The sequence below is a fragment of the Drosophila busckii genome, chromosome 2R (genome assembly GCF_011750605.1).
Source record: "Drosophila busckii strain San Diego stock center, stock number 13000-0081.31 chromosome 2R, ASM1175060v1, whole genome shotgun sequence".
NCBI lineage: Eukaryota > Metazoa > Arthropoda > Insecta > Diptera > Drosophilidae > Drosophila > Drosophila busckii.
The window spans coordinates 14289822-14421112 of record NC_046605.1 but is presented as its reverse complement, the minus strand read 5'-3'; the positions used below and the strand labels follow the sequence as shown (position 1 = coordinate 14421112).

At 39.8% G+C, this 131291-nt stretch overlaps 33 protein-coding genes across 43 annotated transcripts; 14 read left to right on the top strand and 19 right to left on the bottom strand.

Moving 5' to 3' along the window:
- Positions 1-1009: 1009 nt before the first annotated feature.
- On the top strand, positions 1010-3962 carry LOC108595238 (F-box only protein 39). Its single transcript, XM_017980436.2, has 6 exons — positions 1010-1349; positions 1422-1564; positions 1626-1874; positions 2692-3036; positions 3100-3534; positions 3605-3962. The coding sequence occupies exons 1-6, from the start codon at positions 1262-1264 to the stop codon at positions 3881-3883; spliced, it is 1539 nt and encodes a 512-aa protein (XP_017835925.1). The 5' UTR covers positions 1010-1261; the 3' UTR covers positions 3884-3962.
- A 1169-nt stretch (positions 3963-5131) lies between these two features.
- On the top strand, positions 5132-7923 carry LOC108595173 (protein lap4). The gene is made up of 6 exons (XM_017980350.1): positions 5132-5164; positions 5397-5918; positions 5978-6160; positions 6221-6368; positions 6934-7248; positions 7625-7923. The coding sequence occupies exons 2-6, from the start codon at positions 5582-5584 to the stop codon at positions 7770-7772; spliced, it is 1131 nt and encodes a 376-aa protein (XP_017835839.1). The 5' UTR covers positions 5132-5164; positions 5397-5581; the 3' UTR covers positions 7773-7923.
- On the bottom strand, positions 7715-8997 carry LOC108595174. The gene is made up of 4 exons (XM_017980351.1): positions 8789-8997; positions 8596-8719; positions 8176-8546; positions 7715-8116 (listed from the first exon to the last, which is right to left on the bottom strand). The coding sequence occupies exons 1-4, from the start codon at positions 8797-8799 to the stop codon at positions 7963-7965; spliced, it is 660 nt and encodes a 219-aa protein (XP_017835840.1). The 5' UTR covers positions 8800-8997; the 3' UTR covers positions 7715-7962.
- Positions 8998-11135: 2138 nt separating this feature from the next.
- Positions 11136-14282, top strand: LOC108594749 (EF-hand domain-containing family member C2). Its single transcript, XM_017979888.1, has 5 exons — positions 11136-11186; positions 11241-11794; positions 12401-12920; positions 12979-13494; positions 13545-14282. The coding sequence occupies exons 1-5, from the start codon at positions 11136-11138 to the stop codon at positions 14193-14195; spliced, it is 2292 nt and encodes a 763-aa protein (XP_017835377.1). The 3' UTR covers positions 14196-14282.
- A 93-nt stretch (positions 14283-14375) lies between these two features.
- On the bottom strand, positions 14376-16951 carry LOC108597522 (2-hydroxyacyl-CoA lyase 1). Its single transcript, XM_017984117.1, has 4 exons — positions 16807-16951; positions 16165-16360; positions 14864-16103; positions 14376-14796 (listed from the first exon to the last, which is right to left on the bottom strand). Exons 1-4 carry the CDS (start codon positions 16855-16857, stop codon positions 14577-14579), a joined length of 1707 nt encoding a protein of 568 aa, XP_017839606.1. The 5' UTR covers positions 16858-16951; the 3' UTR covers positions 14376-14576.
- Positions 16952-17856: 905 nt separating this feature from the next.
- LOC108595466 (sialin) lies at positions 17857-24592 on the bottom strand. The gene is made up of 7 exons (XM_017980711.1): positions 24488-24592; positions 19911-19975; positions 19455-19600; positions 18838-19380; positions 18481-18760; positions 18180-18421; positions 17857-18116 (listed from the first exon to the last, which is right to left on the bottom strand). Exons 2-7 carry the CDS (start codon positions 19927-19929, stop codon positions 17958-17960), a joined length of 1389 nt encoding a protein of 462 aa, XP_017836200.1. The 5' UTR covers positions 19930-19975; positions 24488-24592; the 3' UTR covers positions 17857-17957.
- A 1418-nt stretch (positions 24593-26010) lies between these two features.
- On the bottom strand, positions 26011-28802 carry LOC108595172 (arginyl-tRNA--protein transferase 1). 3 transcript variants are annotated; one of them, XM_017980348.1, is made up of 8 exons: positions 28655-28802; positions 28104-28550; positions 27866-28041; positions 27360-27512; positions 26865-27046; positions 26639-26802; positions 26423-26574; positions 26011-26356 (listed from the first exon to the last, which is right to left on the bottom strand). In XM_017980348.1, the coding sequence occupies exons 1-8, from the start codon at positions 28737-28739 to the stop codon at positions 26258-26260; spliced, it is 1458 nt and encodes a 485-aa protein (XP_017835837.1). In that variant the 5' UTR covers positions 28740-28802; the 3' UTR covers positions 26011-26257. The 3 variants fall into 3 exon arrangements, with proteins under 3 accessions (XP_017835837.1, XP_017835836.1, XP_017835838.1); XM_017980347.1 differs by lacking the exon at positions 27360-27512 and adding an exon at positions 27154-27303 and having other exon boundaries at positions 26865-27085; XM_017980349.1 differs by lacking the exon at positions 27360-27512 and adding an exon at positions 27154-27303 and having other exon boundaries at positions 26013-26356; positions 28655-28801.
- Positions 28803-28917: 115 nt separating this feature from the next.
- Positions 28918-32614, top strand: LOC108596577 (hormone-sensitive lipase). The gene is made up of 4 exons (XM_017982501.1): positions 28918-29006; positions 29296-31637; positions 31698-31823; positions 31884-32614. Exons 2-4 carry the CDS (start codon positions 29304-29306, stop codon positions 32034-32036), a joined length of 2613 nt encoding a protein of 870 aa, XP_017837990.1. The 5' UTR covers positions 28918-29006; positions 29296-29303; the 3' UTR covers positions 32037-32614.
- A 40-nt stretch (positions 32615-32654) lies between these two features.
- LOC108596578 (proliferating cell nuclear antigen) lies at positions 32655-33725 on the bottom strand. The gene is made up of 2 exons (XM_017982502.2): positions 33515-33725; positions 32655-33448 (listed from the first exon to the last, which is right to left on the bottom strand). The coding sequence occupies exons 1-2, from the start codon at positions 33620-33622 to the stop codon at positions 32774-32776; spliced, it is 783 nt and encodes a 260-aa protein (XP_017837991.1). The 5' UTR covers positions 33623-33725; the 3' UTR covers positions 32655-32773.
- A 129-nt stretch (positions 33726-33854) lies between these two features.
- Positions 33855-35441, bottom strand: LOC108596579 (DNA replication inhibitor plutonium). Its single transcript, XM_017982503.1, has 4 exons — positions 35353-35441; positions 34497-34597; positions 34044-34445; positions 33855-33979 (listed from the first exon to the last, which is right to left on the bottom strand). Exons 2-4 carry the CDS (start codon positions 34519-34521, stop codon positions 33885-33887), a joined length of 522 nt encoding a protein of 173 aa, XP_017837992.1. The 5' UTR covers positions 34522-34597; positions 35353-35441; the 3' UTR covers positions 33855-33884.
- LOC108596582 (40S ribosomal protein S18) lies at positions 34798-35751 on the top strand. The gene is made up of 3 exons (XM_017982504.1): positions 34798-34884; positions 35131-35316; positions 35377-35751. The coding sequence occupies exons 1-3, from the start codon at positions 34882-34884 to the stop codon at positions 35644-35646; spliced, it is 459 nt and encodes a 152-aa protein (XP_017837993.1). The 5' UTR covers positions 34798-34881; the 3' UTR covers positions 35647-35751.
- Positions 35752-35836: 85 nt separating this feature from the next.
- Positions 35837-41836, top strand: LOC108596576 (ATP-binding cassette sub-family A member 17). 5 transcript variants are annotated; one of them, XM_017982497.1, is made up of 13 exons: positions 35837-36206; positions 36261-36798; positions 36852-38030; positions 38097-38309; positions 38471-38750; positions 38814-39767; positions 39864-40010; positions 40064-40178; positions 40230-40412; positions 40472-41128; positions 41190-41251; positions 41317-41557; positions 41613-41836. In XM_017982497.1, exons 1-13 carry the CDS (start codon positions 35965-35967, stop codon positions 41794-41796), a joined length of 4995 nt encoding a protein of 1664 aa, XP_017837986.1. In that variant the 5' UTR covers positions 35837-35964; the 3' UTR covers positions 41797-41836. The 5 variants fall into 5 exon arrangements, with proteins under 5 accessions (XP_017837986.1, XP_017837987.1, XP_017837985.1 ...); XM_017982498.1 differs by having other exon boundaries at positions 38082-38309; positions 39027-39767; XM_017982496.1 differs by having other exon boundaries at positions 38082-38309.
- A 742-nt stretch (positions 41837-42578) lies between these two features.
- Positions 42579-45304, bottom strand: LOC108597472 (putative sodium-dependent multivitamin transporter). The gene is made up of 2 exons (XM_017984046.2): positions 44021-45304; positions 42579-43960 (listed from the first exon to the last, which is right to left on the bottom strand). Exons 1-2 carry the CDS (start codon positions 45000-45002, stop codon positions 43179-43181), a joined length of 1764 nt encoding a protein of 587 aa, XP_017839535.2. The 5' UTR covers positions 45003-45304; the 3' UTR covers positions 42579-43178.
- Positions 45305-48245: 2941 nt separating this feature from the next.
- LOC108597473 (drosomycin-like) lies at positions 48246-48556 on the top strand. The gene has a single exon (XM_017984047.2). The coding sequence runs from the start codon at positions 48261-48263 to the stop codon at positions 48462-48464; it is 204 nt and encodes a 67-aa protein (XP_017839536.1). The 5' UTR covers positions 48246-48260; the 3' UTR covers positions 48465-48556.
- A 1104-nt stretch (positions 48557-49660) lies between these two features.
- On the bottom strand, positions 49661-50124 carry LOC108596002 (kunitz-type serine protease inhibitor A-like). Its single transcript, XM_017981286.1, has 2 exons — positions 49930-50124; positions 49661-49863 (listed from the first exon to the last, which is right to left on the bottom strand). The coding sequence occupies exons 1-2, from the start codon at positions 50024-50026 to the stop codon at positions 49664-49666; spliced, it is 297 nt and encodes a 98-aa protein (XP_017836775.1). The 5' UTR covers positions 50027-50124; the 3' UTR covers positions 49661-49663.
- A 585-nt stretch (positions 50125-50709) lies between these two features.
- Positions 50710-51006, top strand: LOC108595693 (drosomycin-like). Its single transcript, XM_017980975.1, has one exon. The coding sequence runs from the start codon at positions 50725-50727 to the stop codon at positions 50926-50928; it is 204 nt and encodes a 67-aa protein (XP_017836464.1). The 5' UTR covers positions 50710-50724; the 3' UTR covers positions 50929-51006.
- Positions 51007-51058: 52 nt separating this feature from the next.
- LOC108594746 lies at positions 51059-53114 on the bottom strand. Its single transcript, XM_017979885.1, has 3 exons — positions 52966-53114; positions 51827-52908; positions 51059-51769 (listed from the first exon to the last, which is right to left on the bottom strand). Exons 1-3 carry the CDS (start codon positions 53078-53080, stop codon positions 51059-51061), a joined length of 1908 nt encoding a protein of 635 aa, XP_017835374.1. The 5' UTR covers positions 53081-53114.
- A 412-nt stretch (positions 53115-53526) lies between these two features.
- Positions 53527-55252, top strand: LOC108595304 (phosphatidylinositol 4,5-bisphosphate 5-phosphatase A). 2 transcript variants are annotated; one of them, XM_017980519.1, is made up of 3 exons: positions 53528-53661; positions 53789-54809; positions 54893-55251. In XM_017980519.1, the coding sequence occupies exons 2-3, from the start codon at positions 53805-53807 to the stop codon at positions 54923-54925; spliced, it is 1038 nt and encodes a 345-aa protein (XP_017836008.1). In that variant the 5' UTR covers positions 53528-53661; positions 53789-53804; the 3' UTR covers positions 54926-55251. The 2 variants fall into 2 exon arrangements, with proteins under 2 accessions (XP_017836007.1, XP_017836008.1); XM_017980518.1 differs by having other exon boundaries at positions 53527-53661; positions 53789-55252.
- A 2182-nt stretch (positions 55253-57434) lies between these two features.
- On the top strand, positions 57435-58736 carry LOC108595583. The gene has a single exon (XM_017980844.1). It carries the CDS (start codon positions 57824-57826, stop codon positions 58412-58414), a length of 591 nt encoding a protein of 196 aa, XP_017836333.1. The 5' UTR covers positions 57435-57823; the 3' UTR covers positions 58415-58736.
- An 849-nt stretch (positions 58737-59585) lies between these two features.
- LOC108595331 (mRNA export factor) lies at positions 59586-60768 on the top strand. The gene is made up of 2 exons (XM_017980551.1): positions 59586-60066; positions 60125-60768. Exons 1-2 carry the CDS (start codon positions 59656-59658, stop codon positions 60755-60757), a joined length of 1044 nt encoding a protein of 347 aa, XP_017836040.1. The 5' UTR covers positions 59586-59655; the 3' UTR covers positions 60758-60768.
- A 78-nt stretch (positions 60769-60846) lies between these two features.
- On the bottom strand, positions 60847-61606 carry LOC108595332 (NADH dehydrogenase [ubiquinone] 1 beta subcomplex subunit 3). Its single transcript, XM_017980552.1, has 3 exons — positions 61542-61606; positions 61169-61312; positions 60847-61112 (listed from the first exon to the last, which is right to left on the bottom strand). The coding sequence occupies exons 2-3, from the start codon at positions 61294-61296 to the stop codon at positions 60905-60907; spliced, it is 336 nt and encodes a 111-aa protein (XP_017836041.1). The 5' UTR covers positions 61297-61312; positions 61542-61606; the 3' UTR covers positions 60847-60904.
- A 788-nt stretch (positions 61607-62394) lies between these two features.
- LOC108596161 lies at positions 62395-69681 on the bottom strand. Of its 2 annotated transcripts, XM_017981665.1 has the most exons (7): positions 69075-69681; positions 67538-67664; positions 65477-65609; positions 64814-64890; positions 64297-64678; positions 63486-64234; positions 62395-63428 (listed from the first exon to the last, which is right to left on the bottom strand). In XM_017981665.1, the coding sequence occupies exons 1-7, from the start codon at positions 69654-69656 to the stop codon at positions 62692-62694; spliced, it is 2787 nt and encodes a 928-aa protein (XP_017837154.1). In that variant the 5' UTR covers positions 69657-69681; the 3' UTR covers positions 62395-62691. The 2 variants fall into 2 exon arrangements, with proteins under 2 accessions (XP_017837154.1, XP_017837155.1); XM_017981666.1 differs by lacking the exons at positions 65477-65609; positions 67538-67664; positions 69075-69681 and adding an exon at positions 65279-65282.
- On the top strand, positions 67718-69136 carry LOC108596164 (protein Aster-C). 2 transcript variants are annotated; one of them, XM_017981670.2, is made up of 2 exons: positions 67718-68924; positions 68995-69136. In XM_017981670.2, exons 1-2 carry the CDS (start codon positions 68070-68072, stop codon positions 69034-69036), a joined length of 897 nt encoding a protein of 298 aa, XP_017837159.1. In that variant the 5' UTR covers positions 67718-68069; the 3' UTR covers positions 69037-69136. The 2 variants fall into 2 exon arrangements, with proteins under 2 accessions (XP_017837159.1, XP_017837160.1); XM_017981671.2 differs by having other exon boundaries at positions 67718-68931; positions 68995-69095.
- Positions 69682-81466: 11785 nt separating the features above from the next.
- On the bottom strand, positions 81467-85367 carry LOC108596162 (transcription factor SPT20 homolog). Its single transcript, XM_017981668.1, has 3 exons — positions 85095-85367; positions 84226-84719; positions 81467-84159 (listed from the first exon to the last, which is right to left on the bottom strand). Exons 2-3 carry the CDS (start codon positions 84703-84705, stop codon positions 82012-82014), a joined length of 2628 nt encoding a protein of 875 aa, XP_017837157.1. The 5' UTR covers positions 84706-84719; positions 85095-85367; the 3' UTR covers positions 81467-82011.
- Positions 85368-86019: 652 nt separating this feature from the next.
- On the bottom strand, positions 86020-88214 carry LOC108596163. The gene is made up of 3 exons (XM_017981669.2): positions 87924-88214; positions 86902-87246; positions 86020-86840 (listed from the first exon to the last, which is right to left on the bottom strand). The coding sequence occupies exons 1-3, from the start codon at positions 88134-88136 to the stop codon at positions 86037-86039; spliced, it is 1362 nt and encodes a 453-aa protein (XP_017837158.1). The 5' UTR covers positions 88137-88214; the 3' UTR covers positions 86020-86036.
- Positions 88215-88857: 643 nt separating this feature from the next.
- Positions 88858-94784, bottom strand: LOC108596160 (protein mahjong). Of its 2 annotated transcripts, XM_017981664.2 has the most exons (11): positions 94248-94784; positions 94038-94188; positions 93160-93981; positions 92827-93099; positions 90650-92755; positions 90472-90592; positions 90311-90408; positions 89885-90247; positions 89391-89460; positions 89107-89325; positions 88858-89045 (listed from the first exon to the last, which is right to left on the bottom strand). In XM_017981664.2, exons 1-11 carry the CDS (start codon positions 94652-94654, stop codon positions 89041-89043), a joined length of 4635 nt encoding a protein of 1544 aa, XP_017837153.1. In that variant the 5' UTR covers positions 94655-94784; the 3' UTR covers positions 88858-89040. The 2 variants fall into 2 exon arrangements, 1 of the variants encoding a protein (XP_017837153.1); XR_001915036.2 differs by lacking the exon at positions 88858-89045 and having other exon boundaries at positions 89297-89325; positions 89391-90247.
- Positions 94785-95191: 407 nt separating this feature from the next.
- On the top strand, positions 95192-96057 carry LOC108595293 (protein TEX261). Its single transcript, XM_017980506.1, has 3 exons — positions 95192-95299; positions 95355-95656; positions 95720-96057. The coding sequence occupies exons 1-3, from the start codon at positions 95230-95232 to the stop codon at positions 95954-95956; spliced, it is 609 nt and encodes a 202-aa protein (XP_017835995.1). The 5' UTR covers positions 95192-95229; the 3' UTR covers positions 95957-96057.
- On the bottom strand, positions 95988-97008 carry LOC108595292 (ribose-5-phosphate isomerase). The gene has a single exon (XM_017980505.2). It carries the CDS (start codon positions 96938-96940, stop codon positions 96071-96073), a length of 870 nt encoding a protein of 289 aa, XP_017835994.1. The 5' UTR covers positions 96941-97008; the 3' UTR covers positions 95988-96070.
- Positions 97009-97338: 330 nt separating this feature from the next.
- LOC108595224 lies at positions 97339-99640 on the bottom strand. Its single transcript, XM_033293046.1, has 2 exons — positions 99541-99640; positions 97339-99344 (listed from the first exon to the last, which is right to left on the bottom strand). The coding sequence occupies exon 2, from the start codon at positions 99342-99344 to the stop codon at positions 97344-97346; it is 2001 nt and encodes a 666-aa protein (XP_033148937.1). The 5' UTR covers positions 99541-99640; the 3' UTR covers positions 97339-97343.
- Positions 99641-101180: 1540 nt separating this feature from the next.
- Positions 101181-103477, bottom strand: LOC117134660. The gene is made up of 2 exons (XM_033293043.1): positions 103378-103477; positions 101181-103186 (listed from the first exon to the last, which is right to left on the bottom strand). The coding sequence occupies exon 2, from the start codon at positions 103184-103186 to the stop codon at positions 101186-101188; it is 2001 nt and encodes a 666-aa protein (XP_033148934.1). The 5' UTR covers positions 103378-103477; the 3' UTR covers positions 101181-101185.
- A 1925-nt stretch (positions 103478-105402) lies between these two features.
- LOC108595817 lies at positions 105403-106269 on the bottom strand. Its single transcript, XM_017981108.1, has 2 exons — positions 106151-106269; positions 105403-106095 (listed from the first exon to the last, which is right to left on the bottom strand). The coding sequence occupies exons 1-2, from the start codon at positions 106177-106179 to the stop codon at positions 105834-105836; spliced, it is 291 nt and encodes a 96-aa protein (XP_017836597.1). The 5' UTR covers positions 106180-106269; the 3' UTR covers positions 105403-105833.
- A 5782-nt stretch (positions 106270-112051) lies between these two features.
- Positions 112052-116949, top strand: LOC108594745 (aminopeptidase Ey). The gene is made up of 6 exons (XM_017979882.1): positions 112052-112375; positions 113244-113699; positions 114495-114650; positions 114716-116105; positions 116160-116653; positions 116733-116949. Exons 2-6 carry the CDS (start codon positions 113251-113253, stop codon positions 116947-116949), a joined length of 2706 nt encoding a protein of 901 aa, XP_017835371.1. The 5' UTR covers positions 112052-112375; positions 113244-113250.
- LOC108597462 lies at positions 112214-113231 on the bottom strand. Its single transcript, XM_017984033.2, has one exon. It carries the CDS (start codon positions 113188-113190, stop codon positions 112456-112458), a length of 735 nt encoding a protein of 244 aa, XP_017839522.2. The 5' UTR covers positions 113191-113231; the 3' UTR covers positions 112214-112455.
- Positions 116950-131291: the final 14342 nt, after the last annotated feature.

Below are 131291 nucleotides of genomic sequence, written 5' to 3'. Positions count from 1 at the left end.
AAAATTCTAGCGATTGCAAGTGCATTGTCTTTATGTTGATGGCATAGAATGCCAGCAATTGTTAAGAAAATGTTTTTTAAATGCTATAATGATTAAATTTATCTAAAGAATTATTCGAAATATTTGTCTACCTCTATAACTTAGGACATCAAAGCAGCAACTCCCCTTTTTTTGTAGAATAAGTAGAATCATATTTTACATATACAAACATTAACTATTCGGTGTCTCAATAGAGATTATTCATTCACATTAGTCCCAGGTTGAGGATATTCTTCCTCCTTATTGGTGGCGATTGACCAGCTGCTTGTTTCTACGTAAGACTTCAGTATCAAATATGTATATTATAGCTTTCTATGTATTATATTATGCTTTCCATGTTTCGCCTTTACTATTGCAACATTCTTAAGCCAAATTTGAACCGGATCAGCTTGATGAGCCATTTCTTGGATCAGTATATTCAATTTGAATTGTAGTTTATAAAAGAGCGCAACGTCTACATCATATAAATTCGGATGAATGCAAGTGTGTTTTCTTTATGGGAATGCATACACCTTTTGTTTATGCTATCAGTTGATATTGCATATACAAATCATTAAAACGTTGATCGACTTTGATCAGTAAGCATTAAATTCGAGTATGCAATGTGAGGCATCGAAAGTGTCGAGCTGCGAGGCGTTTATTTATAATTAACACAGCAACATCCAGTGGCAGCAGAGCAACAAGTTGCCCCAGTTTCTTGCCACAGCGCCGCCGCCCTCAGGCAAGGTCTTCAGCCCAATGTGCCGACTTCTAATTTTAAACGCAACAAAAAACAATAACAAATACGGTAAAAAATAAACACAACGACTGCATGTATCAACAAATAATATATTCGCTTGCTTTCTTAACAATTGTTGCAAGCAGATTTCGAAACAGATTTCGAAACTCGACGAAACTATACAAACGTTCCTTTCGTTGGGCTTTTCATTTTCGAAAATAGCATAAGATATTATAGTTTGAGCAGTCTCAGTCGTCGAGCAAACGCAATGCGGCGCACTAAAGTCTGCCCGATGCTGCCGTCGAGCAAATTCAACTATATATAAAAATAAAATACGCAACAACAACAAGAACAACGAGAGCGACAACGACAACAAATTAAATAGCAAGCGGTGCCAAAAATTTCAAAATTAGAGTGAAAATCTATATAATGTGTATTTGTGTTGATAAAACGCAGCGTGAGTTAAGTTCAATATAAATAATTATAAACATTTAAACCCAAAATATGTCGCTGGCCAATGCGGGCCGTAAGGGCAGCGCACAGCTCGAGGTTATGCAAAAGGCAGGCTGGAAAATAGACGAAAATGAAAAAGGTTAAAGCAAAACTCAAAGCGAACTGCGAGCAAATTAAACATAAACAAATGTGTATTTATTTATGTCATCAGCCTGCTACATAGACATAGAAGAAGACAACGATGCGGACAGTGAACACCTGGGGGAGGAGACGCGCTGGTCTTGGCTGCCCAATGTGGTGCTGGAGCAAATCTTCACCTATCTGACGCCCAAGGAGCGTTACTATGCGAGTTTGGTAAGCCAAGTGCAGCTAAACCAAGTGAAGCTCTCAAGCCTTAAACTTGCTGCCGCTCTAGGTTTGCCGGCAATGGTACAGCGCCTTCTATTTGCCCACCGTTTGGCACAGCTTTCTGGTGGACGATCGCACCTTGACGCGCGCCAAGTACAACTACTACTCGGGCTGGCAATACTGTCTGGACCATATGCGCACTCAGATGTGCTTGGCCCGCATCGGACGACATCTGCGTGGCGTGGAGTTTCGTCCCTGGCACAGCTTCAACAACATTTATCAGTTCATGACCATGCTCAGCTGGAGCATAGACAAGGTAAGCGGGATAACTTGAATTACGAGGGCTGGCTGACAAGTCATTGGCCTAACCAAGAGAGCACATAAGGATATGGAATGAAGAAATTCAGAGATTATGGGATATCAGCTGATTCGCAATTGAAGCGCAAGCATTTTTAACAAAGCGGAACGTCCCAGAGAGATGAATAGACAACAAGATGTTATTGAATGAGATTTTGTTTATGACCCAATCATAAGTATTTCGGGAATATCTAAATATGATTAAGCTTTCATTGAGCTTATTGCCGCTCTTAACCGATAATAAACAGAACCAAATCGCGTAGACAAAAATTTTGTGAATGAAATGCTAGTCACGGACTTAATCTGTACATCCAATGTTTACTTTGAGAAAGATATTAAGCATTTGCAGACACATTTAACTAAGTGCAAGACTCGAGCAAAGACTATGTTAAAAAATAAAAAATAAATACACTTTAAAGAAATCGTGCATTCGTATTTATTAGCCCACCCTCGTAGAGTGAAACGTATGCCAAAAAATTGTTCTTAGAGCCAACCTCAACATTTTGCGAGAAATCTTTTTCACATTTAAATTTTGTAATTTGTCATTGGTGCCGTAACTTTATATTCCACACATTAAAATGTTCCAAAGTCCTGCGCCATTTACTATTTGCTTTGTAAGATTACAAACTAAAATCTCTAAAGATTAAACTTATGAATAAACTTATTGCTATTTGCAATAAAAATGTTTTTCAGCCGGCATATATTGCAGTTATGTTATTAAGTAATAAGCCAAAGATTGATTTATTTATACTCTTAAACAATTTGTAACTTTGCAGGGCAGAGAAGCGCATCCGCAGCCTGACTTGGCTGGCATGGGTCGTCACATACGCTCCTTGGTCTATCATTTTCCCTGCAACATGGCGCAGAGTAACGATCCGGAGGGCATGAAGCTGTTCGGAACGGGCGGCCAGCTGCTCAAGGGCCTGAAGGAGCTGCTGCTGCGTCTAACCGATTTGCATACCCTGAAACTGGTCGATTTCGTGCTGGAGCGCTTCGAGGCGAATCACTTGCTCGATGAAGTTGTGTGCAGCTGCTGCACCAAGATGAGAGTACTAAATCTGGTTAATGTGACTACCACACACTGCCCCATAATGCATGTGGGCTTGTTTCTCAACCTGCAGGTGAGTTGCAGCAGCAAATAGCAAGTCGCGGCCATTAAAATCCAACACTGTACGCATTGCTAGGTGCTCACCATATCGCCACAGAACATAGACGACGATGTGCTCTCACTGCTGGCGGACACAAAACTGCGGCATTTGCATTTGCTGCAGAACTGCTACACGCCCAACCACTTGACCATCAGCGCCTGCGGCGTCAAGGCCTGGCGCAGTCTGAAGCGCACAAATCCTCGCATGCGTGTGCATTTGCGCGTTGAAAATCTCGCCGATGGCGAGGTGGTGCTGCAGCCCGAGGCGCCCGTTCACAGCATTACCTATTGGTCACCGCTGGCGCGCATTCGTCCCGATTTGCTGCTACGCATGGTGGATCACTACAAGCACACGCTGGCCGTCTATGGGCACGAGCTGCTGCCGCGCTTTAGCAGCCCCAAGTCGTTCAACAGTCGCATCGACAGTCTGCTGCTGCTGCTCTGCAGACAGTGCGCCTACATGGACACCTTGGTGGGTTAAAGAGCTGCTCCTCATTGTAACCCCTGACTCTTGACTGTTTTTGTTGTTGTTATTGTTGCAGATTGTGCGTGAGAAGGTCTCAACCTGCACGCTGCTGTTGATTGCACGCACGGCCAAGAATCTGCGGCATTTGCATGTGCGTCGCTTTGGCGTCATCTTGCGCTGCGACTGGCCACGTCATCCCGAGTGGAGTGATGACTTCTTTCGCTGGCTGAAGCGCAATTCACGCTCCTATGCTGCAGTGGAGCGCGAAATTTCAACGCTCTTGGGCTACCCCTGGCGCTTGCTGAGTGATCAAGAATTTAAACAGTTAACAGTGAACGTCAAGACAAGCGTCTAAGCTTAGTCTTTAGATTATAAACTGTGATTTGTGATAAACGGTCTAGAGCTTTATTAGTTTGCTGTCAATAAAGCAAATATTTATTGATTCTACGCTTACTTTGATTGTCGCACACTCGAGTGGGGGAATTACCTTTCGCCATAGCAGTGCTAATTAAATTTGGGAGAAATTTTGTTATTTCATTTTTTTGCTTATAAATTGTGCCTACCAAGCGCGCAGCTTAGCAGTTAACACTTTTTGCTCCGACATGAAAGTCTTGCTGGCGATTTTTGCACTGCTTTGGAGTTCTACGTTGGCGCTGCCGGCGCCTTCTATAATTGGTGTGGGCTTGCCGCTGCCCATTGGTGTTTCATCGCCTTACCTTGGCTACGGCTCGTACTACGGTTCATCGCCCTATTATCATCATCATCATCATGATCACTACTACTCGTCGCCCTATAGCAACTACTACTCGGACTCGCCATATGGCGGCGGCTACCACTCGCATTACCCGGGACACTATTGGTAAACAAAGAGCAGTGGGAATGTCAAAATGCAAACTAGTCACATCTAAATAAAAATATATTTATAAAGACAAATTGCGTTTTATCTGTTTGGTTGTCATAAATAGTTTGAACTTAAGATATAGACATCGGTGCAGGGTCTAAAAAAACAAAGTTGCAGTAAATTAATTTATATTCTCTTAAATTTACTTTTATATATTTATTTCTTTATTTCACACCAGCTATAAATTAAATTAAACGCTTACTTTTTTACTTAGTTGCTTAGCTGTAGCCCCCTTTTCATTTAAAATGTCGACGCCCTTATCTAGCATCACCCAAATACTTTGAAGCAAAAGTGATCCATAACTTAGTTTCGTAAATTATTTTTAGCTTGACAGATATAAGCACAAGATCTCTTGCATTTATGCATATTCTACAAATGTGCACAATAATATTAAAAACAATGCAAACAGAATTTACATTTTAATTTTAAAAATTAACTGCCTATACGTTTTTACTTAGCATATATTAAAACCCAATTAAGCTTTAACGTTCAACATGAGCTTTCAACTGTCTTTGGGCAAGGCACAAGTAACAAACCTTTCTGGAAAGTTCATCTAGGCGAAAGCTTGCAGCTAAAACTCACCACGATGACCTTGAATGCAGCAGCAACAACAAGGGGTGGGAGGCAAATCAATGCAGCGGCTTTGGCAATGCAACAGAAATTCAATGTCAGTGTCAAATAAGCTTTTGCACTGCTCTGTTGCCTACTTTTAGGCGGCATATTACGTATACGCAGGTATAAGTGCAAAAATTGTGTTTTTTATATGTACATACATATTGCTTAAAAATAAATTCTTTAAATTTTATATACGTATTTCGGTGAACTGCTCTTGCTCTTGAGCATTGCCCAACAAAATATTGAGACAAATTTAGTTTTGCAACTGTGGGCGACAATAGAGAAAATTTCGCAGCAGAAAAAAAAGTCAAAGCAAACTGTTGCTGTATCTGTATCTGTTATTTTCTCTGAGGTGCCACAGTTTGTGGGTTGACAGTGCAGGCGCCGCAGCCAAATTTTGATCATGACCGCGTAACAAATAAAACCCAAAATATATAAAGACAACAAACAAACGCAAACAAAACAAAGCACACAGCGAGAAGTTTATAAAACAGTTGAAATTGTAATTGTCAACAAGAAATATTGTGTAATATCTGAATGAACATGAATAAGACCATATTGCACTGGAGCTACTTGAACTTCAAGGATGTGCCGATGGACTTGTTTCTGTACGAAGATCTCGAGGAGGTTTACCTCAAAGAAAACTTCATCTCCGTCATACCCCAATGGCTGCTTAATATAACATCGCTCAGATTCATACATCTGGCTGGCAATAATCTTACCGATCTGCCTCCGGACATATATATGCTGGAGAATCTAGAGTTCCTCGATGTATCCGACAATGAACTCACCGAGCTGCCCACTACATTGGGTCTGCTGCTGCAGCTGCAGCAGCTCAATATAAGCGGCAACAAAATATCCGAACTGCCCAAGGGTAAGTCTCAAGTAAATCTCGCGATATTCAACTGTTGTATTTAATTTTGGCTTAAACAGAACTCAACACCTTGCGCAATTTGGAGCATCTAAACATTGCCAAAAATAAATTTCGTCGTTTGCCGCTGCAGCTCAGCGAATGCGTCCGTCTCAATGAACTCGACATCAGCGAGAACGAGGGACTCATCTATCTACCCGAGCGTATAGCCAACCTACCCATGCTGCAATCGCTCTCCGCTGATCGTAAGTAGTAGAGCTCTTAGTGATAGTGTAGTCTCTTCTCATTGTTTGCTTCTTGCCTAGTTTGCAATCTCATGTATTTGCCGGCTGCACTCTCCAAGTTTATGAACCATGTGCGCATCTTTCACAACACCAGTGTCAACTACATACCCATGATCTATGAGCGATTCTATCAAAACTTTCATGACAACCGAAGGCAGTTCACACCCATGTAAGTACATAAGTCATTACATACAAGCAATCTCTGTATAAGCTGCCTGTATAAAGTCTTTTTATAAGAAGTGTATCATGATCAGTCAGTCCATTCATAAGAGCAAGAATAACTCAGAAACTATATTATAATAAAGCTAAAAACATTCTTCTTCTTAACAAATATATAATGAAATTGATTTCAATTCCGCCCTTGCTGACGCTGAAGTCAAGCAGTTAAGCCAAGCAGTATAATCAAGCAGTTCAGTCAAGCATTGAATTCACGCAGTACAGTCAAGCAGTTTGTTCAAGCAGTGCTACAGCTGCAGTAAATTGTTGTGCTTGCGGATAATTTTCATTCAATGCAAAATGAAATTGATCTTATTGAATTGCGAGAAATCATAGAAAGAGTAGATCGGAAATAAACTTAATAAATATTTACTAATAATAAATATATCAAATGTCTCATAGATCATTTACACTACATACATAAGACTATCATTACACTCAATTTAAGTTTTCTTTAAACAGTTACTGTCAAGCATTTGCTTTTAAAATATATACAAATATTTTTCTTACGCTTGCAGTTCGATACCCAAAAAGGGTCTCTTCTGGGTGCGTGAGCTGGAGACGCAGAAACGCTTGCTCCTACCCGTAGGCACACGCAAAGTTTTCCAGGTGCCCTCGGCAGAGAATCAAGTAACATTATATGATGATTGCCTGCATGCCCTGCAATCGTTGAATCGTGCCGTAGTGCCACTCTACGAGAATGAGACACTGCATCGTCTGCTGCCCGAGCCGTACATGAGTGCACATGTCAACAATGGACCCATAGCCACATGCACTACAAAGAGCTGCTCGCGATCTCTGTATACAACTTACTACTTGATGGTGGTCAAGCGGTGAGTCAATCATTTAGTATTTAATTAGCGTAGATCCGGCTCAGAAGAACTAAATTAGAGTAGAGAATGGATCTACGCAGTGGCTAACTTGGCGCACTTTTACTTTAACAAAAACTAATGCCAAAACTGCTTCTTCTTCTCGTGTTGGTTCTATTTAAAAATAATTCTAAACTTTAAGGCATTTAAAGTTAAATGTGCATAAAATCATAAATTATACAAACAGTTCCTTTTTAAGCAAATTAACATCGATTTTAGCACTTTCACATTTTTTCAATTTTTGCGTGTTGTATTGGATTCACTTAGTCTTTTTAATGTTTCAGAGCTGCAAATTGGAGTCACACTTTGTTTTAATATTCTCACTTCTTTCTATTTGCAGTCGTGGCAGCTCTTCGAAGCAGCTCTTCACCTGTAACTTTTGCACAGTTAACTGTGCATTCCATTGGCTCTCTGGCAATGCTAGAAAGTATTATCAGGTGGAGTGGAAAGTGTCCGATGACGATGACGACGACGATGATAAAAAATAAACATATGCGGCCCCAAAACAAAATATTTATACATATATGTGTGTAGTTGTGATTAGCAAATGGTTTAGTTAAGTGTTAATTCATTGTGTAAATGTTGTGTCTTAGGCTTGTTGAAGTCTGCTTATTAAAGTGTCCCACTAATTATTGGCAACCGGCGCTCATTTAAATTGGGAACAACTTAAAGTAAATCTTAGGTATAACTCTGCGTAGCTCCTTGCACATGGACGTGTATATACTTGTCCAGGAAACAAGGCTGCGCCGCTGGATAGGCATGACGACAATCTATGCCATGTGTGCCCATATCGTAGGCGTCTAAATAGTGCGTGCTCAGCGACTTGTGCGGACTGCAAAGGAAAATAATTAGCTTGTGCTATTAACTTTACTTGTAGCCTGATCTACCCACCTAAGCAGCCTGTGCAGCAGCTGCGCATAGAGTCCACTGTGCTCATGCACCTGCGCATTCTCGCAGATCAGGCGCTGCAAGCAGTCGCTGCCTCGCTGTCCCAGTTGATTCATATACTGCACTGCAAACTCATAGAGCATTAGCTGCGGCACATCGACCTCGGACTCCAATACAAAGCTTTCTGGCGCTGGCTGCACTTGCTTCTTGTTTAGCTTGAGCGGTCCCTTGAGCTCACGGCCGCTCCATAGCTTCCACCAATAAATGGGCGTGGTGGGCTCCGCAAATTGATAATGAAAATTCATAAGCCAGACCAGCTGACGCCAAGCATTGATCTCCATAAAGTCCACGGGCAAGGACACGCCTGTTACAGCCTGTAACTACAAGTTAAGCATGCATTTAATTAATTATTCATTTACTTACCTTTACAATGCCGCCATTTTCGAATATTAAAAATCTCTTTTGCCTGCGCTGCTGACGCCAAGCGGTCAAGTTTGCTGCTGAGCCAAGCACCGCTTGAAGCTGCAGCAAGCCAATTAAAACTACACTGCAAGCAAAGTAAGTGCATTTGGCTCTAAAGTACACTGTAAGCTCAGCTGTGGTCAAATCAACTCACCATAAATTCATGTAGCCGCTCAAGAGTTGCGCGAGCTGAAGCGTTGAAAGGTTTGTGTGATACTTGCACTGCGCTTTATATAGACACGGGTTCTGAGAGACAACTACCCCGGGTGAGATCACGTGCTCGATATACGTTAGTAATTAACATGTCTAGACCGGTTCACTTCTTTAAACAAACCATAGTTTTTCTTCAGCTGCGGTGTGAAACAAAGAATCGCTCTAATTCATAATGAAAGACAACGCAATGAAATGCATCGCTTTCCAATTATCAGAAGCTGATCAAACTGATTGCATCACAAGTTGTGTGTAAAAAGTTATATTAATAAATAGAAAAGCCATATAGAATAAATGAAGTGAAGTGTTGCAATTTTATCAAAATAACAAGCACAAGGAAGTCGAAAATAAATAGAGTTCGCTTCTAATTTGTAAAGTTTACTTCTTCCGCCCACTTATGTAGTCACGTCTACGCATTAATGGGTCTCGACGCTCAAACCAAAACCTTAAGCTGAAGAGCAAATTTTCTTTTTATAAAGCAAAAATTTATTAAAAGCCAGCTTATTTATCAAACTCAGTTTACAACTTATAAATGTTTATTTATTGTTTAAATATTTCAGATGCATGTAAAATTCTTGCCGATGATGATAAGACCCAAAAAGAAGAAGTTTTTAAATTAATTTAGAAACATTTTTATTTACTTCTTTTTAGGGTCTTATCATCATGCGCACTAATTTCAATGTGATAATGTCAATAATTCCATTTGATTGACTGAAAATAACTCTCATCAGTTTTAGTGTGCCTATAAAGTCAATTGAATAATATAAATAAATATAATTTAGCAGCTTGTATAATTACTAGTATAGTATAGAGAGACTAGTATAGTATAGTATAGTTTCTCTAATCTGAACCAGAATTCACATCCCAATTTACCAAAACCATACTTGTAGTCAATCCATCCTCAATGAAAGCTTACAGAGCCATCGATCCAACATTGAATTACAGTCCATCCCTTGCCATCAAATCTTGGTACACGTATCGTTTGAATTTCATTGCCAAAAGATCAGTTCAGTGCCATATATAATCAGCTTCTCTTCGAGTTGTAAATTCTTATTCAAGTTGCTTTTTTGCTCTTTCAAATCGTCATTGATAAGAATAAGATAGTTGACGACTTGAAAGAGCAAATAAGCAACATTAAGTAATAAAGTGTCCTTGGCCAATTGTTGCTCATTAAACTGAGCTTTTAGTTTGGTGATGTAAGAGTTCTGTTGGTTTAAATATCTTTTCAAGATGTGTTGTTGCCATCAACGAAGTCGTTCAGAATCGGATCAGTTAAATATTTTGCAGCAAAAACACAAAATATAACAAAAACCTTAATATATTCATGTTAAATTAATAAAACGAACGTTTCAAGACCAAGCTTTAAAATAAACTGAATTTAAATTTTGATACCCACCAAGCTTATCAGCTTGTTGTTGGCAAAGTACACGTCAGAGTTTTCATAGCTATTAATAATATTTATGCGACTCGAAATTCAAGCGAAACATTTGGGGCGTTCACAAAATGTTTGTATCATTGTATCGACCTTGACTACAAAAATCTTTTTTACATACATTTGGACAACTTCATAATACTCTTTTCTATTTAATATAAAAAATGTCAAAGTATATAATAATTCTCATATGCTTTACTGTATAATAAAAAGACAATTGGTAGATCATTAAGGAAAATCAAGGAAATGAAACGAACTTGCTGAGGATTTTGTATGACTCATTTTCATGCTTTTTATAAATTATCAAAATAAAAACAATCTAAGAATACATATAATTAAATAAAAACATCCATTCAAGCAGATAGTGCTCCTCAGGAGGTCTCTAATTGTAAGACATAGAGCCGACTGTAGTAGCTGGCCAAATTAATTCCGATTTTACTGCTTTGTATTATTTTACATTTTGAAGTGGCAAGCAAAATGCATTGAATAAACAATAAATAATAAACAAATTGTTTACTTTGAAATGCTCTAATCAGAATTGTTGCTCTTTCAGATTCATGAGTCCATATACTTAACTATTTTATTTGTTTTCGATTTTTAGCAACCACGTTATGCGCGTAAATAAAGAGCTGCTAGTTGATGAGCTTAGCTCCTTGGATACCGACTCGGCTACCAGTTGCTGCTATTCATGTTCATGTTGCTGTTGCTTTGGCAGCCGAGTCATTGCCATAGCGCTGTTTGTTCCATTTATTGAACAGCGGAAATGTCGTGGCATTGCAACAGACCCACATAGAATCAAAGTCAAGCTCTAGCAAAATAAACAATTTAGTTACGTTTAAAACAAATTGTACTTTTTAAAATGCTGCGCTTGCCGGGTATGCCGATGCTACCAGGAGCACAATTCTATGATGTAAGTATTGGAATTGTTTATAATGGAAAATATAATCTCCGAATGTTTCCGCAGTACAGCAAGCGACATCATCCACGCCGACAGACCCTATTGCATTATCAGGGCATACACATGCTAGCAGACCGGCGAGAGCTGGAGCTAGTGGAGCCCAATGGCATTATTGTGGATCCAAAGTGCCCGCCAGTGCCGGCGCAGATAACCTCGCTCTGGGCGCCTAAGCTGACGACCAAACTGCCCCCTTGGCTGGCCTACGACAAGCAAGTGCTCTGCTTCAGTGCTTACTTCAAGGAGCCGTTGACCGAGATTTACCATGCGCCCTATCAGGTGCGCAAGGTTAAGATCTATTTCTATCTGGAAGACGGTACCATGCAGATCACAGAGCCCAAGGTGGAAAACTCGGGCATACCCCAAGGCTGTCTAGTGCATCGACAGCGCATACCCAAGGCGCCGCCCAGTGAGCGTGAATTCCTAAGCATCTTCGATTTGAATGTGGACAACGAAGTGCAGATCTTTGATCGCGTCTATCACATAAGTGATTGTGATATATTCACGCGACAATTTCTCACACGTGCGGGCATTGCAGTGCCCGTGGGTTTAATGGAGCCCAAGTAAGTTAAATATTTTATTATAATATTTTATATAATTTATTTATTATTTAAATACATTTTTTATTAAGTTATTTTTTAATCGCACAGCAGTTTTTTATTATTTTCACTAATGTTTATTATTTAAATTTTAAATTTTAAATTAACCGGTTCCCAAATCCAAAAGCGATAGCAACTAGAGTAGGCAGAATATTTCACTAACTTATTTAGCACATAAATTTATTTAAATAGCAAAGCAATGATTCTTTGTATGTTTTTAAATAACTTGAAATAAAATAGACGGGCATACACATTAAAAGCGCCTTGAGCTGACAGTCGTAGTTATCAATTGGATGATATTTGTGGCTTTAAATTCCAGGTTATTGCTTAAAATAGCAAGCAAAACAGAGATCTGTTAGTAACTTCACTGGTGATTGGTTACTGGGATAAATGTAAAGCTAGAAAAAGTAGGAGCTGAATATTATTAGAATATTTAAAGCTGCTTTCCTGTTTAGCTGCTTCTAATAATTCAGCAGTACCTTAACTATATACTACGCTTTAAGTTTAATGTATCTAATTATATTTAATTAAATTCAGAATGTTTTAAATTAAATTTTGAATTAATTTCAGTGATCCCACCACTGAGATACGCAAGCGTTCCGCGCTTAAGCAAACAGCTCGTCCGGACACCAGCGCCCTGCCCAAGCGCCATGCATTTGCTCAATTTCTCGAATTTGATCGTCGCGTGCTCAAGTTCCAGGGCTACTGGAACGATACGTCCGAGTACGGTGATGTGCGTCGTCTCGATATTTGCTACTATTTGGCAGATGATACTATTGACATTAAGGAGAAATATCCACGCAATTCAGGACGCGAGGGTCCCAATACGTTTCTCAAGCGCGGCAAGTTGCCCAAAGAGTTTACGGGCCTGGCGTTGCCGGGACAACAGACAGCCGTCACCCTGTTGAATGTGCTGGGCACGAGCATGCGCGATGTGCGCTATGTAGCGGATCCTTTGAATACAGGACAACGGCCCGTGCAGTACTATACGGTGGAGGATCTTAAGATAGGCGCAGCATTGAATGTGTTTGGACGCGAGGTGGTGCTGATCAGCTGCGATCAGTTTACGCAGCATTTCTACAGGGAACAGGTGGGTGCAGCGCCATGTGCCTTAAGTTCACTTCATTTTCATACTGTTCCTATTGCAGTTTGGCATTCAAGACTTCACGCCGCTGCCGCTGCCCTGCACCAGTGATGAACGCATTTATACGCAGAATCCGGCACGGCGTTTGCCGCCCTACAACGGCTGGGGCAGCTATGAGGACTCCGAAGGCAATTGCATAACAGTCGAGCCCAAGCCGCCACAGGCGGACTTTAAAAAGCTCGTCAAGTACGATGGCTGCATTCTGCGCTTTGGCGCCAAGCTCATGTCGGTCATAAAGGACAACTGCGAGCGCAGTTTTGTCATCAGTTATTATCTAGCGGACGATACGCTGCAGATCTATGAGGTGGCCAGACGAAACTCGGGCTTCCTGGGCGGCGAGTTTCTCAAGCGCGCTCGTGTGCCGCTGCCAGGACAACAAATGTTTGGCTCTGCCAGACCGCAATACTACAACGCCAATGATTTCTATATAGGCGCAACAATGAATCTCAAGGATCACATATTTCATGTCATATCAGCAGACGAGTTTACGCTGCTCTACATGGAGCAGCATGCCAATGAGGCAAGTTAATTCAGTATTTTATTTTAATTTTTACTAAATACTTTCTGCAGTTTCCTGTGGCCAACATACGCATTATTATGCAAAAAATACGCGATGCAGTGCGTCCGGCTTACAAGCAATTTGTGCTGCGCTGCAAGCCAGACGCCAAACTGGGTCCCGGCACCGTCATAAGCTATGATACCATGCGCGCTGCTCTGCTTGGCTATCTGTCCAAGGAGTCGCTGCTCAATCACGAAATCGTTACCGTGTGTCGTCACTTCTCCGCCGAGCAGAGCCTGGCGCCCAGCTGTGATCGCCAGCAAGTGCGCGCCGCTGCGCAGCTGGAGCTGAAACGCGCACTCTGGAACAATCTGCCTGAGCTCACCGAGCACTTGAGTCACATCAATCCCAGCTGCAGGCCGTACATAGCCGAAGCCAAAGTGCGCGCCACACTGCGAGGCTGTCGTCTGCCCTTTAGCTTGGAGCTGGTGGAGGATATATTGCAGGTGCTGCAGCGCAATGCGCAGGGCGAGATTGAAGTGCGTGATGTGCTGGGCTTCTTCAATATGAGTGCGGATCAGGTGCCAGATATAGCGCCGCTTAATATTGCCTTTGAGTTGTGTCCGAAGCTGCCGTTCCTGCATAAAGGTCGTCTGGTGGACTTTAATTGGTTTCTGGACTACTTGGGGCTGGAGGAGGAGCTTGTGCGTGCCAACATCTAAGGCCAGCGTTGAGTTCAATCAACTTCGATATACACCTTGACATATACATTATTATTAACATTTGCTTAAAGTTCAAACAAGTTCACTTACAATGATTAATTAACAGCGCAGTTGGTTAACAAAGTTTCAGTTTCAGTTTTGAACATTCAACGCGACAAGCTGCTAATAAAACAATTTACGCAATTTTTAAACTATTTATCTATAAAGTGGCGTACATTGGGTTATATAAAACGTGTGCGTGTGTTTGTGTGTGTGTGTGCTTGTGTATATACAAAGTAAATATCGTTGCAAATGCAGTTACATTTTTTTTTTTAGAAAATAATTCTTTTAGGAATGCTCAAAAACTGTGCGCTTACAAACTACGAACGACAATAGATTGTCTTAAAGTTTCGATTCGGTGAGCCAGTTGAACGACTGTGGCTTGCGATCCGACGAGGGACTGATGGCCACATTGATAATGGTGGGCCTGTCCTTGAGCTGATTGGCTGCCTTAATCGCCGACTGCAGCTGTTCGATTTCGGTGCAGAAGTAGCCTTGCATGCCAAACATTTTCATCATCTCCTCATAGCGCACCTGCACGCCCAATGCCGATGGTGGCGTGCTGCAAATTAAATCCGATAAGATTTGGTTTATATTAGCCCACGATAAGATTAGCCGTGTGTACTTACATTTGTGTGAGATCGCCGTCGCTGCGTATGGCCTCAAAGGTGTCCTTATCGAAGCCACCATAAATGCCGTTGTTATTCACAATTACAATGGTCACTGGTAGCTTATAGCGCACCATTGTCTCGATCTCCATGCCCGAGAAGCCAAAGGCGCTGTCGCCTTCAACGCAAAGCACGCGCTTGCCGGGCGCAAAGTCGCGGCAATATAGCGCAGCAGCAACGGCAAAACCTGGACCCACGCCCATGGTGCCAAAGGTGCCAGCGTCGAGGCGATGACGCGGCTGCTCATTGAACAGCATGGAGCGTCCAATGTCCATAGTATTGGCGCCTTCGCTCACAATTATGGTGTCCTTGGGCAAGAGCTCACGCAGATGGTGGAAGACTGCATAGTAGTTCAGTGGCGTCGAGGTGTTCATGGACATTTGCGCCACAGTATCGCGATTCTGTCGGCACTTGGCCGCCAGTTTCTTCCACCATTCCTGCTCGTAGCCAAAGCGGAAGTTCACTGCATTCATTTGCTCAAACAGCTGCTCGGCAAAGGGACGTATATCCGACTGAATGGCCACCGAGGAGACCACCGAGTTGTGCAACTCTTCGGGACAAAGGTCCACCTGTATAAACTTGACATCTTTGTCGTAACGTGGAGCGCGTCCAAAGTGCAAAATCCAGTTCAGCCTAGCGCCCAGCAGCAACACCACATCGGCCTGCTGCAGCGCCAATGTGCGTGCCGAGCTTACGCATTGAGGCGCCGTATCGGAGACGACGCCCTTGCCCATGGGCGTTGGCAAAAACGGCAGATTTGTATTCTCAATAAAATGACGCAATATGTGCTCGGCATGGGCATAGCCAGCGCCCTTGCCGATGATGACCAGCGGACGCTTGGCCTGGCGCAGCAGACGTGCAGCGCGAATGACTTCATCATGTGGCGGATAGGCCAAAGGCGGAGCTGGATGCGCCAAAGCTTTGTAAATCTTGTCCTCTTGCGCCTTTGACTGCAGAATGTTGCCAGGGAAATCCAAGTAGGCAACACCAGGACGGCCATAGGTGGCATAGCGCACTGCCTTCTCGACATGCAGCGGTATCAGAGCTGCCGTCGGTGGGCGTGCAGCATACTTGCAGTAGGGACGCGAGAGCTCCACTTGTGGGCACTCTTGAAAGCCGCCAATGCCCTCATGATCCTGATTCGTTGCTCCACCAATCACAATTAAAGGCCAGCAGTTAACCTGCGCATTGGCCATGCCACCTACAAGCAATACATATACTTTGAGAAGACAAATTCAACAAGCTTGCTTTCAAGTGCAGACCCGTCACATGCAGCAGACCCGGTCCAGAGACCACCAAGCAGACGCCAGGCTTGCCCGTCAGATAGCCAATTGCTTGAGCCGCATAGCAGGCCGCCTGCTCATTACGCATGCCAATGTACTTGAGTCCAGCTGCCTGAAAGGCCATGGACAGCTCGATAACGGGTATGCCAATAATGCCGAATACATATTCCACGCCCTGCAAACAAAATCAAAGCGTTAGTTTTAATTTATGCAGTTTAAGGTTCAACCCGACTGTCAAAACATGTTTATTGATTTAATCACCCACTAAATTCGCATGATTGAGCAGATTAAGGCATTTACACCTTTAGCACTAGCGAACAGTATCTGTATCAAGATCTGCGTATTTATATCGCACCTTATAGCCACCGGCTAGCAACAACAACAACGAGAACGGACAACAACAACAAGAACAACTATACAGCTTGGCCACTTTCGAGTGCTATTGAACTTTGTCCAACACACAAGCAGATAAGCACTAACACCGTTAAGCCCACAGTTACAAATATGCGCATATGTATTTGTACTTTGTATTCTTATTCCCACATGTTGATGTTGTATGCACTAAGCTGCATACCACTTACAAAAAAAATGTACGCATTCGAAAGATTTGCATTTGCTTACCTGTTGCTTGAGCGACTCTGCTATAATTTGCACAGCTTCAACTTCAGCCATTTTATTGTGTTTGTTGTGCGAATTGTTAATTTAATGAGCGGTGGTCGCGTTCCAACTGTGCCTAAGTACTAAAATGCTTAAGTATTTATAAAATTTACTTAAAATTAGCTATAGTGATGTTAAATAAACTAGAGCTGAACGATACCTATAAACGATACTTTTACACTTGTGAGCAGAGATGCCAGACTGTTTTCTCCGTCAGATCTGGCTTTTTTTTGCCGCACGACAGATTTGGGAATTGTGAGAGAATTCTGAATTTTTTAGAGACATTAAATACTAATTTAGGAATAATGTTAGTTTCATTATTTATTTACAAATAGCCCTTGAAATTTACGCCCTTGCTATTTACTCCGAGAATTTAACAAATTGCGCTAGTTCAAATGAGTGAGCATGAGCGAGCGGCAAAAATTAGCATTAGCCGGCATTCGTGTTAAATTTACAGGAATAAGTAATCTATTACGAATTCAGCAGAACTACAAATATAAAATGTATTTTCAAATAAATTTAAAAAAGTAAAATAGCTGTATAAAATTCCGATACTACCTGTTATGTTTAACAGAATGTTGTGCCTAGTTAGTTAGTTATCAAAACATACTGTAAACAGAAATACATATTTCAAAATAGAAATCAAATACAATAGGTTAGCTCTCTTAATTTTTATTTATTTTTTTAATTACTCTTAGTCCTTCCTAATATTTAATTCTTGGCAATCTGACAAGTTTAGCTAATTGTTTTGTACCAAATTGGGGTTTTCGCTCGAATGAATGCAAAAAATTAACGTCTCCAAAGACCGCAACACATGCAACAACAAAAAAATAATAAAAACAAACATAAATGAAGAGTTGAGATCGTTGATGTTGACGTTTTGCTTAAAACCTAAATTAACAGGTTTTAATTGCTTTTATTTGGTTTTGTTATTCGACAAGTCCAAGCAAATAAAAAGGAACGATTTTTTACAACAATAAATATACAGCTTTAACTTTAATAGGACTCGCTACATATAAAACATTATTTATGTACACAGACATATATATAAAAGATTTATATATATTTATATGGCATTAGTACTAAATCATCACAGGAAGTTGCCAAGGCACAAACTACAACTTTGTATTGACAACATCTTCGCGTGGCTCCTTTGTTTCCACCTCATTCCATTTTTGAATCTTGCCATCACCAAAGACCCAAAAGAACAGGGCTGGCAAAATATAAGCCGCAGCACCAATAATAAATATCCAGAACCACTCATCAATGGTATTCTACGGAAGAATATATAAAAGATTTAATAGATGCAGGTTTAAAAATGTCTTCTAGAAACTTACCTTGTCCTTGGTAAAGGCCGCTACAATCAATGGGGAGAAGAAGCCGGGTGTCGTGCCCAGACAGTTAATGATGCCATACAAGGTGCCCGCAAAGTTGGGCGCCAAGTCCTGCGAGTTGGCCAAATTGGCGGCGGTGGCAGCACCGTTAAAGCCCAGCGAGATGGTCATTATGGCAATACACCAATATGGCTCACGACCAAAGAATGCCAAAACAATAAGCATGATGCCGGGTATGATGTGAGCTAAACAAAAAAAAAAATGTTTATAATTTTTCCACTAATTGTTTGGTAGAACTACTTACAAGGTACGCTGAAGAATTTGCGAGTGAATGTGATAGTCCACCAGCCCTTGCGACGTAGCCAATCTGCCACGGAACCGAAACCAAACGCAGCCAGCAGACGCGCAATGTGCGGCAAGCTGGAGAGGAAACCAGCCGAGGAGAGATTGAAGCCAAGCACCTCGCTCAAGAACTTGGGCGTGGCGGTCAGAAGGAAGAACAGACCCCACATGCTGCCATAATGGAGCAACAAAAGCGCATAGAAGGGCATGGAAACCAGCAGCTGCTTGTATGGTGGCCATTTCTAAATAAGACAAATAATTAATAATATTAATAAATAATATTAATATATATATATATATATCAATATAATAAACTTACCGCTTGCTTGCTCAGTGTGCCGCTCAGACTGCTCTCAATATATTCGCGCTCCTTGAGACTGATGGAGCTATGCTGAGCCGGCGTGTCGGCTACCAGATACAACCAGAGTAAGGAAATAACGACGACAATTATAGCTACAATATAGAAAGCCCAATCCCAGCCGAGACTTTCAATAATAAGACCACACAGTGGCCAGGTGATGACCGTGCCAAAAGTGCCGCCCATGAGCGCAGCCAGAAACTTGCCCTTCTCATCAGGTGGCGACCACTTGGACACCAAGCAATGACAGCATGGATACATAACACCTGTGACCAGACCAATCAGCACACGCAGCGCAAACACCGCGTACTTATCCCAGGAAGCAGCCAGCGGAGTAAGTGCTGTCAGAGCTGCAGCTATCAGACAGCCATAGCCAGCCACATTACGAGGTCCCATCATTTCAGCGATGGTGCCGCCGGGTAGCGAGGTAACCATATAGCCATAGAAGTAACCGCCCAGCAACAAGGCCTGATCCTGTTGTGACCAATCGTAGCGTTTGCCATACTATCAAATAAAAAATACAAAATTTATTTTATTTGGCCAATTGTGGAGATATAAATTTTTGAAGAACTACTCACATCCGGTTGCTCTATAATAGTGCCATTCGCATCGCGGTCCTGCACCATGGCAATAATATTGATGGAGAGATTGACGCGCATCATATAATTGATCAGGCAAATCATAAACATCATTATGGCCACATTCATGCGCTTTGGCACATAAACTGCAAACAAATAGGCAACCCAAAAATATACATATAAATATAGTTTATAAATAGTTCCAATAATAGTATTTGCGTCTCTATTTATGGTTAGTGGCAATTAGCGCGCGGCGTCAGATCCAACGCTTTGACTATGTGTTAGGCCCGAGCTCGTCAAGCATCTTTAATGAATTGCGCATGCGTAGCTTTCAATAAATAACATTGGAATTTCGGGGGTTTTACGCTGGCTTCACTCCATCACATGTTGAAGTTTATTTTTACGGGTTTTTCTGATCTTTTTGATTTCTTTTTTATTTTAAATACATATACTTACAGCAGGGTATAACAGCCATTTTGGTAGCTTGTTTTGGTTTAACTGCCACACGTCGTCAATGTAAACTGAAATGACAATAACAGGGAACAGTTGTTATATTGGTAAATGTAGTTACAAATATATGCAGGAGGCAGGGCAGGGATGTTACGATTTCAAAAACATTTTAACTGTGCAAAAAATGCGGAGATATTGGCCTTAATTATGTTAGCTGATCAGCGTAATCAGGTTTTTAAAAACAAATTTTCAGATTTATTTACACGTTTACAAGTTTCTTGCCTTTAAATGGAATTCATTTAAATTTGAGTGCAAAATACTCAACAATGTTGTGCCAGTATTTTTTGGTATTTTTAAATTTCCCTTTTACATGCAACGAACTTTATATTTCTAATTGTTTATTTAACAAGTTTTATTATCTCTAAAACTGTACTACCATTTTATTCTCAGACCTTGCTAAAACATTTTAAAGCTTTTTATAGAAAAAAAATATATTTTTGTCTCACATAAATATTCACATAATTATTATTAAGAACTTTAATGATTATAACTTGTTTATAAAGCGTAGAGAATCTTCACAGCAGTCAATCTGCCTTATCTACTCACACTTTAAGCCAATTTCTCTGTTACTAACTGTTCTATCTGAAAGCTACACGTGTTATTCAAATTGCAGTTTTCAACTGCTTGCCACAATATCTGCTGGCTAAGCAGGCTGATGAGCACGTCTTAATTTGGCCGCTAGCCGCAACGCACGTGAGTCGCATTTTAGCCAAATTGAGTTATGAACATGACAAATAGCGTTACCAAAAATATATAACAACAATTGCAATGGCAATAACAAAAACTTGTCATGCACTTGTTAAGTGCATTTAGTTTAAATTCTTGATTTGAGCGGCATCTATCATTGGCTTGTCATTGTTGACTGCCCCATTGATAAGGTAATTGCAACGCCACACGACACGAGAGAGAGACAATAATATCTAGAGATCTAGCCAGATCTAAAGTTTCGACATGGAATTTATTTTTTGGTTGATGGGTAGCGGGCGGCAAATTGCAATTTTAACGCTTTAGTTTTTGTTTTTACATTTGTTGCTTTTGATATTGTTGTTGTTGTTGTTTATAACAATGCCCTTGGCACGTCGAAGTTTCGTACATATTGGAGTCAATTTGGACAGCTGTGCGATTGGACGCTAGCCTTGCTATAAAACTTGGCATATAAGGCTGTTATATACTCGCATGCGTCTGCCGACTGAACGAAAGTGCAAATAAGCCCACAAAAATTCAATTAGCACTCGCTGCAAGCTGTTAACAAAAATTTCGGTTTAAATTTGCAATTTACGGCTGTGCTGCAAGCTGAAGCTGAATCACAGCCAACGATTTCGTAAAGCTTATCAATTAACCAATTGCCTGCGCAAACAAAATTAAATCTCAGTTTTTGTAATTTACAAGCCTGCACACGCTAGTTGCCTAAATCAATTTCTAATCATTGAAAAATAATGCACGTTTGATATTAGGCCAGTATTACGAGTCGAAAAATACCAGTGTTGGTGTTAAGTAGCATCATAAATTAATTATAACTTTTTATTAGTATTTTGTAGTGATAAGAGCGCTTCTCAATGAATGCCAGGCACATTTTTCAAATCAAATATCATAAAAATAAAACGAAAGTTATAGCAGCCAGACATATAAAGTTTATAATGTTTATGCTATCATAGCACACATAACCTTTTAGCTTAGCTAGATTTATAGTTGATTACCATTATGGCCAATTTCCTAATACGTTATACAAAATTAAGTAACATACTATAAACATTGTTTCTGACGATCTTGAAGACAATATTTTTTAGTAATAATTTTTTTTTCCAACCGTTGGAATAGAATATGATTTAATTGTATAATTTTCAAAACAATTTTTTATTACCAAACAGAAATTAACACTTTTTGTCCTCATAGTAAATAAAAAATAAAGCTAAGAACTCAATAAAAAGAATTTGACAATGATTAATAATCATATGAATATCGTAAAATAGATTTTTTAAATGAACCTTAACTAAAAAATTGTTTACTAAAATAAAGATTTTGTTAATTTTAATAGGGATCATGTTAGGATCATTTTAGCACACACGTGAATTGAATTTGGTCATTGAATTTTGTGCACACATAACCAGATAAACTTTTTCATCTTAATGTTTTATTCATGATTATCGACGTTTGTAATTTGTGGCATTTATTGAATTAAATTCTTAATTCCAAGTTATTTGAACTTGCTTACATTTTTATTAACTACGCAGCGGCGAATTCACCCGCATATTTTTAAAGTAACAGTAAAACGAATAAAACGTCAATCCAAAAATTCTTGTTGAATATAAAAAAAAAACAAATATAAATGAGCCATCGCTCGCTTTGCAGAAACAGGATATTATTGATTATATTAAGAGAAAAATACGTTTTAGCATACCATGTATACTTAGGTATTTGTATAATGTACATATCATTTAGCCTTGGCCTTAAATTAATTAGCTTTAATAAAAAAGCTTAAAAAAAATCAGCAGCACGTTAAGAAAGTCAAGCTAATTGAGTTAAGCACCATATCTTAATTAAAATTGTACAGTACGTGAGCTTGATTTGAATTTTTTGATACAGTTACTAAAAGCAAACAATTTGTTGCAAAAACGTTGGCCCTATATGATAACTGATATCTATGCTTAGATATTAAATAATGCAAAAGTGTTTTTAGTTATTAGTTTTAAGCAGAATAGATAGCGAAAGTTGTCAATCTTTTAATAAATCTAATAAATATTAATTTGGATATTCATGTTTCTGATTATCTGCCAAGCTTATTAAAAAAATTGTCTTTCGTAATGCTTAATTATTCGCTTGGCTATTCTAGATAATGGCATTAGTTATGAATGGGGAAATAAGTTAATGCAATTATTTCCATATCGTGCACATAAACTTTGCTGGCTAAGCAACTAACTAAATTTACTAGAAGTGCTACAATTACAAACATATCTGTAAATTTTAAGCCATGGAAATTACCAATCATAAGCACAACACTATATATGTATGTTTTTATATTAGGGAAAAACTCTAATCGGCTGCGTATATTTTTATCAGCGGACGACGTTGGTTTTATAAAATCAACTTAAACAATTTATGGCACTTATATGTACGGAGGGCAACAGCAAAAGCGAAAAATCCTAATTGTAAAATATATGGCATGGGGCATGGTCAGAACGATAAACTGTTGGCAAATAAAGCCCATCATAATTGGTTTAAACGCCAATTAAGCGTGTTGGGCTAACTATTGAACTTTAGTTGCACTGTTTAACGTTTATTAGAGCTTATAACGATTTGATTTATGATCAAAGCAAAACAACTCCAATCAAGATAAAAAATTCATATGCCAGCAATGATTTGGACAACAAACACGCAGCAGCAGCAGCAGCAGCGATCGGCGTGTGGCATACAAGAAAGTATATAGACTTATATGGCTATGCACATTATATATACATAGCACGCGTGCTGGTAGCATTTACATAAGACTTGACATGGTTTGGTGGCTTGTATCTCTATCTCTCTCTCTAGCTCGCTAGCAACGTTTATTTTTTATTTTTTATTATTTGGTTTTGTGTTTTTTTTTGTTAAGTTGGCTATTGAAAACGTTTAAGCGAACCGCTTTTTGTCAGTTTTGTTTTAAGGTTGAATTCTGCACAAACAAAAAATAAACTAAATACACTCACTAATTTACTGGCAATGAACCGTAACTCACAAAACCAAATGTAATCTCAGCTGGCTAGTTATTACTATAGTTCTAGTTATTTGTTGCTTGAGTTTTTTTTTTTTTTATTTAGTTTGTTGCAATTCTCAGTAGTTGGGAACTTTGTTACAATTTGCGCTCATTTCCATTTGAAACTGAATATTTACACGTTATAATAAACAATCGAACTAAAAATCTAGAAGCGAGCCAAGCTATATACGAAAGATTTAGAAGCGCAATTACCACAAAATATGTGAAATAAGTTGCACAAATAATTATTCATATAATTAGCAGCTCGTTTAATGCTAAATTATTGTGCAAAAGGCAAACGATTGCAAATCAAACTTAAAAATTATAAACAATAACTACATGCAAACTTGACTTAGCATTGCATAATTTATTTCATTGTGTGAAAGCTGCAAGAGCCTAGCACAAATTTTGACAGAAAACAATTTATTTTGACCAATGCCAAACCAGTTGCCAATTTTTTAATCGGAATGCAAATTCAACCCACAAAATATTTAAAAGCAGCAAAAAGGCAAAAATAAAACATTGCCAATAATATATATGCTTAAAGATTCCTAAGCAAAAAGCTTCAACTTAAAGGTGTTGTTGACTTCTAATCGCCATCTTAAGACACTGCACTATCTGCTCGATCTTGTTAAGCACTTTTATCACTTCATTATTGCCAGCAGGCAGACAAAATTTAAACAAATTAAAATATTCGCAGAACACAACAAACTTGCGGATAACTTTGATTTTGTTGCAAGGATAATGCGCACACACACACACACACACACATGCAGGTATATGTAACACTCACTTCTTAGGCACTATTTAGGCACCCGCACCTGTCTGGCGGGGGGGTGGCGTGGGTAGTATGGATGTGCTTGAAAAGCGGTAACGGGAACTGAAGCTACAGCTGAGAACGCCGCGAAACGAATGAAGCTAAATCGCCAACTGCCAATGGCATATATACACACCTGCCTATGTGTGTGTGTGCTTATGATGTGCGTCTCTGTAGGTGTGCTTACGTACGTAAGTGTGTGTGTGTGTGTGTGTCACCGTCTGTAACGCTTTTAAGCAATAGCCAAGTAGCGCAAAAAGCACAATCACACACATACACACACGAAAACGGTTAAAAAACTGTTTAAAATGTGGTTGACTCTTGACGGATTCAAGATTGAGCGCTATATGCGTGCTCGCTCTAACGCTGCGATCAGCTTATCGTTTTATCGCATGCGATATTTGCAGCTGCATGACATATTTACTATTGAGATTGTTTACAAATAATCTAGAAACAAATGAATATTTTTAAATTTTCAAAGATTGAATCAAATTAAAATTGGTAGAAAGTTTTCTAAATAATTTAAAAAATTATAAATCATAGTATTCAACATTAGAAACTTTGGCTGTTGTTTAGACAATAATTTTAAAAATTGGTGAAAACTTATTCCGATCGTGACGACTATAACAAAAGAGCCTTTATTAGTCATGCAATAATATTTTTTTTATTATTTGTTGAGAAATTCGCTTATATGGAAAATTTACAGTTCAGCGCTAAAATATATGCCATTAAATAATTGAACAAAGACACCGAATAAATATAAAACTAAAAATACACTCTGTAAAAAAATATCATACAAAATTATGAAATCATAATTCTTGCATTTTATATTTCTAAGCTGTCCTTGCACAACAATCGCAACTACGCACGTGTTTACTTTATTTAGTTTATCATAAATATTATTTATGCATATTTTTAGCAAGCGTATACATATTATGAACGATATAGTATTTATGGCACGTCTCTCGAGCTACAATTCAGCACATGCTAAATATTTTTATTTAATTAACACACTTGACAAATGACTCGCAAATAGACGTTAATAATTTATATGCCGTGCCTTTTGTTAACTGTAAACTGTAACTAAGATATTGACGATCTGACATTACACCTCAACGGGTAACGGGTAAAGGCTGAAGCGCTCGAATGCAGATCTTATCAACTTGTACTAAAGTTGGTGCGCGCATTTTTATCTAACTGCCAATAAAAATAAACAAAAAACAGATTTTTAAAAGATAAGCTGCATGTTGAAGTTGGACTTTGTGAATTTAAAAAGTTACAACATGTTACCATTAAGTCTAGAACTTTTCTCCATCTTTATGTTCAGCATTTACACAAAAGTGTGTATCAAAGTTGAGTCTCATTTCCAGTAATTGTGCTAAAACATAAAATGTTAACAAATAAGTGCATGTGACCGCCTGGTAGCAGCTTCTTAAACAGTGTGAATATGTTGATTATTATAAAATATCAACTTTTATTACTGCCTGTTGGAGATAAGCAACGATGCTTAGTGATAGCACACTTGTTAATACAAATTTTAACAAATAGTTTCAGTTACAGTTGTTCGCTTGTAATGCAAAGCAGACTAAATTCAATAACATAGTTTATTAACAATTCTTAACAATTCGTTACATAATAAAACTGCATCTGCATTTGCTAATAAAAACAATTAAATTTTAATGACACAATTTAGCGCGAAAGCTTGCAAATCAGCTGCTTGAGTAATGAATCAGGATGTATGATGAATCAGGACATATGCACGTAAAGCATGCGCTGTGCGCAAACTTTGCCAACAAGCTTGCCGTATTCAATAATCATGTCACGACCAGCAGAGTTTCCGGTGAGCTGAAAACAAGAAAAGAATTAAGTAATTTATTAATGCTCATGGTATTTATATTGCCATAAGCTTACCTGCAAGAGCTGTCGATAAGTGATGCTAGTTTGAGCATCTATTAATAGCTTGACGTCGTTTAAATGCTGAAGCAGAAACTCATTCTCATCCTTAGCTGTGGCGTCTGAATTAATGCGTTGATACTTTTTCGCACTAAGCTTATCGCGTATTTCTGTAAAAAAAAATAAAACAATTACTTATACTGCATATTTAAAAGTTTTGCAGTGTTATAGTACCGTCTGTCAGCGGCATCCACACATAAGTCTCTGGGCACAACAGGTACGACGCCGGCAATTTGCCCTTGTAGCGCATTTTGGGGCAGTTGTGTATGTAGAAACCCATGTAGTAATACTTCAAGGCAGGCACACTTTCCGCAATTGTTTGGACCAAATCGATTTCTCTACAAATGAGAAACAGCTGAAGTTTAAAATAAAACAATTTGTTAACTTATTTAAAACGTACCTAAGCGATCCATAAGTACCCAACGATAAGAAGCTGTAGTCTGGATCGTAGAAAAAGTATACAGAGCTGATCGATCCGGGCAATATGTCAATAACACCCACTGCAATTAGCTTTTCATCCAGCCAGTATTGCTGATGGAATGAGCCGTAGCCCATCTCCGGACCATCTTGAGTTTTTCCCAGCTGTAAGCAAAAGAAACCAGCAGCGTACTTAACAAACTCCTTACAAAATATGTTTCAATTGAGTTAAAAAATCTTAAACAAATATTTGCATGGTTTTAAGTGACAACCTTCATGGGTGTTTGTTGCAGATGCTCCATGTAAGCTTGTCGGTTCTTTGGCGGATCATTGTGTATAGTTATCTGATACTTTTGATAAAGCTCATAGCTTTGTGGCAGCGTACGCTTAAACTCCTCACCATCGACGTGGACCAAACGCAACTGTGTTTATTTCAATAAAAAAAAGAAGAGAGGAAATTGCAATTATTGATAATTACCTTCAAGGGTGATTTAACCAAAAAGCGCTGCATTTTAGCTAATGTTACACCTGCGGGACTATCATTGTGTATAAGTATTTGATATTTGCGATACAATGCATGAACTTCATCGGCACAAGTATGCTGTGTATCTGAGGCAGCGACCATGACAATCTGCAACAAATAACACATAGAGGGACTCATGGACAGACAGAGGCATTAACACACACAAGTCCCACATTCATTTCAAAGTAAGGCTGACTACTCAAAAACAAATTCCACAAATTCAGGAATTAACAAAGCGTGACCTTATTCAAACAGTTAAATACAATATTAGGTCAGACATAATTATTAACTGTTTAAACTGCCTAATGTGCCAATTACATTTTATAAAATTAGTATTTTATAAGCTAAATGATCGCTAATTAGATACAAAAAAAGTTGCTCAAATCTAACTGCTTAGCAATGCATAAAAGACTTGCATATTAGTTCAGCTTCCAATCGATGAATTATCAGCACGTACATACCTTTAGCTTGTGTTTGTCTGTTTCACAAGTGGAGTACAAGAAATCTCGCAAGTTTTTCTCCTCGTTTACTTTCTTGGCTTGCGCCTGCTCGAGCACGCCGTACTTGGCCAATCTGCGTTCCAGGCGCAGTTGCTTAGCTTTCTTGCGCGGCGGCGCCTTTGAATTATCTAATACAGCTTGAAAGAAAAAAAATATGTTTAAAATTATCTTACATAACAAGATTTGAATTTTTATTTACGTTTGTTGTTTGTGGGCAGTGCTATCAGCTGCTCAGCATTTGCCGGCGTTTGCACTTCGTTCTTAAGCACTTCCGCCTGTGTCTTGAACAGTGTCTCCACGCGGTCTATATCAATCACCGATGGCTTATTGTCAGGCAGCTGGGGTTGCGGTTCAGCAGCATTGACCTCAATGTCGACGTCATCGCCATTACCATCCTTTGCCCCCTGTTTCGAGGGCACTCCATCGCTAGACTCACACTTGCCATCGCGCAAAAACTTGTTCATGCGACGCAATATGCGCTTGTTCGACTTGCTCAGCTTAAACTCCTGGGCATTGCATTTTATGGTGTAACAGGGACAGCATGTAATATCGTTTTGCGGCTTATAGCAGTAGTTGCCGCAGCGTCGCCACCCGCGATCAATTAATTCCTGGTAGTCGGTGCAATCCAAGCGATATGCATGCATACCTGATTTATATGACGCATACGTGAAACCACAGATGAATGCAATTGATGAGAGATATTATATTTCCTGCGCTACTGTAAACGGCAAAAATCCAATTCCAACTTACCGTGGCTTTTATTGCAATCGGTTCCAGTGCAATAGCCGCATTTGCTGGACTGCTCACCAAAGTATTGAACAATGCTTACACTCATGACTTTATTTGCCTAGAATATGCACATATTCTAAATCTAAATTATTTAATGTTTTTGTTGCATTTGCACGATGTTGATAACGATATATGGTTAGGAAGCTATTCGATAAGGCCAGGCATTGCTCGATAGGTATGAAGCAAGCACGATTGTCTATTATCGATATACATTGGCTCGGCAGTTTATGTGAACTTTGCTTTTTGTTTTCTAATTTACATTAAATATTTTTGTAAACAATGCAGTAGGACAAGCGCAAAGCGCTATAATATTGTAAGTGAATTTATAACAGTTTTAACACTTAAAAACTGCTGCAGCAGTATGCATTATAATATATAAAAATTTTAAATATATAGTGCGTAGTTGAAAAGTGAAAGTTATTAGAGGTTGCACTATGCATTCAGGTTTTCAACATTTCGAAATATGTATGTGTGGGATGCAATTATAAAGTTACATGGCAACAATGTAAAATAATCATGTATTTAATATATGCATAAGGTGTATGTTTGCATTGTGAATATTTCAAAGTTTAATTAACAAATATCAATTTAATTGTGCTTAGTTTCGAACATGATTGCGACAGTGCCTGCCGAGCTGGCTCACTTGGAGGATAATTTCAAATTATCAGCTGCTAGCCCAAAGCTTAATGGTCATGTGACGTCACCGACCAACACCAGCCCCACACCCGTCCCCCCTCCCTCCGACCTACAGCCCGCCTACAAGCAGCTCTACGAGAATTGCCACGAACATGCCGCCTATTTTGTAAAGGACAACACCGAATATGGCCAGCGCTTGCATGCAGCTCACATTGCCTGGCAGGACTTTATAGTGCTGGCAAATCGCCTTGTACTCCAAATTGAATCATTTGCACACGAATACGATTTGGATGCCAGCACGCCGGGCAATGGCTATCGCAGCTTTATTTATGTGACCAACGCGTGCATTACACATGGACGCAACATCTGCCAGCAGTTGCTGTCCACACGCGGCACACTTTTCTTTCGCAAGAAGTTCTACGTCAAGGAGGTGGAGGCCTGCTCGCAGCTGCTCTGCTCACTCTGCACCTGCCTGCAATATTTGCTCATATTGCGTCAATGGTCGTCTGGCACAGGTGATTTATTTGCCAGCGGTCAGCATACGGCGGAGCAGCTATTTGAACTGGGCGACACTATCAATCAGTATTGTTTCTATGGACGCTGCTTGGGTTTCCAGTATGGCGACTCCATACGCGGAGTGCTGCGCTTTCTGGGCATAGGTATGGCCAGCTATTCGGAGACGTACTATTCACAGGCGGACAACGGCAGCAGCGCTTTAATCAAGACCACACGCAGTCTATGGTCCAGTGGCAAATATTTGATGAACCCGGAACTACGCGCACGCCGCATTGTTAACATTTCGCAAAACGCAAAGATAGATTTCTGCAAATCATTTTGGTTTCTAGCCGAATCGGAGTTAATGCACAAGCTGCCCAGTATTGTGGGCAGCGCCATTAAGGTGAATCGTCTAATAGAGCTGCCCGCCGAGCCCTTGCAGCTACCAGCACGTAAACAGGCCGATGCGGAAGCCCTGAAGCAATTTGTGGACATACCGGTGCCAAGCGCACATCTTGGTCCTGGACTACCTGTGTCCGTGCGCCTGCTAAGCGCCAAGCGACGCGCTGGCATGCTAGGTGAGGGACGCTATCGCGCTTGGCGACGTCTACTGCAGCCTAGCAAATGCATTCTGTTTCACTGCCATGGCGGTGGCTTTGTGGCACAATCCTCCAAGTCGCATGAGCTATATTTGCGTGACTGGGCTGTGGAACTGGATGTGCCCATACTCTCGGTGGACTATAGTCTAGCGCCAGAGGCGCCGTTTCCACGCGCTTTAGAAGAAGTATATTATGCTTACTGCTGGCTGCTGAACAATGCGCAACACTTGGGCACTACGGCGGAGCGTGTTATCTGTGCCGGCGACTCGGCGGGAGCTAATCTCTGCATTGGACTGGCTTTGAAGTGTATTGAGCAGGGCGTGCGCATACCAGACGGCTTGTTCTTGGCCTATTGCCCCACTCTGGTCAGTTTTGTGCCCAGTCCGGCACGTCTGCTGTGTCTAATGGATCCGCTGCTGCCGTTTGGCTTTATGATGCGCTGCCTGCGCGCCTATGCAGCACCCAGCATGGAGACGCTAGCGGAGAATGCTAAGCACCAGGAGCAGCTGGCGCAAGTGCGTCAGGCACAGTTAGATGCGGATCAGCAGCCAATAAGTGTAAGCTCCAGTCGGCGCACATCCGCAAAGAGCCCACTGAGTCCGCTTAATCTGTCGCAGCAGGATGAGGAGAGCTGCGATACATTTGCCAGTGCATCGTACCACAGCCAAACAGTGGAGCGCACCGATTTGCCCAGCAGTGATGGAAGCGACAATAGCGACTGCGTATCCTTCGAGGACGATTCGCAGCCCATTGAGCATTATCCCGTCGAGATAAGTGCTGATGTTCCCAAAGATAATGCCTCGGCAGCTTATATAGACAACTTTCTGGACAAGTATCTTATAGATACAGCTACGATGGAGGCCACCGAGGAGAATACAGTGCCGGCTCCTGAAGCCGAGCTAATCAATGGCCACGCCAAGTACAGCTCTGAGCAAAATATTTTGGTAGAAACTGGACGCGATCTAGTGGCCATAGATACGCTGCCGGCACGTCTGCAGGAGGCGGTTAACAATATTATCAATCGTTGCACACAGTCCTATGAAATCCACGGCTCAGCAGCCGGCAGTGGACAGCAGGATGTGCGCAACATGGATGCGCTTATAGCGCGCAGTCCCAGCGAGGAATTTGCCTTTGATGTGCCCAAGGATCCGTTCTTATCACCCTACTGGGCCAGTGATGAATGGCTGTCACAGCTGCCAGAGACTAAAATACTTGTAATTACCAATTAATATAATTGTCTTAACAAATTGCTTAATTATATATTTGTTTTCTAGACGCTTAATATGGATCCTTGCCTTGATGATTGCGTCATGTTTGCCAAGAAGCTAAAGCGCTTAGGTCGAGCGGTTAGCTTGGAAATACTGGAAGGACTACCACACGGTTTTCTAAACTTTACTATGGTGAGCATACTCAACAAACTAAATACTGATTATCGCCTGACTTTTAATCATTTTATGTAGTTGTCCAATGAGGCTATGGAAGGCTCCAAGCATTGCATAAAATCGCTTAGAGCCTTACTGCAAACAACACAACAAAGCAACGACGGGAGCATCGTTGACGATGAGACAACATCCACGCCCAGTGCAGGATCTGTGGACTCAGTGCCGCATTAAGCAACAATTTTTAGTAGATACATATATTAATAATTTTATACACTGTTTGTTAAAAGCAAGATGGACTTGTTATATATTGGGACACATTACTTGCTTTTTGATTTATTTTTTGCATCTCAAATGTTTTTTATACACGTTTTGTATTACGGATATTATAACACAGCTTTATATATTTTTTGTAAACGCATATATACACATATACTATATACATAGATGTAAACATATACCAAATTAGGCTTAAGCCTCAATATGTTAAACTTGCCAATTGTTCAAGTATTAAGACCATGCTGCATGCTGTCTAATTATGGCTAAATTATGTATTTATGTAGGCTAACAACATTTATACTTACGCAGACTATTGAATATGTGCCTGTTGTAAACAAGCAAGTACAATGTACTTGCAAAAATTATGTTTAGTTTAAGCTTTAAAAGCCTATTGACAAGCCTGCTGAATGAGGCACAAACATTAAGCTCGAATCCCCTTTTTACAAAAGAGCAAATGCTATTTATTTTATTTGAATATGAAAACAATCTCTTTATGTCTACAATACCCAGTGCTATGTTAAATAATGAAATTATAACTACTAACACAACAAAAAAAATAACAAAATAAATAAATTATTATTTTGCTTTAAATTTATTGTTCAAGGTAATGCAGCAGTATCTTAATTAATAGAATGTCGTATATGAGAGTGTTTAGTGAGCGATATAAATATGAATACAATTTAGTTAACTGTTTATGTTTCGTTATCTTCGATCTTTGGCGCCAAGTAGTAGCGTATGTGGCCCAGATCCTTAATAGCGTACTCCACCACCAAAGGCACATCGGCGCACATGGATAGCTGCACTTGTGTGGACAGCGGCGTGGCCTTTGTAAATGCATTTAGGTATCGACAGGCAAATGTGAGCGTAACTGGCTCTTGCATATCTATGATAACAGCCTCTTCCTCCTTGTCGACGTTGCCAGTTTGGGCCAGTTTGATGTTTGCTGTGCCCACATCGCCGCTGGCTGAGAACTTGACACCCTCTTTGGTGCAGCAAATAACAACTGATTCACTGAACTGTGCCAAATCGCGACAAATGCGTGCAAACTCCATGGCGGGCATGCGAACCACGCAAGAGTATTCTGTCTCTGGAATGCCCAAGTGCTCCTGATCGAGGTTCATCAACTTCATTTCGTAGTCGGATACCTTTTCCTGGTTAACCGACTCGAACATAATGGTAACAGTATCGGCATTATCCTGCGCCTTCATTGTTACATTATCCTCATTGTTAGCACACTTTAATATCTTTGCCATGCTGCCTAGATTCATGCCCATGGATAGATTACGATCGCAGCGGAACTTATCAAAGCCATCGGAACGCAGCGTCAATGACACCAAAGACACGTGAGAATTATCCATGGCCTGGAGCTGGACAGAGTTTACACGTAACTTAAGTAAAGATTCATAAAACATTGATTTTTAGCTAAAACTTACCTGTATGCCCGAATCGCTGCAATCAAAGGTGCCCTCATTAAGCAGATCCTTGATGGCATCCAAAATCTTCTTCAGTATGGTAGCTTGACCGAGACGTGCCTCAAACATGGTTAAGTTGTAAGTTACTTTATTTAACAAATAATTATGTATAAATTGCTGAAGTGCTGCGTCGAACTGCGTGCTAAGCGGTCTGCAAAAAATTAATGATGCCCGAATGGCGCACTAATCGGTTGTTTTGGCGCAATTATCGAGCTACCTATTGACCGATCGATAGGTGTCGCATATCGAGCCGACTATCGGAAATTGCCAAACTACAAATTGTATTTATTATTTTTATTTACTTCATGTTATTTATATTTCACTTAAGTGGCTAATGATTAAAGAATAGAGTGGGCTTTAAAGCGCGAGCGTGCTTATTTTTTATTTTACTCTTTACCATTTGACGCAAATCGTAGACACTAAGACCTGAAAAATGAACTCGAATTTAATGCAATAAGATAGATAAATGTAATTTGTTTAAGTCACATACCATGAACTGTGTGTATTTCTTGAGTACTATTTTGATCTAGTCTCATAAAGTAATCTTCGAGAGCGTAATGCTGTCTCATCGTCGCTACGCAAATCGCTGGTATAAGAGACGACAGGTTGAAATCTTGGTAAGAGCGACGTTGTAAGAGTTCCAACACAATCGGAAAATACCCGCCATAGGTGGCAAGAGTTAAGGCATTTTGACCAAAATAGTTAATTGTATAGATATCAGCGCCAAATTCTAACAAGATGCAAACGCACTCCAATCTTCCCAAGTAGCAAGCTTTCAGAAGTGGAGTATTTCCAAATTTGTCCAGCTCCTCTAGGTTGTATTGATGCTTCCGCGCCAGCATGCAAATGTTGCGCAATGAAATCACATCATTATAGCTTACGCAATTAAAAACTGCAACATTTAATTACTTAAATAATGTATTCGATTTTATAAACAGCTCACCTTCGCTTGAATCTTTTGCACTCATCTTTAAATAAAAAAATTAAGTAACGGCAGTTCAGTGTTTAGAGTTGACACGTTTTTAATGGATTGCATGACTAGGGCTGCAAGCAAAATAAGATTAAGTCAAGATAGACACATGAAGCCAGAAGTAAACCTAAAATCCCAAAAATTAAAATTTTATTTCTTAAAAATAAGTGAAAATATCAGTTCTAGTTCACAGAGCGAATCTTGGTGAATATGTTTTTTGTTTGCAGTTTACCGTACAACCCTGAACCCAAATTAGCGTTAAACAACACTTTTTTTCGGATGTTACTGTCAAATCTGACAAGCAGAAGCGCATCCGCTTTCTTTTTCGGCTGAATATTTGTCGCTTAAACAGGGCAAAATGGTACGTCGCTATTTAAATCATTAAATATCGAGTACATCGCGCAACAAAATAAATTCAGTGGCTTGATAATTAGTTAAGCATGCTCCGATCTGTGGTTGCATGATAAAATTACGCATTTTAAGTGAATTTTAGTGACAATAAGTTGTTAAAAATTTGAGCGGAAATGCAGCTACGAGTTTTGTTGTTGTTGATGTACTATGCGACAAATGCAATGGAGTCTAATAATCAAATTGCTTATTTTTGCAGTCGCTCGTCATCCCAGAGAAGTTCCAGCACATTCTTCGTATCATGAATACGAACATTGATGGCAAGCGCAAGGTTGGCATTGCCATGACTGCCATCAAGGGTGTGGGTCGCCGCTACTCCAACATTGTGTTGAAGAAGGCCGATGTCGATCTAACCAAGCGTGCTGGTGAATGCACCGAGGAGGAGGTACGTACTTTCAAGTCGTGTATTAAGAATATTTACCAATTAATCATTGTTTACATGTAGGTTGACAAGGTTGTGACCATCATCTCTAACCCTCTGCAATACAAAGTGCCCAACTGGTTCCTCAACAGACAAAAGGACATCATCGATGGCAAATACTCGCAGTTGACTTCATCCAACTTGGATTCTAAGCTGCGTGACGATTTGGAGCGCTTGAAGAAGATCCGCTCTCATCGCGGTCTGCGTCACTACTGGGGCCTGCGTGTCCGTGGTCAGCACACCAAGACAACCGGTCGTCGTGGTCGCACTGTCGGTGTGTCCAAGAAGAAGTAAACATCCAGCTGATAGTACGGTCTACATTTCCAGGCTGCAACTGAGTTTGCTTATTGTTCTACTTTAACATCAATTCAAAACAAAAATATAAAAAACAAACAAAAAGTGAAAAGTGTATTAGTTTGTGACACTCACATTGGGTGTATTTGTGGACATAACTAAATAATTCAAAAACTGACCAGAAGCAGCATCACGGAGCTAATTAATGAAGTTGGCTGCTATTGTCCTTTTCACAATTGAATTTGGCATTAGAAATTGTGTATACCTATATTCTTATTTGAGTGCTATCATTATTGCTACATAGAAAAGAAACTTAAAATGTCATCGAACTTCGTAATGCCTCCTCTATTGAGGAGTTCATCAACATGCAAAAAGCTGTGTGTGCTCATCAAAAAGAATTTTAGAATTTTGTTTACAAGTCCACTAAGCATAGCAGTTATCCTAATAGTACCAATTGTATTATTTCTGTTAGCCCACTTTGATTTAATAACGACTGCTGTTAAGCCTACTCTTCGGGGAGAAAATAAATTCACAAAACTGGATCTGGATACGGAAGTAAAGTATGTATGCATTTGTATCCCAATATATAATCTTTACACTTAATATCCTTGTAGATCCATATTTTACTATCCAAACAATTCAATTATTACGAATCTCATAGAAAAACTGGCTATAGAATTGCATACAGACAAAGTTGAGACCTATGCTAGTAGCTCGGCATTCGAAAATGCGCTTACAACAAAAGATGCTTTTGTGGGGATAGAATTCAGTGAGGATCTTACGAATGTAACTAAATTGCCACATAAGTTGACAATTATATTGAGGTTTCCGGATTTCTTACGTTCAAGAAGCGGTAAAATGTGGAAAACTGGCATTTTCTATAAGATCTTTGTTGAAAAGCTAGAAACAAAGCCAACTTATTATGCCGAAGAGGGATTTTTAATTATACAGGCTAAGCTAAGTAGGCTACTAATTCGTAAGAACACCGATGATCTGAACCCAGAAGACCCAGATGAGAGAATGCCCAGTGTTAGTGTTAACGGCTTTCCAGAACGCAAACATACGGATTACTCATACTTATACAAATACCACAAGCGATTTCGCATCCTTATTCCTATCCTTTTTGTGGGTCCAATGCTAATGTTGGGTTATGTAAGTGCTTTAACATCGGTTATATCAGATTGTATTATTTATTTTTATTACAGCGAGTTGTGACCGAGAAGCATGGACAATTGCGTGATTTGATTCACATTATGGGTGGTGTTTCGGTGGTTATCAATTGGCTCTCGTGGTCTATAACAGTTTTCGCATCTTTGCTAATACTAACGTTTATACTAGTGGTGCTAGTGAAAGCATACTTGTGTCCATTCAGCAGCATACTAGTACTTTTTCTTATATTTCTATTATATATCCTTACACTGACATGGTATATCCTTATGATATGTGCCTGCTTCAAAGCTCCTGTAGTGACGGTTATCATAATTTTCATTATATTCAGTATAAGCTTAGTACCTGATATGATGAAATTCAATGTGGTTACCGATTATGTTCGTAGCATTGTAAACAGCTTTTTTATGAATTCCGCCATGCTGGAAGCGATGAGACATGTTTATGTATATGAACAAAATCGGAAAGGTATTCACTGGAGCAATTTGTTCCAGGTTTCTATTCCTCAATTGTATTTGAGCCCCGGCGTCGTTATCTTTAATATGTTCTCTACGAATATTATACTAATACTTATCTGCCTATATGCGGATCAGCTGCACTTGGGCAAACCTTGGTACTTCCCTTGTCGTTGCTTAGCTTTGAAAAGAAAGCGAAAGCCACGACAGAAGGCAGGCGGCGACTCGGGAATAGAGTGGCCCACAGGCAGCAGATGGATCCAGCAATTTAATGTATTTGAGCTAGATACGACCAATAGGACTGCCATAATTGAGACAAAATCATTAACTAAAGTCTTTGGCGAGCATGTTGCAGTTGCAAACATAAATCTGAAATTATACGAGGATGAGATAACAGTGCTGCTAGGAACTAACGGTGCTGGCAAGAGCACTATATTCAAGATACTATCTGGCATGCTGGCACCCAGTTCGGGAACCGTACTTATCAATGGGCATGACATGGCTATTACCCCAAAACTAGCACGCAAGTCCCTCGCAATCTGTCCACAAGCAAATGTACTCTTTGGGCAGATGAGCGCACGGTGGCACATCGAGTTTTATAGTCAACTGAAAGGCCTCAGTCGGCGTGATGCCCAGGTGGAAGCGTCCCAGTATTTGGAAAAGGTTAATATGCTTAATCGAGGTGGCACCAAAGTCAATAAATTAAGTGCGGGTATGAGGCGTAGGCTAATGCTTTGCTGCGCGCTTTGCGCCAACTCAAAGGTAGGTCCATCTTGTAGCTTCAAGCCCGCGTAGCAATAATAAGTTTATTAGGTGATCCTTCTAGAGGAGCCCATGGCCAATCTGGATCTGACGGCGCGTAAGGTAATTAGGGAATTATTATTAGAAAAGAAGGCCGGGCGCTGCATTTTGGCTACTACACACAGTATTGAAGTAGCAGAGCTACTGGCCGATCGTGTGGCTATTATGTGTGATGGTAAAATATATGCTCTGGGCTCAATCGACTTTTTAATAACTCAACTTAGTCCGGGGTATCGATTGGTAAGGAAATTGTATTTGTTGCTCATAGAAATCTCTAGATATTTTAGTCTTCAATCTCGTAGCTGATTATAGGTTGGCTTAAGATCGTTTTGAAATTTGTGGCACTCCACACTTTATATACTTGATAAAGAAAAAAACGTTTTGTTCTCATAAATTCGCAGGTCTGTGAGCAACTGGAAGATTGTGATGTGGAGAAAGTCACACGCTTTCTGCAACGCTACATACGATTTGTCCAATTGGAGAGCATCAGAGAGACCTATCTGACCTATCGTCTGCCCATCAAGGATGTTTTCCAATTTCAGAAACTCTTTAAAGCTTTGGAAGGCAATGCTAGTCAATTGAAGTTGTCTAACTATAGCGTCGCTGCTCCTAATTTAAGCGATGCATTTACACAGATTACTACCAGCAGATTTGTTGCCAGATCAGCCAACTCCATGAATGGTAAGTGAAAATAAAATAAAATTAACAGTTGTATAAAGTCAGAACACGTCCATGTGTCAACAGCTTTAATGGTTAAGCAAGTGAACAGAAAAGAGCTCAATCCCTGGAAAAAATGTTGCAACGACTGGCGTGGATTGATGCTCAGAAAGCTAATTTATACTAAGCATAATATGCTGATGCTCGTTTTATTGATGGGCTTGCCCATTTTAATTTATATATTAATCAAGATACTACATATTGACAGCATGCAAACCTTACCATCTGCCTTAAATATAGCTGATCTGACGCCGTATAATAATCCCTTAATTTTGTGCGATTGGAGGAATAGCAAAGGAGATGAAAATTTGATAGAAATCCTAAGATCGTACGAAAGCATCGCCAAAGCCGCTGGTGCCACAGTGCGACGTATAAATGAAACATTTAAGGACTACATGTTGTATAATGTTGAAGATGACAGTGACTACACCATTGTGGCAGCTGTGTCCGTTGAAGAATTCTACATTCTCGCCTGGTTTAATCCACTGCTGGAGCATAGCGCTCCATTATCGCTCGCTTTGGTATACAATGCGATTGGGCAACGTTTTGGTAAAACGACTATTGATGTGGTTAATAAGCCTCGCAGAATAGCAAACCCAGTTGAGTACCAGGAAAACAAAATATATTTGAATTTTTTTTCCGCATTAGTTATAATATATTGCTGCCTGCTGATGGGCTTCTTTGCCCTACTGCCCATCGAGGAAAGAGCCATACATCTCAGACAACAGCTGCTCAACAGCGGCATTAGCGTCTGGAGTTACTGGCTATCGCATCTGTTATGGGATATGTTTGTCTATGTGCTTATGGCATTGGTCGTACTATTAACTCTTCCTCACAAATTTGGACGTGCGTTCTATTTGCTAATGGTCTATTTCCTTATTTTCGGTTTCGCTTCATTATCATTCACATATTTGATTTCGTTGATCTTCCTTGATTCTGTCAATGGCATGTCAATTGTGCTTATTATCAACTGGATTTTTGGTAAATATTACTCATTAGAGTTTTGCAACAAATACTCGCATATTAAGATTAAGAATTGAGCTTTAAACCGTGTTTGATATTGAACCATATTTTTAGTTTTCACTGCTATGATTACTGATATTGAAAGAGCCTTTCGAGATGCTTTCAACATATTTGCCATGGTTGTTCCTTCCAATGCTTTATACCAAGCTATAATGGGGTCATTGAAATACGGCAACAAGCAAAGTTGCGTAACAGAATCAAGTGAGAAAAAATAAAACAGGATTAAATAATTAATTAAATTGTATTGCCCACAGCATGTAAACCTGTTATATTTGCGAAACCATTTATCTATATGTTTTTCAGCGGCATTGTCTACTTTCTTCTAGTTGTGCTACTAACAAAGCTCTTCCATGCCGGATACACAATAAGGTTTGTTATGATTGCATTATTTGACTTAATCATTAAAACATAAATACACAGGAGAAGCGACGAAATTGAGTATGTGCCAGAGGAGGGTGTAGATGTGAATGAAGAGCGTGAACGCGTCGAGAATCTAGTGAAGGACGAAACGCTTCTAAGGAACTGCAGCTTGGTAATAGACCGTGCTACCAAAGTGTATAATCAAACTGTAGCTGTGAATAATCTTTCGCTTGAGGTCTGGCCGTAAGTGTTTGATAACAGCAATTGCCAATGAATATTTACTTCTTTGTGTGTACTTCTAGCACCGAATGCTTCTGCTTGCTGGGCCCAAATGGCGCGGGCAAGACAAGCACATTTGACATGATCGTGGGTAATAAAAGCATTACTCATGGCAATATCTATGTTAAAGGGTATAGTGTCAAGCATCATTTGCATCGTTGTGGCAATCAGATTGGATTTGCGGCTCGTGAGCCCAAGATATACACGTTTATGACGGGCCGCGAGAATCTTAGGTTTGCGTGCTTAACTGTTGGCATCAAGACTGAATCCATAAAGGTTACTATCGCGTATGTGGCCGACAGCTGTATGATCACGCCATACCTTGATCAAAAGGCGAAGACCTATAACGCTGTTACCAAACAGAAACTGAATATAGCCATTGCTACGCTGTCGCCAACATTAATTTGCCTGGATGAGCCCACAGCGGGTGTAGATACTACCGCCAGGGATGAAATCTGTCTGCTGTTAGCTGATTTACGCGATTCTGGCCGCTCGCTCTTTGTCACCTCGCATAATATGCACGAGTGTGAATTGCTCTGCACACGCCTAGGCCTAATAGTTAAGGGTAAGCTGCTTTGCTTGGGTACATTGGAGCATCTGAAACAACGCTTTAATAAGGGCATAACTGTTAAGATTCAAGTAGCAAACAGAGAGAGACTGGATACGTCCAAATCATTGGTGTAAGCTAACTATAAAGTTTTTTTTTTTTTAATAATTGCTCTTTATTTACAAAAATTACAGATTTACATCCGAACTATCGATTGATCGCAGCTCGAGATCAATGTTTAGCAATCGTAGTCATGGTAAGGCGCATTTGTAGTTTGGGAATTCGTTTATAACTACTATTATATATATTATTATTAATTAGAGACTGTATCTTCGGCTGAAGGCAATTCAAAAAGTACACAAACACAAAGAGGTATAAATAAAATAAAATCCAGTGTTACCATATCAGCGTCACCACCAACAATATTTACGCAATCCACGTCTGAAAGTGATTTGGACTCATTGTCAGAAAACTTGGACGAATCTAGCCCGAGATATTGGCAAGATTTGATTAACAGGGTAATATTGACTTTTAAGAGGGATTTTCCAGGAAGTTATGTCAAGTCTGTAAATAATAATAATTAATAATATTAGCTCTAAAGAACTTGCTATTTACAGAGAGAAATGCTATATTCTTGGATTGGTGTCGCTCATTATACCAGATGCTAATATTAAGTGGTCAGAAATATTTAGTTATGTTGAGCAGCATCGCAGTCACTTGCAAATCTGGCATTATTCGATAAGTCAAATGACTCTGGAAGATATAGTTTTGGAATTTACCAATCGTCAAAATGATGTTTAAGTAAAGTTAAAAATAAATTCAGAAATAAAAGCAAATGTTGTTAGCATAATATATTCAATGCTTTAAAAGAAATTAATACGAATGCATTCTAATGGGTTGTACATTTAAAATAATTGCTCAAAGTATGCACTTAATTTTGATATTGAACAAACAGACAACTGAGTTTTTATGTGAGCCCAGTACTCAAATATAAACTTTTGTCAAACAATATTCAACTGCTTATTTCTGTTAGCCTCGTAATTTATAAAATATACCTTAGTTCAGTTTTTATTTTCAGGGAATAAAATAGTATTCTAGTAGTTGTAACCCCCCTTTGCTTGTGCCTCTGACTTCTTGTCGTGATATTGTGGTTTCTTTATTCATTTAATTAATATGTATATATGTATGTATGTAAATAGAGAACGCTGGTACTTTCAACCTTAAATTTAAAAGAATAAAACTTTCCACAACGACGTCTTTACGTTTGTAAATAAATGCTGGGGCAAGCCAATTTAAAAATAACTTTAACTGCCTTGGAGGCAAAACAATTCAATATTGTATTCACTTTGTGCTGTCATCGTGTCGATTGAACTTTGTAACCTTTAATACGTTAGAAGCTTCTCACCGATACCGAAGCGTGCGTATGTATAGACAATTCATAAAGAGAAAGCCGCACAAGAGGCGCCCTGATTACGTCGAATTGGCTTATCTCATGATTCACATAATATAGAGGGTCTATGGGTAAACTAATTTCAAGGCTATATGATTTTCAATTATACGAAAAACACTTGACAGTTTGTTCGAAATGCAACAATTTTTAATGATCAGCGATTTTGGTTTAGCTCTACAGTGTATAAATATATGCGTTGTTTTTACTTAAACTAAGTATTCAATGATTTGTTGCGTCATTACACTGATTGTATATAAATATGTTTGTATGTATAAATATTTTTGCAAGTTCGCAGTGATAAGCATAAAACATTTTAGTAACTCTTCAATTGATTCTAATAGTAAAAAACGTGCTAAACAAACTAACACAAAATACATATCATCAAATATTATTTAAACCTTTGCATTAGACATTCTGGCTGTAAAATGCCCATTGCAATTACAAAGTTATTGTCGCTATGTTGAACAAAAGTGTGTTACACTTAGGAGCTATATGTATCTATCTATATCTAAACATTTGTCAGACAGATTCTAGTTAATAATAACAAATTTGTATACAGCTTTGGAAGACATTGCTTTGGTCGCCTCGAGCGGTTAAAACTATACACGCAGGTATACAAATAGGTCTCATAGTTTATGCATATTTTAGGTACGACAAAGTTTCATTTAAGTAAAGCCTGCGCTGGTTCTGTCATGGCTGGCACATCTGACGACAAAAATTAAGTCTCAACTTATTATATAGCTGCAGTTGGCTGCTGCGTTAATTTCGTTAGCGTCTCATCATCCGACGCCTGCTGGTCCTGCTGCAGCTGTTGTTGCCTCCATCTGCGTGAAAGCAGCGGCGCAAACAGATCGTAGTCCAGCTGTCGCTTGTACTTGTCCAAGTAAATTTGTGAGTTGTCTGCATAGTTGCAGTACGCCAGCAGCATGCTGCTGAAGTAGCCCACAATTAAGGTGATGATGAAGCCCAGCACACTGAGCCACCAATAGGACAGACGATATAGGTAAAAGTGTGACGCCTCTTCGTGGCTCTGCAGCGCCTTAGCTGCCACTTGTGTAATATTACTTGCTTCGCAACCATCGGTGCTGAATGTTAGCGTGGTCTCGGGCTTGAGGCTACAAAATCCAATCCAGAAGCAAAAGATAAGACCCAGCAAAAAGCCGAGCAGCACGCCTCGTTGATTGGTGCGCACTGTGCAAACGCCAAGCGTAAAAATGCCCAACAGTGGACCACCCACAATGCCAAAGATGGTCAGCGATGCCTGCAGCACGCCACCGAGGGAGCCAGCTACAAAGGCCAGCACAATGCAGAGCAAGCCATAGATGCAGGCAATAATCTTAGTGGGCAGTGTAGACTTAGAGTCAATGAGTGTGCGCTTAAAGATGGTCTTGTATAGTGGCTTTAGATAGTCCTCCAGTGTTACAGCTGAGAGCGAGGTAACGGCAGAGGATATAGTCGACAGACTCGCCGAGAATATGCCCGAAACAAAGAGACCACATAGCCCGGGGTATTGACCTACAAGACAGAACAAGTAATTACAAAAATATTAAAACTACATTTATTGCCAAGCGTTACCCATGGTATCCACAGCAAACAGCGGCATGAGTTGATCCCTTTGCTTAATTCGTCCCTCCAGTTTTGGGTCACAGTCACGATAGAAATAGAATATAGCCAAGCCACTGAAGAGCGTGCTAAAGCTTAAAAGCCCTAAAATGGGCAAATTCCACCAGAGCGCTGACTGTGCGCTTTTTAAATTATGTACACTCAACAGACGCTGTACCTGGGTTTGATTAACGCCATATAGCGATAGATATGTAACCATGCCGCCTATGATTAGTGACCACCATGTCTGACGCATTGTGGGATCCATTGAAAATTCCAGGAACTGAATGCGTCCGCGCTCCTCAGCCACCTGCCAAATGGCACCAAATCCGCCAGCTTTAATAACTGAAACAGCTATTACCGCATAAATGGCCGCAAACATAAGAAATGATTGAAAGACGTCTGTGATGAGAACGGCTTTGAGCCCGCCCAGCGTTGAGTAGAAGGCGCATACTAGACCTAGCACCACTATAGCTGTGCCTCTGTGTATGCCTGTGACTGCCTCCAGTGCCAATGCAGGAGCATAAAGTGCTATGCCCATATAGAGCACCATTTGCAGCGTAAACGCTAGGGATGCAGCCAATCTGGTGGCATATCCAAAACGACGCTCCAAATACTCGTAGACACTTGTTGTGCGCATACGATAGAACACGGGTAGAAATATGTAAGCAGCAATGGGTGTGCTGATTACGTAGGCAATGTTGATTACACCGAAGAGCGTGCCAAACTGATAGGATTCACTGGAGACGCCCATTAGTGAAATGGCAGACATAAAGCTGGCCATTAAACTAAACGATACGGGAAACGTTGTCATACTTTGATCCGCCATCAGGTATTCCTGTGTCGTCTTTTGCTTGCCTCCCGTGTAGCGGTAGTAAATACCAATCAGCGCTGAGATTAGCAAGATGCACACCAGCACCGCCGCATCCCAAGCATCAAATGTACCCAGCGGCATTATTGTGGTTTTTATTATTCAACACTCCGCCTCTGCCTGTTCCAACAACGATTGATTTTTCGCCAAAACAAGCGTTTTGTGCTGTAATTGACTCAGCAGCGTTATTGACCTCTCGCGCTGTCGATGTTTACAACAAACTTAGCACAAAGTACATTCATACATATATATGTAATTAAAAGGCACCACGCGATTTAAAGCAAATTGTTCATAGCGATGCGAGCCAACTTGGGACGAAACCGCATAACTCAGCTGATGAATATAAACTAAACTTATTAGAATTCAAGCAGAATCGCTCAGCTGTTGTGTATTGTAAGTGCTGTGCAAGTCAGCTGGTTCCTTGGACGTTGCACAGTACTGTTTTCCAAAATGATTAATGCTTAGAACGACAATTGGCACATATTATCCACAGCATTTGCGTGCGAGTAGTACAGTATTATGAAAATGCAATAGGTACGAACAAGAAGCAAACAAGTAACGTCAAACTTGAAATTACTCAGTATTATCCACAATAACAGTGTACGAGCAGCGCAGCAATATGTATTTAACATTATGTTAACAAGCAATTTTGGCGCAATTAATATATTTAACGAAGCTCAAATAAAGCTTTAAAAAATAAAGAGGACAATGTTAAAAATAAAGTGGAATTAATGGTTGCATTGAAGTTGTTCAACAAAAAAAAAGAAAACAAAAAAATTAAACAAATATAAATATTAAAAATTAAAACTCTGAAAGATAGTTTTTTCTAAATGCATATATATATATATATTTATATAGTTATAAGCTTGTATCTGGTGCAATATTTAATTGCGACGAGGACACCTGGCGTTGCAATCACGTTGACTACAGTAACGATTACCATTGCCGCCACAACCCAAATACGTCAATTTGATGCATCTACGTTGCCTTGGACTGTAGGCCCACATATTTCGATTAGCATTCCTGTTACAACAAATTGTTTATTTGTTTATTCATTTCGCTGCGCGTGCGTTTAAGCAAAGATTATAGATTATTTAGCGGACCCGGCTTGCCAAGCTAAAAGCCGTTGACGATATTCTCCGAGGCAGCGGCGTTGTTGCGCCTCAATAACGGCCACATAGAGGACCAGGCAAGCCAAGATTAGGGTAAATTTCATTTTGAATGTTTGCTATAAAACTGAGTACAGTTCGAACTGATTTATTGGTGGATGTTTTAGTGTATTTATAGCAAAATTTATACGTTAAACAACATATGTTTTTAAAAAAAGGTTTAAGATCTGCGTACTAAAAATAGCACACTTTTGTTCAATTTGTATAAGATCTGATCACTGAATGTAAGAAGTGTAAGCTCCATTGTACTGGAAAGTGGAACATCTTCAATAGCGATGCCTATACGGCCATTTTTCTTCCTCCACAGATATGAATGTGTACATTTGGCAAAACAACTTATCTTGATATAATTAAGTGTATGTACATCTTTTGAAAACGACTTATCGATTTTAGCAATTGCTGATGACAAAAGAACTCATCTCAATGATATGATATTTTATTATATTAAAAAATGCCTTTTGAGAAATGTACTAAATTCAATTGATGCCTGTGCCTGTAAAAATTGCAACTTGTTTTGAAATAAACTATTTTGCCAAAGTCAAATTAGTTGCCCTTAAAAGCTCCGTCAATTTATTTTTAAATGCGGTATTTTGATAAGAGTAAATATTAAAAAAATACTATTTTGTGTTAATCTTATAATTTATGATCTGGCGAAAACAAGCCTGTATATGGAATGCCAAAACGACGTAATAAGCTTGACAGTTGCATTGAAGCATTTAACTTTATATGTCCTGATGTCGAGAATACCCAATCTGTGCGATGCTTGAAAAGGTTGTGGAGATAATATTGATATAGGTATATGTAGATAAAAGTTCAGATTTGCAATTGAAAATAGTGCTGAGATATTTTGATTCAGAAACTCTTAAGGCAGAGTTAACTTGTAGTTAACTGTCTACAGATATGAATGCAAAAATAATTGTCTTTCAGACATCGCTACTAAAAGCTGTTCCAATTTCTTTAACAATGAAGATCAGATCTTATATAAATTGAACAAAAGTGTGCTACTTTTAGTACGCAGATCATTGTTTGCTGTAAAACTTTTTTTTTTAAAACATATGTTGTTTAACGTACAAACTTTGCTATAAATACACTAAAACATCCACCAATAAATCAGTTCGAACTGTACTCAGTTTTATAGCAAACATTCAAAATGAAATTTACCCTAATCTTGGCTTGCCTGGTCCTCTATGTGGCCGTTATTGAGGCGCAACAACGCCGCTGCCTCGGAGAATATCGTCCAACCCCATTGAGTAAGGTTCAATTTCATTCAATATTTTGACATTTTAATAATCTATATTCATTTTGCTTACAGGACCTCGTAGCTGTACAGCTGCCATTAATGCTGGTGATAGTCGTAATCCCGGCTGTAACAGGAATGCCTAATCGAAATATGTGGGCCTACAGTCCAAGGCAACGTAGATGCATCAAATTGACGTATTTGGGTTGTGGCGGCAATGGTAATCGTTACTGTAGTCAACGTGATTGCAACGCCAGGTGTCCTCGTCGCAATTAAATATTGCACCAGATACAAGCTTATAACCAATTAAATAACATTAAAAAAAAAACTATCAATCTGAGCGTTTTTACACTTTCTAAAATGTAAGAACGGCCGCGACAAATGTCAAGATGTCAAAATACTTCGCTGAAAAAAAAAAAAATCAGAAATAAAATAAAACAAAAAAAAAAAATGTAACCGCAAAAGAATTCGTTTTTATTCCTTTAATCCTTTCTATTCTATAATGCTTTTTGAACTAAGATTTTGGATTAGATAAGGAGTCCGTTAATATTGTTATATTTGTTAATATACACAATGTGTAATACAGAATTACATTAATATTAACGCAATGCGCCATAATTAATTTCGGAAAGTGTAATAACGCCAATCTGCTCAATTAAACGCATTTTAATGTGGATTAACATTTAAATTATCCGCTAATTGTCTCGGAAATATGAAATGCTACATCTTATTTATAGACTATATTGCTTAATAAGCATATGCTGTCTAATATATGCTCGGGAATAACCCAGTATACAGATAATTAGGCATCACTTACGAGTATCAATTACTTTACTTGTTTACGCTCGCTGATAATGCTTTTTTTTTCATAAGAGCAACTAACGCTGGCGCAGTATAAAAGCAGCTGCGTTTCTTAAACAAGCTCATTGTATTCCAATGAAGTTCATTATTTTCACATTGTTCGTTGCTCTGGCTGCTCTGATGAGCGTCAGTATGGTAGAAGCCGATTGCCTTTCCGGCTTGTACAAGGGTCCTTGTGCCGCATGGGATGACGACAACTGTAAACTGGCCTGCCGAAATGAAGGTCGCAGATCTGGACATTGTGCTGCGAGCTTGAAATGCTGGTGTGAGGGCTGTTAAAACTGGAAATCGTTTTGAATATTGTAAATTTTCAATTGATTGCAGCAAGGCAACTGAAAATGCCGAAATAAATATGTTATCATGCTACAAAATGTTTTCTTCAATTCTAAAAAGTTCACTGAACTCACCAAAGATTACAATTTATAAATACTTATACTTTGTTTTGTAAACTAAGGGAACAGATACGTATGTACATGAACTTGTAGAACAGGAGTGGGCAAGCCCTTGCTCTGAGTGCTCCCAATTTAATTTTTGTATTCAGAGTATTTGCTCTGAATAATCTCCCAAATTCTAGCCTCGTGTCCAACTCTGTTGTAGAATATATTCATGTTAAACAACAATTAATAACTCAATTAAATTGGGCGCATTATAGCGTCAATCATCCAATTGTTCTAAAATTTCCCGCATCGGTTGAGAACATAAAATGTGAAAAATATTCCGCGTAAATTAGGTTGCTCTAGCTTTTCTAGTCTCCGAGATTTAGTTTAGGGAGATCGACGAAAAAACATCAATCGACTCAGTTTGTCTTGCTGATCAAGAATAAGTCTTTTTTGTCTCCTTTTCTTCATGTAGAAAACATTTGCAAAGCTTCAAGATACCCTTTTCCAGTTTGTTTAAGAGTGTCACAGTGTATCACTCAATAATAGCGCAAATGCATGTGAATATGCTTAGAAGGCATACGTTAGATATGTGTACATATTGTAATATTAATATTTTCGTTTATTTATTAATTATAGACAATTATTAATAACATTTTTATCGATGCCATCATATGTTGATTGTAGCAATGAATGCTTACCCAAGTCTCTGAGTAGTAATGGTAAATAGACCGTCTAGTCTAGATAGTATTATAAATGAATCACAATTGTTTCAACATCAGAGAATTGAGAAACCTTTTATTGCTACAAGACATATATAACGACATCGATAAATATATGTATACAATTTATACATGACCAAATTGCAGCTTCAGGAATCAAGCCAGCAAATGGCGGGCAAAGTGGGTTGCTCCTGGGTACTTGCAGACCCTTGACAGCTGTTGTTTCTGTTTTAATAATAATGATAATTGAGTCAAAATATTCGCGTCAATGAAACGTAACTTATATGAATATTATTGATTTAAAACTGAAAGTAAGACTGATAGTAAGACTTCTTTAAATGCATATATTATTAAAATTAGTTTATATCAGCTGCAATATTTAATTGGTACTACGAGGTGGACACCTGGCGTTGCAGTCACGTTGACTGCAGTAACGATTGCCATTGCCGGCGCAACCCAAATACGTAAATTTGACGCATCTACGACGCCTTTGACTGTAGGCCCACATATTCCCATTTCTACGACAGTCAATATTAAGACTGTGGCCCGAATCAATGTCAGCCGTACAGCTACGGGGATCTGTAAGAAAATTAATATTGATTTTAATAATCAAACTTTATACTATATAATAAAATTGAAGCTTACTCAATCTGGTTGGACGAAATGCTCCGCGACAGCGTTGTTGTGCCCCAATTATGGTCACATAGAGGATCATACAAGTCAAGATTAGCGTAAATTTCATTTTGAATGTTTGCTATAAAACTGAGTACAGTTCGAACTGATTTATTGGTGGATGTTTTAGTGCATTTATAGCAAAATTTGTACATTAAACAACATATGTTTAAAAAAAAGACTTACAGCTAAGAAAGATCTGCTTACTAAAAATAGCATACTTTTGTTTTATTTAAATGATATATGATAATGCGTGAGCTCCATTGTTAAGGAAATCGTATTTTTCGACATAAGTTACTCTTCTAGAAAATCAGCTATATGTATATGGCTAGCGATTTCCTTTTATTGTTAGTAGTGTATATGGAACAATAAGTGAGAATATGTAAATAGCTGTTGCAACGTGCAACAATAACGAACGAAATATATGTATTTAGCAATCTGACTGACTTTTCAAATTAGTTTGATCTATATACATTTATACAGAAGCCGCAAAAACCGCAAGCATCTATAAATGTCCGTTAAAACTATTAGTTAATAGTTTCATAAATATCAATTGCTTAAGCTTATTTATAGACTATATTTTTTAATAAACAACTGTAGTCTATTATATGCTCGGGAATATCCCGACACACAGATAATTAGACATCACTTACGAGTGTTAATTACTTGACTTTACGGTCGCTGATAATGATTTTTTTCATAACAGCAACTAACGCTGGCGCAGTATAAAAGCAGCTGTGTTTCTTTAAACAAGCTCATTGTATTCCAATGAAGTTCATAATTTTCACATTGTTCGTTGCTCTGGCTGCTATGATGAGCGTCAGTATGGTAGAAGCGGATTGCCTTTCCGGCTTGTACAAGGGTCCTTGTGCCGCATGGAGTGGACCAAACTGCAATCGTGCCTGCAATAATGAGGGCCGTGGCAACGGACATTGCTCTTCGGCTTTGAAATGCTGGTGTGAGGGCTGTTAAGCCTAGCAATCGCTTTCGGCTTGAACAGAAAATAAAATGTAAATAAAGAATAAAGTTATTAAACAGCAGAAACTTGAATAAACGTTTATTGCTTACGTTATACGCATACAGCGTACAGGCTTATTATATTTTATAATCTATTTTGAATCGCTCTTCTGCCTTTAAGATGACAACTTCCCTGATGGAGTCGTTTATTGAGCCGTTGGCACTCCTGACTGCAGTAGGAGGCGGCAAAGCAACAATCAAATTTGGCACTCTTAAGGCAATGCTGGCACCATCTTTGACGCTTCACAGCATTCAGATCCTGCTTCACCGCTGTCAACTCATTATTGACGCGATTAAGCTGGCTGTTTAAAATAAAAACTTCTTGCACTAATTCATTATGTGCCATCTGTGTTGAATTCTCAAATGTGGGCGAAGAAGAGGTGGTGCTAGAGTTGATTTCGCTGAATGCTTCTGGTCTCGTGGCCGTGGAACAGCGGCGGGACGGCTGCACGCGCGCTATTGCTGTTGTAGCTTTTCGTTTTCTGGACAAAGCTGGCGTCGCAGGACGAGCAATGTCCATATAATGTGACAATGTGCGATCAATAAGCATCTGAGCCTCTTGCGGATCGGCGTAAAAATTAAACAAATACATGGGCTGATGCAATAACATCTTATGGCAATGGAGTTCACGCAATGCCATATGTAAGGCACGTGAATTCTTAAGCTTCTGGTTGAGTGCAGAAAGATCTGCATCTATGGGACGTATTTTGCGGTGAGAAAGAAGTGCGCGCCCATGGGAACCGCCGAAAAATCGTACGTCGTAAATGTTGCAATTCTTTGTCATTACACGTATAACCTGCAAATCAAAAATTAAATAAGATTTCCTTGTGTTTGGCCTTTTTAAAATACTCACCTTAGCTGGCCAATAGGGTGAACCCTGCTGTTTGGCGTAGACCAACTCATGACGCTGAGTACAGGGCTTGGCAAACCACAGCGTAGATCGATTCGCCTCGTTGGAGTAACGATAGCAGTCAGAGCAGCGTCGTATCTCTCGTATATCATGCGTAATATCACGTAGCAGCCATTTGGTGGCATTGTATATTTCACATTTGGTTCCAAAGAAAACTCCAATATTATGCTGCAGATCAAGTAAATCTATGAGAAGTTCGCAGAGCTGTTTGAACTTGTGCGTTTGTATGCTTTGAGCAATATCCGACAGTCCTAATACATCATTTGTAAAGAGCACACTCTTGACCAGTGTTGCATCATGTTCGCCCCAGTGCTTGGAAATGTGCTTGCGCACATCTTTCTTTAGCCAGCTTTGGTGCTTCTGCCATGAGTAGCCCAGCAGACAGTTTAGTTCGTCCGTGGTCACATGCGGTGGGTTGAGCAGGCTTGGCAATTTCAAAAGGCGGCAGGGAGTGCAATGATCCAGTTCGTCGCTGGACTCGTTGCTGTGCACGTCTTCATTTTTAATATACGAACTAGCACGTCTCCGCTTGCGCGCTGGCTGCTCGCTTACGAAATAAACATCATTGTCGGAATAGTCTTCATGCTTTAGGGATTGTCGCGACATGGAGCTGATATTGCAATTGTAGTCTACTTCAATCTGTGGTGGCGGTTCTATTAAGACCGCTGGCTCTGGCATTGGCGTCTCATTATCAGACTCCTCGCTGTCTTCCTGTGCGATTGCCTGCTCCACATCGGACTCATTTAGTGGAAATTGATGTGGCTGTCCTCTATCTGACGGTACTGCATAGTTAGGACGATGAGGATCTTTGCGCTGGCAAGCCACATGAAAGCTACGCACACAAGCAGCACATTTCTTTAAGCGCGTCGTGCCAGACAGGTGACACTCGAAACAATACGGATCCTTGGTTAAAGGCTTTGTAACTTTCTGTGAAAAACAAAGCAATATCCGATTGCCATTGCCCTTAGCCTTTGGCACTAAAATGCCAAGCTTCATGGCGTTGTCAACTGCCTGGGTAGCTTCACCTACAAAAGTGCATACATCACAATACAATGAAATCCAGTACCAAAAGTGCAGCTTACCCTCTTTCATAAACGGCAGCAAACAGCGCTCAAGTCCTTGTTTTGATATATAGGCACCATTTTTTAGCTTTTGCATCCAAATCGGCACAGCAAGCGGTGGAAAATTGCGTGACATTTTCAAAATGAAAGCGCTAGCACTTTGCAAAGTGCAGTTGCAGCGTACAAAGTTGCCAGACAATAACAGCTTATAACAATCAGTGCTGCCAAAAATATATTTTTAGTGCGAAGAGTGGCGAAAAAGAGCTTGGCAGCTTAAAGCTACACAGCAATTGTTTTTATTTAATCATTTCATCAGATTCTGTGGCATATTGATTTATGTGAAACTACTCCATGCTTCTAAGCCTATGCGAAATTCATATCATGGTGTTTTATTAATATTACTACATATACATATTAAAATATATCCCACGGTAGGTTAATCAAAAAGGCCAGATCTGACGGGAAAAGCGACTCTGGCAGCACTGCTTATTGCAACACTAGAATACCAGCTGATTTTTTGAATATGAACGATCTGGTAACGCTAGAATTCAGCTATGCAACAGTGTGTGTGCGGTGAGAGATTAAATACAAAAACAATCAGAAGCGAGCAATACCGTTTGACTCAAATGGATAACGAAAACCATATATAAAAATAAAATACTCAAGCATTAATTAAATTAGTACCAGCAATTATATAATATATAAGGAGTGCCAGAGGTAAATTTTGTGGATGCTGCATTATCTAGAGGCTCAAATTTATGTATATGTACTACATATGTATGAATTTCATTACCTGTTTACCCTGATGCTGACGCATTTTTATTGAATACTGTCTTATTTTTAGCGTATAGACAAGCGTGATGGCAGCAACGACCGTAATTGCTGATCTATGCATATTTCTGCTTACTTGGAACGTGGGCACACATTCGCCAAAAAATGTGCCATTGACATCGCTGTTGGCGCTAAATGGCACCACAAGCTGCCCGGAGAATCGCATGCCGGACATTTATGTAATTGGCATGCAGGAGGTGGCCACCAATCATCTAAGCGTATTTCAAGATGATCCATGGGTGATAAGGTTTGCGAGTGCGTTGAGCGAGTACGAGTATGTTAAGGTACACTCCAAGCAACTGCAGGGCATACTGATAACTATGTTCACCAAACACAAGCATATACCTCATATGAAGGACATTGAGACGGAGGAGACAAAGACCGGACTGGCTGGTCTGTGGGGTAACAAAGGTGCAGTGAGCATACGTTTGAGTCTTTATGGCACAGGCACAGTCTTTGTTTGCGCCCATTTGGCGGCACACGACAACAAACTGAAGGAACGCATTGAGGATTACCATCAGATAGTGGACAAGCATAAATATGATGTCAGCGGGTATCGTCGCATATTTGATCATGATTTTGTGTTCTGGATGGGCGATCTGAACTTCCGGCTGGCGGGCGATGAAACAGCCGATCGTGTGCTCAACGATGTAGAAAACGGACACCTTACGGAGCTGCTGAAGCTGGATCAGCTTACGCTGCTGCGCGAATCGGGTCAGGCGTTTAGTTTAATGGAGGAGCAGCTACCCACATTTGCACCCACTTTTAAATTTAAAGAGGGTACCAACGAGTACGACTTGAAGCGCCGTCCGGCCTGGTGTGATCGCATACTACATCGCGTGCAGGCTAATAGCTACGCCTCAATTTCGCTGAGTGCACAGCAGTTGTCTTATCAATCGAACATGGATTATACGCTCTCCGACCACAAGCCTGTGTCGGCTACGTTTAATTACAAAATTGAAACCCAAAACATGAACTATACGGACGAGGAGCTGCACGAGATGACGCACGGTGCGGCAAGCCCAATGCCAAATGTTAGTGTGCTCGGCTTCATCGCTGTTATCGTTTTTCATGCTGTGCAGTCATTTTGATTTGCTTTTCGCTTTTTCTTTTATAGTTGTTTAATGCCCAACTTGAAGAGTTCCAGTGATAAGTGCGTGACCTGTACATGCAAGCAATCTCTCATATCAAACATATCGGACACAAGTCCAAGCAATTTGTAATCTAATGTATTTGATCAAGATATCTAGCCTAAGTCGGAAACCCATTGACAAATGTAAGTGAATCTCACAATCAGTACAATTGAAATTAACAAAACAAACATACTCATGGCGTAAATATAACAGTACAAGCAGTTAGTACAATTAAAAAGTCAATTATTAGCATTTTTCATAGAAATACGTAAAAGACAACTACTGTAACAAACAAATAATGTTAAAGTTAATGGTTGTGTTAATGTTGTTAATTTTTTTCTCAAATAAAGACACTATTTTTTATACACTTTGACATTTTTGTAAAAAATATATATATATATATTCTTGATCAGCTCGACGAGCTGAGTCGATTTAGCCATGTCCGCCCGTTCGTCTGAATGTATGAGCAACTGTTTCTCAGCAACTATAAGAGCAGAGCAACCCAAATTTGGTATATAGGTCCTGCCTATATCAACACACCGAACGCTTTATATTTTAATTTTTTCTTATTTTCTCCCCCCATCCCGCAAATTCGAAAAAAACCAATATATAAAGCAGGTAGAAAAAATCTTTTAAAAAATCTTATGAAATAAATCACAAACATTGCTAGTCATGTTTTCGGACCGATTGTGCTAAGTTTTCAAAACGATCGGCTCAAATAACTCAGGAATTATTCACATTTACATTTCAATATAGACAGCGGGGTGCACGTGCTGACGCGCCATACAAACGTCGCTCCCGACCCCAGCGGCGCCGTCGCTGCTGACGCTACAGCGAAACGAGCTGTGACGCGTTAAGCTGTTTGTGTGTATGTGTTTGGGAGTGCATGCGCGTGTTTGCTGCGATACCCTAGTCAAAGTGTATTTAAATGTTGGTGGCGCCCAACTTTAACCTGTCCACTTGTTTACACATCAAATATGCTTAAACAGTAATTCAAGCTGTGTTAATGAAACAACAAGCACAATAAACTACGGATGTGCCCATGAGGTAATACATTATATGTTGTATATAATTGCATTTAATTAATTGCACTGTCATAGTTAAGCGACTCATCTATGCAGTTAACACTGTAGGAGTCATCCAGCCCATATTAGTTTAATATAAATTTATGCCCTTTTGCCTCCAAGTACTTTGCTTATCGCTTATCATATGCACAGGTGTCTTTTATATTTTTATTGGATGCGTCGTTATATCAACGTTACTCGAACTTGTCGGCTATATAAAGCACAACACGCAAGGGTATAGCAAATTTCGACAGCAAGCTTATGAAACATGTTGGTCGTAGGTGATTTTTTGGTATCTGTTTAGGTTAAAATAAACAATGTGCAAAAATTATTAATATCAGCTGTTATTTGTAACGTCTGGACACTAGACGAAAGGGGGTTTTAGTTCGGTTTAGTTAGTTTCAGTTCAGATATGTAGATATCTAATAATTTTAATGCAACACGTGCAGGTCGCTTGCAATTAGTTGAGCGTTATAATATTTAGTCTTTCTTGTTTGGTTTTTGCCCTCCTGCGTTTATAGCAAAAAAAAAACCCCTTGGTTGTAAATTAAAGCGCAAGTAAATAAATCATACTATAATATTGCAGTAAAGATAATAAATTGTCAAGTGCATTTGGCTGTAACAATATGCATGTGTTCATACAAATTCTGGCAATTAGAATTCAAGTAAACTCTTTAGCCAAAAAATTCGTTTGTAAACAAATCAAAGGGAAAGCCTCGGCATATTGCAGTGGTACTTTACCATTGTAAGTTCACAGGAAACTGTTTTTGTTTACATTCATGTATGTTTATGTTTCTGAAGATGATCAGCTGACGTACTGAAAGCTTATTTCGAAATGAAAATTATTTTTTATTACTTAAATTAAACGGCGTGTGAGAGCTGCTGCGAATTATCTCAATCTGCTGAAAATGAAATGTGCAAATACTATATGTTTGTTTGTAAACAAAACTGGTTTATTTAAATGCTGTTTTAAATAACTCGCTCGGCAACTAACAAGTGTTTTATTTCCTCTAATTTTTTAACATTTAAGCTTTAGCATGTTATATTTTTTAAATGTCGAGATCCATCATGATACTACAAAAATATGTACTAGATAATTCAAAACGCCTTGGCAAATTTTATGACCGATACTGCAATCTAAAAGGCATTATCACCGGCTGCCAATACGACTGATAACAAAGTTTCTCTAAGATAAGCATGCAAAATAATAAATAAAAGAAATTTGTATTAAATTTATTAAAATGTATTACCAAGTTATTTAGTAAAGAGATGGACAGTACCATTATGGGCCTTTTAACGGATTAATCAATGTTTGTTTACCTATCTGTTTCCATACAGAGAATCAATTCATGTTGTCACCTCAATTTTGCTTTTACCTTGCTATTGTGCTTTAAAAAAAAAGCACCGAAAGCGCGTCCGGCGTTCGTAGTCGCGATATAAAAGCTCGCGCACAGTGTGCAAATTCTTCAAAACACAACCAGCTGTCGATCTGACAACAGCGCAAAACAAAGCGTTTAATTGTTATTGAAAATAAAAGTTCTGCGAGTGAGGCACGATTGGTTCGACGGGGCTTCCCTATTGCTTCTATCAGAGTTCATCAGACGCCAATTTGGACAGCAACAAGTGGATATACACAAACTTATACCTCAATAGCAACAACATTTGTATAGATGAAGCCATTCACACTAACGTTTGTAAAAGCTCATCAACTAACACATTTGGACACCTGATTAAAGTGGCGATCAGCATTTCGGTGATTTTTTTGCGTGCCATTAGACATTAGCAGTGGAAAGAAACAGTAATTTACAAAACACACACGCGCTTACACACAGATACATACATACATATACAATGGGCGTACGTGTAATTGAGACAGACTCAGCGAGCGATTCGTATGACGATGAGGAATGCTCAACTTGTAACTCGAGTCACAAAAACAAAACCAGTCATGCCAAAAGAACCGCCAACACAGCCGGAAGTGACGCCAGCTCTTTTACACTATCGAGCCGGGATCTGGTTGGCAACTGCAAGGAGTACCGCATTGAGAACAACACGCGGGATCTGCGCATCATCGGAAATGGCAACCGTGTGCGCATTGTTAACAACTCCGGCAAACTACAGCTAATTGGAAATCAAAATAGACTGAAGATTCAGCAGAACAGCGGCCACATCAAGTATACGGGCAACGATGGACGCATCTATATAGGCAGTGAGTCGTCCCAACAGACTGTCGATTACATTGGCTGCAACGGCACGTTGAAGGTGGTCAAATCGCTGCTGCTACAAAACCACAAGACGAGTAAGCCAACTAAAAGTGGCAAGAACTCAACAAATGCAACTCCTACAGCCAAGTCGACTGTGGAAATTGGAAACAAGCTTACTATTGTTAATGGCATTGCTGGCAATATTGTGATCAAGAATGCAATCAATGTGAGCATTTAGAAATTCACATTGATAGCGATTTTCTATATGTATGCGTGTCTCTTTCTCTGGGGGGCTTCCCCCAAAACAACAATCCAAAGTTTAAGCTAAGTAACTTGCCTGTTAGCGTAGCAAGCACAAGCATTAGTACGTGGCCAGTACAAATGGTTCCTATATGTTTAATAGTCATTAGCTATTGATCTACACACATGTATTTGACTGATTCACAGGCATTGAAAAGTATTAGACGCCATGTATCCATTATTGTATTCATTATAACAAATCTATTAATATGCTTATTATAGCCTGGGTTCATTCTATGAATGACCTCACAAATTATATAATTTTTAACTACATAAATGAAAATTTGACAATTTTATTTTTTAACCTTTAAAAAAATACTGTAGCGGAATTTAGTTTTTGTTGGAGGCACTAATTTCGGTGTGTGCCCCGGTGCTGTGCTGCGGGCTAGCCGAGCGGAGGCCTGTCCAACTGATTTCGGTACAATACTCTGTGGTTCATTTCATTTTAACCCATGGAAGTACATTTTTTTTACGCTTCAGTTACTAGGAACTGAAGTCTGATTCATTAGTCTGACACACGACCTAGTTATTATTTCATCCGATACACATACATATATACATAGTAGTCGGGTCGTCGGCAAGGTAAATTCGGTAAACTAAACAGCTGTTTACTAACTGTGCCCTTGTGCTTTTGTTGAAATTTTTAAAGACTCGAGTGCCGCATTTAAATTTTAGGGGATTTTTATTTCAAGTACATGACTATAAAACAAATAAAGCAAAAATAATTAATGGTATATCAATTGACTGATAAGAGTGCTTTAAATGAGGTCAAATCAAGATATTTATGAACTTTAGAAAGTCTAATAGCTACGCACATTTTGTTGATTTCTTTAATTGTGTTGAAATAAAAAATGGTTTTATTGCACTTTACGATCTTAAATATAAGTCAAATATAATAGACAAAATGATTAATTTTTAATCTATTAATAAATTTAAAATAACAGTTTGTGTAACGTATATTTCATTAGAAATGTTAGATTACATTTGTTTAGCTTAACAGAAACTGTTGATTAACATTTTACATACTATCACAATGTTAATTAACATAATGAGTACCGTGGTACCAATATATTGTGAAAACATCCCCAATTTCACAATTTGCTCGATAACAACAAGTCGAGTTTTTGTGCAGCATTTTTACTACAAACAAATATTTTGCGGCATTTTAAAAATAAAGCCATGTTCGGGACACCACAAGCAACAACGAATCGAATGAACGATTTCGAGGTAGTATCACCACCCGATGACTCTGTTTCCGCGCTTGAGTTTAGCCCAAGCACATTGCAAAAAAATTTTCTAATTGCGGGAAGCTGGGACAATAGCGTGCGATGTTGGGAGGTGGAGCAAAATGGATCAACAGTGCCAAAATCTATGAAAACAATGGGCGGACCAGTGCTAGATGTGTGCTGGGCTGATGACGGAACTAAAGTATTCATAGCGTCTTGCGACAAACAGGTTAAGCTCTGGGATTTGGCTTCAGACCAAGTTGTACAAGTGGCGGCACATGATGGACCGATAAAAACGTGTCACATGGTGAAAGGACCAAACTACACGTGTCTAATGACTGGCTCCTGGGATAAGACTTTAAAGGTACATGTAGACTCTAAATTTTGTTCCAGTATTTCATTAATTGTTGCATTTTCCACAGTTTTGGGATACACGAACGCCAAATCCCATGATGGCAATTAATTTACCAGAGAGATGCTACTGCGCGGATGTGGACTATCCAATGGCAGTAGTGGGCACTGCGGGCCGTGGACTGATTACTTACTCGCTGGAGAACAGCCCAACAGAATACAAACGGCAGGAGAGCCCCCTTAAGTACCAACATCGTACAATTTCCATTTTTAAAGACAAGAAAAAGACTCCGACCGGCTATGCGTTGGGCAGCATTGAAGGTCGTGTGGCTATACAGTATGTAAACCCAGTCAATCCCAAGGATAATTTTACATTCAAATGCCATCGGTCGACGGGTACCTCTGGTTATCAGGATATCTATGCTGTAAACGATATTGCTTTCCATCCGGTGCATGGCACCTTGGTAACTGTCGGCTCAGATGGCACATTCAGTTTCTGGGATAAGGATGCGCGCACCAAGCTCAAGTCTAGCGAGGCCATGGATCAGTCCATTACAAAATGTGATTTCAATGCCAATGGACAAATATTTGCTTATGCTGTTGGCTACGATTGGTCCAAGGGTCATGAATATTTCAATCCAACAAAGAAGCCACAGATCTTTCTGCGTTCCTGCTACGATGAATTAAAACCGAGGGTCAACTGATCAGAGGCGTTCTTCAGTTTAACTTCTGATATGATGGATTAATCGTTGTATCAGGGATTAATACTGAGGGTATCATTAAATATCAAATATCAAAGCGCATGTCGTTTGCAGTTTTATTAAACTAAACAATCACTTAATTCACTTGCACTAATGGTGTTTCTTGTCGTCGTGACCGTGCTCGTCTCCATGGCCATGTCCATGGCCGCCTTGTCCTTTACCTATACCCATTGCATATTCTGCAGCAATGGTGACCAGAAATGCACAAAAGCCCACGCCGAGTCCACGGAACAAAAACGTATTCAAGCGGGCGCCATGTGTACCGAATGCTTTCTTCTCATAACGCCAGGCCTCATTTCTATATAAATTTAAATGGTTAGATACAAGTGTAAACATCGACGTCAATCTGCTTACCTGAGCCATGGATCGCACAATCCCTGGCGGCCGAGCGCGTTCTTTACTTCAACCAGCTGTGGCACATTCTCAACTTTGTAGATTGATGGATGTGGTACTTTGTAGGGTTCAGCGTGATGTCCGCCCATTTCACTTGATTTGCGGCTGAAAATTGTTTAATTTTTATGCTTATTATTGGCAATGTTTACAGCTGTTTTAACCTATGCCCAAACATTACATAAGTTGAAATGTATTTTTAAAGTTCAAACCCCGATTAAACAAAGGCTATATGACGGCAAACATTTCATATGTGTCCGTCACTAATTATAAACTTTTAAAATCCTACATTAATAACAAAATTAGCAAATTCAGTAGAAAATATAATAATACACACTTTTGTTGTGGAAATATGCAGCACTGTAAACGGCATGTAAAGCAAATGTTAAGTTACTACTCAACAGAAATGTACTAAAAATGCCACCAACTTTACTCTGTCAGTTTAACTAGGTGGCAACAATGTTTGACAGCTGGTATGCGCTATTTGAATGATGGTTTTAAAAAGCATTTCATATTCATATATTGTTCAATAAGAAATGCCAGTTTTATTTCACATTTATTTATTAATTCTTTAAAATTATTTTGCAATCCATTGAACATTTGTAATATTTGTTTTGTTTTGTTTAAACGTGCTTAGGTGAAAGTAAACACTAAATATTAATTAGTTTTCATGTTTTTGTTTTTCATTTAATTCTCTAGTTATAAAATAAGTAATAGTAAGATACATGTAAGTTTATAGGATTAATGTTAATAGCATTTGCAGTTGCTCCTCCGATTTACTCAACATAGCTCCATTAAGATTTTATTTTTGTGTTTGCTACATTACATTTATAAGGAAACAATTTAAAGCAAAACATGCATATAACAAAATACTGTTCTTACGCTTTTTGTTGGTGTGTCATTTTGCATTGTTTTTTTTTTTTTTTAATTTTTCTTCTTTGTAGTATAGTATAGTATGTATATATGTAGATCTAGAGCTAGGTATATAAAAACAACATGTATCTCATGCTGACAATTAAATATTTAAAATACAATACATATATAATTTCTTTTTCATATTTATGTAGTCTGTAGCTGCTGCTTTTAATTAGCTTGGAAATGCAGAAGCATAAACAATCAATTTGTAATAAATCTTTAAACTTGAAACTACGTTTGGAAGCAACTTTTATACACCTTAATTGTTCTTAATATTTTTTTACAGTTTTTTCTCACCAAAAATTTTCTACATATCTGTTGTTGTTGAGAGTTAAGAAACATTTGGAATTTTGTTGGCTAAATAATGCTTTTTGTCGTGTTTAGTTGGTTTTTCTCTTGTTTGTTTTTTTTTTTCTGAATCACATTTCGAATTTCTAAAGATTAGATTTTCATAATTTAACATACATATGTTGCTACAACAATTTAGGTATTTTGAAATCAAATTGTACTTTTAACTTATGTGCCACTCTATAACCAGCACGCAGTCCGCTGCGTGGGCATTGCCTAGGCGTCTAGACGTAATCCTCAGCCAGTATTTCATTCAGCAGGCGATTAAGACTATCCAGGCCGGTGAGAAAGCCACCGTCAGGTCCGTGATGCACGGGTGCTGTTGAAGTGGGCAGCATGGTGCCATTGCGTGGCACAAATGCCGTGTGTGCAAAATCAATTAGCCGCACATCCACAAAGCAGGCCGAGTCGTCTGTGGCTGGTGCTGACATGTCCAATGACTTGGAGCCCTGCAATAGTGCCGAACTGCGAGCAGATGCTGCTGTTGGTGTGGCTATTGCTGGCTTTGTCTCGGCACAATTGTTGTTGTCGGCGCTTTCGGCGCTGGCACGACGCTCCAGTGAATCCAGCAAAATGTTGGCAAGCAGTGAATTGGATATATTCTCGCAGCTGCGCTGCACGGCGCACACGTTGCGTGTTTTTGAGGGCGATGAAGCCGCTGAGACGGGTGTGGATGTGATGGTGGATTTTTTGGCCTCACGTTGATCGTCGTGTGCGGCATAATGCTCATCATCGTCCTTGCAGCGCAGGCGCTTGACTGCACCCTTGACTGACTTGAGCGAGGAGGCGCTGGAGGAGGCAGGCGAGACAATAGATTTCAAGGTGGGCGGCGAGGTGAGCTCCAGGCTGCTAGCATTGGCATCAAACGACTGTTGCGACTTGTAGCGCTTGAACATGGCCTCTGTGGGTCCAATAATGCTGCCTTCATAGTCGGAGCTGCCATCGTCGGAGCTGTTGTTGCCTATATAATTGTATTAAAGGTTATAAGTTGCTTCCATGGGTGGGCTATATATTTTACCTGTCTGTCGTCCGCTGGCCACTGCCTTGATCTGTTCGGATAAGCCCGAAAAATCATCGCTGCTGTTGCTGCTGTAGTTCATCCATGAATCACCGGAATGTGGCGATGAGGTTGTAACGCTGGGTAGCGTTGGCTCTGGATCAAGAAATACTGTCTCTTCGGAAATTGGAATGAATGCAGGTGTGCCGCAGGCGCCGCTGGCATTGCACTTGGCCCCAGACGCTGTCTTGGCGGCCAGCACGCCGCAGCTGCGCGGCGGCGGCATAGCAGCCAAACTTGGTTGCTCTTCCTCCTCCTCCTCCTCTTCCTCCTCCTCGTCTGTGGTGGTGGTGGAATGCGCAGCGGTTTGCTTAACACCACGCGCTGCCGCATCGGCAAAGCCGCGCTTATGCAGATGACGACGCGTCGCCAAATTCAATCGTGAGTTTGAGTCATTGGAGGCATCCGCATCATAGTTGCAGCCATCCGCGCCAGTGCTGCTGTTGGTAGCCGAGGCATTGCCACTGTCCGCAGCCACCAAATGCAAATCCTCATCAGCGTCATGCGGCTCCAGCTCATCGCCAGCCTCATGTCCCGCCTCATCATCGTCTATGTCATCCTCATCAATGCTGTTCTCCGGATGATAGTCAAAGGCGCCGCTAGGCTGCAAGGTGGCCGATCTGGGCGCCTGCAGCCAATCATCAAAGTCCATGGCAGGCGGCTGGGCCATGGGATTTTCCTCAAAGCCCTCATAAACGATCAACAACGAGCTGTGTGCATCAAGTAAAAACAAATTAGTAAGCAACACATTTATGGGTTAAGCAAAGCTTACCAGGAGTAGAATCTGTAGCTGGACTGCTTCTCTATGACTCTGCGTAGCTGCAGCAGACGCTGCAGTATTTTGCGTATGACGCGTATGCGCAGCCTATAGCCATTGTAGAAGAAATCATGCAGCGCTGTCTTGAAGCCCGATTCGTTGAGCTCACGACCCCAGTACTTGTCACGCTTGGCGTACTGCTCCAGATCCGCCAGATAGGTTTGCATGCCGCAGAGCCGCACGCCCAGCGAGGCCGAGGTGCTGGCCGCGCATTTGGCCATCTGCTTGGAGCGCTTCTCCGCCGACGCATCGTCGCCATGCTGACGTGTGCCCATCTTCAAGTCCAATATGCAGGGATTGCGAAACTGAGATGTGATGTTCTCCAGCATTAGGAAATCTAAAAGACAGCAGTTGGAAACGTTGCCAAATTAGCGAGAGCTAAGCACACAATATGTGTAATTAATATATAAAGATGTTTGTCTCTTTGCTTGGCTGACTCGTTGGACGCAGCGGGGCACAGAGGGATACTAACATTGCTTATTGGAGTTGTCAAGTTGCGAAATGCTCTTGATAACATCGGCCGCATTTCCATTCTTATGCACCTTCATTCTGCAAGTAATACGAGGCGAAGAGAGAGAGAGGAGAGAGAGAGAGAGAAAGTTGTCTGCGATTAATATGCGTTATTAAAAGCTTTAGTTGGTTTGAGTTTTGGGCAGGCTACGGTAAGCGGAACCCCATTAATGATGAGTCTGAGACCTAAGACAAAATAAGCTGCAAATGTTTCTAAAGATTTTCTTGTGAAAATCTTTCTTTTATCCTTTTGTTAAATAGTATAAGTAAAAACATGTTTTGTTGCTAAGCATCAAAAATATAATCTTAATTTTGAAATTATTTTGCGCAACACAACATGCTTTGTAATTTTTTGGAATGGAATTGTTAAAAAACAAAAAAAAAAAAGTATATTACTCATACTACTTATTAGTTTAGAATTTCATACCCAAGACCCGTTTTATGTTTGACTGGGGCGAGTGCGCGTTTTGTTTTTATATGCATTGCACAATCTAAAACAAAAATAAAATTCATTTCCATTTGCTTTGCTCAATGCAACCAGGCATATTCATATATTTAACGCATATCATGCTATATGTTTGATATAACGGGTTTTTCGTAATGGTTTTCGGGCTGTAACACCTACCTCAGCACATCATCACGCTTGCGCTTGGAGGCGCTCATCTTTCTCACTGGCACCGCGGCAGCATCATCCCTAAAGCTTGGCGAGTAGCGTTTATCCAGCTTGACGTTGCCCATGGTGGTGGCTTGCATAACGCCTGGAAATAGATGCGGACCACGGGATAAGTCTGAGGTAGTTGCTGTGACTTATGTGACTATAATTCAATGTATTTATGTCTTGCATGTTGTATGTGGCATGTGAATAACGATACCGCAAGTTTGCTTTGAGGTTAGATTTGAATGTACATAAATATGCAAATGACTGGCGAGACAATTGAATGTTAGGCTTTATAGGGTTAACAGGCACATGAGTGTGTGTGTGTGTGTGAACGGATGGACAGACAAGTACGCATACATAAATTTATGTATATGCATGAGTTTTTTTTTATAGACGGATAACAATTTGAGACCTAGTTAAGGTGCAGTTAAAGTTAAAGACTTAAAGAACCGTTAACTAACAGGTGCATATAGCCAAAGCAAAAAAATTAAGTAAATAAATATATTTAATTTTCTTTGAAATTTCTGTTCCTACACTTAGCTTAAAACCATAAAACTATCGCTTAAAGAAAACTAAATTATTTGTAGTTTCTATTTGTTTATATAATAAATTATATAGTATAGTATAGTAGTTTAATTATAAGTATAGTAATAATAATAATATAAGTAGTATGTGTTTTGATTCATACAAACCCGTTGAGGCCCGTTGAGGTCTTTTATTGGCTTGCTTGCATTTCTAATCGGCTTTCGTACTGTGAGAGTCTCGGAGACGTTCAGTTCCAGAGACAGACAGAGCAGAGCGCGGAGCAGAGAGTGGAGCAGAGATCGGATTCAGATCCGTTTCTGAACAAACACATAAAATAAAACACGATTTTTGTTTTGGTTTTTGTTTGCTTTTGGTTAAATGTACTATGTTGTTTTTTTTTTGATTTTGGGTAGTTAATTTACGCTTTCGTTTTGTTTTCTTTATTTTGCAGGGAGTGAGGAACTGCGCTCCGCATTGGTTCAATTGGTTCGTTGACTGGTTACAGGCAGGCAGTAGTTGTCTAGCGGTTCTGTCAGTCGGCAAACTCGAACCTTTGAATAATACGAGCATATAGAGCGTAGAGTTGGGCCTACTTTACGGTTTAGAGTTTAGTTCCATTAAATCAAGTGCAGAAAGTTATAAAATTTTAAAGCATAAAAATTTCACAATTTTCTTACATATTTGTCAAAAACAAATTTAGTTATTTTAAAATTTTTTCATTTGTTTGTTTGCGACTTACCCATTTCGGTCACTTTGCTACTAACTAAAAATTCTAATAAAAGTTTGCACTTGTTGGTGTATGCATGTGTGTATATGTGTAGATGTATGTGTATGTGTGTGTGTGTGCGTGTTATAGAATAAAGCTTTGGTGGCCGGGCGGCTGGACTAACTCCAGACGTCGAGTCAGACAATAATTTAGGGCATAGCAGCTAAAATATATTTTTATTTTGCGTTGTATTTTTTTTTTGTTTACACAAATTTAAAGCTAAAATTTACCTAAACATAACGTAATGTTTGCTTTCGTTTTTTTTTATTTTCTTTTTTTAAATCACTTTTTTTTTCTTTTTTTATTGTAATTTAATATCAAAACTTACGTACTATATCACAAAAAGGTATATATATAATACTAGAAAATAAAAATGATATTTGTATGCGTGTTTTCGATTTAACTAAGGACAATACAAAGGAGCGCATTAATTTTTGTTTTCTTTTTTTATTTTTGTATAAATGTGAGTTAGTTCAAAACAAAAGACGGCGTTATCAAATGTCAAGACAATGGAAACGCGTACTTAATAATGTTACTGATATTTTTCTTTATTTTTGATTTGTTTTCTTTTTATGTATATATTTTCTTTTTTTTCAGTCTTTTTTTTATTTTATTATGGTTAAACAGACAGTTAATTCGAAACGAAAGTACTAATGAGAAGCGCTTCAATAGAATCGATAAATATTTTAGTATTTATCGAATGATTTGTTTTTTTGTGAATACAGTCGGTATCTTACCTTTATACTTGGGCACAAACTTCAGTATGTCCTGCGGAATGTTCTGATAAAAGTCCAATTCACGCAAATTCAGCGGCTTGATCACCGTCGACTGATTGAGCAGCAATAGACGTGTATGTCCGCCAACCTATAAACGAAATAATATATTAGAATAATGATGAATAATTTATGTAAGTTTTTTATGTTATAGAGATGAATGTTCTTATCGATAGTATCGATAGCTAAGAGCTGCTGCAATTAAATCGCGAAATATTGTGAGCTGCTCAAGAATTAGAGCCCAATTGAAAGTTAATTAACATGAGTAGAGACGCAAACGACGCTTCATTCAAAACATTATATTCCAAGCATGACACTAAATTAAAAGTAAACGGAAAAAATCAAAAATAAAATAAATTCATCGCACACCAATCAGCTTTATAGAGCTAAGAAGTACAGAGTAAAGTAAAAGAGACAGAGCCAGAGGAGAAATTAAACTTGGCGATGGTTTAGCTAGTCGCTGTAACTACTAGTTGGCTTAATCGGGAAGCAAACCATGAAGGCCATCAAGATTAAATTAAAATATGGCCTTAATACAAATCCCAAAACTAAGTCAATATCGGGGACCAGCAGACAGAGTAGCAGCAAGGGCAGCGTTACCAATTACCATGTCAGAAAGACCGCCACCGGCAACGAGCCAGGAACGGCTAAGAGGCCAACCCAAGCGGAGACCCACAGAAAAGAGTCGCAGCGCGTAACACGCACGAGCAGGGCCGTCACGTTCAATACGGATGTGCGCACTGGCAACGTCATCAAGGACAAGTGGAAGCTGCCCACACAGCGCACCGAGCCCGCTAGCGGGCTGAGGGGCTGCAATGCGGCACACGAAGGTCAGCAGCTGGTGAACGAAGTGCTGCGCGTGCCCGTGGACATGCTATTCGATATGCTCTTCTCCGGCACGTCGAAGTTCGTGGAGCGTCTGCACGCCAAGCGCAACTCGACGGATTTAAGGCTCGGCATTTGGAAGGTCAATCGGGATGGGCTGCTGACGCGAGAGCTGCAGGTGACGGTGCAGCTGCAGGCGAGCGTGGGCCCCAAATGTGCCAGGGTTACCGAATACTACACCCAGCGCAGTTGCTGCAAGCCCGGATTTCTGTATTCGATTGATGTGAAGAGCGTCAATGCGGGCATACCCTACGAGGATGCGTTCTACGTAGCCATACACTACTGTATGCTGCGCACGGCGGACAACAATACGGAGCTGAAGGTGTTCGCCGAGGTGAAGTTTGTCAAGTCCACCTGGGCGGTGATACAAATGTTCATACAAAAACATGCATATGAGGGATTGCATGAGTATTTTAGTGATCTGCTGCAGGAGCTGTTGATCGAGATAGCTTCGCCACAGCGGCAGGTAAAACGTTAAGTTAATCAAGGATGCGTCTCTCTTAAAACTATTACTACAATTGCACAATTCTTTTTAGGACATTTTAAATACTGATCGCAGTCTACGCATTTGCAAATAAAGAACATTACTATTGACATACTATGTGGCATAACTTGCCTGGTTGGAAAGTGGATGCAGTGCAACCTCATCCTCATTGTCCAAGAGATCCTTGCTAAGCTGTTGCTGCAGCGGCGGCAATGGCGACGGCAATGTTGATACTGTTGCCTTGTTGCAACTATCACTGGTTGCTGCTAACAATTGCTGCTGCTGCTGCTGTGAGTTGCCACTGGTGCTGCTGCTGCTGTTATTGTTGCCACTGCTGACCGTTAGCTGCTTTAGATTGGCAGTTACGAGGCTGCTGCTGTTGTTGCTGCCACTGCCACTGCTGTTGCTGCTGCTGTTGTTACTTCTAACTGCAACCACATGCTGCTGATGTTGCGACGTATGTGCGGGCGATTGCTGCTGTTGTTGTAGAAAGTTGGAACCGCTGCCAAATTGCAACTGCGACTGCAACAGACCTAAGCCAGTTGAGATTTGTGTAACCAGCTGCTGCTGCTGTTGTTGTTGCTGTTGCTGCTGCTGCTGCTGTTGTTGTTGCTGCTGCTGCTGCTGCTCTTGCCGCTGTATATTTGGAACATGCTGCTGATATGACGACAAGTCAGAATCTCCCATGCCCCAATCCCCCAAGAAATATACCATGCCCTGTTGCACGAAACAGTTTTAATGCGTTGCTTGCGCCCGCTGCGGCTTGCAAATGTTTGATGTTGCTTCTTTCTCTTCTACTACTTCCGAATCTGTTGTCGTTGCCCACGGGAAAAGCTCTCCTCGCCGTCTATAGCTGTGTAAGATAAAAATACCAAAAAAAATAGGTTAATCGTATGTAAATCAAATTTTTAACTATATAAATACCAATGTACCGTACAACTGTAATAAATAATTAATACTACATAATATGGCGAGCTCTCAAAGTCGTTGCCTCAAGTGAATAAATAAACACGCAACGCAATTTAGTTCCGCTTTTGATAGCATTACTCTCTGCTAAGAGTTCTGGGTAGCTGGGAAATAACTGAATTGAAGTTCCCAAGGTATTAACCAATAGTATAATTATCATTTACAATTGACTATGGAATTTTTTTGTTATTATCTAATCAATATGCAGTAACGATACGCCCTTGAGTTTTATTTTTTTTTTGATATTTAGTGTAAATTAATGTTTAATGTATCATTATGTTATAAGTGAATATTATTTTTAATAAATATAAAAAAATAATAAGATCAAAAAAAAATCACAAACAATCTTTAAATTATTTTTATAAATTTTTCACAACCGCACTATATAGCTACTAGGATTATATTCCAAAAATAATTTAATTGATTAGTAATTCTAATTGCTATTTAACAGCTATGGGTGTAAGTCATAGTGAATATTATTTTTATTAAATTAAATTGCACTATTGTACTATAACTTGAAACAAATAAAATGCAATAAAAAGTGCAACCAACTTAATTTTGCTTTGTTTTATTTCAACTTATATATATATATATACTATATATACGCCTTTTGTCGCTGTAGTGTAATAAAATAGTCGTAATCACAGCCATTTAGATAATACGCTCTCATCAGCTGATGCTTATCAAAACGATCTGTCTGTCACTCAACTGAAGCATTAGAGCAAATGTTAAATGAAGCGAATTGCACAATTGAATAAAATTGCATTTGTGATTTGCAATCGTTGCAAATTGTTCAGGCGTGTGGCACGTGGATGCGCCCAGTCTGTCTGCCATTGTTATCAATTTGGGGCAAATGCTAATTGAGACAGTTGATGCAGTAAATATATAAATAATATGAAAAACGCTACTGCGCAGTCGTCTAGTTCCCACAGTTAGTTATTAGCCTTAATGATTATATTAGCCGCCTGCTGCTGCCTGTTTAGCAAATATGGCTATAAATGTGGCTTACTGCTCTGGTTGTTTATCTGTTTAGCAAATATATGCAGTTGGCTAATGACGTTCAGACCTAGTCCAGACGTCGGCGCGGCTGTTAAGCTGTTATTTATTTATTTTCTAGACAAGTGTTGGTCACCACTTCAATATACTTTTGTATCTTTTTGCGATTTGTTGTATTTGTTTATGCGATAAGCACGTAATCGTTCGTTCGTGTGTCATTAACTGCGCGTCAGATCAACAAACTCGCAGCTGATCTCAAAAGTGTTTTTGAACTCGCTAAAAAATCAAATGCTGTGGCTACGCATAGCGCAAAATTTGTTTATTTTCAATATATATTAAGCACTTGCATTTATTTATAGCTTGAAAGTCAATTGAAATCGGTTTGTGTTCGAGCATGCGGAAAACACTTTCAATAGCCGAACAGCCTATAGATCACTGTCATTGCATTAAATTGCCAAACGATTATAGAAAAAAAACAGCGCAAAATAAATAATAAATACTTTGCACCTTGCGTTGATAGCGTGTTCCACAGCTGAGTCAGCCCCATACCATCTGGCAGTGGACTGGGTCCACACACACACACACGCCTTATCAGCTGTAGTTCGAACCGTAACGGCACTACACTGAACTGGGCCGCAAATTGCGCTGTAGCCAATTTCAGCTAGCCGGGAAAATTTCCTTTTTCCAACATAATAAAAACAAATCTACCATTGAGCCAATGTATAGTATATTTGTTTCAATTATATAAACTTTATGGAGAACAGAATAAAATTTCTAGTTAAAATAGCTGAAGTTAGAAATAAATTTATGTATCAAAATCAGCTGCGAACTGATTTCAGCTGAACTTAACTTAATATTCTAAGCAATAAAATCTTTTTAAGTTCGCTGCCTACAACAATTTGGATTGAAAGATTTTAGCATCTTTGTAGTTACTTTAAACGGCCAACTAGCATTTTTTAATCTAACCATAAGCTACTTTAAAAGTATTTAGTTTTCTCAAATTTGAAATTTAGCGTTTTTCGTACAAAAGAAAAACGCTAAAAGCTGTCAGCACTGGCCACAAACAACATTTTGGCTGCGTTACTTTAATGGCAAAGCAAAATGAAAGTAAACAGACAGCAGACAACAAATTTCCCATGCTTCACACACACGCATTTACATGCAAACAAATATACATAGATAGGTATATATATAGTAGGCATACATATAGTCCAAAAATGTAGGTCAGAGCATAAAAGTTATCAAGGCAGTAGCAATGAGCGTGGAAGACATCAGCTGTAAACTGAGTTCTATATAAACAATACATATGTTTATTAATTTAAATTAACGCACAAGTGCGAATTCAAGCGACAACGAAATCAATGCTCAACAATTAAAACAAAGAATTGATTTACAGTTCGTAATATCAAAGCGTATAAACAAAAGCTCAAGCTACAACTGAAAAAATAAATCAAAACTAAATAGCGTCTGAGACAGCCACAATGGCAACAAAGTGCTATTGTTCATATATACATATGTATATATCTTATATATATAATTCTCTATAATTGATTGTTACACTTTCAATCAATGACCTCAATTCAGCTAAAGAAAACAAAACATTGCAATACATTAAATATTTATTTACTGCGAACATTAAATAAAATTCCTTAACATTATTCGCAATGTTAAATAACATACAATAAGTCTCTCAGTTTACTCACTGAACAACATCACAGCGTTGACAATAACGGCATATTAGCAAGCAACTGTTAATCAAATCAAACTTAGCATATTGACAAATTTTCCGCAATAATAATGCACAATTTGTTTGTTTAGACTTTGACTGAGTGATCAGCGTAAATAAATGAAATGAAATGTAAATTTATTTTCACTGGCAAGGCAAGCGAAAAGGAAAATTTTTGAAATTGGATCGCAAACACAAATAAATATATAAAATAGAGGCTTGCCCTGCTGATAAGAAGAACAGACAGCAGCGAGAATTACATATATAGCAGACGCTTGGCAACAACAAAAATTGCAAAATTAATGTGGAAAAAACGCAAGTCATAAATCAAAATAAAATTATATAATGTTTCCGAATAGTTTATGGGCTTTGCGTAGAAGATAAAGTAATTGACAAAGTGGCGTATTTGATAACAATTATATAGAAATTACAGGCAAGCGCTGAATAAATTGACTTAATAATTTTATGCGCATCGAAACGGGTTTAAATTAAGTAGCGAAAGCAAAATAAACAATTAATTGTTTAGAATTAAATTATTAGTCACGGGACAACATTTTAAATGACGTTCGTCAAAAGCGGAATTTCTTGAATTCAACAACATTAATTACAATATTTTTATATTTTTGGCAGCAACAAATACTCAAACGAGTTTAACAGCCCAAAGTGTGTTAAAAATTATACACGCACACACACGCACGCACGCCAGTCTGATTAAGCGCACACATACTAAGGCATTGACACACACACACGCGCACAGATGTATGTAAAATCGTTTATTTGCCTGTTTTGCTTGTAAATTTCTCGTATCAAAACAAAAAGCAGCTGTGGCATAGCAAATTTCCGTGATATACGCAGCGCAGTGCAAAAACAAAAGTAAAAACAAGCTGCTGCTGCTGTCTATGACGACAACAGATAAAATACACGTACTACTCTTTGGCTGCAACAACAACAACAACAGCAGCAGCAACAATAGCTAAACTGTTAAGCTCCAATTCAAAACAAAAGATCAACGCAGCCAAGCGACAGCGCAGACGATAAAAAAAAAATAACAGCAAAAAAATCACTTGAACTGACAATTTGAGTTTTGCTAGCGCTCTCTGGCACTCTCTCGCTCTCTGAGGCTCCAAACTCTCCCACACTCACTCTGTGGCTCTCACTTGGCTGCCCGCCGTTGTTGCTGCCCATTTTTCAACGTCGTCTGCTCTTTGCTTGGCTATTTTTACAGCACACACCACAAAAAAAATTAAATAAAGTTTACTAACACAAACGCACGTACGCACGCACACACACACGCAAACACAAGCAGACTGTGTAAAAGGGCAGCAAGAGAAAAATATATATTTGACTAAACGTTGTTGGCTTCTTAGCATTTGCATTTACCTTTAATCCGTCGCTTTTAATTTGCAGCTGCAGTTGTTGAGATTAATCAAATTAACTCTTAATATAATTTTCATTTGCTTGAGTGCACAAATTGCTCAATTCAATTTTCCACATTGAATCTTGTATGTGAAAATTTCTGTGCTATACACACACACACATGCACACAAACACACTTGAGTGTATATATATGTATGCTTATATATACGCTCGCTGTGGCAAGTTAAACTTTAGCTTCTGCTTTATGACTTTAGTTAATACACAAACGCACACACACACACACACACACAATCATATATGTGTGCACAAATTTAGCTTCTCAAATTAATTTGAATTTTCTTGCACTCGTGTTTGGGGCTTTAAAGCGCGATTTTTATCAGAATTTTTTTTGGTTTGTGTTCAATTCCAAGCGTTGAACACGTCCGTTCCGAGCGAGTTGAGAGGCTAAACTGACTGCAAAGTATCTTTCAGCTACAATTCGCAAAGTATCTTTCAGCTACATTTCGTGCAAGCGAGACGCATATACAGTCAGCAACACTTGTTCCTATGCCATTCGCCCAAAGTCTATGCGTGCGAGCAGTAGCGCATGCTGAGCTAATAGCGTGCGCAAATGCTCTCTGAGAGCGTCTGAAAGAGAGCGAGAGCGAGAGCGAGAGAGAGCGTTGTGCTCTCTCGCTGCGTTTGTTTTGACTGCAAACTGCAGTTGCTGTTGCCCAGGATTGGGTTTGGATTTGGAAATGGTTACGAACGCGTTTGCACCAGGCTCAACCAGTTTGGCGCTTAATTAAATAAACAATGAATTATTGCGAATTAACATTGTAGTATTTAAGAGATAATCTAATCTGATTTGAGTCGACAATTGTCGACGGCAGCTAATCAGCCACAAGCTGGAAATCATCAATGGATCGACAGATATAGTTAGCTACGCCTAAGAACAATTATTGTTACAATTCTGCGAAATCTTATTTTGTAAAACGCGCTTTGGCAAATTGTTTTTTCCTCTCCAATTGTCAACAACAAATATTTGTGAACGGAAGCTAATGGAGCTCCCAGGTCACCTTCGCTGCCCTGCGGCACACGCCTCAGATGCTTCCGCATCGCCTTGCCGCAGATAAACTAATTAAAATAGGGAGAGGAGTAAAAATAAAACAACAGCTATTGTTGACAAAACACAACAGTTCTTATCGCTAGCAAAAAATTTATCAAATTTTCATACGCCATAAATAATGCCATAATATTTGAGCCTATCTATAAGTGTGCTAAGTGAATAATTTATAAGCTATAAAGCTGCGACTTTTGCTTTCGATATGAACTGAACATATCAACTGTAATGAAAACTAAATGTAATTGTAGCTGTAATGACAAACTATTTAGATTTATAGAGTGTTAAGAAATTTCTAGAAAGTAAACTATTTATAGCGAACTCAAGTTGAAGCAAAGTTCATTACAGTTGTCACGACTTCTTAGCAAGAGCTGTCTTTTAAAAAAGTTGTGAGCTACAATTGCGATTGCCACGGATAGTGTGGCAGAGATATCGCCAGTGGCAATTACAACAACAGCAACAACTTCGCGTGTGTTACTCTCGAGTTTGGCACGTTCCGGAAATAAAAGTGAAATTGGCTAACGTCAGTCCTGTCGTAAAATGTCAGTGCACAATGCCTAAACAATGACGCAACAATTTGATATTTTTACACAGCACGCCGCCTGCCAAAAATAGATACAAACCGAGGCCTAAGAACTCACTGATAATAACAGAGAGAGAACCGATGTGACGCATCGGTTGAGAACTAGCCTATAGTATATAGCATATCTTTAGATAAGGTCAGCCACAAATAGCGCTTTAGCTGATATTTATTAACGCTTTTGTTGCCAGCCATTGTGTCTGCTGTTGTTACAAGGATAATTTATTCATGCCTTCATTCCTTTTTTTTGCTGTAATTGTTGGCTCTGACCCTGGGCGAATGGCAACTCGAGGCAGCCAAGTGGGCGCCGCTTGAGCTGCTCTTGCTGCCATTGTTTCCCCATTGTGCATCCTTGACATTGGCATTGACTTTGCATGTGGAGGCTGCTTCAGCAGGCTAAAACACACAAAAACAAATGCAACAACATTTTCATTTCAAGCGCAACATGGGGCGCTAAACTGTTCATAGAGATGACACTAAGACTAAAGTTCAAATAAAATATTCAAATTTGCTGACGACAAGTTATTTAACTAGCACATAAATCTCATCAACAATAACAATAACAAATAACAAATTGTTATGCTCAGCCGACATGCACGTGATATTTTGATGCTAATTGAAAAAAATTATTGATAAATCATTTTGTTTGCGGTGCTTGTTGATTGGTTTTTGCAAATAAGTACTTGCCCATAGACAACAAATAATACAGTGGTCGGCATATCTATATTGACAACAAATTGGAATATTGGAAAATTGCTAAAATTATATGGAATTGTATAGTATCCTTTTAATTTTAACTCTTATCAGTTGCAATAAAATATTTCAATAATATTGTTAATATTTTATTTAAAATTAATATACTTTTATTATGGTATGCACAACGTTGCATATTGACCAAGTTAATGGTTGGTTATTAAATAAGCGCAGATGCTTAAAAATCTCAAAATAGATTGATTTAAATTTATTAAGCACACAAAATGATGAGAGATTTCATTATATATGCATTAGTATACTGAAACATAGACGTTTCGAACTTTGAGTACATTTTTTAAAATATATAATTTTTTTGAAATGTTTTACTTGCTACAAATTCATATTTACTTTGTAAAAAATTAAACAAACTGTCAAAGTACTTTTGGCAGCCAATATTTGCATATATAATATTTTTAAAAGCTTTTGAATTTTGCTATTTTTATTTAATATTTTTAAAGTATTTTCAATTTTTCTTTGCAGCAATAATTTGTACTTTTTTTTGTCAAAATAAATATGCCGAGCAGTGTAAGTTTTTATGCATATTGCCATTTAAGTTTTATTTGCAAGTATAATGCGCTGGTTGCGTCGTCTCTCGCAGCAGCAGGCATTAGCATTAGCCATTTAGTGGGCCAATTTGCGTGACAGTCGGCTGCATATAAATTGTCAGTCAAAAGTGTAGCAGACAAATCTTGGCAAACTGTTGGGCAGAGGCAGCGTTGCTAACCCGCTCAATATTAATGTGGGAACGGAGCGCAGGCAGCAAGGACACTCTCAAGGAGTTGCAGCAGGACATGTGCTCAGCGCATGGCAGTCACTTGACATTAGCTAATTGCTGAAGTGCCGCCCGTGTCGACATTGACAATGGCACAAACCAAATACGTGCACAAGAGCAATTGTCATTCAATTTGCAATTTCCATTTGTTAGCCAGTTCCAGCCCGTGACTGCCTGTTCGCTCTCTCTCTCTCTCTCTCTCTCTCTCTAAGAGAGAGCATGCTACATTTATTGAAAACACGCGCCTGTCAACCATTTAATTGAAAGCAGTCGCTCCCCCCTCTAAAATCAATGAGTCAATTGAAATTTTGCTGCCATAACAATCAAACTGCGAACTGCGGTTTTAGCCTATATTTTCATTTTTATGAGTCAACGTGAAAAACAACAGCTGTTTGCGTTTAGGCCACGTATTGTTGGCGATTCAATGTAAGCGGCCTATAAATAAATTGCAAAATGGCTCGAAACAAACATTTCAGAAATATACAAAATATTTCGCTACAAGTCGTTGACATTTCACAAACATTTCGTTTTCTTTGATATAAAGCAACCTTTGCTCATGACATTGAATGAAAAATATCTGCGTATCTATCTGAGCGCGCAATTCAAGATATTTTCTAGTGGGATTTTCCTAGTGAATTGCAATCGTTACCGGAACAATGGCCACGAATCAAAGACGTGGACACCACGCCACGAATGCTGTGTGGGCAGCGGGTGGGGCAGCGCTGAGGCAAAGTGCTGACAAGCGCCAGGCACGAGGCAGCGCAAGCGGTTTGGCAATGGGTCAGCATTGCTTAAAACACAAAAAATAAAATCTAAAATAATTCGTTTTCGATTCGCAGCAGCAGCAATCGCCGGGGCATGGCGAGCCATGACCACGCCAAAATGAACTTTATTAGCAGCTGTTGCCAACTAAACTTTGCCACAATTCTGTGGGCGTTCGTTTCATTTTTGTATTTCTTGGCGCAACGCCAACACATTCCATGCCACAGCATATTAGCAGGTACAAGTGGCAAGCACAGATGATGAATGCTTTTAGCATAAACAAAGAATTTCTATGCCAAATTGTTGATCAGCCCGCGTGCCCGCATAAGTAGGCAACATAAACAGACAGCAAATATAAATAGCAGCTGTAGTATATATATCTGTGTGTGTGTGCGTGTGTGTGTATTAGTCTGGCATTAATATAGTCACGTATTCAGGGCCGACATGAATCAATGTCAATACCAATGGCCAAAAATAAACACAACGCTTTTGGCCCACTGTGTTACAATTGCTCTTAATATATAATTTGACTTTTTATAAGAAATTTGCGACGCAATTATTTACTATTTATTTATTTTTCTTTGGGTTTGGCAACCTGTGCAGACGCTAGAACTAAAAATATATTGCCACTCGATCTGCAGCCAGACTATAATTCATATATTATATAAATATTTGTACAAAGATTTCTATGCAGGTAATTAACGCTGTAAATTTAAATTTACGTATGTGTGTCTGTTTGCATGCAAATGTATTTATAAGCATATGTGGATCAAGTTCAATTTAATGCCAAACGATAAGAAAATTAAATAAATAAATACGAGTGTTTCGAATAGAACATAGAAGGTTAGATTGCAAGCAGAAATAGGCGACTGCTGAATGAGCTACACCAGAAAGAAAGAAGAAGAAAAAGCCGTTATGTACTGTTGTTCTGTACATTGAATGAAAAATATACAAAACAATATTTATTATGTCTTATTTTTCTAAATTACAAATAATGTTTAAGAGTCTAAATTTTGTGCTATTACTACAATTTTAATATTAGCTTTGAATAGGAATTTAATCACTATCAAATAAAACTTTTAATAATTTTAATACAATTTAATATAGAAACAGTTCATAATCGTTATAAATTTTCTAACATTTTGTAAGCTCAAATAAGAATGATAACTAAAGCTGACAATGCAAAAACGTTAAACAAAATTTGCCAATCATAAAGTGAATTGCAAATTCGTGATGTTTTCAAAGTCAAATAACAAAAAGCAAGCAGAATTTTTCTAAATGTATTGGTTGAGCAACAAAAACAACAACAACGAGCTGCTTATAGTAATTAAAACAAATGTCGTGCAAATTTGTGCATAGAGATAAATGAAATGGTAAACAATTTTCTCTTTAATTGCGTCAATGGTGACAACATCTCAACAGAAAAGGGGGCGGGGCTGTGTGTGCTAGCGATAAGGAAATGTTCGCATTTGCTCTTTGAAGTAAGCAAAAGACAAAACCCACTTAGTACGCACTCAACTTGCAGCATCATTTCATTCTCAATCAGAATCAGAGATCTGTGTAAACAATCATTCATGAATTTAATGCGCTTTCGTTTTCTTCCGGCAAAGCAAAAATAAACACAAATTGTTGCTAACGCTGCCATAAACAAAACAAAAGATTGTTTATTATTTGATGAGTGTCATGCAATTATGCAAAATTGATTTACAAATTGATAAACAAATATGCAAAATGCAAACTTGCATTTAAAAGAATTTATGCGCAGCTTTAAGGCGTCATCGTAAATTATTTCGTGTATTCCATGAAAATTATATGACGCAATGGAAATGGCCTGACTAATAAGCAGCTCAAGTATTTATTTATAAAAAGAAAAGCTCATTATATCACACATTCATATGCTAGAAATTCATTTATAAATTATTTGCATATTATACGCAAATGTTTTGGCTTGTCAAATCAATTAAATTTGAAATCATTTGGCAAGTGCGGCGGCGAATTAAAGTCAAAAGTTGTCTCCTCACTACTTATTATTTATTAAAATATGTTTCTGCGCACATTTATAGCGTACGCTTGCTATTTATTAAAAATTTCTTGCCACCCACTGACGCCGCCCACAAGTGTAAGCTGAAAGTTCAAGGCCAAGCAGTAAGTGCTAGCAAATTGCTTTTATACATTTTTAAGCTAGCAATTTCAGTCAAGACTTATAAATTATAAATCTCAATAACTGACAGCAGAGCTGTTGCCTATTGTCTATCTAATCGTAATGAATGGCTGCGCCAATTTATTTTTGTTAATTAATAATAATTATCGAATTGCAGCCGAATTTATTGACACTTTAAATTCACAGCTGATAATAATAAATAATGAGTTCTCGCTAAAACTACACATTAATTAATTGCCTGCAAAATTGTGTTAAAAACGTCATCGACATAATGCAAATTAATGCAAATTGCGTAGTCCGAACCCATAATGTGTCTGTTTATTATAATTGTATCTCTTGGGGTTTCATATTCACTGCTGCGCATTAAATGACGCACTGGAGCTTCCCCCCAAATGTTCTACGGTTGCTATGATAAACGAAAAACTAGCGCCCTTACCCCTATCCCTAGCCCTAAGTAAACGCAAGTTGCTGTGTAATTAAATTGCGTCTCGGCTTTTGGGCATTGGCTCGTATTACAAATTACGTAGAATTACAAAGGGTTCGGATTGCTTTGATTATGCAAAATGATAGACCGCAGTTATGTCAAATAATGGTTAAGACGAATTGCAAACCCGCTTGAACTTAAATCATAATGAGCTTAAGATTCAAACAATTATTATTTATGCCCCTTAAAATGTATAAAGAAGGTTTCCAGCTTGTAATTGGTTTAATCAATTTATGGGAAAATTTGTGTGTGATAAAAAAGCTAAAGAAAATTAAATTTACACAATGTGTGTCTCTGAATAAAATATTTCCAACGGGAACTGAAAAGGTTTAATTTATTTTTAATGTGCAAGGTATACACGGTTCGTAATCTGTGAGCAATTAAATCAAATTTGTATAAACTGGAAAATAATTGTTGCTTTTTTTCTGATTGCTGCAATTAATTTGATTAATATTTATTGCATGCAAATAAAATAAAATTTTCAGTAAATGTTATATCTTTTGTATGAACTCGCAAACAATTTCATATCAACGCCTGAAGATTTATCACTCACAAATTTTCCAGCACAATTATTCAATTAATTAATGTTTGGTCGACTACATAATGCCACCCACCTCACCCACTGGGCTCTAATTGTAATCCAAGCAAGACAAGCTGATAATAGCATTGGCACGTGGGGAATCGATGTGGGTTCTGCTGTCATAGGCCTTGGCTTGTGTGCTTCCATTCAAAACAATTGAATAACAATTGTCAACAGTTTATGTTGCTAACAATGAGGGGATGAAGAAAAGGCAAAGAAAAGCGGCTTTTGGTTTTAAAATTAGTTATTAGCACATAGTGTTGATATTTAGATTTTTATTTGCGTTTAGGAGAAAACAAACATTTAGTATTAATTAATGCCCAACAATAAAAACTAAGCCGAAACTAAAATAGCGCAAGTGTAGTTTTCTTTTTGTTTAAACATAAGACCGCCACTGGGTATAAACTTCAAGCTTGCCATAGCCATCATTATAAACAATAATCAAATAATGTAATAATTGTTGTTCGTTATAAATTTACTTAAAGCTTAACAGCCATTAATTTTAGCTCTTCATATGTACAAAAATTGATTTTCGTTGCTAATTATAAAACTTTACTTAACTATGTTACAAAAATTCGCTCGACACGAAATTCGAGAATACAATCGGTATGATACGATCCGAACCGATCCGTTAAGACTATGAACAATCTACGTTGGCCACTAAAACTAGGGATTGCAAATCTAAAATATGTATAATTAATTCGTAAGTATGTAGTACAAAAATATATGTATATATACAAAATATACCTATCGATTATTAGCCTAGTTAACTAAACTACATGCCTCGCCTAAATCGGCGAACTGCCCTGGCTACGCCTGCGTTACAAAGTACATTTCACCCGTGGAGCCAACGACCACGGCGTGCGTATCGCTGGAGCCCGTGGGCGCTGTAATAATATTGTTGATCTCATTGCCGTTGCTGACGATGCTGACGGCGCCGCTGAAAGCAGAGGCAGACGCATTGCTGCCCGCGCCGCTGCTAATTGTTGATATAGTTTGCTCCACACTGTTGCTCGGACTGGGCGTGTTGCCGTGATCCGTGTTCTCCACATGCTGCTGCAGGTCGTCAATGTTCACGTAGAGCGTGGCGCATTCTCCGCACTTATAGTAGGGCTCGACGCATTCCGGATGCTTGCGCTCCACATGCCAGCGCAGATTGGCGGCATTGGAGAAGTTCTTGCGGCAATTGGTGACGCCACAGCAATAGGCGCGCAACTGATGCGTCTGCCTATGTCTATACAGTATGGCCTTGGACTTGAATGTGCGATTGCAAATGTTGCACACTGGCGTATTCGATTCGGCGTCATGCGTCTTCATATGCATGCGCAACATGCCCGGACCCTTGAAGCTCTTCAGGCAAATCTCACACTGCGGCTGCTTTTTGCAATTGGCGCGTATCCAGTTGGCATGCGAGTGCATGTGCAGTTGCAAGCCCTTGAATTGCCTGAACTCCGTGTTGCACAAGTGGCAAATGTAGCGTCCGGAGCCCAGGGGAGACGTATGCTGCCTTATAAATTCGGTTACCAAATTGGCATCAATTTCATAGTTTATATCAGCGCCAGCGGCTGCAATCACAGAAGCTGTTTGCACCAATTGCCGAGAGTTTGCCGCAGCTAATTTGCTGTTTATAGAAGAGTTCGTGGGCTGATGATCACAGGGCGTCTCAACCAGCAGCTGCTGTTCATGCTGTTGCTGCTCCTGCTGTTGTTGCTGCTGCTGGTGCTGATTGTTGCGTCTTGCGCGTTTGGGCGGCGTAGGCGTGTCACTGGGTGAGCTGCTGACATGCAGCGTGGGTGCCACTAGCGCCTCTTGGCTGAACTCCACCACAGCATTGCTGAGTGAGATGCCCTGCAGTTCCACAGCCTGTTGTTGCTGCTGCTGCTGTTGATCGTGTAGATCCTGCAGCTGCTGTTGTGCATCCACATCTATGAAAGCTTGCTCTATGTCGCTGGGGCTAACATCGTCATCGTTTGGTTCCATTATAGCATACTGCAGGTCATCATCGAGCACACCGTGCTCCTGCTCATCGGTCATATACTCGCAATCCTCCACAGGCGTCAGCTGCTCATCATCCATGTCAGCATCGTCTGCATCCAGCATGCCCTCATCGTCTAGCTGTATTTCTTCAATAATGAAATTATCTTCATCATCCTCCTCATGCTTGACCACCCCATCGTCATCCTGCTCCTGCAGCAGTTGCTCATCGAAGTACTCATCCTGCGGGTCCTGTGTGTCGCTTTGCGCGAGATCCTCGTCGATGAGCTGTTGCTGCTGCTGCTGTTCCTTTAAAAAATCCTGCTCCTGCTCATCATCCAGTATAATAGTTTCGAATGTATGATTTTTCCCATCCAACTGCTCATACACCTCATCCAAGTCCTCATCCTCCATTTCGCCATCGTCCAGCAGCTGCACCTCTGCATCCACCAGCGAAGCCCCATGGCTTGTGTGACACAAGTCCGTTGTGTTTGTGGCAGGCCCAAGAGCACGCTGTGGCATCAGCTGCACTAGTTGCAACGTTTGTGTGCCGTTTGGCTGCTGCACTAGCTGCAGCGTTTGGCCATGCGGCAACAATTGCGGCAAGTACTGCTGAGCCTGCGTGTTCCCTGTTGTATTCTGTGGTCCGGTGCTAATAATCTGCGCCAGCTGCGGCGTCACTATCTGTGTCGTTATAAACTGGCCATTGGGTAGCAGCAGCTGCTGAGCTGTGCTTGTGGGCAACAGTTGCGTTGGCGCTGGCTGCAATGTGGGCAACTGTATTTGTTGTAATTGCTGTTGTTGTTGATGTTGCTGCTGCTGCTGCTGCTGCTGCTGTTGTTGTTGGTTTACTAGCATTTGATGTGGCTGTGCTGGAACTGGAGCTGGTTCAGCCATAAGCTGTGTGGACTCTAGTTGGTGTTTTTTGGTTTGACGCGCTCCCTTGCGCAGCGCAGGCTTTGACTTCGCCTTGCTCTGCAACGGCTTCGAACAAAACAAAAAAGTTTGAACATTAAAAGATTTATAAAGCAATCAAATGCCACAATTTACCTTTTGCTGTGGCTGTTGCTGTTGTTGTGGCTGCTGCAGCAGATATATTTGTTGCTGCTGTTGTTGTTGTTGCTGTTGCTGCTCCAACTGCTGTTGTTGTTGCAGCAATTGTTGCTCTAGCTTCTGTTGTTGCTCCTCTAGCTCTTGCTCATGTTTCAACTGCTTTTGCAGAAACTTTTGCTGCTTACGCTCCTGCGGCGACAATATTTCATCCAGCACCGTTATGCTTTTGATATACTCTCGCAGCTCCTTGTCGCTGCGTTCGACAAGCGTTTTGAATGCATGATTCCGACTGACAGCGTGCACGCATTGCACACAGATCTTGTCTGGCCAGCCCTCGGTGCGCTCCACGACCACACTGGTGCAGTCCATTAGCATTTCAGGCACCTTTTCGCTAAACAATGGTCGCATTTCCTTACGCTCCGATATGCAAACGCGACAGATTTTATCCAATTCCAGAACCTTCTTGCGGTCCATCATAGTTGCAAATCAGACTGCAAGCGCAAGAGTAATTAACACTTGTTGCACACTTGTTACAAATGGCACAACAACAACAACAAAAACGCTAAGCGCATGAGAAATGACTGATAAGCGTAGCATTTAAGTTTGGCGCCTAGCGAAAATCTGGCAGCACTGCGCCTTGCTCAAAAACAGAGTGGCAACACTCGGGCAAAAGGTGCGAGCGAGATGACAACTAGTTATACACAATTTGCATGGTGCGAGTGAAAAATCGTATTTCAGCTACTTTAGCAGCCAAACGACAGAGATTCCGTTTTACACTTTTGAAAACAGCTTTAATTATTCATTTCTCATACACCCAGCACTTTTGGTCAAGTATATACACAACGCCACTGGCCCAATTTTCTTACCTAAGCAGTATTTATATAAGTTTTGTGTCCTCCCCTTGCCTGAGCACAGCATTCAGCACAAAATTTTTGTTTTAAATATGGCCGCGTCACACAATTCCCAAGCGAAAAACACACACGCACAACAAATTTCACATTTTTAGCACTGAGCGCGAGATTGTTTTGAACGATGCGAAACAAAAACAGTTGCGGTAAGTAAATGAAATAACTAGACTTCCACCGATGAGCAAATTAATAAAAATTCTATGAATGAAAAGTTATCCGCACTACTATGTTTCTGCTTTTGTCTTCTTCTGTCGACTGCAGAAATTTTATAGCTCTCTTCTAGTGTGAGTGAGATATGCGTATGTGGCGTGGTCGCTTAGACGGCGCTGCCAACTTGCTTCAAACGAAAAGCACCAAATTTTGCACAGCAAAACAACAAATTGTGCACAAACAAAATTATTTTTATACAAACTAATAAGATGGTGTAATTAACTAAGCGAAACAACATACAAAATAGAAAGATAGTAGCTTACCTTAGCGTATGCGAAGAGAGCGGCAAACAGGGCCAATTCACATTACACGCGGACACAGACACAAACACTATCGCGCTATCAAATGTGCCTTGCACTATTTTATGTGTAATTTTGTGTACGCGTAAAGCTCTGCTTATAGTTTTTGAGTGCACATTAAAACAATTGCGAATGTTTAGCAGCTGAAAAGCATTAACCGATTTACATTCTACGCCCACGTAACAGCTGCGGCTACGGATAATAAAGGACTGTCATGGCATGTTTAACAAAACAACCAAGGTGACGCATGAAAACATATGCGATTTGCTAATGTGACGTCACAGCTGCTCAAAAGCCAGGGCTGTTTAATTAAAGGGTTGCGCTGTCAAAATTTGAATTGAAAATAGTTTATTGAGCAGATGCAAACGAGTTTGTATAAGAAAATGTTTATTTAGGCTACTGTTGGCGGTGGCTTGTTGGCATTGGGCAGCTCATACTTCTGCCGTTGCTGATTTTTTTTATTATTCACACGCACAACACCATAAACTAGGACAAGCACAACAATGCCAATCAAGAGGCAGCTGAGCACAAACCAAGGATAAAAGGAGGAGTTATTTTCATCTTCTTGTTGCTCCTCGTGCCATTCGCTGACGCTGCTATTAACACTCAGCTTAGCTGGCATTGCGGCCGGATCCACAAATAGCGATGCCTTGGCCAGATTTTGTGACTCGGGCGCCTCAAAGGCTGGCTCTGTACTATCAATCCGCACAAAGGTCACACGGCCACCAGCTATGGCCTGCTTATAGAGCAACAAACCATGTCCGTAGTACTCATAGATATCCGCGGTAAACTCACGATGTTGGTCCATCCACTGCCCTATAACCTGCAGCTGCACTTCGGTTTTGGCATCCATAGTGCGTCCAAAGTACGCCTGCTCTTGCACATCCATGCCACCCACACCAGCCGCATCCAATTCCAATACCGAACCACGATGCTCCAACAGCAGGGGCAACCGCTTCAGTGAGCTCTGACCATAAACGCTGCTAATGTTCAGACGTATCTTTTCCACAAAGGCGTAGTTAATGCTGCCATAAATGGGCTTGCGTTGTCCGCTGGGATTCCTAAGCACGCTGCTGCCCAAGCGCATCTTGTAGCTGTTGGTCACATTGCGCCAGGGCGAATAGGTAATGTTGCGCAGCTGATACATCAGTGGCTGCAGCTCTACAAGCACATTGATGTTATCCTCCACGCCATACTGCAGAGGTACGAGATTAAGTTTACATTTGATTTAGCTGGAAGCTACAATTGATACTTACAAAATTATCCTCAAATATCATTACCACGCAGGTGAAGAGATTATCCTGCACGCCATTGACCAGATCCGTATGCCTAAAGTGACACAGTTCGGTCTTCTCGCGCTCCACACTAGTTGCCTTTGCCATGTAGCTCAGTCGCTCCTTGGGATTCAGCTCATGGCCATATTGCAGCAACATGGTCTTGTACGGCACCCAGGCTAGCATGGAGCGAGCACTTTGGGCGCATATATCTTGCTGAGTGCCACGCCCATTTAGCTCGCCATTGTGCAGCTTAAAGTAATGATGATGACTGTGCTGACCCAGCGTTGAGCCATGATCCCTGCACAGGGTATCAATAAGGCTTTCCTAGACACACACACATATCAAAGAGTTTAATTATCAATTGACTTGGCGCACGCATAAATTATATTCTTATCTTTTAAATAACTCTATCTCTCTGGCTTTGCTTTATCGCCAGATAATTCAATTGAGTGATTCGCTAACTTTTGGCATGATTTATTTGGCTGAGCACCTTGTCATATACACTTAAGGATTTTGTGCACATAAACTTGCTGCGATTGATTGCCCAAATAAAAAAAAAGCAATTTTTTACCTTCAACTCAATTGAATTTTTCGCACGTCATTTAAGGCAGATAAAGTTTCAATTAAGTTGTAGTACAGTATAAGCTCGAAAGTTTGAATTTAAACTTGAATCAAAAACAAACAAATATTGATCCAAAAAAAATAAAATTAAATTTATAACTACAATTTTTAAATTTAAATTGACTTCAGATAATAATTTTTAAATTTGAAATAAATATTTAATAGTGTATTCATAAAATTATAGCTAAAATTTTTAGGTACAAGCAGACAACGGATAAGCATTCAAAATACATAGGGAACTCTTCACGGATTTTGGATTACGCAGAAGTTTATAAATAAATATTTACTTTAAATCGGCAAGGTGCATGCAGTTTGCACTTTGAGAATTTTAGATGCATCAAAGACGTAATTTTTTTTTTTATGGCCCCTAATTAACTTACCTTCTCCTTGGCAGTCAGTGTGGTGGCAGTTACATTACACCTGAGCTGCTTTTCGCTGAGTACAAACACTTGTTTTGATATATCATCGAGCAGCAGAGGTTCCGTGTCTATGCAAAAGTCCGGACGTTCTTGATAGGCGAGGCACAAGCCGCATGTGCTGAGTAGCACTCCACAGCTGAGGAGCGCTATAAGGTTCTGGCACTGATTAGACATTGTTTTTGTTCTTGTCCGTCCGCCGATGTCGATACGCGCGCTCACGCTGACAAATGTTAACTGAAATTCGCAATTTCCAATAGACAGCGGCAAACAAAACGCATTCAACTTGACCGCAAAATGCGATAAATAGCAGCGGCTGCTACACATATGGCCATATTTATCTATTGCTGAAGGATAAACTCGAGAGAAATCACCAAAAACAAATATAAATATAAAATCGACAATGCGAGAGGTGAGCGTTAAGTGAATTAATGAAAAACCAAAATCCGACCTGCGCGTCATAAGCAAACGCGAGATAAGATAAGAGAGCCGAAAAATTATTTATGAGCAATCAGCATTGGGCTACTTTATACACATTTCATAGTTTAAACATTACGGAATGATGACGAAAGTGAAGTGAATAGTAGTTTGTAATGATTCATTCATACATCAAGTACAGTGAACACTCGAGCATTATAACATGAATAATTGAAATAACCAGTTGCATCATTAGTTTAAAGTATTGTTGACTATCTCTCATATCATTAGTGTTTTCTTAAGTGTTCTTCATCAGTAAACAACTTGAAGTTCGAAATACAATTTACTTTTTTACTCTTAAATTGCTTTATTAATGTATGTATAATATAAAAAGTAAGTATAACTTTTATAAACTTTGTACATTTTGAAATTGTTAAACAATTTGTTTCTTAGTTCTTTTTCTTACATGGTTTATGCTTTGTTTTTTTTTTCTCTCCAAACTTCAACATAATATATATAATTTAACAGCACTTAAAAATAATTGATTTACAACTAAAACTGTAGCAAGGTGCGGGTACACCAGCGGGTTTCAAATTTGAAAAAATATACAAACTCAAAAACAATTGAACATAGCAAAGAGAAAACATGTAGTGGGCAGAGAGCTTTAATCTGAAAATAAAGTAGAATTATTAATATATCTGTTTCAACTAAATAGTTTATAGATAAGTACCATCGCTGCTGCCGTCGCCTTCGAAGTTAAGATTATCGTCGAATATAAGCTCATCATCATCATCATCGACATCAATATCGCCGTCGCTATCATTGTCATCATCGTCGTCGTCGTCGTCATCATCATCATCATCCTCGTTTGATGACGGTATATCTAGAAAGTTAATTTGGCGTCGACTGCGCAACGGAAAGCCCATGAAATTTGGACCGAGTGCAAATGCTGCTGAGCAAAAGAAACATCATTTTCATTTGTCGTTTGAACAATATTATAAAGACAAAACGTACTTTCCGAGCCCGATTCGGAACCCGTATCGGAGCCCTCCTCATTGGATTCGGGCACCTCCTCATCATCTTCCTGTAAGCATAGACATAATATTAAATTCAATATCATCCATCTGTCGCATGAGCGTTCTGAGATCAACGGGTGCATTGCCAGCACCGCCCAGTGTACGTGCTCGCCGTCGCACACCAACAATTGAGCTGTTGGTCGCATTCTGGCGAGCCAGATTTAAATTCGCCACACGGTTGGCACGACCACGTCCGCCGATAATAGCGGCGGCGACGCCAGCGCCCCGGCCATCGGCATTTGCCTCAAGCAGCGCAATATTTGGCGCTGGCGTGTGTGGCCGTGCCGCCTCTTCGACGAAGCGAATAAGCGCAGAGTCAGCGGCGTTGAGATCCAAACCGCCTGCTGGCTGCTGATTGTCAGCCTCGCCGCCCCTAAGATCGGCAACGTTGTCGATAGCCGCCGCTGTGGCTAGATCCTTAACCGCACGCACCTCTTCCGAGCGCTCGCTCTTCTTGACGCCCACCGCATAAATGCGGACATATGTCTCCTGCTTCGACTCGTAACCATTGTGATCCTCCACAACGGCGATCAGGCTGCCGTTGGCGCTCACGCTCAAATCGTTGATATTACGCCGCACATCGATGGTGGCAATGCTAGAATAATCATAGGCATCCAACACATTGAAGCTCGTATCGTAGGTGGTCTGCTCCATATCATGATCACGATCAGCGCCCAAGCTAGCGCCATATATAACATGCATGGGCGAAAATGTGCAATTGCGCTGATCCAGCACCGGCACCGTTTGCAGCAAGTGAAACGTGCGCAGATCCCAGACTTCAGTGTTGGCAATGATCTAAGGACAATCAAGTATATGAGTATAGCTTATCGAATGCATATCGAATTATAGTTTGTTTACCTCCAGACAATTGGGATGAAAGACGCCTGATATGCATTGATTGAACTTGTCAAACTTGTGAATCTCCTTGCCCGCACGCACATCCCAGAGCACGCCATCTAAGCAAATTCAAAGCGAGATTTTAATAGTGAACAAGGCTGCTAAACAAGTCCATGAATTACCTGAGAGCAGCAGCTCATCTGTGCGACAAAGTGTGGCTCGATTCTTGGTGTACTGATTGGGTATGGTGGGAGTAAATACAGACACCTTGCTACCCGTGTTTATATCATAAAGCACAGCGAACTGTAGAAGAAAACCAATTAATAGAAATATAAAAATTGAAACTTGTTTTAAACTCACATCTGTGTGCGTGCCTAGCAGACGATCCTGTGTGGTCTGGCTAAACTCACAGTAAGTGACCTCGGGCAGACGCAGCTTGGAGCGAAAATCATTATCGGCAATGGACCAGAGAATGGTGGTGCGATTGCGCCACAAGCTGGTGGTCAGCACCAGGTCTCCTGCACGATTCGCTTTGATGGCATCCACGCTGTAGGGATGGCACATGGATGAGAACTGCTCGATGCCGTCGTTCATGTTGAACACCTTGCCCTCGCCCTGATGCGTGCCCACAATCAAATAATTTCCCACCAAATCACAGCAAGTGAACTCCAGATCGTCGTAATCCGTAGCGCGAATGGTGCGCCAAGGTGCAAAGTGCGTGTGCACGTGACGACGATCGAAGCGCGCGGTATTGAAGCCCGCTTGAGTGCGATAATGTCTGGAGGTGAGATTGTAGTTGGAGCTGAGCAAGCGACTGGGCCGCGGATCGGGGCACTTGTGTGGCTCGTAAAGATCGAACTGCGGACAAGTGGTGACGGGATTGTTGCACAGCGAATGTTGATTGGTTAAATATTCCGTAACAATCGTGTTGAGTGTAATGCGCTTGGGATGCAGCACTGGCGAGACGGTCAGCTCGTCCGGCAAGCAGACGCTGCTCGCTTCCAGCGTTTGCTTTTGCAGCGAGCGACAAACTGTGGGCGTGGCACGCTCCGTCTTGCGCAGCTTGATGGGCGTCTGAGTTGTGTTGAGGTAGTTAAAGTTGGGCACGCTCAAGCAATTGGCAGCAGCCGCCGCCGATGACGTGCTGGGCTCCTCGCCTCCCGACATAATGGCCGCATTGACATCCTGCATGCGACTGCGCAGACGACTGCGCGACATGGAGCTCACTGCCGCATAGCCCTTGTAGTCAAAGGGCGACTGATGGAAATTACGCGTTGTCGTCGTTTGCAGCGGCAATCCCACTTCGCGTTGCAGCGTTTGCGCCGTTTGGGTCAGGCCCTTGCTCTCCAGATGCTCAAAGATGAGCTGATAAAGCTGCTGCTCATTGTACTGTATGCGCGTCTGGGCTATAACATTGGCCTTGTGCATGTTGGACAGCGAAGGATCTAGCGGATTGTTGAGCGGCTTTGTTTTGCCGGAAATGCGCTCCAGCAGCTCCAACGCATACTTTTGAAAGATGACATGCTCGGCACGCTTCTCCTGCAGTATGGGATCACGCATAAGCGTTTGCAGCTGTCCGCTTGCAAACAACGGCAGTTTGCCCACAATTTGACGCACGCGCTCCGAGCGCGCCAGGCCAGCCAAGGCGCGGCAAGCCATGCCACGTATGCAATCGACATCGGTAATGGGTCCCTTGGTCTGCATAAGCGACAGCAATACCACAATGCCATTGTTGGAGCACACAGACTCCCATACTTTCTCTATCAGCTCCTCGGCAAACTTTTGATTTGCTTTGTTTTTCCTCGAAGAGTTGCCAAACTTCATTAGACTGCTGTTGCCGTTATCCTTGCGTATGATGGGCGAGCAGACGCAGTGACAAAGCACTGCCAGCGCTGACTTGAGCACCTCCGCATCGGCGCTGATTTCACCCGCCGCAGCGCCCAGCACAGAGCCAAAGCCCGAGGTCGTCGACTTGTCCAGCATCTGCAGACGCTCGCAGAGCACAGGATAAACGCGCGGTACAATGCAGCAGACGCTGAGCACATCCAACGCTGAGCGCACGGTCTCCGAGCGTCCACTGTTTACCCAATCGTAGCTAAAGGCAATAATGCGCAGCATCATTGATATGCCGCCCAGTTTCAACAGCTGATCCACGGGCGCCCAGTGCGCACGCACTGACGTGTGCTCCTGCAGCGTGCGAATTTGCTCGTTCAGCTGATCGAAGGTTAGCTTGGCTGCCACTGTCGGCTGCTGGCTGAAGTAGGGCGCTGTGGTGGCAGCGCTGCTCGCGTAATGCTGGCAGAGAAAGTTGTTGTATTTGTAGAAGAAATGCGCTTCCATGTAACGTTTGAGTGCCACGCACACATGCCGCACCATTTGCCGTGAGGCGCATTCAACATCCTCATTGATATCGGAGACGTTGTCGATGTCATTGTGACTTGGATCCAAAATCTTTAGCACAGATATCTGCAGTAAACAAAGTCAATTAGTTAAGTTAGCTGATTCTAGGGCACATTTCAAGTCTAGGGTATACTCACCACATTGTACAACTTGCGCAGACCGTCGTGTGCATCAAACTCATCCAGTATGACTTTGAACTGAAAACTCAGACTGAAGAACATGGTGGCATGGCATTTGGAGGAGTCGTGACAACGTCCCAATATCCACAGCGCATAATGCACCAAATTGGATATCGAGGCACGCGGCATGCTGCAAATGCGCTCCATGGCATCCTCACAATAAGCCAAATAATATATGGCTATGGAGACGCCCGTGGTGGCCAAGCTAGGGCGTGGCACATTTAATAAAAGCTTTAAAATAACAACAATTAGTAATCTTTTGTTTTTATAGATATTCCACATTCAACTTACCTCCAGTCCGCCGTGTGATATAAACTCGAGCGCAAATTTCTTATGGCAGAGCAATGAGGCCAAATATTTGAGCACCTCATAGGCCAGACAGGTGTCGCGTCTATCGAGATCCTGCAGATGCCCAAAGATAAGCGACATGACATCGTGAGCAAAGGCCATGCCCAAGAACTCCTGATATTCGCCCAGACTTGTGAGAAAGCGTAGTATAAGCATTTGGCTGGTGTCCGCGGTGGGTGGATGCAGTGGTATATACATGCGCTTATAGTAACGCGACATGCTCGTGGGAAAGGCATCACGACTGTTCTCAAAGAGTATGCTCATATTGGAGGCGTTGCCATTTTGATGTTGTGGCGACTGCGGCGCAGAGGCGGCAGCACCAGCGGTACCACCAGCTCCACAGGCTATCCAACTAACCATATCTGTGGCACCAGCACCGCCAGCGCTGCTGTTGAGTGAGGAATTTGCATCTCCCGCGGAGCGTTTGCCCATGCAGCTGCAGGCCAGCAGTAGATGCAGACGATTTATCATCTTGGGCACCAAGCGCATATTTTGATCACGGCAGGTAATTGCAATGTCGCTAACCTCCATAGCAGAAGCCAACAGACCAGTTGCATAGCTTTGAAGGGGCTCTATACTGTCCTCAGCCCAGGCATACAAACGGTTTATGATGCCATCCTCCTCGGCGGTTTGAAACACTGCCGTGGTCTCCATGCCCGGCATTACTACCAATATAAGGCGACAGGCTATAATGTTCAACTCTAAGGAGCTGCGACTCACATTCTGGCGACTGTAGAAGTTTTCACGCAAGTAATCGTTGAGCAACTAAAGATAACATTATTGAATTATATACATTTTGCTTGTATACGCATGCAACTTACTTTGCCCATGAATTGATCTTTACGAAAGAGCAGCTTTAACAGTAATCCATACTGACTGCTGGGATCGGACCGATATGGGTGTCTTAGATCTAAGGGATCGGGATCTTTTCGCATATAGGCATCCTTTTCACGCTCGAACAACTCTGCCAGACTGTAGACACAAAAATAAAAAATGTGCGTAATGACAATTGTATTGTCTTGTGAAATTACCTTCTTAGTGTGGGCACTGGATCATAGCCGCTTTGTGTTTGCTCCTGTTCCCATTTCTCAATTATCTGGGTCAGTTCTCTTTTGGCCGCCGAGCGTTTGTCTTCTGGATTTGTATTGTCCGCATCAGCGTTGCTGTCATCTTCGGCAACTTCAGCGTCACCGTCACCGTCAGCGTCAGCTTCACCCTCTGCATCATCTGCCTCGCCTTCCGCGTCAGCCTCTTCAGCCTCGCTTTGTGTTTCTGTTTCCGCATCCTGCTCTTGTGCCTCTTGTTCTTCATCGCTTTGATAGGCTGCCGCAAAAACAATATCATCCATTTGTGCGTCATCTGCTAGCGCTGCGTTTGCATTTTCCGCGTCGTCTTCTTCCTGCGACGCTGCATTGGCATTATCATTCGTTTCCGACATATTTCGAGGGGCTTCAGGCGAAATGCGCCAAATAAATTAACCGCACGCTGTTTACTTGTACACAACCTTAATATATTCTGTGCTATTAGTGGCTAAACAAATTCCATGCGGCTAAATAACCATACAACCACGCGCTTCTCTCTATTTTTTTGCAATTGGCATAATGTTACCATGCTAGCTTAAGCAAATCAGTGGCGGCTCGTTAAGCAACAGTCTGGCAGCGATATAACTAATAGACAGCAATAACAGCTTTTTTTCCGTCTATTGCGGACAATTATTATGTTGCCAAAAAATAATTTTATCGGAAATATTTGTATAAATAGTATATACTAATTTATAAGTCTTCAGTCCATGACAAGGCTTAAACCAAATTAATAACATATTTAAAAAATACAGGAATGGAATCTTAGCTTTTTATAGCTGTAATTTTAATCTGGCTTTTTGTGTTACGCGCAAGGTGGCAGCTCTATAACCTAACTAAAACAATTGGGCAACGGCTTGTCATTGTTTTGTTTTTTACACATCATTATCAGCTTTATATTAACTAGTATATATATATAGTTAAATTATAAATTATGGGTTTTCTGTATATACTTAGTTGGATATCATTAGGTATACAAATTACCTTTGTCACACTCTCCATAGGTAAGCCACACGATAAGTGCTTCTTATAAGAATAATGTTTAATACGTTTTTTCAGTCGCTGGACTTTACTATTTGGCTGAGTTGGCGGAAGAGTACACGACGCCCGCACGCCGCTTTATCTTGTTTATGATAAGCTTTACAATTTTTGTTTACATTATGTTTATTATATGCGAGGATTTCTCCTGGACAATGCTCATTTGCGGCCTGCTAGGTCAAGCTTTCCATCTCAGCATCATGACAAATTTTCCATTCATAAAATTGCTTTCGGTGCCATTTATTGGTTCGCTTTGCATGTTGTTGGTTAATCATTTGCTGGCATTTCAGTATTTTACCTCAGTATACGTGCCATTTACACAGGTAAGCAAAAGTAGTAGAAAGTTATCGTTGCATTATTTACAATATATAATTTCTTCCCGTTAGGTGCTTGCGTACTTTACCATCTGTCTATGGATGGTGCCTTTTGCGCTGTTTGTCTCACTCAGCGCCAATGACAATGTGCTTCCCACAACGCTGAGCAGCAACGAGCGTCGCTTGGGTAGCAGTAATCCAGATGTGGTCAGCAATTACTTTTCGCGCAACAAGAAACAGGGACTGCTCTATTTGTTTAATCATATAAAGGATACGTTGCTGCCGGGGCGCAGCAAGAAATCGTTTTAGACAAAATGAAAGACTAAGAACAAACGTTCCTTGTAAAGGACAAAACCCTTTAGTAATTTATTTTGTAATAGTAATAGCAATAACATGTAAATATGCAAAAAGTGTAAATTCATTTTACTGACAGTCGGCCGGCAGGGACTTGTTCTGTACTTTAACAGTGCCATCGGCCATGCCAAAATAACTCTTGATGGCCATGTTGACGAATAAGCCCGTTTCGAGTACACCCGGTAGCAAAGTAATGACACGATTCACCTCATCCCAGTCGTATTCTCGTTTAGCTACAAATTTCCAGTCGAGTAGAAAGTTGCCATTGTCCGTGACAATGGGACCGGCCTTTCGGAATGCCATGCGCAGCTCTGCCTCACCGCCAAAAAGTGCTTCGATCTTTAGCTTGACGGGCACATGCGCCATGGGTGACACTTCAATGGGTATGCCTTTGCACCACTGCTCGCCTAGGCGCAGCGATTTCTTTGTATAGTCCGCCACAATGATGAAAGTTTTGGCACAAGATGCTACTATCTTTTCCTGCATAAGGCAACCGCCACCGCCTTTGATAAGTACCATTTGGCTGTCCACCTCATCGGCACCATCGATGCACACATCAATGAAGGGATTACGATCCAGATCTCCCAAGTTTAGATTGTGATCCAGTATGAGCAGCCGCGACTGGAATGAAGTCGGCACACAGATCATATCGCCCAGTTGTCCCTCCTTCCAGACGCGCTGCGCCAAACGTTCGACAGCATACACAATGGTAGAGCCACTGCCTATACCCACCACCTTGGTGTCTTCGGTAATCCACTGATCAACAGCAGCATACGCTGCCATTTTCTTGGCTTCATCGAGCGCTATTTTATCGCCTTTGTCACCCATACTAATTATGCCGCGTGTATAAAACCTTTGTGCTGGTTGCTTAAATAATTGAACTCGATTTGCTATTGCGAGTAGATGCGGTAAGCGCTTTGGCAAGAACGACTTTAACATGTGCTTTGCTCCTACTTTAATGTCAGCCGGCTTAAGTTTCACAAACAAACAAATAACCAGTTCCAATGACACTAGCTGAAAATGAAACTACTCAATTGGACTTTGCTCCTTGCATCAACAGAATTAAATGAAAGCCTTGGTAAATAATATAAGCAGTTACATTTATAAAAAAATGGTCTTTATTGTATTTAATAGTTAATCAGTTTTACAGTTGTTAAGATTATTTAAGTGAACTGCACAATAGTTCATAATCGATAAGCATGGTTAAATTATCGAGCAAAAGTAAAAAGCGTGCGCGCCAACGTAAATTCAAATTTGGCGGATTTTTTTTTAAAATTGAAATGCAAATTAAACAGCTTTGGTGTTTTTACCTTAAGCTTAAATGAAATTTTTTGTGATGCAATTAAAAGTACATGTTCAATTGAGTGGGCTTAGTAATGGTTTTGGACAAGTCGTATGTGATGATCTTTGGTGCAAAGAATCCACCATAACCATTGCGTCCTTTGTGATAAATGCCCAGGCCAGAAAGTGCAACGGCCGGATTGGGAACAACATCCTGCACATCAATGTAGGGCACAGTGTTTTGCGCCGCGTCCTTATCTGTGCTGGAGCTGACAAATTCCATAAACTCGTTGTGCTTTGATAGCGGCATGGAGGACAGCATCGATTTAGTTGGAATGTGTGGATTTTTAAGAATCAACTGAGTATGTTCCTTGTCGTTGGACAACCAAACACTATGCTTCTCTGGCAGCATGAGGCGGCCTGTGGTTACATTAAACAAGCTAAATCGCACCTCTAAGTTGAGATGATTTTTGAGCACGCGCAAACGTGCGCCAGTCACCACAAGCGAGCTATTTGTAGTGCTGATCTCATCCAAATCTACGGCACGGCTCTTGTAGCTGAGCTTGTGGTAGTCAAAGCCCTCGCGGACATCTACATGGCTAACATCGAAGGACTCCAAAGGTATCCAGGCAAGCGAAGACTGATTGACTAAGCCACCAGGCAACAGCTCGCCTTGTTGCAGCTGCAAATGAAATACACGCTGATCCTTAATAAAACGCGCGCCCGTGACAATCATATTTAAACGGAAATCCGATAATGTATCACGCAAGCTAAAGTACCGATCACTCACGGCACTCTCTTCATCGTCACACAGACATAAGCAATAGTTGCAGCGCCAAAACCAATATGACCACGAATCGGCCTCCTGCTTAGGTCCAGGGCATTGGGTGCCATGAGTACCAGCATCAGCGCCTATAACGCGCCCATTATCATATTCAACGTAATCGTAACGCCGCGAGCTGTTCTTGGACATGCAAATCGACATATCCGCCTCTATAAAGCGGCAATTATACAAACGTCCACTGCACTTCGGCTGCTTATTGCAGAACGTATCTGGGTAGCATCCAGTGATGCGCACATTATCATAATCCTCGCAGGTTTGAGTACAGCTTTGCTCCGCGTTCAGATTTACCTCGTTTTCTATATAGCCTTGCAGCAGACGTGTCACCTGCTCATAGCTCCGACCCAACACCTGCGCGTCTGGCTTGGGATCGCAGCGCCAATAGACGCGTCCGGTGCGCACCATAACGTCAATTAGTAATTTCTGTGAATGCTGCAAGTTCTTATCATAGCTCTCCTGCATTAGGGATAGCTCCTTCGTGAAATTACCGCGTCCTGCATTGCGCAGCGCTATCCATGAAAATTGCGCCGTGAGATAGACTTTAAGCTCCGTAAGCGCCGCCTTAGTAAACAGATCATATGCAAACTGCTGCGGCGAGCGATTAGACGAGCATATTTGGTCCACTTCATTTTCATAATTGCGCACCAACAGCGCAAAGAGCGAGTTGCTACTGTCTTCCTTAACATCACCATACATCTCCTCGTGCAGTCGGCGCAGCAGAAATGGCAGCGCAGTTGGACCGGGCACCACATTCCATTCGACGAAGCCATAGAAAGTAATGGGCTCAATGGTGGCGTCCTTGTAGGAATTCATTTGGTCATAGCGCATTGTTATCAGCTTGGTTAAATCGCTGACTATGTGCATCTGATGCGCCAGTTGCGACTCGGCATGCAGCTCTTTTTTCATGCTCTCTATGGTTAGTTTAAAGTATTCCTCTTGCTGTTTCTCAGAGCGGTCTATCTGATCGCTGATCAATGAAATTTGCTCAATAATTTGGTGCTGCCTGTTTTCCACTATGGGCAGATCGTTGCCATTTGTGGGCAAATAGCCAATTAAGTCCCATACCTTCAATATGCCTGTTGTTACACCTTGAATCAGTTTAATAATATCCACGGCGCCAGTAATCAAAGGTGGAACGCCTCCTGCTCCAACTGTCAGCGTTCCACAAAATGTAATTAAAAGCAACAGCTGAGCTGCTCCCACGCCGAGTGTCAAGCGCATCTAAAATATACAAAAATAAAACTGTATGTACATACACACATATTTATACATTTTATATACACATGGTATGCATATGCCCACAATTTGTACATATATACATATATGTTGTATGTATGAGCACAAATGTCGTGCATGTCGCAAAAGATCAAAGTCGTGCGAATTGAGCTACTATACGTATTTACAATGTTATTATTACCTTATATAAGAATTTACAATGGTTTTATTACATATATTGGAACGTTACAAAAACAAAAATAACACTTAACACTTGTCTCAAATTTCCGCACCAAACTGATCAACCAAACGCTTCAAGACTCTTTGAATTATGAACTAAACAGTGCGCTGCAAACTATCGGCATGTAATTATCGGTTCTTTTTACGATATGTACCAAAAAAAAAGCCACAATACGATAAATCACTTATTTTGTTAAATAAGTTAAGTAATCAATACTTTATACTTTACATTTTTTTTGGCAAATTTTAGCGCTGTTTAAGTTTAATTTTAACGTACTGATAGCTATCGATATCGATATCATTCAAATATTGCTGGAGAAGTGCGATCATACGTGTCGTGAGTAATGGCAAAATCATCGCTTAAGTTAAATATAATTGTGTACCGTATATAACAATATCTAAAGCTTCTAAACCACTAGTTTTATTTGCAACAGAGTTAATTTGCATATATGTGATATATAAATGAACTTAACTCAATTAATTATGCAAAAATACATTCAACTGATAACATTTTGTTATAATCACGTACCCATCTCTAGAGTTGAACATCAAAATAAACAACAACAAAGAAGCGCTGAGTGAGATGCGGCAAACTTATTAAATAGCGCATTGTTGTAATTTTTGCTGCAATTCGTATAATGTGGTGCATACAACAATATCTTGAATAGCCGTAGCCACAATACAAAAGTCGTTTAAAGTTAAACGCTTGCCATGATAATGATAAGAAATGGTTGCAAAGCCATTATTAAAAGCATGCTGCTTCGTAGTTGTGCCGCCGCCTGACCAAAGAAATAAAAAGGGGAATTCCCCGCGAAAAGTCTGGCCGCTGCCTGCTGTTGGTATATTTTGCTTAGACGGAAGTGTTTGGATTATTACAGCACAGTATTTGAAGAAATTTAATACTTTTAGTGTACAAAGGCGAATATACATACATACATACATACAAAAATATGTACGTACATACAAAAATGGTTGAAAAGCATTGCGATAGAGCAAAATGCAAAGTAAAATCACAAAGGTGATTACAGTTTTCTCTTTAGAATGTGAATAAAATGGCTTCATCGAGCGCTATTTTATCGCCTTTGTCACCCATACTAATTATGCCGCGTGTATAAAACCTTTGTGCTGGTTGCTTAAATAATTGAACTCGATTTGCTATTGCGAGTAGATGCGGTAAGCGCTTTGGCAAGAACGACTTTAACATGTGCTTTGCTCCTACTTTAATGTCAGCCGGCTTAAGTTTCACAAACAAACAAATAACCAGTTCCAATGACACTAGCTGAAAATGAAACTACTCAATTGGACTTTGCTCCTTGCATCAACAGAATTAAATGAAAGCCTTGGTAAATAATATAAGCAGTTACATTTATAAAAAAATGGTCTTTATTGTATTTAATAGTTAATCAGTTTTACAGTTGTTAAGATTATTTAAGTGAACTGCACAATAGTTCATAATCGATAAGCATGGTTAAATTATCGAGCAAAAGTAAAAAGCGTGCGCGCCAACGTAAATTCAAATTTGGCGGATTTTTTTTTAAAATTGAAATGCAAATTAAACAGCTTTGGTGTTTTTACCTTAAGCTTAAATGAAATTTTTTGTGATGCAATTAAAAGTACATGTTCAATTGAGTGGGCTTAGTAATGGTTTTGGACAAGTCGTATGTGATGATCTTTGGTGCAAAGAATCCACCATAACCATTGCGTCCTTTGTGATAAATGCCCAGGCCAGAAAGTGCAACGGCCGGATTGGGAACAACATCCTGCACATCAATGTAGGGCACAGTGTTTTGCGCCGCGTCCTTATCTGTGCTGGAGCTGACAAATTCCATAAACTCGTTGTGCTTTGATAGCGGCATGGAGGACAGCATCGATTTAGTTGGAATGTGTGGATTTTTAAGAATCAACTGAGTATGTTCCTTGTCGTTGGACAACCAAACACTATGCTTCTCTGGCAGCATGAGGCGGCCTGTGGTTACATTAAACAAGCTAAATCGCACCTCTAAGTTGAGATGATTTTTGAGCACGCGCAAACGTGCGCCAGTCACCACAAGCGAGCTATTTGTAGTGCTGATCTCATCCAAATCTACGGCACGGCTCTTGTAGCTGAGCTTGTGGTAGTCAAAGCCCTCGCGGACATCTACATGGCTAACATCGAAGGACTCCAAAGGTATCCAGGCAAGCGAAGACTGATTGACTAAGCCACCAGGCAACAGCTCGCCTTGTTGCAGCTGCAAATGAAATACACGCTGATCCTTAATAAAACGCGCGCCCGTGACAATCATATTTAAACGGAAATCCGATAATGTATCACGCAAGCTAAAGTACCGATCACTCACGGCACTCTCTTCATCGTCACACAGACATAAGCAATAGTTGCAGCGCCAAAACCAATATGACCACGAATCGGCCTCCTGCTTAGGTCCAGGGCATTGGGTGCCATGAGTACCAGCATCAGCGCCTATAACGCGCCCATTATCATATTCAACGTAATCGTAACGCCGCGAGCTGTTCTTGGACATGCAAATCGACATATCCGCCTCTATAAAGCGGCAATTATACAAACGTCCACTGCACTTCGGCTGCTTATTGCAGAACGTATCTGGGTAGCATCCAGTGATGCGCACATTATCATAATCCTCGCAGGTTTGAGTACAGCTTTGCTCCGCGTTCAGATTTACCTCGTTTTCTATATAGCCTTGCAGCAGACGTGTCACCTGCTCATAGCTCCGACCCAACACCTGCGCGTCTGGCTTGGGATCGCAGCGCCAATAGACGCGTCCGGTGCGCACCATAACGTCAATTAGTAATTTCTGTGAATGCTGCAAGTTCTTATCATAGCTCTCCTGCATTAGGGATAGCTCCTTCGTGAAATTACCGCGTCCTGCATTGCGCAGCGCTATCCATGAAAATTGCGCCGTGAGATAGACTTTAAGCTCCGTAAGCGCCGCCTTAGTAAACAGATCATATGCAAACTGCTGCGGCGAGCGATTAGACGAGCATATTTGGTCCACTTCATTTTCATAATTGCGCACCAACAGCGCAAAGAGCGAGTTGCTACTGTCTTCCTTAACATCACCATACATCTCCTCGTGCAGTCGGCGCAGCAGAAATGGCAGCGCAGTTGGACCGGGCACCACATTCCATTCGACGAAGCCATAGAAAGTAATGGGCTCAATGGTGGCGTCCTTGTAGGAATTCATTTGGTCATAGCGCATTGTTATCAGCTTGGTTAAATCGCTGACTATGTGCATCTGATGCGCCAGTTGCGACTCGGCATGCAGCTCTTTTTTCATGCTCTCTATGGTTAGTTTAAAGTATTCCTCTTGCTGTTTCTCAGAGCGGTCTATCTGATCGCTGATCAATGAAATTTGCTCAATAATTTGGTGCTGCCTGTTTTCCACTATGGGCAGATCGTTGCCATTTGTGGGCAAATAGCCAATTAAGTCCCATACCTTCAATATGCCTGTTGTTACACCTTGAATCAGTTTAATAATATCCACGGCGCCAGTAATCAAAGGTGGAACGCCTCCTGCTCCAACTGTCAGCGTTCCACAAAATGTAATTAAAAGCAACAGCTGAGCTGCTCCCACGCCGAGTGTCAAGCGCATCTAAAATCATACAAAATAAAAACTGTAATTGTACATACACACATATTTATACATTTTATATACACATGGTATGCATATGCACATATTTGTACATATACATATATGTATGTATGAGTAAAAGCGCTGATCTAGCAGCAGGAAATCTTAGCTCGAACATCATATACTATACGTATTTACAATGTTATTATTACCTTATATAAGAATTTACAATGGTTTTATTACATATATTGGAACGTTACAAAAACAAAAATAACACTTAACACTTGTCTCAAATTTCCGCACCAAACTGATCAACCAAACGCTTCAAGACTCTTTGAATTATGAACTAAACAGTGCGCTGCAAACTATCGGCATGTAATTATCGGTTCTTTTTACGATATGTACCAAAAAAAAAGCCACAATACGATAAATCACTTATTTTGTTAAATAAGTTAAGTAATCAATACTTTATACTTTACATTTTTTTTGGCAAATTTTAGCGCTGTTTAAGTTTAATTTTAACGTACTGATAGCTATCGATATCGATATCATTCAAATATTGCTGGAGAAGTGCGATCATACGTGTCGTGAGTAATGGCAAAATCATCGCTTAAGTTAAATATAATTGTGTACCGTATATAACAATATCTAAAGCTTCTAAACCACTAGTTTTATTTGCAACAGAGTTAATTTGCATATATGTGATATATAAATGAACTTAACTCAATTAATTATGCAAAAATACATTCAACTGATAACATTTTGTTATAATCACGTACCCATCTCTAGAGTTGAACATCAAAATAAACAACAACAAAGAAGCGCTGAGTGAGATGCGGCAAACTTATTAAATAGCGCATTGTTGTAATTTTTGCTGCAATTCGTATAATGTGGTGCATACAACAATATCTTGAATAGCCGTAGCCACAATACAAAAGTCGTTTAAAGTTAAACGCTTGCCATGATAATGATAAGAAATGGTTGCAAAGCCATTATTAAAAGCATGCTGCTTCGTAGTTGTGCCGCCGCCTGACCAAAGAAATAAAAAGGGGAATTCCCCGCGAAAAGTCTGGCCGCTGCCTGCTGTTGGTATATTTTGCTTAGACGGAAGTGTTTGGATGAGTTAATGGCCATATAGATACACACGTACATATTTGCATATATGCAAGTACACAAATACATACATACAAAAATATGTACGTACATACAAAAATGGTTGAAAAGCATTGCGATAGAGCAAAATGCAAAGTAAAATCACAAAGGTGATTACAGTTTTCTCTTTAGAATGTAAAAGCAAAGAGATGCAGAAAAAATAAATGAAAAATAGAATTTCTAGTAAGTCGTCCAGGGCAAATGCCAAAAGATTTGCGTTAATGGATTTTGAGTTTGGTGCAAATGAAATACAGCATCATTTTATGTGATTGCAGAATTCAATAAATTTTTTTATAAGCATTAATGTGAGTCTATTCGACAAAAGGTGCACAGCTGCAAATATAAAATACAAAGTATAACCAATGGCCAATACAAATATCAATTATATGAAGCAAAAGCTGCTGAGTGTAGAAAAAATGTGTGTAAATTGTTAATTAAAGGAATGCATTGTTTAATATTCCTCTAGTGGGTAGGCGCGCATGCTATCCAACACCTGCTAACGGCAATTGCAGTTTGCAGCGCCCGCTCAATTACACGCATAACTCGGGAGGGAAAAGAAAAAAAATAAAATTTAAAATGTAACTGCACAATGGCAAATGGACCAACGACCTACATTATAAAGTACTGCAAAGGGAGGGAGGCACACTTTTTGCTTTTTCGCCATATCGAATGAGAATTATGATGCCGCGGACGTGCTGATGATGACAATGTCGGGCTTGCTGACTGCACTAAACGACTCTTTATCGCGCGCTCTCTTTCACTTTGACTGTTGGGCACAATTTATAATTTGATTAGCGCATCGCTGACTGCACACTGCTCTAAAAGGCAGCAGGGTGCAAAAGTTAACGGAAGTGCAACTGAGTGCATTAAGAACACGAAGCGAAAGCTTTCCATTGCCCATCAAGTCTTATCTCTCCAGCGCCTATTGAGCATGCAAAATGATGCTGCTGACTCTCTCACATGAGCTGCTGCGCTGCCAGCCCAGACAATGACGAATGATGATGAACAGACGACAAAAAGAAAACAAACAACGCCTACCCAAAGTTTAGCCTGGCAGAGCTTTCAATTAATATGACAAGCGGCGTTTTTATTGAAGCTGCCCACAAATACAATAGGGATTTCGGTTTGGACAAAGCAAATATGCAAAAGCTTCTATTTTTTTTTTTTATGTCAAGCTACGCCTCCAAGTCGAAATTTCGCATTCATCCATTAAACAATAAGAAGCGAATTCTGCTGCTGCCAGGGCGTGGCATCTAAATAGATTAATGACCGCAAACAAAAGCTGACAAATTCAATTTATTATGCTGCAGCAACCAGCTGACCGCAGCAAATAAATATTTGCCTGCTATACACTGGGATAAACAATGAACTGACTTTTGTGCATGCACAAACACGTTTGCCAATTAAATAGACAGCATACATATCTAAACATAGTACAAACAATGCACAGCATTGTAATTCCTATTTGCATAAATATGTTTGCTGCCTGCTTATTGGCCAAAGAATTTTGGGCTAACTACTGCCAAACCGGCAGCAAGCCCAGCGGCGTGCAGCGATAACGCCAGGCCAACGCTTTCAGGCTGAGCTTTAGCTTACTCAGCTCCTCGCTCTGATCCTCAAACTCCTGCTCATACAGCTCCTTTATAAGCTGCTGGCGCCTGCGTATCATTTGAACCTGCGCGGACCTCAGCTCCATGCTCATGGGCTTGAGCAGACGCTGGGTCAGACCTCCGCCTCCCGAAAATGTGCTGTAGTCACGACTGGCAACGAGGGTGAGCCTGCAAACAGGAGACATTGATGCAATTGGAGGAGCTGCTAAGAGGAACTACTTACAGATTTGAGTGCTTGGTATGGCATGGCATGGCAGCAAATGAAAGTTAATTAACGCAAAACAAATAAACAAAGTTAATAAAGTATAAGTTAAAACTGCTTAAGAAACATTAACGATTAACATAAATATCAAAAGTAACTGAAATAAAAAAAATGTGACAGACAAATCAAAAATTATGCCAGCTCTAAGTAAATTAATTTGTAAGTATTGACTACGCATTTATCTGGCTAGTCTACATTTAGCATTGCATTAATAATTAAATTAAGTATGTTAAAATTAAAGTTTATATTCGTGAATTTAAAACTAAAATCATAATTATTTATTTACAGTTAAAAGACTTTTTGAACTATCTGATAATTAATAAATGTAATAAAAAAATTATAGTTTATTTTTATGAATAAGAATAGCATCGCAATAATATGTTATTAATTTACGACTTCGATTCGATCTTATTGTTAGTAATATGATTTTAAAATATTGTTTAACATTAAATGTTTTAATCAATGTAATAAATTCAATTGAATTAAAAAAATTATATCTAATATTGATGTGTCTATTAATTTACGATTGCCAGTCAACCTCAATATTGGAAATATTGACTCGACAAAATTCGCAATGGAAAGCAGCCTGTGACTGATTGTGACTAATCAAAGTGATTTTGTTAACGGAAGGAAGCCGGATGATGTCGAGCAGGCCGGGCTTGGCCACTTATTGGTCAGGTCAGTGTACTAGGTAAACAGTTAAGAGAGATAGAGAGAGCGAGAGAGTGACGTGTATTTGCTGGTGCTTCAACGTAATCATTTTTTGAGAACTTTTAAGTGACACATATAAACGTGTGTGGAGCACAGAGAAGCGCAATCAAGTTTATTGCAAAGCTCGCTCAGCGCTTTGATGTTTGGATTGACAGCGGCGAAGCTGATGACAACCAGCTGCAATTAACGGAATTGAGAGAGAGAGATAGAGAGAGTGAGAGTGAGAGGGGACAGTAACTGAAGTAAAGTAAGTAAGTAAAGGACAAGTTTTCATTAGTGCATTAGAGCGCAGTTTGTTTGAAGGACTCGCGCCATAGATACTGCTGGCTAAGCAACTACGGCAATAATCCTAGCAGCCATTGAAATTGGCAAACAACGTAAAGCCAACACAAATCGTTGTTCGCCAATTGCCACACACACACACACACACACACACACACACAAACAGAAACAGCAGCACACACAGAGACGGACTTGGACACAAAAGTTGAAGCCAAGTGCGGTGCCAGTACAGTCAGGTGTGTAATTGCAATCCGAATTGGTCAAGTGTAACAATGTAAAGACGCCAATGCAGAGATAGCGACAGGCACTCACCAGACACTAGTATACGATTGGTACGACATTCGGAATCAATTGGATCCTTGAACTTATGCAGCCAACAAACTGGAACTTTGTAGCCAGCCAGCCAGCCAGCCAGCCAACCAGCCAGCCTGGCCTGCTGGCCTGCTGCTTGAAAGAAAATCAAATTGCAAATTGCAGCCAAATGTCACGTGCATGGACACAAAAATTTTTGGGCGGCCAGATCAGATGCAATGTCGTTGTCGCTGTCGCTGTCGCTGTCCCTGCCTTTCACACCCATAATGTCGTGACATTTTTGGGAGCCCACACACAGTCGCTCCCACTCTCGTCTCGCTTAGAGTGGGGTAAGGTTATTGCTATCGCCGGCAAAGCAATCAAAGCAGAGACATGAACTCCCAAAGTGCATGTGTTATACTCACACACACACACACACACACACATAAAGCGACGTATACTTAACATTTACACTCACATTGTCTGCGTGTGGGTGCACATGCACCTGCGTCCAAATGCTGCACTTTTTGCAGCGCCTTTCCGGGGTGGCAACCATTCATTATGTTGACCACGCTGTCACATTTGCTACGTGACATTTTGCTAACTGCTCCAAAAAGCGACACTGTGAGAAAGAGAAAGGGAGAGAGAGTGGGCGACTAGGCGCTGGCAAGTCTGGGCATATTACACTTCATGCTCCCCTCTGCTGCTGCAGCTAATACAAAAGCTTTATGCAGCTGCTTAGGGCTAGAGATGCTCAGATAGAGCGACATGGCTATATCGACTCAGATCGTCAAACGGTTGAAGAATATATCCCTATAAAAAAAAAATAAAGCACATACAAAATTTCTTTTATTACAACACTTTTTATTTAAAGCAAAACACATTTAATCAAATCAAAACAACTCGCCAACTCATTTTGACAAAACAAGGGAAAAAGTTATTTTTTAATTGTACTGGTTTTGAGTAAAATATTTAACAATAATAATATTATTGGTGACATAACGTCTCATTTAACGCTTTTTAAAATCACCTTAAAATCAAACCTAATGTTAAAATATGTGAAATGAAGTACAAAACCGCCTTTCGATCAGTTTTATTGATTGATTGGCTAATGATAAATTAAAACTATAAAAAAGGAAACTTTTCTTCATGACATCATCTAACACATTTTAATTTGTTTAAACGTTTCAACTGAACCAATGAAATTACCTACTAGTTCCTACCTACTAGTTCCTTAGTAGCACTTTAGTAAGTAGTTGGCTAGAACTCTTCGCATCTCTGGCAAACTGTTTAGCTTATGTCAATGGTAAAAACCTGAAATCTACTTGAATTGACACTATTATCAACTAATCTCTGCTAGTTAGCTCTATTACTTGAACCTACTTGTCTCAGCGGAGCAAGCTTAAGAGCCCAAGCGATATAGAAAATGCAGTCACGTTGCTGCTGCTGCTGCTGCTGCTAGTTGCAACATTGATGCGATAATAAGTGACTGTCAGTTGGCCAACATGTTGTCTATATATCGATGTATATATTTTGAGTATATAAGCTCAAGAGTTTAGTCAATCGCTTGGCCATTACAATATACAAAGTTATGGCAATGCCTCTCAGAGGGATTGGGATTGGGATTGGAATAGCGTTTGAGAGCTGCGCAGGATTTGTTTCGAGATTGCAGCAAAGAGTCAGGCTTCAAATTACAAGTAAATAAAGCGCACACACGCCTTCACCATGGATAGCTGGCCAGCTGGCCAGCTGGCTAGCTGGCTTTAGTTTGGCCAGAGAGTTGAGTTATGAACGTGCTGGGAACAGGAAGCGCAATGAATCGAAGCCAAAGGCAACGAAACCCCAGACTGCTGGTAGTGTAGGTAAAGTAAATGTGCAAACATTTATTTATGTGCCAGCCATGGAGCACTTTAAAGCACTTCAATTGCCCTGATTCACACATACACACACAGATACACGGATACACAAACAAACAGCTGCAAGGATCTGCTGCTGCTGCTGCTACGGCGTAAGCCCAAACAAATGCTGTTCGAGTGTGCGTTGGACAATACGCTTACAAATGACACCAGGCGGAAGCTGTAGCTGTAGCGCTGCTGTTTGTAGTATGTTAGTCCGTCTGTCCGTCTGTCTATCAGGTGCTGCCGTAGCTGTTTTACCAATTCAAATTTCAAATTTGTCGGGAATTTGCAATTGCATTTTTGCCACACCAGCAGCCCACACGCATTAATATGGCCTGACTGTCTGTCTGTCTGACTGTCCCAAACCCAGACCATGTGGCCAATGCTGCGCTCCACAGCCTGCTGCATTTCAACTGTAATCGAAAATGGAATTAAATGTTTTGCAAACACTTGGATGCGTTTGCTTTACCACCAACCATATAAAGCGTGAGCAAGGGCGACGCTTGGGGTTAGCTTAACCAACAGCCAACAGCAGCAGCAGCAACAACAACAACAACAACAACATTGGGCGTTGCAGCTCCGTCAGGATATAAATTAAATTTTATTGCCAACTTTGGTCCGTTTGCGCTGTAAATTGTGATGGATTCGCTGCCATTTGGCTGTGTATAGTTTTAATGCAACACTATAAAGGCGCATACATGAATACACACACACACGCACACACACACATGCACACATACATATAGATTAGTGTACACGGCTGCTATATAACAATTATCCATGTATTAAGTGCAGTAAATAAAACCTTAGCACAGACAGTTCATTTTTCGTGCTCTTCAATTTAATTAAATATAATTTAGTACTAGCAGCTGAGCATTAATAACAGTTTGCTTGCTCTATTCATGCGCTTTGCTTTAAATACACAATAGTAATTTCCACAATTTAACGCCCACGTCACATTTCAATTTTAACAAGCTTCTTAACTTGGCTGCACTTTTTACACAGTTCCCATTAATTAACCAACGCAAGAATGAAATAAGAATTGTGGAATCTCGCGAGTTGCAAAGAAAAGCGCAGCAGCCGCCGCCGCCGCCGCTGTCGCCGCTAAGAAGACACATGAGCCCCCAGCTGGAGACACAATGGCAAATAAAAGGTTGCCACTAAGTAGTCCTGTTTTCTCTTTGCCCCCCTCTCTTTCTCTTTTTTTGCAAAATGTTGTCCATTTGTGTGCCATGACTCTTGTTCGTAGCCAGGGCTGCGCGCGCTGCCAGCTGCTGGCGCCAAGTTGTTGCAGTTGGCGTTAAAAAAGCGGAAAATCGCAGCACATTTTTGCTTTTTAATTAAGCCCTCCATTTATTTTATTTTTGTTTTGCTTTTTTTCCCTTGCTGTGTTTTTCCATGTGCCTTTCGAAAGCGACACGCCGTGATTTCGTGCGAGAATAGTTTATTTTTTCACCACTCGTCCCCCACCATCTTCGCTCTCTTCACATGCACGCGTGTAAGTGCAAGCGAGAGCGCAGCAAAGTGCGTTCAAAGGCAGCGAGAGAGCGCGGAGTGGGGCCAAATGTATGCGCATGAAATGCAACTGTTAACTTCGACCTTGCTCAGCAGAAAAAAAAAAACAGTTTCAATGACTGCGAAATATGGAAATAATTGAAAGGGATGAGATGAGACGACAGCGTCATGACTACAAACAAGCCAACAGATTAATCAGCAAACACACATTTGTATTACTTAAATACTAATTACTTAGCACGCGTTATTATTATATTCATGTCTAGATCGCTGCTAATTTAATAATCAAATAGAGTTTTATGTGCAATTTTTAACGTAAATAGATGACAGTATAAGTTAAAGTCAATGGCTTTTTAAATGTTTATATTTAATTATAAATTACACTGACTGTAAATTGCCAATGCTTGCTCATTTATTTTTGTCATCACTCTCTTTTTTATGTATATATATATATTTTTTTTTTATGACGAAAAATGTATGCAATGTTCCTGCAAAGAAAAGTTTGAGGGTTTTTTTTTAGTGCTGGTTATGTTTAATTGTAGAAATCAAATGAAATTGTTTTGAAATTTTACAAATATATACAAATTTGTAACTATCTTTTAAGCTACTCGTTCAAATTCAAAAATTTTAGCGTAACGATGCTACATTCATTGAAATAATGAAACTAACATTGGGCTATCGATTTAAATCCAATTTTATTTCAAATATTATTCTTGAAGGTTGTTAGATTTGTATGTCTATTTTCAAACATAAGATTACATAACACTGGAGTGTGTATTTATGTTGTTCAATGCTTTGGTCAAACTTAAGTAGATTCACTCATCTGGTGTTGTGTTGCAGCGAAAACATATAAAATATATACATACATATTATAACTACAAGCAAGTGACTTATTAATAATAACAGTCTAAAACAATTAGAGTTCGTCTAGCTAAATATTACAACAAAGCTTAACACTGAAGTTCAATTAAAGCGGTGAGTTTTGCTTTGCGACCGACTCCGTCGGATTGTCTAACAATAAGTCGGCGATATTTGTATGAAAAATATCAAAGTGTATAAGAACAACAACAACACCCACGCTTTGAGTTAACCGTTAAGCAAAAAACGACTTTGCTGCTGTTTATTTTGCTTAAATTCGATTCAATTGTAACTGCAGATAAAATGTTTGTTTGTTTTGTTTTATTGTCAGTATTGATGACTGGGCAGCAACTTAAGATTCCACTTTTAGATTGTCCCTTATGTTCATAAAGTTGCTCTGCAACTGATAAACACTTAATATGCAAGCAGTGCAAAGGCAAGTTACTACTGTAATAAATTAAGTAGCTTATTGCGTAGACATTTAAATTTTTTGTATATTGCTTTACACCTGAAGAAACTCTACAAAAAGTTATATAAATGCTGTTGTCTAAGCAACTGCGCGATCAGTTAACTTTAAAGACGTGCAAAGAACGGACGTACTGCTGCTTCTTCTTCTTCTACTTTGTTGACTGTGAGTTGTTCAGTGAGTTTTAATTTAAATGTGCGACACGAACGTTGAACTCGCACGTAACTCTCGATTGTTATCAGAGCTTAGAATTTGGCTGACTGAAACGGGTTTAGGAACTCAATAACGCGATACTGCAGCGTAACGGGACTGAAGTTGACCAGCTTGATGCAATGCATCTTGTAAAAGTCCACCAGCCAGCCAGAGTCCTGCGTCAGCTCCCTGCGCAGCGAGAGCAGAAACTCGCCCAGCACCAGACGCTGATGCATGGGCGTCAATTGAGCGCCGCCCAACTGCGCTTGCTGCAGCACTTGCAACACCAACTGCCGCATCTGCTGCTGCTCGCCGCTGCTGTCAAAGTCCTGCATATCACGCAGACCCGTAAAGGCCAAGTCGACAAACACATAGCGGCGTCCCTGCTCCCAGGCACGATGCACGCTCAGCGGCAAGACCTGCAGCAAGTGCTGACTCTCGAAGCGAACCAGTTGGTTGCAAAGATTCTGCCGCTGCTGACTGTAGGTGACGCTGGCGCACTGCTCGGTGCAGCAGCTGCGAATGCGACTCCAGTCCGACTGGCGCGCTGCATCCATAACGTAGCTGGCCAGCTGGCGTGCGCCGTGCACAAAGTCGTGCTCATCGAAGTCGCTGCCCAGCAGTCGGCGCAGACGCCACATGCAGTAGCGATAGCGCAGCCCACTGAGCAACTGCTGCAGCTTCAGCCGCCAGCCATGCTTGCTCTCAATCATGCGGCTCAGCTGGCGATTGGGTTGCCAGGAACACCTGTAGCTAGCTCTTAACACATGCAGCGTGCTTACTAACATACTTGAAATTTTTTAAATGCTTTACTTAAATGAGCTAAATTTTTGTTTTGTAGGCTTGGCATGCGAGGATTAGCCAGCTTAGTTCAAGTACTGCTGCTGCTGCTGGCTGCAGTGGCCGGCTATGAGCATTACCGTTTGCCCGAGGTCATTGAACCGCAGCATTATGAGCTAAGCGTATTGACGCACTTGGAAGACGCCGCTGAGCTGCGTTTTGAGGGATTAGTGCGCATTAGTCTGCGCATTTTGGAGCCCACAAAGAATATTACATTGCATGCCAAGAATCTGAGCATAGCTCAGCAGGACATTCGACTAAGCGACAAGGATAATGCGTACGCCATAAGCAGAGTGCAAATCATAGACAAATACGATTATTTCATAATGCATTTAGCAAACGTCGTGCCCAGCGGCGAAGACTATGAGCTAAGCATTCCATTCAGTGGCGAATTAAATAGCAACACCACGGGCTACTACTGGAGCTCCTACAATGATACTGTAACCAATGAAACTAGGTGAGTTAAACAGCGAAAAACAGTTGATCTTAAAGCATTAATTAGTGCTTAACAATATAATCTATGAATTACAATTTCTATAGTTACACTTTTTTTCTTGAATGAAAACTTTTGCAGTTTAAATGATTTTTATACTCAACTTACATAAAATACACTTTGTGCATGGCTAAGCTCATTAAGTATATATATTCTTGATCAATAACACAGCAGTAGTACTAGTCAACTCTAACAATGCTAAATTAATGAAGCGCCTTATTTTTAATAAAACAAGTATGAGTTGAGTTTGAGTTTATAGTTTTAATTTTCATCATAAAAATTATTAACAAAACAAAAGAATTTGACATTCCTTAAAATAGTGGCAATAAAACTCGGCTTCAATAGATTTTATATATTTAGTTTACAAGTTATTAATTATTGCATGCCATATTGGGAAATGAGCAACAAGAATTTAGAGACTAGTAGCAGAGCTGTCTGGAGTCAGAAACATTTTCTAAGTAATTACGCTTTTATTTTTAAAATTTTGATTTTTAACAGAATGGTTTCAAATTCAAATTTGAGCTTGAAAATTAAATTTTTTCATTTAGCTAACAGCAGTAGTCTTCAAGCAGTCGTCTGCTGACGCTTCAGTCAAGCAGTACAATGATGCAGAGCATTAATGCAGTGCGCTAAGCAGTACATTCATGCAGTGCGCTAAGCAGTTTAAAGTTGTCTGCAAGCAACTTAATGCTTGCTTGCTTTTTTTAATGTTTTTTTTTCTCTGTAATTAAATATTTGTTTAAAACACTTGTATTGTAGGTACTTGGCTGTTACGCAATTCTCGCCAACTTTTGCGCGTCTGGCTTTTCCCTGCTTTGATGAACCTGCGCTTAAGGCCACCTTCCAAGTAAAGCTGGGTTTGCATAAGAGCTTTACGGGCATCAGCAATACGCCGCTCATTGAATGCAAGCTGCAGTAAGTACAACATTTCTAGTAGCAGCTTAGTAAAATTAAGTTAAATAATTATTTATGCTGCACAGCGAGCAACTTATAGACTACAATTGGTGCACTTACGAGCCGCTCTTGCGCACTTCGACTTATTTGGTGGGCTATGCTGTGCACAACTTGAGCAGCACTGGAGTGCAGTACAGTAAAAACTCGCTTAGAACACGCTTTAGCAGCTGGCTGCAGCCACAGTTAACAAAAGAAGCACAATTTCTTATAAACTTTGCGCCACAGGCTTTGAGTTACTTGGAAAATCTGCTGCAGTATGATTTCCCATTGCGTAAGGTGGATCAGCTGGTGGTGCCGACGCACAAATTTACGGCCATGGAAAACTGGGGCATGACGACCTTCAATCAGGCCAGAATGCTGCATAATGATGCGGAGCAGCCGCTGCAGGAGAAACAGTCAAAGGCGAGCACAGTGGCTCACGAGTATGCACATCAGTGGTTTGGTAATTTGGTTACGATGCACTGGTGGAGTGATCTTTGGCTGAAGGAGGGACCGTCGACATACTTTGCATATCTAACGCTGGATGCGCTGATGCCCGCTTGGAAATTTGGGGAATATACCATAGCCAAGCAGTTGCAACACTTTTTTAAACGCGATGCGCTCAATGAGACGCGAGCCATATGGCGAGAGGTGGCGCAGCCGGCAGAGATTCTGGAGCAATTCGGCGATTATGTTTATGAGAAGGGCGCCTTGACTATGCGCATGCTGCACAAGCTGCTGGGCGAGCAGCAGTTCTTCAAGGGCATACGCGCTTATATAGCTCAAAATGTCTATAAAAGTGTAGGGCAAGCGGAGCTCTGGCGCATAATGCAGGAATCGAGTGACTTGGGCGTGGACTTGACTGAAATTATGAACTCTTGGACATTGCAGCATGGTTATCCACTGGTTACAGTCACCAGAGATTATGCCACAGGCAGTGTGAGCATTAATCAAACACGATTTTGGCTGCAGCCAGCTGAGTACGAGTCCAGCAACTGCTGGTGGATACCTCTAAGCTTTGTGCTGCAGAGTCGACCGCAGTTTGAGCAAACCCAAGCACAGCTTTGGCTCAAGTGTCCACAAGCAGCGCTGCTTGATATAAGCTTGCCACAGCGCGCCTTGCCGACCGAGTGGCTGTTGCTTAATCCTCAAGTGAGCAGCATATATCGCGTCAACTATGATGCAAACAACTGGCGTCTGCTTATTAAGGCGCTCAAGTCTAGTGCAAATTTCGGTGGCATTCATGCGCTGAATCGAGCTCAGTTAATGGATGATCTATTTGCGCTGGCGGCCACAAATGCTCAGAGCTATGAGCTGGCGTTTAGTCTGCTGGAGTATTTGCCGCGCGAGCGTGAGCTGCTGCCTTGGAGTACAGTCTTGGCTTTGCTTGAAAGCCTGCAGCAATTGCTGCCTGTTGAGCAGTCGACGCAATTTAAGGTAAGCATTGCGCTCAAATGTATGCTATATAATTCTAAAAGCGATAATTTTCAGCACTTTATGCAACAGCTGCTAACGCCGCTGCTGGCGCGCTGCCACAAGCTGAACGACGCCGCCTTGAGTCAGCTCTCTAGCCAGCAACTAGAGCTGCATCGCTTGGCCTATGCTCAGGCGTGTCGTTATGGCCTTGCCGCTTGTCAGGAGCAAACGCAGCTTGTCTCTGCCAACGATGAGCTGATGCAGCTGCCAGTGGAGCTGCGTGGCGTAGTCTATTGCTCGCTCATTGAGCAGGGCAATGAGCTGCAGTTCGAGCAGCTGTTGCAGCGCTTCCAGCAATCCAGCCAAGTGGGCCAGCAACGCTTGTGGGCCAGCGCTTTGGGCTGCAGCCGGAACCACACGCAGTTGCTGCAATTTCTGGATTATCTGCTGCAGGCAAGCAAAGCAACCACAAGCAGTTGTTATCTGCAAGCTGTAACCTCAGCTTTGCGGCATCAGTATGCTGCAGTGCCGGCCACAAATCATATCTTGCAGCATGCGCTCGAACTCGAGTAAGTTACAGCTCTCGCACACAAGCTGTCGGCAACAAGAAAAGCTTCGGTTCTATTTAAATACTTTATATATTTGCAGCAACAAATTCAGCCCAGCTCAAATTAAACAATTGCTCTTAAGCACGATCGGCAATCTGCATAGTGAGGCAGACAAAGCGACGTTGCAACAGCAACTCAAAGGCATCAAGAAATTCGAGCAGCCGCTACAGTTGGCGCTGGAAACGAGAGCCGTTCATCAGGATTGGCTGCTGCAGCGCTCGGAAAATATGCTGCAAGCTCTGGCTAAATATATTTGAAACACTTGTAGTCATATAAAATTTATTGACAAAATAAAATAGAAGTTAAATAAAACATTACACAATTTGTTTGTTATTTGCATTTACTCAGGATAACTAAAAATTGCACATTAAAGAAAGATTTCAAACATATAGTGTTAAAAATCAAGTATACGCATTTTTAATGACATTAAATGTATATTGAATATTAAAAGAAAGTAACAAGGTGTATTTAGTTTATATTGCAGTTGAATTTTCTATGCTTATAATAAGCCAAATTTTAATTATAGTAATTCGAATTAAAACTGTATTCGTTTTTAATTTAAATACAATTCGAATTATATAAATGTGTTGGCATATTTACATGTGTAAGTATATTGACCAAAATATTTTTTTAAATTTTCAAACTAAAGATATTATTGTAGCCTACTCCTTTTTATAGGTTTGGAAAAAACGTAAAACATGTACAATGTATTAAATATAAAAATAGCTTCTCCTAGCCTTACCTTTAATTAAATATAAAAACTTTCGTTGAGTAGTATAAATATATTGCACCCATTTTTCGTTAAAATAAATATGCCGACAATTTAGGTAGTTTTTTATTTGATTAGTGTCAATATGTTTAAATGAATGTTAAATAACTAAATTATTGTGACTAAACTAATTCATATAACAATTCTCAAGCGTTTTATTGGCATTCAGTCTAGTGCGTTGTGTATAGAAAGGGGAGTCAGGCAGTGACAGGTTTTGACATAAATGACGACAGCAGGCTAAGGCTAAGAAAATGCGTGAAAAACTTTAGTTGGCAATTGGAGTGCGCCGACTTGACAAGCTACAGCAACGCACTATGATATTAATTAAGCCAATGTTGATTAAATCTGGCAAATGGAAATTGAAAGGAATGCAAACGATGTGAGCATGCAGGCAGCCAGGCAGCCACGCAGGCAAACAACGAATCCTAGCACCGACACTGGTTTCGCAGCTGGCATTCTGGGCATCCCTGCTGCGTGTGCGTGCGTCTGTATGTGTGTGTGTGTGTCTGTTGTCCTGTCAGAAACTTGCGCTTGCCATGCCTTTGACTTGTAAATTGCTTGACACGGGACACACACGCACGCACTCCCACTACCAGCCACACACCATTTGCTTTGTTTTGGCATTTGATGTCTACACGAAGACATCAAAATATTTCGCTATATACATATATATATATACATATGTGTATAGTGTTCACCCTAAAGTCTGACATTGCCTGATGATGTCTGCTGTCTGTTGCCAGAATTGCGAAAGATACTTGCAGCGCAGTCTGTCGACATTTACAAATCACTTTTCTACAAGCTGCTAATTAAACAAATTAGTAAAACTACAGTAGCTGCGTTTAAATATTTAATATTGTAGCAATGGCAACTTAATGTCTCTGCACTTAAAGTGGCATTTGCAACAGCCTTGAGTGCATTGTTAACACACAAATTAATCAAACATTTCAATTTTGTTGTATTAACAAATAGCCATATTGACACGTCAATTAATTTAAGCAAGCAACTGTACTATTTGTTTTGCATAAATACTCAAAGTGTATATGTGTCCATATATAGACTTTAATTTCATTAAATTAAAAGTATTTGGCAAAAAGATATCGTTTAAGATATTTTCTCATATACAACACAAAATTTAGTATTAAATTTACAGGGTATAGGCCATGTTTATGAACTGCAGGACAATTTATTCTTTTGATTTTTTATCAAATTAAAAATGAAAAGTGAGCCAATCATGAAATTAACGCTATTAATGCATATTAAATTAATTAAATTTCCTGTCAGTTGTTATGCCTTTACACATAAAATTATGCATGTACACACACACACACACACACACACGCATATATATGTCAGCGTTAAACTCTTGCATTTATTATAAATAAAATGAACGACGACGCCAACACGTGAAGCTGTCACTTTAATATTATTGCCATGTCGTATTAACAAATTGTACGCCAAAATGCCCACAAACAGTTATAACAATTTCAAAATATGTACATATATTTCAGAAAGAAAATTGCAATTACCATTGTTGTTACATTTTTTAATGTTTAATGTAATGCAAATTGTTGTGAATTGTTAATGAGTTTAACAAGTTGCGTTATTTTAATGCAAAGTATAAATAATTTTTACATTTTTATCACATCATTTTCTTTTATTGCAAGCGGATCTAAAAGCTTAATACAGTTTTAAAAATTCAACAATAAGATTATCTATATTTAATTGGCTTAAGAATCAAAGCAATTGCAATAACCTGGAAGAATTATAAATTGTTTTAAAATCTAAACAGTCCTAGGTGTGACTAAATATCTTAATTTTGAATTTGTTCATGTTTATGAAAATGTTTTACAATTAGTTTTTAAATTTATTCATGGTTTTTGTAAACACTTTTATATACACTTTGATATAGGTAAAAAAAAAGTTTTTATATAAGTTACTCCTATTCTCAACTTAAAATTAAGTTTATTTTGAAAATAAAAAATATGGATTTATATTTTCTAAACTATCTAATTTAGCACAATTAAAGTTTGTCCAACCGATTCCAAAGATTTTCGCCCAATCCGATAAGCAACTTCGGACTGCAGTTAAGAGCTGAATCCAAGCGGTGCATTCAAGCTGTACATACAAGCAGTGCAAACAAGCAGTGTGTTAAGTTTGTATTAGTTTTAGCTGCGATGCGCTAGTCAAAGTGAATCAATAAGTTGGCTGCAACAATATTATTGCCTGCTTCCTTTTTTATTTTTAGCAAAGTAGGTTATAGTTCTTTGGCATATCATAGATTATAGATTTGAATTCCGTAATTGAAATGGAATTAATTAGTTAATTAGCTTATCATTTGATTCTTCGCTGGCATATTGCCTGCTTGTCTGCCATACACTCGGACATGATTACGCATCCAGTGCATTAACATTAATCGATAGTCATATTCAATTCCATTCCGCGTACTCATGTCAAACTAATTTGTGTGGCAAAGTTTTATGCCTGGTTGAACACCCAGTCTGAGTAGTTTGCAATTGTTGCTGCTACCAGAGCCCGTGGCTTGGTCTAGTTTGGCTTGGCCTGTGCTCAACTTGCAGCTGCAGCACAATCAAATTTTGAATGTTAATTAATATGCAGACTGTGCGCTGGCTCGACAAGGATCAAATTATGTAATAGCGTATTAAAATTGAATTCCAACAATGTTTGGATGTGTGTGTGTGTGTGTGCTAAGCAGTTGTTGCATTAGAAGATTGGCTAATTAGCTTTAATTACATGCGACTTGGACTGATATATAGACTATTGGTTATTGGCCACTGGCTATTGGCTAATGGCACTTGCCACATTATTTATTGCAGTTTACTATAATACAATTGTTAGCACAAGAGAGAGAGAGAGAGAGAGAGAGAGAGACTGTAAGGAGTTTATTTCAATTATGGCCATACACCTGCTGGCATTACATGCATAAGCTTGGATTCAACTTTTGTTATAAATTTGTTTGCTGCTTGTTTACTTACACACACACACACACACGCAGTCGCACTCACACGCTCACGCACACACATACAATTGCAATGTTTATGTATTTTCTGCTACTTTTACATTTTGTTTACGCCGTAAATTCAATTCAAAGGCAAAGCAACGAGAGAAAGAGAAAACTGTTGTTTGTTTTAATGCCAGCAAAAAGAAAATAAATTCATTAAAAACTTTACCAGCAATGCAGCAAATGCAAATATTTTGCATTACTTACTGCCAGCTGTACACAATAAATATATAAATATATATGCTGCAATCGATTTATAGTTTCATTTATTTTGATTTGTTGTCTTTTCCCTTGCCACTCTCCATTTCTCTGCTCTCTCTCTCTTTTTTTTTTTTAAATCAACGTCATTAGAATGAAAACTTTGCTTTGTTTTGCATTTATTGCTTCCTTCCCAGTGTCTTGTTTGAGTTTTTGGTCAAAAGACGTGCAACAATTTCTAGCTCCCTTTGTTACTGTTACTGCTGCCGCCGCCAGGCAGAGACATTCACTTCTGCTGCTGCTGCTGCTGTAACTCGCAACTTGCCTCAACCAAAATGCCACACAAAAGCTACAGCAATTGCAATCCCAAAAACTTGCAGCAACTGCCAGTCCAAACTGAGAGAGAGAGAGAGAGCGAGATGCTGGCAAAACTTACAAATTTAGATTACAAGCACAATTGCCACACATGTTTGCACAAATGCTGGCAAGATTGTTTAATTTCGTTTAATTAAATTGCAAATATTTTATATGTTGCTACAATTTTCCAGCTCTAGCCCTTAAATTGTTAAAACGCCAGCTGGGCCCAACAGGCTGCAGCTCAAGCTGCTTGCAAATAGTTTTTTCTCTTATTTTCATTTTGTGTGCGACAATGCAGAAGCGCATAATTAGTTTCTGGGTTAGACTTCAATGAAAGTTTAAATTGGAAAAATTACTCAAAGCTGCACTTGGCTGAATAATCGATAATCTGCGCTTATCGCTAGGCTATTAATATAATAACATTTACCAACACTGTTATTAAAGTTGCCTTTGTGTGCGCTTATGCAAATGCGAATTAAACGACTGACCACTTCAAAGGTTCAGGCCGCTCTCTTTCCCTCTCTTGAACCTTGAAACTGCAAACAGCAAAGCAAGTCCAGGCCCCGGCCCCCAATAGCCAATGCCGCAACTTTAACCGCAGCCAAAAGTGCGGCAACAACAAAAACGAAACCAGCAACAAGCAGTTCAAAGCGTCGGCTTTTAAGTGCTCAATGCTCTGGCTATTGTTGCTATACAGTGTTTACTCAGGTTGCTTGGCTAGCTGGTTTTATGCTGCCTTTGCCCAAACATAGAAAAAACAACACTTTTAGCACGCTGCGTAGGCAAAAAACAATAGAGTAATGCTTGAGTGGCCGCACAACTAGAAAACTCCAAATGAAACGAATTTCGACAGCACTTCAAGGACTCGGACTCGGCCTCGGACTTGGGACATCAGCTGTCCAGTTGCTTATTTCAAGCAGCAGGCAAATAGTTATTTAAATAAAGCACAAGGATGTGCTTTAAGTGATTGCCACAGCTACAGCCACACAGCTTAAATTATGCCAAGTAAGCATTTGAAAAATGCTGCATATTTTGCGGCAGCTCCAGCGCCCAAAGGTAGAGCGCAGTTTCTTGAATTAAATTTGCCAGATTTGACAAAATTTATGCTTTGCATACTTATCAGACACAGTTTCATGCAAAAGAGTCCCGGTCCCGAGCTATAACTATTTATTTCTAACGAAGGTAATTCCTGAGAGCAGCATGCCCCTTGTCCGAAACGTTTGTTAGCCAATATCAATGGAAAATTAATGAATCGCTTCCGTTCAATACAAAAACAAATCTGTGAAGTTTTTCCGCATTGACTAAAACTGATGAATTATAAAGCATTAAATATGTGTTACCATTGGCATTAAGAAACGACGCTATTCAGTGCAAAAATCCTAATCACACAAAAGGAAGAAGAGATTTATTAAGACAGGTGTTACAGCCTAAAAGTATAAATCACATCAGCTGATATGAATTATGTTATGTTAAGTTTAAGAGGAAAAAAGAATCGATACAATCGGCAAGAAAAGGCCAGCACTTTACGAAGTTTTTTAAGCGCTTTGCAAAACCATTCCCCACTTTTATAATAAATACAATGAACAATTATCAAAAATTGTTGACATTTAAAAATTGGCTTCCATAGCCAAATCTTAAAAATAGAAAAATATTGAGAAAAAAAATCAGTAGCTACAACTTTATCACGTCTTAATGGAAAGTGTGCAAAACTACTACGAAGCTATTGCATAGAACAATCTGACCAATAAAAAAAAAAAACTGTTTAAGAACTTTATAAATCTTTGAAAAAGTATCAGGAGATGCGCTTCTCATAAAATCGAATTACCATTTGTGGAATTTTAACATTAGCTATAACCGATGGCAACATTTCAGCTTGATCGACGCCTTTGAACTGTATAAGGAATAATAGACGTCCATTGGTGTCATATGCGTCCAAAATCTTTTTAGCTTCAAGGCCGCTGACATAAATTATGAAATATCAGATAACATTGTCTCCAATATTCTTGTAAAGTGTATATACAAATGTATTTATATTCAAAAGTACTGCTTAATTGGTTCCTCGGACATAATGTTAAGTTAATTTATATATTTATAAATTATATTAAAATACATACTGTTCTTTTCAATAAAGATTGATAATGTTAATGTCAATATTGACTTACTTGTCAACTAGTGTAATTAAAATTGTATTGTAAAAATTGTATTATAATTATATTATAATTAAGCTATAACTTGGGTAATAACGTATAAGTAGTATATCTATATATACTTTTGACTTATATATTCTACACTTGCTCGCAGGTCATTCTATTAAATGCTGACCACTTTAAAGGAGCTCGGCTGGCGTCAAAGCCAAGTAATTGTCGCAACTGTCGTATTATATGTATATGTATATGTGTGTCTGTGTGTGTGTGTGTGTGTGTGTTTGGTGGCAAACAAATAGCTATTAATTGCGCGCAACTACTGCTGCTATAACCAAATTATTAAAGTCTTTGGCAGCAGCAGAAATGGAAACCTGACGCATACATTTGCATATTAAACAGTGCGCTTTTATTCGCGAGCACACACACACACACACACACACACACTGACATCTAATTTGATTGTCTGCGCAGGCACAGCATCAACACCATGCCATTAACACACACACAGTCATAAGTGCATGCATATGCATGACGCGGAATTATTTCGATGCCGCAAACAATAGCGCAAAGATCCAAATCTCTGTGTGGCATTGGAAGTGTTCCACGACGGCTGAAAACAATGCGTCATCCTGGCCATTGTATTCCGGGACACACGCTGAACGCAGCGGGCGCAGCAAATTCAATGGGTAGGTGGTCGGTCTCTGTGTGTGTGTGTGTGTGAGCGCCTGCATTTGCCTAAGCGCCAAAATATTAATGATGCTGCTGTTGTCCGGAGCTCTGGAGCATCAGCAGCGTCGCATGCGTGTCGCTGTTGATTTTTAATGAGCACGCTTAAAGGGTAGACGCCCCCCAACCCGCCCCTCCCCCGCAGTTTCATTTTTTGTCACTTTCATTGCTTCAAATTAGGGGTGTTTATTATTTTTGATTGCTGGCACGCGTCCAAGGTCCTGGCTGCTGCTCCTGATCCTTGCTACGCATTGTTGTGTACAAATTGATAGCGCGTGTGCGAAAATTTTTTGTGTCATTCTTTTGCGCTTCTTTCCTTTTTGGTTTTTGCTGTTTTGCTTTTATTTTAATTTTTTTTTTTTTTGCCACTCAAGCAAGTGCTTTGTTTATTGCCTAATGACTCATTTCTGGTACAGAGTCCTGTGACAATTGGGCGCTTCTTTTGTCTCGTCTGCTTCCCGGAGCTGCTGCCACTTAGATCCAACCCTTTCACAAAAGCTGCAAAGTTGGGTGTGAAAAGCCAAACAAACACGCAGCAATTTCGGGCCCATGAAATATGAATATGAACGGGGTCTGGGTCTAAGTCTGGCATCTCAGCTGCGCGTGTTGGCAAAAGCAAAAACACAAGAAGGAGCAGCAAAAAACACTCTTTATTGTCTGGACAGGCTTATGACACGTTCCGCTTCGTCCATAGAGCAAGTCAGTTAACTGGCAGCATTTTTGCCTTTTGAGTGCCTTACAGCCGAGCAATTAGCGCAAATCACGTATATCCTTGTAGCTTCAATTATGCGCTTGACATGTCATTCTCAAGTCAAATGTTTATAAATATTTACAAAGTGCAATGAGCTCGCATAGGTAATTTACTAATTGATAGCAGCTAGCGCAGCGACACGCACTGTGGAGCGTTTCAACAAAGTTGGTGGCAAAAATCTGTCGGATTTGAAATTTTATATTATCAATCGTTAAAATTAAAAATGTATATTTAGCATAAGAAATACAAATGTTATCAAAAAATGTAAACAAGATTTATTAATTTAACTTTAGTTTTATTTTTTCATATTTTGTAAATAATTTTTAGAAATATTGATTTATACATTAGGTATCTAAATGAATTTAGCAGTTAATTGACGCCTTTTATGAAAGAATTTCGAATGTTTTAAAAATGTAAGCGCACATTCTTAGCTAGTTCAGAAGTTAGTGATTGAATAAATTATTAAAATACTTTACAACCTACAAATAAATACATTATAATGTAGTAACAAATACTTTTACGTTTAATAATAATGTCAACTATGAACAGTCGACGATAAATAAAACATTACATAAAATATTTAAAATTAAATTTAAAACCCTTTAAAATTATGGAGCGTACATTTTGTCTTAACCCATTTAATGAAAAAATTGCGTCAAATTTGTTAAACTCACACAGTAGCTACTTTTTTTTTATTACAAATATAAAGCACTTTAAAGGTTTTTTAATTTAAGTACATACAATTTTTTTAAATGTACCAACTCGAAAATAGATTTTCGGCAATCGAGCCACAGTGCGATGACAAAAAGCATATTGATGACTGCAGGCAAGGAAATGAATTGCCTGCAATTGTTATCGATAATAAATATTAATCATATGCTTTGCTTTGTTTTTGTTTTTCAAGTTGTTTTACATTAACAAAAGCGTGCGCATACTTACAGCATCCTTGCGTATTGTGCAATAATTTTAATGCTGTTCGCACTGTTTGCATGTGTGTGTTGTTTTTCATTGTTTGTTTAATACTCGTACTTCATCTGCTGCTGTTTGCTGCTGTTGTTGTTGTTATTGTTGCTGCTGCTGCTGCTGTTAAGCATTCTTATCGCCGCTGGTAGCATTTCCGTTTTTCTTTTTCGTGCATTTTTCATTTCCGCCTCAGCGTTCGCAGCATTTCCTTTACATTTTTCACACGTTCTCCCCAGACTCTGCCCACAGCCGCAAATTCGTCCCGGCCCGTCCGTTCAACGGCCCCTTAAGAGCTCCGCTCCGTGGTATATATTTGCCATTTATATTATTTTGTAATGTATATTTTGTAGCTGTAAACCCTTCAAGCCGCTTTGACACTTTTTTCTCTTCTGGTAAGCCTTTAAGCAATTGATTTTCCACGAAAATTTATCAAGTCAACTCCCCCAGCGGCAGCGCCCACAACAACTTTAATATTAAAGTCCCAGGGCCCACCATGTACTGTCCATTATGAACTCTTAGTACAGGAGCCAAAAAATAAATAGAGCTGCCAGGCAATAGAACTGTCTGGTTGTCCTGGACACACACACACACACAGAGTCAGAGAAATAGAGACAGAGTCAGAGGGAAATGCCTAAAATGGCTATTTGCATTATTTTCACGAGAGTAGAGGCGGCCAATTCAAGGCAAATAGAATGAAATGGAAATGGAGCTAGTCAACGCTGCCTCTGGGGAGCCATGAAAATTGATTTTAATGCCAAGAATTATGTTATTTGCGCATATTAAGGACACACACACACACACACACACCAACAACAACAGCAACAACAACAACAACAGACAAGCTACAACAATGGAAATTTTTTGGGGGCACTTGGAGCAAAATGTACTCACATGTGCAAGCATTATAATTATTATGAACTTGAGCCAAATTACAAACGACTTACGTGCGAATGGCTAAGGACTATTAACTTGGTCTTGACTGGGCTAGGTCACTTGCCACTTCCCCAGAGCTTGCAACTTGTCTGTGGCTGTGTGCGCAAAAGTTGAATAATTTCAACTTAATTAGCAATTGGCTTTGTGCGTAGACAAAGCCTTTTGACTTTGAGGTATATACTACAGATAATGCATAATATTCGAAAAGTTTGTTTCTCTTTGCTTTTTATCAACGCAAATCTATTGCAATTGAACTTTCTGCATTACTCGTGCAACCAGACTGATTAAAGAGAAACGAAACAAGTTCGTACAGACGAGCTGATCGACATGTAGATACCATTTGATTGTTAGAAATATTTATATACATATATTGCTTAACTAAATATTTAAGTATATTAAAGTTTAAGTACAACACATGTTATAAACATAAATGCATCGCATCAAAATATATTTTTTATTAAAATGATAAACTAAAATCCTATTTATTTAGTACTAGTTAAAACTATAAAAATTAAAGCAAGAAGTGTTATGCAAAATTAAAAAAAAAACCGAATGTATTAAGCTGCATTTATTTATTTATTTTGGAAAGCTCGACATAATTTTAATAAAAAACAAAAATGAAAAAATTATATAAAAAATGAATAAAGTATATACGTATACTTAATAATTTGTATTTAAATTAAAATCAACAAAATTATTAATACAAGCAAAGAAAGAAATTCAATTAAATTGAAAAGCAGCAACAAAAATATTAATTATTTAGCACTGTAATTTTAAAGCTAAAAGAGAAATGGTGTAAGAAATGTTAAAGAACTAATATTTACTAATATTTAATTGTATTAAGCAAAAGCAAAAGATCTAGAAACAAATGATCAGGCATCTGTTGTAGAGCTTAATAGCTCAATATGAATGTCAAACTAATTAGCTGTTCATGCAACAATCTACCCTCTAGTTATGTTGAAATTTCACGTGGCATAAAAGGCACAAAGTTTTGCGTCGCAATGCAATCTGTTCGCTGAACGTCCGTGTCCGTGTCCTGGGCCAGGGACCAACTCGAGCTTCATTTTGTGCAGAAGTTTTGCAAGTGTTTTTTTTTTTGTCAGTAGAATTGCATTGGACGCTGGATTTTAATTTCTGTGATTTATATGTTCAAGTCCGGGGTTGGCAGAAGTTGACCTCTATCGGTTATCTGGCTATGGAGCATGACGATGAATTTGATGTCTTGGCATTGGACACTCTCGACTTGGCCAGGCAGCCAGCCTGCCATGATGTTAGCTCATAAATCAAAATAAAACTTTTGTCACTTGAACGTTGCGATTTGGTTGCCGTTTGCTAATCGATTTCAAGTTTATGTTGTGACAGCAACAGCAGCAGAGCGAGGAGTGGAGTGGGGGGGCGTGTGGGGGAGGCGCTGGCATAACAATAAAAATTGACACCGCGTCGATGTGGATGTGGATGCGATGTCAATGTGGAGATGGTGGCGCGACTCATAAAATTTTATTACAGAATTTCGAGTCAACATACGTAAAACGATTTGCGCCTCTGCCGCCTGCTGAATGCCAAATGTGAAATCAATGTCACAGCTGCTTCCCGTCGGCTTTTCCCCAAGTGGTGTTGCTGCCTCCGCTGCCGCACAGCTAACTGTAACTGTTTTTGGTGGCTGTTGCTCCATTTATGCTATTTGCCACTTTTGTATTTGGTTGTGTGCTGAGGCCGCACATGATTTGCCTTTCAGGCGAGGTGCCACCGCGTGGCCTCCACACACACACACGCACACAGACAGAACTCACACAGACACGCATACATTGCTCCAAAAATGTCAAAGTGCCGCGCCGCTGACACCGCTGGGCCCTTGTGGCAAACCACTTGGGGTGGGCTTGGGGTGTCTGTTGCTGTTGCTGTTGCTACTGCTACTTGGCTGCTTAACATGCTTGGCTTGCATGCAGCTCGAAGCCTGCCGCTGTTCCACTACGTCGTGTCTGTCTGTCACCCGCGAGAAATGCGGCGAGTTTGCTGTGTCGTCTCTGTTTTCATTTCATACATATTTCCATTCTTATGCTGACCCACTTTGCTTTTGCTGTCAGTTCGGCGCTCGTGCGCGTTTAAATTGGGCGCTCTGTAATATTCTTCATAAACATGTTGCCGCCAAAGAGAATTGAATTAAGCCCGAGCCGAGCTACAATAGCAAATTTATAAATTATGTTGTTTAAAGCTGCAGCTGCGAAATGGGTCAGCGGCCCAAACTCCTAAGCTACTTCCCCAGCACCATCCCCACCCCCATCCCCAGCCCCAACTAAGCTAAATGGCATTATTATGCATGCATTCGGAGCAAGGCTGTCTCCACAGCGACTAGACCAGTGCACTCTAGCGCGCTCTTTCGCTCGCACGCCATGTTTGTGGGCCATTAGGCTCATTGTGTGCCCGCCGAGCTGCAGAGCTGGCAGCACGACCAGTCAGCCAGCCAGCCAGCCAGGCAAGCCACTTGGCTAAAATTTGCATAATAGAAATTAAAATGGATTTTAAAATTTCAGTGCCTTGTTCATTTTTTCAGCTTGCTTTTGTTTTGTTTTCCTTACCTGTCGTCAGGATAGCTCCATCAGCCGTGCGCTGCTGTGTTTACCTTGAAAACTTGCTGCCTGCCAGTTTAAAAATAAACTTAGACGCCGTGTCGTGCCCAAACATAGGCGCATATGCTCCGACTACGACTCCTACTCCAGCTACGGCTCGTGCTCGAGCTGGGGGCCTTTACTTCAAGTAATATGCAAAGTGAGTGTAAAGTGCACATGATAGATGTTGGGGCCTAAATCAAAACAATGCTTAAGCATACATTTGCCTAAGCGAAGCAGATTGTAAACATAATACACGTAGTTTAGCTTAATAAAGTGTCAAGTGTTTTTTAAGAGTTTTTAACTGTCAACTTATTACTTTTATGCGAGAGAAGTGCGCGGCATTTTACAACCCACACTTTTAGCTCTAGCGATATTGGCAAGCAGTTCATTTATCAAATTGTAAACTGTAAACTGCTTGCAATGATTTTGCTTTTAATTCTGGATTTTAAGTGTAATTTAAAAGCTACAGCGCTAAAATTGAACACAAATGCTAATCCAAGAATGCAGTAGTATTGCATTTTGATATAAGATAGTCTACAAAGATAATCTACATCTAATACTACAACTGATTCCAGCTGCAAATGTAAATAAAATAAACTGTTGCAAGTTTTATGTGATTTAATACTAATTGTAAACTATGATTATTTATGGTGTAGTTCGTAGCTTGTTGTACAATATGTTAAAAGTTTTAGCTTATGAAAATATTTCCAATTTTGTGTAATATACACGCCCCAAGCTTCCAGCAATGCTAAACGCTCAAACTCATATTTGTCGGCAGCATGTGAATTTATTTCGAAATGGGGCCAAACAGCAACAATGTGTTGTGAAAAATTTAATCTGCATGCTTTAAACTAATATTTAACATATTTATTTGCGAGCTTAGACTAGGAGAAAAAGAATTATTCTACTCGAAACATGAAACATTTATTAGATCTTAGCTGTAAGAATTAAGTAATAAGGGCAGCTACAGAAAACTTTAACTAATAAAATAAAAGCGATTAAGTTAATATATTTACAATTTGTTTTTAGTGCAAAGAGAAAGCCGCAACAGTCTTTTAAGCTTTATCAATATTTAAGCTTGATTAGCTTTAAATGCGCGTTAATCTTAAACAACAAATTTAAGAATTTGTACTTTCTAAAATATTTTTATAAAATATTAATTACAGCTCACGTGTATATCTAAATGCGACAAATATTATTAATGACTATAAACTTAATAAAAGAGTTTCTTTATTACTCACACAATATTTAAATAAACACACTTTAAGCTTTGATTCAACAAAAAATTCAATATACTATATGTTTGTATGTTAATTTATAAATTAAACATTTATAATAAGCTATATAAGTTATAAAATTTTAAATTTATGCAAAATTATTTCAGTATTTTATATTATGTTGCAATTGAAATATATGAAAATGTAAAATGCTATATAAGTAACAGTATTAAATAATTAAATATGCTATAAAAAGCAACACAAAGTGCCTTGTGCCTAAATATGCTTAGGACCCTTTTTATCGTTGAAAGCGCTTTGAATATTTGATGTGCTTGAAGCAGTTTCAAGCTCACGATGCATTGACCTTTGCACTTACAATTTGTCGCATTACACTCATGTATATGCAAGTGTGCGTGTGTGTGTGTGTTGTCTGCTGCAGAATTGCAATTTAAATATAGCTACAGCCCAACTACTTATGCAAAGTTTGCCAGCAGCTGAGCCAAGCCCAAAAAATATAAAATAGCATTAAAGTAACATTCAATAATTTAAAAAAGTAAAGCACAAATGTGCACAGGACACACACACACACACAAAGACATAGACATATGTATAGAGTGTGGCTGTGTGCTGTGTGGAGTCCTAAAAAGTTTGCTTAAATACTCGAGAGCGCCTCGCATGTGTCGCAGCAAGTTGGCTGGAAAATCAGCTTGGCATAAAATTGCAGCCAATGTCGGTCAGTGGCTGCCAAGTCAGCACACACACACACACGCACACACACACACATACAAGTATTTGCTTTAAAGTTTAACATGTTGTCCTTTAGCATTTGCAATATTTGCAGCAGTGCCTTGGCCTTGTAACATTTTGTTGCAACTATTTTTGTTGGAAGTTGGCCAAAAGCGCACAAAGC

Excerpts from the sequence above, each read along its gene's own strand:
- LOC108595238 (XM_017980436.2), top strand. The coding sequence starts at position 1,262 with ATGTCGCTGGCCAATGCGGGCCGTAAGGGCAGCGCACAGCTCGAGGTT. Across the intron at positions 1,350-1,421 it reads AATAGACGAAAATGAAAAAG|CCTGCTACATAGACATAGAA; the intron begins GTTAAAGCAAAA and ends TTATGTCATCAG. Across the intron at positions 1,875-2,691 it reads TCAGCTGGAGCATAGACAAG|GGCAGAGAAGCGCATCCGCA; the intron begins GTAAGCGGGATA and ends GTAACTTTGCAG.
- LOC108595173 (XM_017980350.1), top strand. The coding sequence starts at position 5,582 with ATGAACATGAATAAGACCATATTGCACTGGAGCTACTTGAACTTCAAG. Across the intron at positions 6,369-6,933 it reads CGAAGGCAGTTCACACCCAT|TTCGATACCCAAAAAGGGTC; the intron begins GTAAGTACATAA and ends TTACGCTTGCAG. Across the intron at positions 7,249-7,624 it reads TACTTGATGGTGGTCAAGCG|TCGTGGCAGCTCTTCGAAGC; the intron begins GTGAGTCAATCA and ends TTCTATTTGCAG.
- LOC108595174 (XM_017980351.1), bottom strand. Across the intron at positions 8,547-8,595 it reads AAAATGGCGGCATTGTAAAG|GCTGTAACAGGCGTGTCCTT; the intron begins GTAAGTAAATGA and ends TTGTAGTTACAG. Across the intron at positions 8,117-8,175 it reads CTGCTGCACAGGCTGCTTAG|TCCGCACAAGTCGCTGAGCA; the intron begins GTGGGTAGATCA and ends TTTCCTTTGCAG.
- LOC108594749 (XM_017979888.1), top strand. The coding sequence starts at position 11,136 with ATGCTGCGCTTGCCGGGTATGCCGATGCTACCAGGAGCACAATTCTAT. Across the intron at positions 11,795-12,400 it reads GTGGGTTTAATGGAGCCCAA|TGATCCCACCACTGAGATAC; the intron begins GTAAGTTAAATA and ends AATTAATTTCAG. Across the intron at positions 12,921-12,978 it reads AGCATTTCTACAGGGAACAG|TTTGGCATTCAAGACTTCAC; the intron begins GTGGGTGCAGCG and ends TTCCTATTGCAG.
- LOC108597522 (XM_017984117.1), bottom strand. The coding sequence starts at position 16,857 with ATGGCTGAAGTTGAAGCTGTGCAAATTATAGCAGAGTCGCTCAAGCAA. Across the intron at positions 16,361-16,806 it reads CAGAGTCGCTCAAGCAACAG|GGCGTGGAATATGTATTCGG; the intron begins GTAAGCAAATGC and ends TTTTGTTTGCAG. Across the intron at positions 14,797-14,863 it reads GACGGCGATCTCACACAAAT|CACGCCACCATCGGCATTGG; the intron begins GTAAGTACACAC and ends TTTAATTTGCAG.
- LOC108595466 (XM_017980711.1), bottom strand. Across the intron at positions 19,381-19,454 it reads CTATTATAGAGCAACCGGAT|TATGGCAAACGCTACGATTG; the intron begins GTGAGTAGTTCT and ends TTTATTTGATAG. Across the intron at positions 18,117-18,179 it reads CGGCCTTTACCAAGGACAAG|AATACCATTGATGAGTGGTT; the intron begins GTAAGTTTCTAG and ends ATTCTTCCGTAG.
- LOC108595172 (XM_017980347.1), bottom strand. The coding sequence starts at position 28,739 with ATGAGTGTAAGCATTGTTCAATACTTTGGTGAGCAGTCCAGCAAATGC. Across the intron at positions 28,042-28,103 it reads ACTGCCCACAAACAACAAAC|CTGTATTAGATAATTCAAAG; the intron begins GTAAATAAAAAT and ends TTTTCTTTCAAG. Across the intron at positions 26,803-26,864 it reads GGTACTTATGGATCGCTTAG|AGAAATCGATTTGGTCCAAA; the intron begins GTACGTTTTAAA and ends TCTCATTTGTAG.
- LOC108596577 (XM_017982501.1), top strand. The coding sequence starts at position 29,304 with ATGATTGCGACAGTGCCTGCCGAGCTGGCTCACTTGGAGGATAATTTC. Across the intron at positions 31,638-31,697 it reads TGCCAGAGACTAAAATACTT|ACGCTTAATATGGATCCTTG; the intron begins GTAATTACCAAT and ends TTTGTTTTCTAG. Across the intron at positions 31,824-31,883 it reads GTTTTCTAAACTTTACTATG|TTGTCCAATGAGGCTATGGA; the intron begins GTGAGCATACTC and ends CATTTTATGTAG.
- LOC108596578 (XM_017982502.2), bottom strand. The coding sequence starts at position 33,622 with ATGTTTGAGGCACGTCTCGGTCAAGCTACCATACTGAAGAAGATTTTG. Across the intron at positions 33,449-33,514 it reads GCAGCGATTCGGGCATACAG|CTCCAGGCCATGGATAATTC; the intron begins GTAAGTTTTAGC and ends AACTCTGTCCAG.
- LOC108596579 (XM_017982503.1), bottom strand. The coding sequence starts at position 34,521 with ATGAGTGCAAAAGATTCAAGCGAAG. Across the intron at positions 34,446-34,496 it reads TGCAAAAGATTCAAGCGAAG|TTTTTAATTGCGTAAGCTAT; the intron begins GTGAGCTGTTTA and ends TAAATGTTGCAG. Across the intron at positions 33,980-34,043 it reads AGAAATACACACAGTTCATG|GTCTTAGTGTCTACGATTTG; the intron begins GTATGTGACTTA and ends TTCATTTTTCAG.
- LOC108596582 (XM_017982504.1), top strand. Across the intron at positions 35,317-35,376 it reads GTGAATGCACCGAGGAGGAG|GTTGACAAGGTTGTGACCAT; the intron begins GTACGTACTTTC and ends GTTTACATGTAG.
- LOC108596576 (XM_017982496.1), top strand. The coding sequence starts at position 35,965 with ATGTCATCGAACTTCGTAATGCCTCCTCTATTGAGGAGTTCATCAACA. Across the intron at positions 38,031-38,081 it reads CGCTTTGCGCCAACTCAAAG|GTGATCCTTCTAGAGGAGCC; the intron begins GTAGGTCCATCT and ends TAAGTTTATTAG. Across the intron at positions 41,129-41,189 it reads GATACGTCCAAATCATTGGT|ATTTACATCCGAACTATCGA; the intron begins GTAAGCTAACTA and ends CAAAAATTACAG.
- LOC108597472 (XM_017984046.2), bottom strand. The coding sequence starts at position 45,002 with ATGCCGCTGGGTACATTTGATGCTTGGGATGCGGCGGTGCTGGTGTGC. Across the intron at positions 43,961-44,020 it reads GTTTGCTGTGGATACCATGG|GTCAATACCCCGGGCTATGT; the intron begins GTAACGCTTGGC and ends TCTGTCTTGTAG.
- LOC108597473 (XM_017984047.2), top strand. The coding sequence starts at position 48,261 with ATGAAGTTCATTATTTTCACATTGTTCGTTGCTCTGGCTGCTCTGATG.
- LOC108596002 (XM_017981286.1), bottom strand. The coding sequence starts at position 50,026 with ATGAAATTTACGCTAATCTTGACTTGTATGATCCTCTATGTGACCATA. Across the intron at positions 49,864-49,929 it reads ATTTCGTCCAACCAGATTGA|ATCCCCGTAGCTGTACGGCT; the intron begins GTAAGCTTCAAT and ends ATTTTCTTACAG.
- LOC108595693 (XM_017980975.1), top strand. The coding sequence starts at position 50,725 with ATGAAGTTCATAATTTTCACATTGTTCGTTGCTCTGGCTGCTATGATG.
- LOC108594746 (XM_017979885.1), bottom strand. The coding sequence starts at position 53,080 with ATGTCACGCAATTTTCCACCGCTTGCTGTGCCGATTTGGATGCAAAAG. Across the intron at positions 52,909-52,965 it reads GCTGCCGTTTATGAAAGAGG|GTGAAGCTACCCAGGCAGTT; the intron begins GTAAGCTGCACT and ends GCACTTTTGTAG. Across the intron at positions 51,770-51,826 it reads CACCCTATTGGCCAGCTAAG|GTTATACGTGTAATGACAAA; the intron begins GTGAGTATTTTA and ends TTTGATTTGCAG.
- LOC108595304 (XM_017980518.1), top strand. The coding sequence starts at position 53,805 with ATGGCAGCAACGACCGTAATTGCTGATCTATGCATATTTCTGCTTACT.
- LOC108595583 (XM_017980844.1), top strand. The coding sequence starts at position 57,824 with ATGGGCGTACGTGTAATTGAGACAGACTCAGCGAGCGATTCGTATGAC.
- LOC108595331 (XM_017980551.1), top strand. The coding sequence starts at position 59,656 with ATGTTCGGGACACCACAAGCAACAACGAATCGAATGAACGATTTCGAG. Across the intron at positions 60,067-60,124 it reads CCTGGGATAAGACTTTAAAG|TTTTGGGATACACGAACGCC; the intron begins GTACATGTAGAC and ends CATTTTCCACAG.
- LOC108595332 (XM_017980552.1), bottom strand. The coding sequence starts at position 61,296 with ATGGGCGGACATCACGCTGAACCCTACAAAGTACCACATCCATCAATC. Across the intron at positions 61,113-61,168 it reads TTGTGCGATCCATGGCTCAG|AAATGAGGCCTGGCGTTATG; the intron begins GTAAGCAGATTG and ends AAATTTATATAG.
- LOC108596164 (XM_017981670.2), top strand. The coding sequence starts at position 68,070 with ATGAAGGCCATCAAGATTAAATTAAAATATGGCCTTAATACAAATCCC. Across the intron at positions 68,925-68,994 it reads TAGCTTCGCCACAGCGGCAG|GACATTTTAAATACTGATCG; the intron begins GTAAAACGTTAA and ends AATTCTTTTTAG.
- LOC108596161 (XM_017981665.1), bottom strand. The coding sequence starts at position 69,656 with ATGGTATATTTCTTGGGGGATTGGGGCATGGGAGATTCTGACTTGTCG. Across the intron at positions 67,665-69,074 it reads TGCATCCACTTTCCAACCAG|GTTGGCGGACATACACGTCT; the intron begins GCAAGTTATGCC and ends TTTCGTTTATAG. Across the intron at positions 64,891-65,476 it reads AAGCGTGATGATGTGCTGAG|AATGAAGGTGCATAAGAATG; the intron begins GTAGGTGTTACA and ends TATTACTTGCAG.
- LOC108596162 (XM_017981668.1), bottom strand. The coding sequence starts at position 84,705 with ATGATGGACCGCAAGAAGGTTCTGGAATTGGATAAAATCTGTCGCGTT. Across the intron at positions 84,160-84,225 it reads AGCAACAGCCACAGCAAAAG|CCGTTGCAGAGCAAGGCGAA; the intron begins GTAAATTGTGGC and ends TTTTGTTCGAAG.
- LOC108596163 (XM_017981669.2), bottom strand. The coding sequence starts at position 88,136 with ATGTCTAATCAGTGCCAGAACCTTATAGCGCTCCTCAGCTGTGGAGTG. Across the intron at positions 87,247-87,923 it reads CACTGACTGCCAAGGAGAAG|GAAAGCCTTATTGATACCCT; the intron begins GTAAGTTAATTA and ends GTGTGTGTCTAG. Across the intron at positions 86,841-86,901 it reads TGATATTTGAGGATAATTTT|TATGGCGTGGAGGATAACAT; the intron begins GTAAGTATCAAT and ends GTACCTCTGCAG.
- LOC108596160 (XM_017981664.2), bottom strand. The coding sequence starts at position 94,654 with ATGTCGGAAACGAATGATAATGCCAATGCAGCGTCGCAGGAAGAAGAC. Across the intron at positions 93,100-93,159 it reads TATCACACGGCGGACTGGAG|CTTTTATTAAATGTGCCACG; the intron begins GTAAGTTGAATG and ends GTTATTTTAAAG. Across the intron at positions 90,248-90,310 it reads TTCATCCCAATTGTCTGGAG|ATCATTGCCAACACTGAAGT; the intron begins GTAAACAAACTA and ends GATTGTCCTTAG.
- LOC108595293 (XM_017980506.1), top strand. The coding sequence starts at position 95,230 with ATGGGTTTTCTGTATATACTTAGTTGGATATCATTAGGTATACAAATT. Across the intron at positions 95,300-95,354 it reads CTTTGTCACACTCTCCATAG|TCGCTGGACTTTACTATTTG; the intron begins GTAAGCCACACG and ends ACGTTTTTTCAG. Across the intron at positions 95,657-95,719 it reads TATACGTGCCATTTACACAG|GTGCTTGCGTACTTTACCAT; the intron begins GTAAGCAAAAGT and ends TCTTCCCGTTAG.
- LOC108595292 (XM_017980505.2), bottom strand. The coding sequence starts at position 96,940 with ATGTTAAAGTCGTTCTTGCCAAAGCGCTTACCGCATCTACTCGCAATA.
- LOC108595224 (XM_033293046.1), bottom strand. The coding sequence starts at position 99,344 with ATGCGCTTGACACTCGGCGTGGGAGCAGCTCAGCTGTTGCTTTTAATT.
- LOC117134660 (XM_033293043.1), bottom strand. The coding sequence starts at position 103,186 with ATGCGCTTGACACTCGGCGTGGGAGCAGCTCAGCTGTTGCTTTTAATT.
- LOC108595817 (XM_017981108.1), bottom strand. The coding sequence starts at position 106,179 with ATGCCATGCCATACCAAGCACTCAAATCT. Across the intron at positions 106,096-106,150 it reads CATACCAAGCACTCAAATCT|GCTCACCCTCGTTGCCAGTC; the intron begins GTAAGTAGTTCC and ends TCCTGTTTGCAG.
- LOC108597462 (XM_017984033.2), bottom strand. The coding sequence starts at position 113,190 with ATGTTAGTAAGCACGCTGCATGTGTTAAGAGCTAGCTACAGGTGTTCC.
- LOC108594745 (XM_017979882.1), top strand. The coding sequence starts at position 113,251 with ATGCGAGGATTAGCCAGCTTAGTTCAAGTACTGCTGCTGCTGCTGGCT. Across the intron at positions 113,700-114,494 it reads ACTGTAACCAATGAAACTAG|GTACTTGGCTGTTACGCAAT; the intron begins GTGAGTTAAACA and ends CTTGTATTGTAG. Across the intron at positions 116,654-116,732 it reads CAGCATGCGCTCGAACTCGA|CAACAAATTCAGCCCAGCTC; the intron begins GTAAGTTACAGC and ends ATATATTTGCAG.